Below are 111,620 nucleotides of genomic sequence, written 5' to 3' on the forward strand. Positions count from 1 at the left end.
AGTCTGAGAGACAACTTTGATTCCTATGAATAAAGAAGAAAAGAGTTGTCTAAAAATGAAACCTATATCTATTCTTGAAATAAAAAGACGCCCGAAAAGAAAAGCTCTCCCTGACGAAGACAAAGAAGATGAACCCACTGAACCCCACTTTAATGGCAAAGAAGACTTAAAGATTAATATATTTAATGTTGTAATTGACAGGCTTTATTCAGAATTGAATGAAGGTTCCGAAGTTTATTTCAGTTTTAATAAAGAATTTGGATTTTTAAACAACTTATCGTCAATTTCCAATGAAGAAATCAGGGGAAAAGTTTCTATTTTGGCTAAAAAGTATCGAATCGACATAGATGGTGACTTTGGAGAAGAGTGTGTACAGTTCACAGGCTTTATTGAAGGTATATTTGATGAAGAAAGAGAACCTCATGATAACAAGATTACCAAGCCTCCGAGGAATACACTTTTGGAGTATTTGAAACTCATTCATGAAAAACAGTTAACAACATTATTTCCGAATATGGACGCGGCTTTGTGCATTCTGCTATGCATGATGACATCTAATGCAGCTGGAGAAAGATCATTCAGCATATTGAAAAGAATCAAAAACTACCTATACAGAAGTAAAAACTTCAAATTGTATTTTGGTATAAAATAGTTTATTTAAAACTTCTAAAAGTCATCCACATGGATTGCAAAACGTTTTCGTTCTGAACAGAACATCTTCAGTGCATTCCGCAAAGTAGTTGTAACTAGCACACCAATGAAGGTGGTAACTTCAAAATATGTGGCTTACATTATACCTTATGATAAAATATTATGACTACAAGTCGATGTTACTAGATTAAAATATGTATGTGCCTAAAGAGCAACATGCTTCCCTGCTCGAAAAAACTAGGTACTTGCCATTTGAATTAGCACAGACCAACAGAGTTACAGACCAACTCTGTTGGTCTGTGCTAATTAAAATGGCAAGTACCTAGTTTTTTTGAGCAGGGAAGCATGTTGCTCTTTAGGCACATACATATTTTAATCTAGTAACATCGACTTGTAGTCATAATATTTTATCATAAGGTATAATGTAAGCCATATATTTTGAAGTTACCACCTTCATTGGTGTGCTAGTTACAACTACTTTGCGGAATGCACTGAAGATGTTCTGTTCAGAACGAAAACGTTTTGCAATCCATGTGGATGACTTTTAGAAGTTTTAAATAAACTATTTTATACCAAAATACAATTTGAAGTTTTTACTTCTGTATAGGTTTTTAAACTATGGTATACAGCCAACTATTGGGATTTTTCCATTGATTTTAATCAAAAACTACTTGAGGAACTCGACTTCTGACGAAGATTCTAGATTGTCTAGTTCGGCTAGTTTTGTTTCAAATGCTGAGATTTTTCAAGCCTTTAGACTTAAACGATTTAATTAAAGATTTTGCAGCCAAAAAAGCTAGAAAAGTGGGTGTTTGAGTTTAGATATGAGATTTATTATGAGTATGGAGTGGAGTGAGTGTTAATGTTAATCACTAATCCAACTTTATCCAAATTAAGAACATGACAGTATAAAGGCCGCGTCTCACCATCAAATAATTTGATCAAACAGTTTGAGCAAACTTGACGTACTTGAGGAAGTACGTCAAAGTGACGTCACAATTGCAGTTTTTTTGAAATTCTAAAAATCTGTGCTCTCACTATCAGTCTAGTTTGATAAAATTTTTTGTATTGAGTTGTCTAACTTGTTTGTACTTTATTTAAAATTAAAATTTTTCATTATTATCCGCAATGAACACTCAGGATGTGACGTCACTAACTGTCACTTTCAGTTTGCTCAAACCAGTTTGATCAAATTATTTGATGGTGGGACGCGGTCTTTAGAGAATAATGTGAAAATTGAACGATCTGGAAGTTTATTGGTTGTATGTACTCTTAATATTTTTATTTTTCAGTACCGTAGCCTATTACTAGTACAGTTCATATTATTTTGCTTGTTCTGTTACTCTTTTCAACTCGTCTTTTTTTAGTCTTTTGTTGTCATCTGTACTGTTCCCTCCGAATGAAACAAATGATATTTAATTTGAACAATTAATTAATAATATTATAATTTATAATATAGTAATTTTAGCAGTATTAATAATTTTACAAATAACTGCTGTTTGCTAACATTTTGAATTATACATATAATATTTTCTATCTTCTTCTTAAGGTGCCTTCTCCATTACTGAATGTTGGCTATAACTACAACAAATTTCTCTGTATCTTGAATAGTATCGAATGTGTGTCCATGCCTGTCTAGTCTCTTAAGTTCTTCAGCCGGGAGCATTTTTTTCTTCCTGGACCTCTTCTTCCTTCCACTTTCCCTTCCATTATGAGTCGTAAAAAGTTATATCGTTCTTCTCTGTAAATATGTCCTAGATAACACGATTTTCTGTTTTTTACAATATTTAGGAGTTCTCTCTCAGTCCCCATTCTTCTCAGCACCTCGACCTCGTTGTTGGTCACATGCTATGTCCAAGAGATCTTCAGCATCCTACGAAAAACCCACATCTCAAAGGCTTCTATAAATATAGAAATTTTTCTATACATTTTCTTTTTAGAAATTTTTATAAATATAGAAATTGTTGTTTGGAATGTTTTGGGGTTTTAGCCAAATTTGTAAACCAAGATTATTTAATTAGTGAATATAACATTTCAACCTATTTGTCTACCGTATTCAAATAGAACATTAGTGGAATTTCTATTCATTTATGTTATGCTTTGCATGTTGTATCAATTTTAAAAAGTAAACTTAAAATAAACGTTATGTATTAATATGAAATGTGCTTTATGCTTTAATTACATAATCGTGAAGTTCTCGGGGGCCGCTCGGGGTGATTTGGCCTAGGGCCGCAAGTACCCTAAATCCGGCACTGAGGTACCTGGCGAGATAAAAGAACTACTTTTTATCTAGCATCATTGTTTTCCACGCATGAAACTAAAGACAAACCAGCTACCGCCTGTTATTAAGTAGAAGCACGTGTTATTTTTATGAACGCTCTAGACTCAGTACATTGAAAAGAGCTCTTTTATCTTTTTTGAAAAGCTCTTTTAAAGAGCTATCTAGATAGGTACAAAAAAGATCCTTGGGAATGCTTTCAGATTTTAAGTACCAAGTACAAGTTTTTTTATATCACACAAACAGTTCTGTTTTTATATTTTGCCATTTATTATTTACCACATACAAAGCCAACCTCATTCCCACTGGTTGTGTTTAAGTTTCCGCCAAAGTGAATAAAATTACAAAAAGAAGATATGTTATTGAATTTTTTTGTAAATTGTTTATTTATTAATCACTAATGATATTATAAGAATAGGGCTTTTAATTCACAGTTATTTGTCTCGAGTTTCTGTCATGTGTCATATAATATTAATATATCTACGTCATACGTTATTGGTATTTAAAATGATCCAAACCAAAGACGTATGACGTAGATATATTAATATTATGTGACACATGGCAGAAGCTCGAAACAAATGACAGTCGATGAAACGCCCTATTGATTAATGTTCCTTTTACATAATATTACAGCTACTTCAAATGTAGCTGTAATTCTGCATGAAAATTTTAAAGCAAAACTTACATTTGACATTCTATTTATTTGATAACGTCAAATTTCCATAATAACCGTCCTAACGAAGGGAACCATTCTCGTTGGAACTTTACCGCGATGAGCAGATGGGACGTGAATTATAAATTGTAAAATTCCCTTATATCTTTCTTAGTATCTCAGCATCCGTTATGGCTTGCAAATTGTAGAAGCCTCGGAGATGTTACCAGAGAAGGTTCCCATTGTTTTCAATCTGGAAGGATGTAGAGTAACATCTTTTAATGTTGTTTTATGTGCTATTAGATTGAAAACTTAGTTTTTGCTATTAGCAGTTGCCGCTAGGGCATACCTGCCATTTCGTTCGTTGCAATCCGTGACTGCACGCCGGGGTTGGTCCTAGTTGGCTTAGAGAGAGCAGCATAATATGTGCCTCCTGATGGAGAGACTAATAAGTTTCGAAACCGTTAAGACCGCGTCCCACCATCAAATAATTTGATCAAACTGGTTTGAGCAAACTTGAAGTGACAGTTAGTGACGTCACATCCTGAGTGTTCATTGTGGATAATAATGAAAAATTTTAATTTTAAATAAAGTACAAACAAGTTAGACAACTCAATACAAAAAATTTGATTAAACTAGACTGATAGTGAGAGCACAGATTTTTAGAATTTCAAAAAAACTGCAATTGTGACGTCACTTTGACGTACTTCCTCAAGTACGTCAAGTTTGCTCAAACTGTTTGAACAAATTATTTGATGGTGAGACGCGGCCTTTAGACGTGCTTGCTGCACTCTCTGATTGGACTATAGATTGGACTATATATATGAACACTATAATGATGCTGCTGTAGTTTCGTGTTGCAACGAAATTGAATTATTCATTCTTGATTATTCATTTTTGATTTATATGTTTACTCTGAGGTTTGTTCCAACACGACCGAGAACCGTCACGAAACGGTAACGCTCCTGCGCAGTAAACAAAATCCGTTCCAACAAAAATATGATCGTCCTCGGATCGTCCTTCCCACTGGTCCAACAAGAATTGTGATCTTTTAGTGACGGTTTCGTGATGACCATTTCAGTAATTGGGCAATAGGGTTTTTCATTGATTGTCATTTGTTTCGAGCTTCTGTCATGTATCACATAATATTAATATATCTACGGCATACGTCTTTGGTTTTTATCATTGGATTACCGTCATCGGACGATAACTGGGCGATACGGTTACGAACATGCGCACAACAAGCGGTACAAGTAGTTCCGTGACGGTTTCTGGATCGTCCAAAAGTTCATGTTGGAACAAACCTCTGATTGGAGTACGAAGGGAACCATCTCATTGGAACTTTACCGCGACCTTGAAAATGGACTCGATACTCGATCTTGTTATTTAGTATCATGATCTGTGTTGGAAAAACCGACAAGTATCGGGTGCGGGTGTGTTGCAGATGCGTCTGACGACGTGATATACATTTGCAGACGCGTCCGTCGATGTGTAGAGGAGGCATAATATATATGTCACATGTCACATAGACATATGTCATATGTCATAAGTGCTTGATCGCTTGATTGGGTTGGATGTGGCATGTGGCATCACTGCACTGGGTTAATTACAGTGATGTGGGAGGGAGCTAATTTTAGCTTCTCGCTTCTCGTAATTTTTAATTAATTAATTATAGTGATTTCACTTTTTAAGTGTAAAATTATTATTGAAATACATAAAATCAAGTGTACTCAAATGGAAGTAAAGCAAGAAGTTAGCGAGGAAACGTGTAAAATAGAAATAGAGTATACTGACTTAGATGATTTTAAATGTGAAATTCAGGAGCAGGAGAAATCTAGTACGCCCCACAGTACACAGGACGCTAATGACTATTTACACTTAATGGAATATCCCATAAATACGCAAATAGTACATCATGGAAATAAACTTATCCAATTTCAAGAATACCAGAAAACTGAAAGAGGTTAGTAACAATAAATAAGTCCTCCCATATTAAATCGTCTTTGTCCTTCCGGAACATCCATAAACTACGTCGTAAAAATTTTGGAGTTTTTAATACCGTCCCCCCCTTCCGAGCGTCGTTTACAGTTGACCCCCCTATACCGACGTCGCAATTGCAACTCATGACCCCCCTTTTTAGTGATTTTTTTAAAAATTCCATGTTATTTCTGGATTTTTTAAAGTTAGCTCTCAAAGTTTATTTACGAATGTATCCAAATCAGCTACTATGTAGCTCATTAACCTTTCCGGAACCATGCTATAAAAACTTAATACTAAAATATACAATTCTATAATTTCGATTTGGCTGAAATTTTGACAATACGGAACTTGCATAAATTTTTAAATTCGAAAAAAATGTTATAAATCACAACAGAACATAATTTAAAACATGTATCAAAGATAAAAAATTTTTGTAGGTCTTTCGTTTGGCCCCCAAAGGCGGTTAAAAATTCAAATTAAAACAGGTGGCCTAAAACGCGTCGTGACGTCATTCGTTTGTACATTTACATTTTTCCAACAAAGTAAACAGAATTTTAAATTAGACGTTATAAACGTCAGTAGAAAATACATTTATTTGACGTTACAAGTGTTTTGATCGTTTGAACTATTCACAGAAAACTGTACTTTTACAAAATTATTTTATTTTCCATAGTAAACCTTCTTTCCTTTTCTTCAATAACTATATCAAACTCCAATGTCAACAAACTGGTATATATTATTACAATGACATACGATAAATGTTAATAGAATATAAATATTTTTCCTTTATTTCGCGACGAGCTATACCAAAATAGGTGGAGGCCAATAAACTAAAGAAGAAGAAGAAGAATATACCTAATTATGACCATAAACGGAACCATATAGTTAAACTGAGTGACGTCACAGGCTGTTTGACCTATTTTAAGATACCGAAGACTTTAAATTTGTACTTCTAAGTTATTATCAGTTTTTGAAGTGTGAAATTTTAGAAATCTCATTTTTATACAAAACTGAACATTATTATGTAATAAAAAAAATGTGCAAGTTCCCTTAAGCCGTCTACGAGAATGGATTAAATGACAGTACACTTCATTTGCGATAGTGGCGCCATCTGGCGGAGAGGCTAAGTACTTATCGGACTGCCCTAGTAAGAAGTTTTTACTTCATTGTAGGTTAAATCTAACTTTAAGTAAACTATTATAACACTGAAAACTTGTGTTTTCAATACTTTCACAAAAATGTACTTATTATAACGCTGCAGGTTGTGCGGGGCAACTATGTTACCCCACTAAAATGCTTTAATAATTCATTTAAATTTTACATTATTGTTTGGAAAGTTATATAATAAGGCACTAGTAACTGAAATAATTTGTTTTTATTATTAAAAAGATTTAAATTTTTTTTATTTTTACCTGTAATTACAATTTGATTTTATTCCTGATTTTTACAGTCAGGGCATAAAAATGTTTTACTTTCTTCTCGATGTATGGTACAAATTGGTTTTCTGCATGTACTACATGATATTTAAGTCTTTCTATCACGTGCCCTGGCACAAAAGCTGCATCTTCAACTTGTATATTGTTGAATGTCTCTGGCAGGGGTATCTGGCACTGTGTGCCCCAAGGAGTTAATTTCAATTTTAGTATAAACTTTAAATTATATTTGATAATTTTTATAAAAAAAAACGATTTAGTAATATATTTTCTAAGATTACCTGGAGGGATAAAAAAAAAATAAAAATATTTTGAAAAGTTATAAAGACAAAACCGCATCTGGAGTAACCAAGTTGCACCACACGGCCACGGAAAGGTTAATATCCGCATACTTTTTTCTCTCAATTCACTGTACAGTAGACTCCCGTAAGTACAGCCTCGGTTAGTTCAGTCTGCTTATTCCGGCCGGCTCTCTGAGCATTAGTCACACCAGGGGCGGTTTCTCCATTGGTTCACTTGTGCAGTGAACACCCAATAAAAGTTCATTAAAATACAGTTTTTTTAAATCTCATAAATATTAAAATATCATTAAAATATTTTTTTTAATCTCATAGAATCATTAAAATATAACTTTATTTATTAATCATATTTATTTGCTCTACGCCGCTGGATGCACTTGGTAAGTGCAGATGACTTATGCTCGGGTGCAGAATTCAAATTGAACCAGACACTAGTAACCTACCCTATAGTTAGAAAGAGAAATCTTAAAATCGGTGAAAAAGCATTTCGCCTATATAAAACAGCAAGAATTTGTGCAGTGCACCCAGAGGCCAGTGAAGCGTTTTGGCACGTTTCGGTTCATAGTTTGGAATTTTCTGTTGTGGGTTCTAGCTAAATACGATTAAATCTTAAATACAATATTAATAGTTTTATGATGGAGCCTTATTCAGTGGATTTTATAAAAGAAAATGCAAATAGTTTTGAAAATCGACTTCTTATAAAAAAGAATGGTCCACCTCGGCCGGAGATAAACTTGGTACAAGAATGTGCAATGTGCTATAAAAAACAAAAAGTTTAAACGTTGCTTTAAAGCTGAACAATATAAAAAAAACTTCGTGGTTGTGCGGGTGTGATAAACTAAATTCTTTGTTTTGTTTTCCATGTTTCGTATTTTCGAAAAATGAAACTATTTCTTCAGAGTGGACAAAAACGGGCGGATTTATCTCATTTATCGACAAAAATTAAAAAACACGGATCTTCTCAAATCCATTTAAAAAATGAATTGCAACTCTCAGATATTGGCAATATTGATGTTCACCAATTATTAGATTCTGGGTATAGGAAATCGATAAAAGACTTTAACGACCAAGTTAAAAAAAATCGTTACATTAATTTTATCCCGTCTTGTCGATTGCGTAAAATTTTGTGGCATTTTATTTCTTCGAAATAGCTTTGAGGGGACATGACGAGTCATCAGAAAGCCTAAATCCAGGAATATACAGGGGCCTCATTGATCTTGTATCAGAAAAACATTTAACATTTATCACATAAACATTTGGAGGGAAATACTGTTTTTAAAAGTACGTCAAAGTCAGTTCAAAATTACATATTACATAGATGCTATTCTAACTGTTTGCCAGGACGAGATTAAAAAACAGGTTTCAGAGGCACGGTTTGTATCCATCCAGTGTGATGAAACTATTGATGTTTCTACCCATCAATGGCCAAATTTACGAACGTTTTTGGAAATTTTTAGAACCTGTTTCACATAGTTCCAGAGACATAGCCACAGAAATTAAAAAAGAGTTGGAACTGCTAAATATTTCCGTAAATCAGGGAAGGTGGCGTTCAAAGAATAATAAGAAAAGATTTTCCTTACTCATTTTATGTACATTGTTATGCACATCAATTTGATATTGCAGAAATGTGTTTGTGTTCATGCAAATGTAGCCAACTTTTTTGCCAATTTACATGCATTTCCGCCTTTTTTCAAGATCAGCAAAAAGAACTAGCATGCTAGATGACATAGTTAAAAAAAGGATTCCCAAAAATTTTTCGCCTGTGCCGCAATTCCCGCGGCTTTTATTCACTGTTTCTATAATTATATTCCTTAATTGAACACCCATTTTAAATTACCACGAGCCGCCACTGAGTCACACATTGCATTAAGAAGCCAAACCACCAATGTGCAATAATATTTTTAAATTTTATTAGGCCTAGAGTTCTGTAAGTATTGTTTTATAGTATTTTTGTAACGGTCTATCTTTTCATATGTATTAAATATGTATTCCTCTGTGTTGTCTTCTACTTAATGTACAAGTGTTTTGTTTTTGCTAGATCCATACAAACAATAAATGGACATTTTTTAGATAAGCATCGGTTAGTTCGGCCACTTTTAAGTTCGGCCTAGGATCCGGTCCTGAGGTGGGCGAACTTACGGGAGTCTACTGTACAACTAATTATTTTATTGGGACAAAAGACAACACTATTATCGGAGTTCCTATGCTTTCTTAACTGCATCATATAAATCTTGATACTTATTTTGTTTTGATTTCAATGCCATTTCTTTTATTAAGTATAAAAATACAATGTACTAACTAAATAGAATAGAATATTTTATTTATATTCATTATTGTAGAATTGTTTTACACAGACACAGAGGACAGAGTATTCAGTAAATAAATGAACAGTTTAATATTTATTGCTTCCAGACGTTGTTCTGTATAGCAGTGTTTGTTTAAAGACATAGAACAATGTTTTATTGTTTGTTAATCTGTACAAAACTGCTAGCGATATTATTAAGGCTGTGAGTGATAAAAACGAAATGAAAAGTATGGGATAAAAGTAATATACTAATTCTTTTTAATTCTAAAATAGGGTATATTTTTTATATTCGTGAACATTACGGCGTTGGATGTGCATTCATGCCCCCCCTGCCGTATACCGTCATAATAAGCAAAGTCCCCCTCCCCCTTTTAAACGACGTAGTTTATGGATGTCCCCCTTCTAATACCTCATAACCCAGAAAAATTGAAAAATGCGTTTTTTGCAGATTTGTATAATGTAAAACTAAACTCGCATGTTAAAAAAACCTTGTAAGCCATACTTCATTACTTAGGTATATTATTAGGGACTCTTATAGCTTGTATCCCCATTGCAATAGTTTTTCTTGTCTCCTGAACAATTGTGATTTTGGGGTTACGAAATATTAGAAAGACACAAATGATATGTATTATGTAATAAAGTAATATGCTGTGTGAAATATTTTTATAAGTTTTGTTAATGTATTTTGTCTAAATTTGATTTTAAATATAATTTAGTGGTAAAGTCCTTTTCATGGGCATTTTTCAGTGCGTCACAAATGAAAGAAAAAAAGGTAAGTCCGTGATATACACATTTATAACATTTATTCTATCATGACATTTTAATTAAATCTGACAGTTGTCACATTTTATTTGCAATTTGGCATAAAAACAAATCAATTGTGTTTATTGCATTTATAAAATGGTATTTTCTTTGATTTGTATAGTCTTATAAATTGTACAGATTATATTCGTGGATATATTATATAATTCGTAAATATTTTTTTTTCGATTATTGCGCCATCTATCAACAACAAATGTCTGTAATTACAGATGTGCCTTTTTTCTGTCACATACAATTTAATGCGTTAGAAAGAAATCGAAAAACGGTGACGCACTGAAAGATGTCTATGAGAAAAAGAATATATTTATAAGAGATAATTACAATTTAAGTATCTACTTATAGCCCAGTAAATGACAGAGTAGGGTGTAATTTTCAGGGTCAACTAGGAATTGCATGAAAATTTGGTTTTAGGTTCTACTTACCCTCCAGCTCAAAGTTGAACTTATACCGTTGGTTGCTTTTACTAAGTTAATATTTTGTGAGTGAAAATGTGTATTTTTTAGCAAAAAATCACATTTTCTGGCGGTTTTTTGCAAATAACTCAAAAAGCAAATCGATGGCTTAGTGTGAAAACCTCGTATCTCATTAAATTACAATTTTACAGGATTTGAAACTGATTTTCTGCATAATATAACCTAAAAAGAAAAATTACGTTACATATTTTTAATTCGAGCACATTGAGACAAATATGTGATATTGGCCCAGAGCTAAAAATGTTAAATGTTGCTATTAAATTGGAAATAAAAATATTAACTATGAAAAACACGTAAATATCCTTGCAGTATATAGAGCCTTTGCCCAAGTAACTATGATAACCTCGAATATCTTGATATACGTGTTTTCCATCTCTTATTTACTAGGTTTTCATTTTTCATAGCTTATTGCACACCTCCAAATACTAGGTTGATACAATACAAATCTTTTGATTTAAGGTTCATAAAATGTTTCTATATGCCGGACTACCTTTTGTTGTTCCCAAAAAACATTTCTGCAAGTCGAATCTCTCAAACAAACACTCCAAATTAAGTACCAAATTCTTGGTTATAAATATACGTGGTATTCACACTAAATCAAGAGAGCAATTGATATACGAGGTTTCTTTTTTCGTCTGTAGAAGATATTCTAGTGTATTTGGATTTTTTCTAACAGTTGTAAATCGTGAGATACAAGGTTTTCAAACTAAAACCACCAAAATGTCATTTTCGAAAAAAATGAGATACAATGTTTTCACACTAAGCCATCGAAATATTTTATCAAAAAAATAGGTGTGTTAAAACGTTTGTACCGTCCTGTACCACATGTGGTACACAGTGCACTTTATATTTAATCATATTTGAAAACTCTATGGATGTAGCGAAACCCTAGAAAACAAATTACAGCTGTATGTAAAGGTAGTACAAGAGCTGTGGTACATTTGTTTATAAGTCAGATCATTTTTGTATTTATTATTGCATTATTTTGAAAGAACTAATAAAATATTAGAATTTAGAAATATTTGCAATTTTATTTGATTTAGGCAATTATATTTTGATTGCTATTGATAATTATGGAGAGATAATTAGCAATAAACTTACCTTTTACATAGTGGCCAATAGTAGTACATGACATCCTTGAGCCACAAACTTATGTCACAGCCGTCTTGTACCACCGGTAGTACATGTTTAAAAACACCAAAAAACCATATAAAACATAAATGGATATAAACATTTGTTGATCAATAATACACATAGATTTACTTGTTACCCAAAATAGCCCGATCAAGGAACACAAAACTTTACAAAAACCTCAAAAAAATTAAAAAAAAGGATGAAAATTTGGGAACAGGTAGTTGAAATTGTCTATTATTATATAAGAAAAAGTTTACAATTCTAAACCGCCTCTATTTTACAGAAAGAGGGAAATAAGGGTTGGTTTTTCATTAAAAGCGCTGTATTTTAAAAATAATGAAATAATAAAAAAAATGTAACACTGAAAAATAAAATAGTCATCAGAGTTATTTAACCTTAAAAATTGGTCTTAAAATTGTTTTTAGATCTCGATTATTTTATGAGATATAGCCTATTTTTAATAAGGGTTGAAAACCAAGAATTTTTAAAACGGTCTTATTCGGTTAGTTTTGTATCAATTAATCTGAAAATTGGTGAACACACTCTTTACAGATCTATTAAGGGCTTGAGGTTAAGATTTTCCAAAATTTTTCAAAAAAAATTTACGGCCAGTGGAAAAATTTTGGAAATTTTTTTTTAATTTTTGAAAAAAGAACTGAAAACTTTGGTTTTCCTTGTAAGTATGTACTTACCTGAACGAATTACATGCGCGTGCATGTATCCTATATTATTTTCTTTTTGAATTAAGTTAATAATTTGAAAAACTATAATTTTAATGTACTTGTATTTTTAAGTTAATTATTTCAATATAAACAAATAAAATGAAAATATTTCAAAATTTCTTAAAAAAATATTTCTTTTACTAAATATTTATAAGGTTTTCTAAATTTCAGTTAAAAATTAAATTAACTTAATTAAAAATAAATGTACTCTATTAAGAGGCTACATCAGCGAGTCATCAATATTTTTTTTTCGATAGTTCTCCGAACTTTCAACAGTGTGGCAACAGTGTGTCGGCAGTACTACAGTGTCAGTGACACTATACGACTATACTATCAGAAACAAAGGCACAGTATTTTGATAACAATAATTATTATACTCATAGGCGCGCTAAATATTGCCATGTCAGTCAAGTTCAATTTCTTGTTATAGATAATCGTTTTTTAGTAATTCCATTGTGACACAAAATCTAGACATGGGATAAAAAAGTTTATTTGAAGAAAGTGTTTTTTTTTGTTCTTCTTAAAGGCGGCACAGACTCGTTTTGTATATTTAATTTAATTTTAGAGTAATTTCTACATACTAACATGTTTCTTAACGACGTTCTACACCTTCGTTGCGGGGTATGCCTCTCAGAGGAAAGAGGGGGGAAACTTATATGCAAGCGAAAGTTGGTAACAATGCATTTATAGCAGAATACTCAAATCATATGTTTCAGTATTGAATACTTTATAAAAATAAATTATAATAAATTACGGAAATTACAGAATAAATTACGGAATTAATTATAATAAATAAATTAAAAATAAATGGTACGGTAAAAAATCCTCATTTTTTAATATGTTATTCCTTACAAAAAAACCTTTAATTTAAGCACAAATAATTAAAAATCGTAAATTTGGGTCAAAAGTTATTAACTTTTTAAGAATTCCCATAAGAGCCCATGTTAAAACTTAACTTTGACCCTTAATAGTAATTAAACGGCACGGTAAAACAATTTTTAAAAAATCAAGTCTTAGTTTTTTGAAGTAAACTATAACATACTAAAAGTTCATGCAAATCCTTAATTCTTTGCCGAAGGTGTAGAACGTCGTTAAATTGGGCTCTGTACCACAATTCTTTACTATATTGCGAATATGTGTGCCAGATATCTCGACAAAATATTCAAAATTAAAGTTGCATCTTGGAACGCGTTTTTCGCGCGCTGATGTTGCCTCCCTAAGTTATAAAGGATCAAATGAGCATGCGGTAGTAAAATGATAAAAGGTGCAATGAAAAATCGTTTATTGTATATCGAAATGGATAATGGATCATCACTGTTTACATTTAATTAATCAATCTAAATTATTCAAAGTTCATTTGCATCTTCGTATGATGTAAAATTTGTGTCTGAATCAACTTCATTTATAATAGAATCAACTGTAAAATCATAATTTTGGGTCTCTTGTCAGCTACTGAAAACTTTTCTCCTCTTTTTAATACATATTTTTGTCTACATCCTTTATGCACTTTAATTTCATCACAGTCCAAAAGCATTTTCTGTCTATCATCTTTTCTTCCTAAACTTACACTTTTTAATGTTTCAATTCCACGTTTGACAATTACAACTTCTTCGTTATCACATTCTAAATGTTTTTCACAAATAAAACAAGAATTATTATTATTTGTTTCATTGTTCGCACGCATTGTAAATATTTACACAATTATTTTCTAACAAACAGATCACTTTTATTGATAATAAGTTATAAATTCAAAAACTTTGACAGCCGAAGACAAAACATTACAGCATGAACATAGCTCTAATTTTTAGGTTGTTTGTCTACTGTGTTTAGGAAGCGCGCCGTTTTCTCTTTTAAGCAACTTTTTCACCTGTCTTTACGTGCCCCATATATTTTACCTTTGCAATAGGCGTGTTGTGTATATATGTAATCAAGCCTTTTTTAATATGTTCCCATATTTTCATTTAAAAAAGGCTTTCAGAAAAGAATGGCATCGATTTTATTAAAACATGACATTTTTTGTAGTTGTTTATAACAAGTGAGCCTTATTTAAAAAGTATTCTATGCATAAGAAAAATAGATACCGCTTTTGAAAGAGTACATTTCCAAGTACGTATAAGCATATTTTTAAAGTTTTTTATGAATTTTCAACAAAGATATTATTGATTGAAAATTGACTTAAAATAAAAATCAAAAAAATATCATTTTTTTTATGCCATACAAATTTTTATCCTTTAAAGTAATGTATAATTTTAAATTTAAATGTTAATTAGCCATCTTAAAACGTAAATCTAAAAGGAATTTTAATTTAAATGATTATATAAATTTTTGTGACAAAAAATATATATGTTGCTCTCAAAACTTGTATTAATATATTTTAAAACATATTTTTCTAAATTAAATAATTTGTAATTCACAATGAAAATATATTCACGTTAAAATTGATATTTTTCTAAAGGCATTATCGTACATTTTAATGTTTGATAAATGCCCCAAATTATCGATTTAAAAATTAGTTAATTTAAAAATGTGACATTTTTGTTGTGCGCGCAATTCAAATAAGCACCCCTGTTAAGTACTTTAAAAAGGGCTATAGATTAGAAACGAATCAAGATGCAAACAAAGTTTTTAGTCAAAATGTTAGGATAAAAGTACCCTAATGATTTTGAAATAAATTTTTTTTTATTATTGCTTTATTTTCCGAAATACAGCACTTTTAATGAAAAACCATCCCTTATTTCCCTATTTTTGTAAAATGGAGGCGGTGTAGAATTGTAAACTTTTTTTTTATAAAATAATAGACAATTTCAACTACCTGTTCCCAAATTTTCATCATTCCTTTTTTTTTGAGGTCAGATTGTTCTTTGATCGGGCTAAAAGAAGAAATTACAGCTGTGAATTACCACATTTGTAATCAGCTATGACACGAATGTGTTAATGAAGTCTATAAACCCAGTAAAAGCAAAGTTGTAGCTCATGAAAAATACGTTCTTGTTCATCAACTTCCAAATCGAATAATTAAATGTGAAGTAAGCAAAAAATGAAACAATTTTCGAGAAAAACTAAAATTATATTTTTTTTAATTATAGCTTTATTTTTATTTTTTATAAAAGTTTCTAGCATCAAAACTAAGTGAGTTACGCTCAAAATAAAGTTAGCCCCTTTCTTTGCTAAAAAAATTATGAAAATCTCATTCTATATAACCCTAAATAAAATTAATCGTAATGTTGTTCAGAACTCAAGAAAAGAAAATACATATGCATAGGTGTTACCTGCATTGAACAAGAACGTTGTGAAAGTAGAGTATGACTACAATGACTTGCTGCCAAAAGGTCAAATCAGCTTCTCGGCATTTTGCGCTGCAGTGAAAGATCTGCTGAAGAAGCCGACTGGCTCGACGAAGATGAGGTTAATGCCAGTGTATTAAGATAAATGATGTAATTTTTGGCAAAAAATACAACTCCAGTTTGTAGATACTACCCTCAAACTACGTAGCGTTTGGGGTCCACGGGGACTCCGTTGGTATTCAGTGTATCTTGGTATGTGACAGGTTAAGCATGTATAATATTAACAGAACGTTTTTATTTTTTTTTACATTTGACCGGATTTTTTGTACGTTATATCTGAAGTCCATTAAATAGAGGTCCATTGTATCAAGGTTTTACTGTAATATCAAATAATTTGTTGGCAAGTACAACTTGTACTTGCTTTCTTCCTTATATTTAAATTTCAATTTTTTGCGTAAATAATGATTTTAATATAGTATAAGTTTGACCATCAGTGTTTACTAAATGTACAGTGTGATTCACCCAAGTCCAGCATAGTCCAGCATCTTTTATTTTTAAAGAAGCAGTCTGTCTATTTTTATGTTATTAGAAATCCTTAACAACCTCATCTCAAAAAAGTATATTATGAGTCTATTATGAATAATACAAGGTGAAATTTTGAAATTTATAATTTATCACACTTCAAAAATAATGGTACCTATTTTGTTTAAAAATTAACTAAGTATCAATGTATTGAGTTTGGTATTTATTTCTTGACAAAAATTGTACATATAATTTCAAAGTTTCACCTTATATTATTCATAATAGACCCTATACAATACAGTTTGTTAGGATCAGATTATTAAGAGGCTTTCAAAATCATAATGATATAAAAAAGGGTGTTCCATTAAAAATAAAGATGGTGTCATACTTACGTGAATGACTCTGTATATTTAAAACTATGTTTAAGAAGCGCACATTTAAATTTAATAGTTGACATGTCTCAACGTGTTTTATAATTTTCTAAAATAAGGACACAAACAATTTCATTCCATAAGTGGTTTCCACACTTTATAATTTCAAATTTTCACCCTGTATTATTCATAATAGACCCGTTAATAATCCGTTTGTGAAGTAGCTTTTAAGATTATAAAAATATACAGGGTGTTCCATTAAACATAAAGCTTACGGATTAGGCTAGGATTGGGTGAATCATCCTGTATATTTAAAATTATGTTTAAAAAGCGCATATTTGAATTTAAAAGTTGACGTCTCAATGTTTTTTTTATAATTTTCTAAAATAAGGGCATAAACCACTTTATTCCATAAGTGGTTTCCGCACTTTATAATTTCAAAATTACACCCTGTATTATTCATAATAAACCCTACATGATATACACTAAGCGTCAAAATTAACACACCACCTTAAAAATGGGACATTTTATTGTCTCATATTTCCTAAACCTCTTGTCCGATTTTAGTGATTTTTTTAATATGTTATAGCTTTATTCTTCAAGAATATCGATGTAATAATATTGTTGCTAAACAGATAAATGTCATTGTATACCGGGTGTAACAATGATAGTGTGTTTTTTCCTCGAAAGTTTGGAACACCCTGTGGAATATTCTAGCGTATATAAAATATTTAAATTAAAACTCAACTGTAACCTTAAGCTATCTTAACATTTTGCTTTTTGATTCATTCGCGTATGTTGGATAATAAAAAAGTTAGGTACTTTAACAACTAGCAACATTTTTCATCAATACAGGATGTTTCTAAATAAGTGCGACAAACTTTAAGGGGTAATTCTGCATGAAAAAATAATAACCGTTTGCTTTATAGACATATGTTTGCAAATGCTTCGTTTCCGAGATACGGGATGTTGAATTTTTTCTTACAAACTGACGATTTATTTATTGCTCTAAAACCGGATGAGATATGCAAATGAAATTTGATAGGTTTTAAGTGGTAGTTATTGGTCATTTTCTGGCATACAATTAAGAATTTTATATTCACCATTGGCGTGCATACGGGTAATATGACCGGGTAATATGACCCGTATGCACGCCAATGGTGAATATAAAATTCTTAGTTGTAAATTCGCAATAACTACCTCTTAAAACCTACTAAATTTCATTTGCATATCTCAACCGGTTTTAGAGCCATACATAAATCGTCAGTTTGTAAGAAAAAATTCAATATCCCGTATCTCGGAAACAAAGCATTTGCGGACACATGTTTATAAAGTAAACGGTCATTATTTTTTTATGCAGAATTACCCCTTAAAGTTTGTCGCACTTATTTAGAAACACTCTGTATTGGTAAAGAACGTTGCTAGTTATTAAAGTATCTAACTTATTTATTATCCAACATAATCAAATAAATCAAGAAGCAAAATGTTAAGAAAGCCTAAGGCTACAGTTGAGTTTTAATTTCAATATTTTATATATACTAGAATATTCCACAGGGTGTTTCAAACTTTGAGGAAAAAACACACTATCATTGTTACACCCGGTATACAATGGCACTTACCTGTTTAGCAACAATATTATTACAGCCATATTTTTGAAGAATAAAGCTATAAGATATTAAAAAAATCACTAAAATCGGACAACAGGTTTAGGAAATATGAGACATTAAAAATGTCCCATTTTTAAGGTGGTGCGTTAATTTTGACGGTTAGTGTAGACATATATATATATATATGGCTAGGAGACATAACATTACAGTTGCTCACAAAGGATATAATCTCTTGAAAAGGAATTTTACTAAACTTAAAACTAAAACCCCGCAATCAAAAAAATCACATGTTGTATATGAAATTCCTTGTTCAAATTGCGATGGGGTATATATCGGACAAACCAGCCAGCTACTAAACTCTAGAATTCGGTCTCACAAATATGACAAAAATAACACTACAGCCCTCACAAAACATTAAAACGAAAAGAAACACAAATTTGATTTCGATAAAACTAAAATCCTAAAAAGTGAACCCAACAAAAAGAAGAGGGAACTGCTAGAGTCCATAGAAATTAAAAAAAAATAACAAAGCTGTCAATGATAAACGGGATGTCAAAAACCTTAATAGGGTATATTTCAACTTAATCTAAAATTAACTATATAATATTTCAGCACGCCTATGAGACGAAGACAACTATTTTGACTTAACATAAAATCAATAAACACCATAATAATTTTTGACACAGTTCATTACTCTCTTAACGCAATGACTTAGTGGGTCCGTTCCTATGCTTTACATTTTAACATTGTTTTAATTGTGACGTCTATTTGTGTACTTGTTTCAAAACTAAATTTACGATTGCATGGTAAGTCGATTTTCTTTTAAATTGTATTGTAGCTTTCAATAAATGTTGTTTTAGTCAATCCTTGAAAAAGGCATGGATTTCCTGCCGAAACGTCGGATAATATATCAATAAATATGGTCATAACATCATAGACAAGCTTTTTTTATGAACCTAAACCCAAGAAACATTGGTAAAAAAAAAAAATATATATATATATATATATATACAGGGTGAGTCACCACTAACGCGACGGAAGATTACAGCGAAATGGTAAAAGATTTGAAAAAAAAATTTAATTAGTGGTTTGTAAGTTGATAAAATCTACATTTTAAATTTATTTTGAAATATACAGGGTGTCCCAATAAATGGCGGTGTATCAAAGTTATATTTTTTCTTATGAAACACCCTGTATTTTATTGCATTTCTTAATTGTCCGCAAAAAATAAGGTATAGTTTCATACCTATACCTATGTACAGAGTGTTCTGAGTTATGTTGACTTTTCTTAAAATGTAAAGTTTTAAAAGAAGGCTTATTATCAAGTTTTTTAAGAAATTATAAAAAAAATACTTTTACATCTAAATAGTTGGATATTGGTTTAATGTATTCCATGATTGATTATTATACATTTAATTATAATATATATATATATATATATATATATATATATATATATATATAATAATAATAATAATAATAAATATTATACATTAATATTATTACACATTTATTTACAGGGTGTTCAACATTTACAGTTTCATTATTGGATTATTCAATGTGTCACATGATGCTTATTTTAAATGGAACACCATGTATATTAATTATTAATTATATTAAACGAAGTCACCTCTTTCGAATGGTATATGGATGTCCTATACCTAGGTCTAATAATTTTTGCGTAATTACAATTTAAATTCTTAATCTGTAAATCGATTTTAAAACAAAAGATGTATCTCATTGTATGACATCGTCATTTTATGACAGTACGGTCTGGTAATTATCAAAAATATAAACATCCATGTATGATATTCAAATTTAATTGTTCCTAAAAATGAATAACCACGTTATCTACGAAAGAGTAGACATGGTACTTTGCATTGGGGAGTGTTTGCAAAATTGTATCTTACTTTCTAAAGTTTACGCTCAAAAGTAGGTATCCTGATAGAAGACACCCAAAAAAGGACGTTTTTGAGAAATTTCGGAAAATTAAATAAAAATAAACCAGTTATTTGTGATCACGTCAAGGAACTTGATGTCCTGTTTTCTGTTACGGAAAACCAAAATATTAGTAAAGAAAAAATTTCGGGTAAATCAATCAGACGACTGTTAGGGTGTGCTCACTGCTGAGAACAATGGATTGTATCCTCCCTCCGACCCTTGGTCCCTGGTATTTATATTCGTGAATTCTCGCATTTAAAATAATGTATTTATTTTACATAGCGATCGAAACTATATTGTCGATCGCTATGTAAAATAAATACATTATTTTAAATGCGAGAATTCACGAATGTAACGAATATAAATACCAGGGAGCAAGGGTCGGAGCGAGGATACAATCCATTGTTCTCCGTAGTGAGCACAACTTTAGAATACTTAAGAGAAACCACTATTGTCCGTATAAAACTCAACTACACCAATATTAGACCGAACAGGATTATGATAAATATTTAACTTATCGTTTATGAACTTTAGACTTTGGAGCAGATCCTGATTTTTTTAAATGTATTGTATACAGACCAATCTACCTACTTTTCATAATAGTGGTCTAGAAAATAGACATAATTTTCATTTCATTATGATACAGTAAACAAACATTTATTTCGTACAGTTAAAAATCGAGAGTGCATAAATATTATTTTTAAAAACAATTTACCGTTTATTATAAAACATTTAACTTACCAAGTAAAATTTAGTTTGAAAGTAAAACAATTTATTCTACAGATTTGCGTATTAGAAACGCAAAGTAAATTAACTCTGGTAGTTAATCTGCGAAATAAACTATTCTTTAGTTTTCTAACAAGTAAATTTTATTTAACAAGTAAGTATGACACTGATGACAGTTTCAATGTATTTTCGGCTACTGTGAAAATATATGTACCTAAGGTTAAGTTTTAGATTATAACCATTTTCTGTTTGCAAATACGTAGTTGAATATTTAGAAATGTACGTCTTCAATAATAACCTAAAAACTATTAAATTTTTTATTTTAATAACTAATTTACAATAAAATAAAATAAAATTAGGCGAACGGGTATTAAATTTTTAAATTCTCGAACTCATCCCCATATTGATGTTTTAGCTGTAAAATCTTTTCTTTAACTGCCAACTCTAGTTTCTGTTTTTCTAATTTCAAAATGTCTCTACTTAACTCTTCTTTTTCTTTTCGAACTTTAAGAATTTGTAAAATCTTCTTTCTTCTTCACACTTATTTTTTTTGTGATGTGGGACTCCCGATACATAATTAGGTCTTTTACACTTTTCCGGTAGTTTAACAGATTCATTTTCAGAGCATTGTTCAAGACTACCTTGATCCTGTTCTTCAGCAACTTGTACAACCCCACCTTCATTACGAAGAAGTTCATCAAATGGAGCGGTCCTATTATAAATATTTACTATTGGCTGCGTTCCACTAGTACTCGCCATAGATAAATATTTCTCCCCGATGGAATCTCTCTCTTGAAATTTTATTTGGACCACCACCGGTTTTGTAAATTTCCACTTTTTGATTGACCTTATATTTTTTGGCTTTTTTTTTAATGCTATCATAAAGAAGTCTTAACTGGCCTGCATTTATTATTCCACTTTGTGCCGTTGCATTAAACTCTTCGGTGATAACCTCCCATACGTCGTTCTTCAATTTTACACTTGTGCCATCCGTTTGTTTATTGTCAGTTACATTACATTAAAGTATTGTTTTACGATTTCTAAAAGGTTTTCTTTCTCCTGCTCTATGTAATTATTTCCTCGATCTCGTTTCTTTTCAGCCTTATCCATTTTTTGATAATAATTTATAAATTTATAATTTAAAAAACATGTGTTGACACTCTAGGAAGGCAAAAAAATAAAATTAACCTATTTTATATAATCTTTTTCTTATACATATTTTGTACACCCCCATCTGTAATTATACTAAGAAAATACAAACAGTTTTCAATAAATATGTTATTTATCAGTTAGTTATTTACTTGGTAGTTTTGCTTTATAATACGGAATTTAATTAATTTGTCGATTTAGTAGCAGAGTAAATTTAACCCACAGATACGTATTTGATGATTTATTTGTTGTTTATAATACCAGCCATAAGAAAATTGTAAATTACGCAAAAACTATGACTCCTAGTTATGGAACATCCCTATACCATTCGAAAGAGGAATCTGTGTTTAGTATAATAATTTATTAACATACATGGTGTTTTATTTAAAATAAGCATCATATGACACATTAAATAATCCAATAATGAAACTGTAAATTTTGAGCACCCTGTAAATAAATGTGTAAAAAACAATGGTAATAATCAATCAATATAAACAATAAGCAATTAATGGAAACGAGGCAAGAGAATCAGAACTTAAAAAGAGAAGTAAAGCAACTACAGGAAAGAATCGAATACATAGAAAAATACAGTAAGAAGAAAAACCTGATAATATCAGGATTAAAAATGACACAAACGACGATAGAAACATTAGAGAAGAAATGGAAAATTTCCTAGTCAGAGAACTGCAAGTTAAAGTGAAATTAAGGAACGCCACAAAAATTGGAGAGAATCTCTGTGTTATAGAAACGGAAACAATGACTGAAAAAATGGAGATATTGAAAAACAAGAGAAAGTTAAAAAACCACAACGAACGCATTTACATAAACAGTGACCTAACGATGAAAGAAAAAGAAATACAGAAACAATTAAGCAAGGTGGCGAAAGAAGAAAGAGAAAAAGGAAAAATGGCAAGAATTGGATACAAAAAGTTAATAGTAGACGGTAGAGAATGGAGATGGGATGAAGAGAAGGAGCAGCTATACGAAATAAAAAAAGGAGAAGCTGCACCAGGGGGGTCAAAAAAGTAAAAAATAATAATCAACATGAGAAAAATGGTAACGACATGGCTACAATAAGGACGATGAATTCGGAAAAAGGAAAAGAAGATAAGAAAGGAAATAAACAAATTGAAAATGTACTGAAAGTGGGCACATGGAATGTAAGAGGGACCTACGATGAAGGAGCATTAAGAAATTTAGATAAAATACGAGAGAAATATAGAATCGAAATAATGGCCTTGCAAGAAACCAAGCAACTAGGAAGTGAGATAGTAAAAGTTGGGAAAAGTACCCTTTTTAAAAGCGGCGGGCCAAATAGATACCTGGGGACTGGTTTTATAGTGTCAGACAGAATAAGACGAGTAGTAACTGACTTCCAAGCAATATCAGAAAGACTGTGCTATTTAAGATTTCGCGGGAAGTATAGAAAAATTAGCATAATTAATGCACATGCTCCTACAGAAGAGAAAGACATGGAAACAAAAAATGAGTTCTATGAACAACTCGGTGAGCTAATTGGGAAAATACCAAAATATGATATAAAAATAATTGTGGGAGATATGAATGCGAAAGTAGGAAGAGAAGAAATTTATATGAATATAACAGGAGGTAAAAGCCTACATAAAGAAAGTAATGACAATGGCAAAAAACTAATAGAACTTTCAATGGAACATAACCTTAAGATAGTAAGTACACAATTTGATCATAAAGATATACACAAAATAACCTGGATCTCTCCTGATGGAAAAACGAGAAACCAAATAGACCATGTCCTCATTGAAAGAAAACACAACAAATCTGTGACTGATTGTAGAAGTTACAGAGGAGCAGACGCGGATAGCGATCATATATTGACAATAGTCAAACTTAAGCAAGAAATTCCCAAGCTAACAAGAAAAGGAACACAACGGAAAAAATACCAATTAGAGCGACTCCAAGATAAAGAGGTAGCAAAAAGAACAGAGGAAGAGATAAACAAGAGATTGGAAAGAATCACGACCGGGAACCTAGAAGAGGAATGGAAACAAATACAAGCAGCTGTGATAGAAGCGGCAGACCTTAGCATTGGGAAAGCAGAAAAAGAAAATAGAGAGCAATGGTTTGATGAGGACTGCAAAAGAATTCTAGAGCAGAGAAACAACGCAAAAATGGAAAATATTAGAAACAACACAGAAAAAAGTAACGAGTATTATAAAGAAAAGAGAAGAGAAGCTAAGCGATTATGTAGGCAAAAGAAGAGAAAAGCACTGGAAAAGCAACTAGAAATAATAGAAGAAAACTATGTCCAAAAAGAAGTTAAAATTTTTTATCAAGGAGTAAAAAACACGAGGGACTCAAAATAAATGCATAATGTTTTGCAGAAATAAATATGGTATGTTGTTGAGAGACAAGACAGAAAAATTGAATAGATGGGCAGAATACTTCGGAGAATTATTAAACGATAAAGCCCAAACAGAAACAGAAATGCAACAGCGAGGGCAAGAAATCGAACAACAACAAATACAAGAAGCGGAACCACAACAAACACAAGCACCGACAGAAAGGGAGATAATAACAGTAATAAAGGACCTAAAAAATAATAAAAGTGCCGGAGAAAGCGGAGTTCCAGCAGAGATATTAAAGGTAGGAGGAAATATACTGCAGCAAAAAATAGCTGGACTTATAAAGAAAATATGGGACAACGAAAAAATGCCGGAGCAATGGAACACAGCACTCATCTGCCCAATTTACAAGAAAGGTGATAAGACTATATGTGAAAATTACAGATGAATCGCACTGTTAGAAGTGGTGTGTAAGGTATTAGCAAAAATTATAAGAACTAGATTGAAAGCTTATGAATCAGAGATAATAGGAGAATACCAGGCTGGTTTCAGACAGGGAAGAGGAACAACCGATCAAATTTTTTTGCTAAAGTTATTGCAAAACAATAGTTATGAACAAAATCTAGGATTACATATGCTCTTTATCGATTTTAAACAGGCTTACGACTCAATCTCACGAAACGGGCTATACGAAGCAATGAGAGCACTAGGAATATCAGAGAAACTGATACGATTAGTTAAAATGACGTTAACCAACACAGTCAATAAAGTCATGATAGAAGGCAGTTTTTCAAATCAGTTTAACGTCAACAGAGGATTAAAACAAGGGGACCCCCTAAAAGTCAACAGACTTATTCAATCTAGTACTAGAAAATATAATTAGAGGAGCCAATATCCAGACAAGCGGCACGATTCTTAACAGAAGACAACAGTGTATAGGTTTTGCAGATGACTTGGTGTTTCTGACGCGTTCAAGAATAGAACTTCAAAAAATGTTCAAGCAATTTGAAGAAGAAGCAAAAAAATATGGCCTGACTATAAACCAAGGAAAAACCAAGTATGTATATGGAAATGAGAGGAGAAAATGCTGAAGAAAATAAGTGGATTACTCTAAGGACAAATGACAAAGATTATAAATTTGAGAAGGTAACTGAATTTGAGTACCTTGGAGTTACAGTTACAAATAGAGGAGACGAAGAGAGAGAGATAGATAAACGGTTGTTAAAAGGTAGCAAAGCAGTAGGTTCATTAAACGCACTGTTGAAGGCAAAAAACGTGTCCAGGGCAGCCAAGATCCGAGCGTATGAAGCAATAGTGAGACCAACGGTGCTGTATGCATGTGAAACTTGGACAATGAACCAGAAAGTAGAAAAGAAGCTAGAGATTTGGGAGAGAAAAATATTGAGAAAAGTTTTTGGTGGTATAAAGGAGGATAACGGGGAATGGCGCAGAAGAACAAACCAGGAGCTAATGGAGATGTATAAGAAACCTAAAATAACTCAGAAAATCAAGGCACAGAGAGTTAGATGGTTGGGCCATGTTTTACGAATGCCACAAGAAAGAAACGTCCTAAGAGTTTTATCAGCAGGAGAACAAGGGAAGAAAAGAAGAGGGAGACCACGAAGGAAGTGGTTTGATGCCGTCCGGACTGACCTAGAAGAAATGGGTACAAGAGACTGGAGAGGACAAGTACAGGACCGCAAAAAGTGGAAGAAATTAGTCAAGACTATCGAAGCCAAGGGCCTCTAAGGCCTGTAGGGCTGTTATATATATAATAATCAATCATGGAATACATTAATTATAAAATAATTACCAGATCGTACTGTCATAAAATGACAATATCATACAATGCCATTAATTAACTAGGTACATCTTTTGTTTTAAAATCGATTTACAGATTAAGAATTTTAATAATTGTAAATTACGCAAAAACTATGACACCTAGGTATAGGACATGCATATACCATTCGAAAGAGGTAGATTTGTTTAGTATAATTATTTATTAATATACATGGTGTTCCATTTAAAATAAGAATCATATGACACATTGAATAATCCAATTAATCATGAAATACATTCAACCAATATCAAAATATTTAGATGTAAATGTATTTTTTTTTATAATTTCTTAAATAACTTGAGAATAAGCCTTCTTTTAAAACTTTACATTTTAAGAAAAGTCACCATAACTCAGAACACTCTGTACATAGGTATAGGGAAGCCTTATAAAACTATACCTTATTTTTTGCGGACAATTAAAAAATGCAATAAAATATAGGGTGTTCCATAAGAAAAAATATAATTTTGATACCCCGCCATTTATTGGGACACCCTGTATATTTCAAAATAATTTTAAAATGTAGATTATCAACTTACAAACCACTAATTAATTTTTTTTTTCAAATCTTTTACCATTCCGCTGTAATCTTCCGTCGCGTTAGTGGTGACTCACCCTGTCTATATATGACTAAAATGCTATCGTTGATTGAAATATTGGATACTATGCATCTATTTTTGACCACGAATTCATATGCAACACGCAAAATATGCATGAAGAAAATGAGTCTGTCTTCTTTCAATAATAGATATTTTCATTCACTTGGCCGTGAATTAGTGCACTTAACGTAATCCGAGTACCTGAATTTAAGAACTTCAGAGGGCTGTAGCTCGAGAACAGCAGTTTTTCAGATCCAGGTGCCATGGACTTTTTTAATCTACTCACTGAGAACTATCATTGACCGAAGTTTCGTTAAATTTGACCGGGACCACTTTTCCATAAGGAGTGTTACGGGGTCCTTTACGATGGCGAAGTGTCATTGTTCAGGTCGACCATCGACACCTTATAAACTATGTAAGAGGCATCCAAACATTTCAATATTATTGTTGTCTGATATAACGAGATCCGCTTATAAGGAGGTAATTAGTTCGCCATTTCAGTTCTCGATATAGAGGGAGTCTACAAATCTTACAAGTCTTACAAATGTACGGTGACAGAACTTGAACGATGGAGATTAATTTGCGTTATAGTATGGCACTCGCTCATCAAAGCTGCAAATGAAAATTGTACTTGTACGGCAACAGTATCGAAAGGGTTAAAAATAAAGCTTATGGACTATGCTAGGATTGCGTGAATCTCCCTGTACTTTCAAATTTATGTTTAAAAAACGCACATTTATACAGTGATGAGCGCTTTAATGACCGGCAAAATAACGCAAAAGATGGGCAACATAAAGCATTATGCATTGTGAAATAAAAAGAGATGAAAATAGTAGAGGTGGGAAATTACCGATCTTCTTTAATAGCCCGGGAGGTAGTGTCAAATTTGACCGGAGCATTTTAGCATGGCTATTTTCTATTTAGTTAGGTAATCCAAAGCTTATTAACAAATGATGTGCCAGCTGGCCCAAAACCGGGGATTTTAGGCAAGAAAAGGTAAAATATGAAACTTGATGGAAAAACGCTACAACTTATATGTCAAATATTTATCTCCGTGACTTACGTGTATAATGGCCTAGAATACCTAGCTACTGGCTTTCACCCAGGCGACTCGGGTTCGATTCCTGGCGTTGAATTTTTTTTGTTTTTAAAATTGACATTTTGATTTGAAAAATAATTATTTTTTGATAATACCACGTTTTTATTATTTATAGGACACAATATAAAAAAGTATGTATGTCTTTTATAGAATTGTAAAATTATTTTTCAAATCAAAATGTCAATTTTAAAAACAAAAAAAATGTCCAACGCCAGGAATCGAACCCGAGTCGCCTGGCTGAAAGCCAGTAGCTAGGTAGTCTAGGCCATTATACACGCCAGTCACGGAGATAATTATTTGACATATAAGTTGTAGCGTTTTTCCATCAAGTTTCATATTTTACCTTTTCTTGCCTAAAATCCCCGGTTTTGGGTCAGCTGACACATCATTTGTTAATAAGCTTTGGAACACCTAACTAAATAAAAAAAACAGCCATGCTAAAATGCTCCGGTCAAATTTGACACTACCTCTCGGGCTATAAGTGCCGTCTCCGCGACGGAGGTCGGCAATCATCATAGCTATTCGGATTTTAGAGACGGCAACTCTGAAAAGTTCATTTCATGTACATCCGTACCATTCTCTCAGGTTGCGCAGCCACGATATTCTGCGTCTTCCTATGCTTCTTTTTCCTTGAATCTTTCCCTGAATAATCAATTGGAGCAAGTTGTATCTCTCTTCACGTGTAATATGTCCGAGATATTCCAATTTTCTGGTTTTGATTGTATTTAAGACTTCCATTTCTTTATTCATCTTTCTCAGAACCTCTTTGTTTGTGACGTGTTCTGTCCATGATATTTTCGGAATTCTTCTGTACATCCACAGCTCGAATGATTCTAGTTTTTTCATTGATGCAGCATTCAAGGTCCAAGCTTCCATTCCATAAAACAAAGTCGAGAAAACGTAGCACCTAGCCAACCTAACTCTTAGCTCCAACTTCAAATCTCTTGTGCAGAGCACTTTTCTCATTTTGTTAAAATTTGCTCTAGCCTTTTCTATTCTGATTTTGATTTCCTGTAAGTAATCTCCTGTGGAGTTGATCGTTGTTCCAAGGTATGCATATTGGTCGACTCGTTCGATATTGGATCCGTTTATGAAGAGATTCTCGTTATTTCTTTGAGTTTTTGTAATTCTCATAAACTTTGTCTTCTTGACCGCATATCTAATGTTGTAATGGGAACTTCATTTACCTTTATTCCAGCTGTTTCACCCTCAAGAGCTTTTTTCAAGATCTCTTCCGAGTAGGCATTAAAAAGAATTGGCCAACACGCATCCCTGTCTCACTCCACGTCTGATTTCAATTTTCTCTGATAGATGATCGTTAACAAGTACTTTTGCTCGTTGTTTATAGTATAAATTAGATTTAACCCTAAGGTCATTGTAGTCTATCTTCTTTGATTCCAGGACATGCATTAATTGTTCATGTCATACTTTGTCGAATGCTTTAGTTTTCAGAGTTTTAGTCTACTTTTATATAAAAAACAGTTTTTTTAGAACTCTTTAGCGACGTATTACTATAATACAATATATATATGGATTTCCATCGAAGGCCGATATGATCAACCAAAAAAGAAGATGTATTTGATGATTTTTCTAGTGACTTTCTTGGGTGTAAGTCTGTCTTTTTAGTTTGCTCCTCCTGGTTTAAAAACAAGCCATAGTTGAATTTAGTCACATGTATGACGTTAACGTGACAACATTTTTTTAATTTTAAATAATTTTGACAACTGTTAGAACGAATAGAATGAGTGAGTTTGGAAGCAAGGCTGTTCATAAAGAAATCAAAAACATTTACATTAACAAGAATATGATTAATGTGTTAATAATTTTACTTTGAATTTTAGAATATTTTTATTTAAAAACTAAGTTAAAAATTAAACAGACACAATTTTCCCATTTCCCCTGCCAAAAAATATTCAGTTACTACCTTGTCTTATTTTGACGTTTATTTGTGTCAGTCGAAACGAAAAAAAAGTTTACGTATAAAGATGGGAAACTATTGTATGTGGTCATGTTTTATGGTTTTATACCGATAATTTCCCACCTCTACAAGTTACATCTTTTTCTTTTACAACGCATTGTTGTCCTTTTGCGTTATTTTGCCGGTTATTAGCGCGCTCATCACTGTATATAAAAATCGAGGGTCTCAGCGTTTTTTATAATTTATCAATATAAAGGCAGAAATAATTTTATTCCATAAGTGAGTTCCACCCTATATTTGTATTATAGTTGATTTGTATTTTAGATTTTCCCCAAGAGGAGAACAAATTGGAAGTTATGGAGACACTAATAAAACATTCATCTTACGAAGGAAATTATATGACTCAACAAGATGAAGGAAAAGCATTAAATCAAAATATTATGGAAGTGGCGACTGGACAAAGACCTTACAAGTGCGAAGTTTGTTTTAAGCACTTTAGCAAAGCAAGTCATTTGAAAACACATTCGAATATACACACTGGAGAGAAGCCTTACAAGTGTGGAATTTGTTTTAAGCAGTTCAACCAATCAAATAATTTAAAAATACATTTGAGAATACACACTGGAGAAAAGCCTTACAAGTGTGAAATTTGTTTTAAGTTATTTTCTCACAATAGTGGTCTAAAACGACATATGAGGGTGCACACTGGAGACAAACCTTATAAGTGTGAAATTTGCTTGAAGCAGTTTATTGAAGCAGCTCCTTTGAAAAACCATTTGAGAGTCCACACTGGAGAAAAGCCTTACAACTGTGAAATTTGTTTTAAGCAATTTGGTAATTCATCTACTTTAAATACACATAGAAGAGTGCACACTGGAGATAATCTTTATAAGTGTAAAATTTGTTTTATGCAGTGCACTCATGCAAGTAATTTTAAAACACATTCAAGAGTACACACTGGAGAAAGGCCTTATAAGTGTGAAATTTGTTTTAAGTTATTTTCTCACAATAGTGCTCTAAAACGACATATGAGGTTGCACACTGGAGAAGCCCCTTACAAGTGTGAGATTTGTTTTAAGCAGTTCAACCAAGCAAGTCATTTGAAAGTACATTTGAGAGTACACACTGGAGAAAAGCCTTATAAGTGTGAAATTTGTTTTAAGCAGTTTACTAGAACAATAGGTTTGAAACAACATATGAGATTGCACACTGGGAAAACACCTTAATACAGTGAAACCCTGTAACACTGTTTTTGGTATTGTGTGGTATTGTGATTGAGAGGGAGTAAGAATTGACAAATTAAAGAACTGGGAGAAAAGTTATTGAAGATATTAATAAAGAATGGCTTAGCTCAGAAAAACAAACTAAAATGGTCGGAGAGACTATTTTATAAAAAGCCAAAACCCCCTATTTTATAAAAAGAAGTATGGAAAATATACCGAACGGCATTGAAAAATTTAATTCAACTTTGACTATTCCTGGATCGATTCAGTAAATGTTGATTATACGAGTATAATCTCACGTGCTTTTTTGATGACTGTGCGTCTCTTTGTTTTGACCGTTTCAACTACTTATCATGATTTGAACATATAGGCCAGGAAATGAAGCTGGAAAAATGGAAAAACCTCGCAATTTTTTCGTCCAGCATCGATTTGTACAAAAAATTTGGGATTAGGCTCATTTTACCCTCTAGTACATTTTCTATATTGAGCCGTTGTACGCTTTTGGTTTTTTAATGGTGATAACTACCCCTAATTATTGTAAAAATTATAAAATAACATTTTAAACTTTAATATGGTCAACATTTAGTTTTTATTAGTTAAATCATCATTGTTTTATGCTTTAGGATATAATATTATAATATTTCAACTCTTAAAACCACCCTTGTTGGAGCTATATATAAAAAAATTATTTATTCTAAAAGAATGATTTCGGCTTGCATCGATTTGCATAAAAATTTGGGATTAGGATCATCTCCCCCTGCACTTCATATTCTATATCATGCCCAAGGGCGTTGATTATTTTTAGGGGTGTAAACTACCCCTTATTGTCAAAGATTATATAAAACATTGTAAACCTTTAATATGGGTAAAATTTGGTTTTGATTGGTTAAATAATGACTGTATTATGCTTTAGTACAGAATACAGATAGTTTTTTAGTCATCTTCATCGAGATCGATGTCATCTTCGTCTTTTTCTATAACTGGTGGGCTATCTTATAGCTATAAGAGCTAAATTATACACTGAGCGGCAAAAAAGTGGCCACCCTATAAATATCCGAAAATAAAAATGCATTGGAAGTTTTATGCACTGTTTCATAAACGTCAAAACTAAGTCCCAAACTGTCAAAATCAAGGATTTATGAACGCAATAAATATTTAAATTGAGACGCAGTATGAAACAATACATAAAATTTCCAATGAATTGTTACTTTCGGAAATTTATAGGGTGGCCACTTTTTTTGCCGCTCAGTGATAAAGACTTTGTAAATTAAATTCTGTAAGATCCCTTAGTTTTTAAGTAGGGTGAGTTTAAAGGGCTCGAATAAGGAGTTGTTTGCTTGTAAATAGAGATTTTAAGCAGCTATACCTCGCTAAATGTTCACTGTAAAGAAAATCTTTGCAAAGGTTAATTTTAGTTATTAAAAAAGATACAATTTAATACATACTTTATAATTTTTTTTGTATCTCTAATATTTTCGGAGATATTTTGAATAAAAGATGAGAGATATTTTTAATAAGAGATATTTGACCTCAAAAAAATTGTATCTCTTTTAACTCCAATTTTTCTAAATTTTAAATAGGTCAAACTTCTTGGGTGTATTGGTAATACATATATAAAAAGAATTACAGAAGGCCGAAGATCAATTTGAATTAGGAGGGTAGTTTTCATAAGTCACTCAATTTTTATGCTAGAAACTTTTTTTTGAAAGGTCTAATTTTATACCTAAAAAAATATTCTGTAAGTTTTTCTAGAAAAATGCAGAGTTTTCCGTTATTTGGCTTGGAATATTTCAAATTATACATTTGACGAAAAAAGCTAACCTTTAACATGCCGTATCTCTGTTTGTATTGGTTGTAGAAAAATTATAAAAAAAAGGATTTTGTTTCTGTTTCTAAAAGATACAATTTTTAAAGCTACAGTTTTTTTATTCACTGTATATTTTTTGAGTTATTCTCAAAAAATCCTCTAAAAAGTCGATTTTTTGTCGAAAAACTTACTTTCAACCGCGAATACCTCGAAAAATATTGGTTTTACGAAGAAAACGTAAGCAACAATTTTTTTAGAAGTGCATTTTCCATCGATTTCCCTGGTTAAAGTGTAATAAAAAATTCCCGCCCCCGAGATGGGGTGGCAAACACCTCCAAGGTTTCATCGTACAGCGGCATGATATAGACAATGATCTTTAGGCTATTCCCTACCTTCTATAAAGATTTCAAGTAAATCCATGATAAACGAAAAAATTGCAAGCCAAAATGCTTCATTTCCTGAACTAATATCCAGTAACATTTAATTTGTAAATAGAATCGGTTGTTTGTGTGAATCAACTTTTACTAAATGGCATTAGGAAGAGTATACATACTTTAACTAGTTGGAGTCTACTCTTACTAGTAAATGCTGAATAAAAATCTTCATTTTATATTTATAATCAAAATTTACTGAAACCAGCCGTTTGAGTTGACTCGAACTAGGAATAGTCAACTCCAACTGGATAATCAACTTGAACTGTAACATATACAATTATAAGACGTAAGTTTCACCTTTGTAATTTTTTATGAATAAGATTCTTCAACTTAGTCTTTTTATAGGATAGCTCTGATGATGGCATTAAAAATGCTGAAAGTACTTAGCTGATTTATAATAAATTTATTTACACACTATCAGTTTTTTGAAAACATACACCAGTTCCCGTTTTGATTGAAAAATAATGACCGTTTGCTTTATAAACATATGTCCGCAAATGCTTCGTTTCCGAGATACGGGATGTTGAATTTTTCTTACAAACTGACGATTTATTTATTGAATTACTAAGGGCCGGTTTTTCAGTGCTGGGTTAACCTATTTATTTTTTGGTCACCGAAATATTCATGTTAAATCAGTTTTTCAGTACTAGGTTAGAGCTTAAACTCGTTTAAGTTAACCACGATTTTAACCGATCCTCGTTAGATGGTTTAACTCCGAATTTTGCGGTTACGCTTGCGCATTGGTGCAGTGAATGAATGCATCATGTTTATTTTTTTTTTGAGTACCTGCCTGACAGTGACAGAAGGAGAAGGGATTAGTTGGGTTATGATATTTTCTTTCGTCGCGGGAAGTATTCTAATACCTCCTTATTATTATAAGGAAATTATTATTATTAAAATTATAAATTATTGTCGTTATTATATAGAAAGGAAATATATTTAAATATAACTGTAACAGGTACCTATGTTTACACTTACTGTAACAGGATTTAATGCATGATTCCTAGTAATATTTTAAAAAGATTATTTTATATTTGTCTATACAGCAAAATACTTAATTATTTACCAAACAGGTCTGACTTCTTATTTCCTGGTCAATCTGTTCAAATAGTGATAAGACCGTGGTCTTTGACAAACAAAATCGGAAAAAAGTCTAAATCGTCCCAGTAATTCTAATTCTCTTCTGTTATGAAACCGAGGTAGACGTTATGAACTAAATGAAGATTCCGAACTTGATATTGCATTGCATTAATCATTTTTTAAATTTGGTTATGAAATTGTTTTTTATTTATTTTTCTGTCAAATTGATCATTATTTCTTGAATTGCACATGCGCACGTACAGTTACTGCTGCCAACAGAAGAAAAAAACTGCTTAGCTAACCGAGATTTTCTTAACTTGATTTAAAGCACTGAAAAACGCTATGAGGGTTAAAATATTGGTTAAAATAAAAGGAAGTAAAAATCTTCTCTTGTAGGTAGATGGTGTATAATTTATTAAAATTTTTTAAAAAAGATCCAAGTTGGACTTAAAGTGGGTACATCACTAGTACAAAATGTATCTATATGTAGTACATCACTATGTACTAGTGATGTGCCCACTAAGTCCAACTTTGATCTTTTTTTAGAAAATTTTAATAAAGCATATACCATCTACCTACAAGAGAAGATTTTTACTTCCTTAGTAATTTTTGATTATGGTATACAGCCAATGAGAGGAACTTCTTCCTTTTTAATTTATTTATTGCTCTAAAACCGGTTGAGAAAGAGGTAGTTATTGCGTATTTTTTTGGCATACAATTCAGAATTTTATATTCACCATTGGCGTGCATACAGGTTAGAGGATACATCAAGGAACAAAGGTGACATGATGCCAACTTGCGTTTTTACCCTGGGGGTGGATGCCACCCCTTCTAGGGGCTGAAAATTATTTCATTAAAAATAATACCATAAATGGATAGAGGGACAAATTCTACGCAAAATTTATTATATAAAGTTGTTAATATAAATCAATACTTTTTGAGTTATTAAAGATGAAAGATTTTATTTTTTCGTAAAAAAAATGCATGTTTTATAGACGGAGAGCTAGAGCCGAAAAATTATCGTCATAAGTAATATGGAGTTTTTCCTGTGAAATGTGTCCATTGTATATTGACAATTATGACCCCTTTCAGGCTGACACCTCAGTGGATACAGGAAGTAGCAATAAGGGATGAAAGGGGAAAGTTAGTTCAGTCATTAAAGGTTTTCACCTCCTATTTTGTTAAACGTATATCGATTTGCATGAAAATTGGTGACTAGTTAGAGCATACCTCAAGAAACAAAACTGATTTGGTGCCAATTGCAGTCTTACCCTGGTGGTGAATACCACCCCTTCCCGCGGGTGAAAACTATTTTATTAAAAATAACCCCACAAATCGATAGAGGGACAAATTTTAAGTAAAATTTGTTATATCATGTTATTAAAATAAATCGATACTTTTTGAGTTATTAAAGATCAAAGATTTGTATATTTAAGAGCACATGCGTGAAGTAGGGATGATAAAAAGAACATGTTAATTAATTGTATGTTAGTAAATATTATTTTTATATTATTTCGATATTTATTTGATTTTTTTTTTATAAACTGAATATGTCCAGAAACTGGGGGTGTCCAATAATGGGTACATTTGACATATTCGAATACACTTGCTAAATTTATAATATCGAAATAATATAAAAATAATATTTTAGTAACATACAATTAATTAATATGTTCTTTTTATTATCCGTAACTTCACGCATGTGCTCTTAAACAGACAAATCTTTGATCTTTAATACAGTGGAATCGCGATTATCCGAGCTAATTGGGACCGCGCATACCTTGGATACCGAAAAACTCGGATAACGCGGAGATCGGGCGTTTGCTTAAAATAAGCGAAAAATTCAAAAGTTATGACGTATGTAATTTTATTATGACGTGTTTATTATGTAAAATTGAAGTAAACCTGTATACAGAGTAGGTATATTGTTAAAATATATACATAGATACGAAAACATTTACATACGTACTGAATCATTTTCATGTTTTAAAAAAGTCTTTGATAGATTTCTGCGTCAACTTCTGGCCTCGTTTTGACGCTGCGATGTTGCGCCAACGCTGAAGATGAAGGACATCGGTAGGGGTTGACTCTTCCTGTTGCTCAATGTAGGCGAGGGCAGCTCCAATCGCCTTCATTCCTTCGGAGTGAGATATTTTCTCAATTATCTCATCTGTGTCATCCTCAGTGACATTGTGTAGGTTGATAACCATGTCGGCGACTGCATTATCAGTCAGTTTCATTTGCTGATCTTGCATAATCCACTCGTTGACGTCTTCATCATTTATCGGCAGTTCCGTTGGTAACTGATTAGCGAGGTCTACTATTTCAGCAATACAGTTATTATTTTTTCCATCACTTTTTGCTTCAATTTGAAATAGCTTTCGCCATGACTTTTACAAAGTTGATACTCTCACATCATCCCACGCTGAAGCTATCCAGTAAGACACATCCTTAAGGTTGATCTTTTTAAGGGCTGCTGTCACAGTCATTCCCTCATCCAACCAGGTCAACAACACCTGGAGAAACCTTCGATGATAGTTCCGTTTCATAGCATCTAAAACTCCTTGGTCCAGAGGTTGAATGAGAGATGTGACGTTTGGTGGCAAGAACACAGCTTTAATGTCACCGCTAACCAACGAACTTGCATCTGGATGAGATGGCGCGTTGTCCAAAAGAAGAATAGCTTTTCTTGGTAGATTTTTCTTTTTTAAGTAAGCCTCAACAACGCAAACGAACTCATCAAAAACCAATCTTCAAAAATTTGGCTTTTTGAAAAATTTTTCAAAAATTTAATACCTCGGTTAATCCAGAGGCTCGGTTAGTCGGGACTCGGATAATCGCGATTCCACTGTAACTCAAAAAGTATTGATTTATTTTAATAACATGTTATAACAATTTTTACTTATAATTTGTCCATCTATCGATTTGTGGGGATATTTTTAATAAAATCGTTTTCACCCCCGAGATGGGGTGGTATCCACCCACAGGGTAAAAGTGCAAGTTGGCATCAAATCATTTTTATTTCTTGGGGTATGCTCTAACTAGTCACCAATTTTCATGCAAATCGATGGAGGTTTAACAAAATAGGAGGTGAAAACCTTTAAATAATAATAATAATAATAGGATTTATTTAGCTTTTTAGCTATTACATTACAAATAAACATTTACATATATTTAAATAACTATAACTTAAAAACGAAAAATCAACTAATTCTTAAAATACAATTTTTTTAACCTTCTTTTGAAGACTTTAACATTTGGTGAATCTTTTGTGCTAGATGGTAGACTGTTATATATTCTTAGTCCTTCAACAAAAACAGTTTTTTGCATGGCACTTGTATTGAACCTTTCAATATGATAATTATCAAATCTTAAATTATACTGACCTAACAAAAGTGATCTTTTAATGACATAATTATTGAAGTATTGGGGAGCTTGCTTGTTAATAATTTTAAATATTAACACCAAACATGACTCAGTAATAAGCTGATTAGCATCTAAAAAATTTAATGTTCCCAGCATAAAGTTTATAGAGGTATACTTGCTACATCCAAGGACAATTCTCATAGCTTTATTTTGAAGCAACTGCAAACGATATACCTTTTCATTTAAACATGAAATAAACAGTGACATACAATAATTAAAATGCGGAAATATTATTGTATTATACACAACCTTCCTAGACCATCGGGAAAGCCCTTTAGATATTCTAGAGAAGTAACCGATTTTTTTACCAATTTTTTTACACAGAAAATTTATATGTTTGGTAAAATTTAACTGTGGATCAAATAAAATTCCAAGATATTTAATTTCATCTACATAACTTATTATATCTTCACCTATTTTAATACTAAAATTTCCTCAAAAAAATCAAATATACCTTTTTACCATTTCTGTAGGGTGCAAAATAACCGAGATAGAAACGTTTAAAGCTTAAATTTTGCTGCGAGAATCATGTAACCGGGGCCATTTAACCTTTTATTGTTAAAAAAGTAAGGGGTATAAAAGATTAAATTCAACGCTGTTTAAAAGCCCTTAATTTTAGCTTTCAAATGGTTTTTAGGTAAATCTGATATCTCAAAATTAGTTATTAAGAGTTATTAAAAAAACAATAACATTTTTTGGAAAAGTATTTAAAGGTAACTTTTAAAAAATTTTTGGAGCATAAATTTTAACGCTATCAACTTGTTTGGTGGCTCATTTGATAGATATTTTTAAATACTTTGACAAATGTTTAGTAAGTTTAAAATGCATCATTTTCCCGTTATTTAAGCTTGAATACTTAGATTTGGGTAGTCGCCGAAAGAAATATACATTCAATTACCTATAACTCAGTTTTAGTTAATATTAAAAGGTCTTTCTAGTAAGAAGTTTATTTCGTTTTTTATTAGCTTCAATTTTGGTAAAATAACTTTTTTGTAAAAACTTATAGTTTTTGAATTATTTATAAAAAATCGATTAAAAACATGCAGTTTTCTCACGAAAAATTAAAATCTTTATTCTTTAATAACTCAAAAAGTATTGATTTATTTCAATAACTTTATATAACAAATTTTGCTTAGAGTTAGTCCCTCTATGGAATTATGGGGTTATTTTTAATAAAATCATGTTCACCCCTGAGAAGGGGTGGCATCCACCCCCAAGGTAAAAGCGCAAGTTGGCAGCATGTCACCTTTGTTCCTTGAGGTATCCTCTAACCACTCACCAATTTTCATGCAAATATATGGAGGTTCAACGAAATCGGAGGTAATAGCTCAAATCCACCTTCAATGACTGCACTATAGGTCCAATTTGCGCCAGGGCTTAATGTAGTGTAACCCGGATAAGTTGATCTCCGATAACCTGGGAGTCCGGCTAGCCCGGACCGATTTTCATCAGACAATTTTCAATTTCAACAATAAAAACTTAATATATTTGAGTGGTAATGTCAAAACTGTAATTTACGTGATTGCAGAATCTTGGGAGCAAGTGACTAAAATCAGCTTGATAAAATCTAGGAACAAACTGCGGAAGGGTATATGTGACGTGCTAGAAAATCAAATTCAACCAGTGGAGAACTAAACTCTAACGCGGAAAATGACTCGCCAGACAATGTCCAGCCTAGATAATATCTACAATATTATGGTATGATGGAACTGCAGCAGGCACCTCGGAATAGGTTTCAATCGTCTATGTCTATACACGCACCAGTGACAAAACGTCTACGACATCGCGTATCGGCGGCGTTCGTTTCGATTACAACATCTGTTTAACGGGATCGGTTCAAAAGAATTTTAGGTCTGTATGTACGGCTACAGTACAACAGATTATTTCTAATTCGTGGCGGGTATATTTGTCATGTAGAAAGACGTCTTAAACTTTTAGAATTTTGATTCTTTATCATTTTGTTTTTACATATATGACTATAATCTAATCTTCTGTAATAACTTAGTGTCTTCATTATCCATTTGCATAAACGAATTATAAATAAACCTCGACTTTAATTTCAAAACACCATAATTAGATGTCAGAAAAATTTGATTTATTTAGTTGTTATTGTTATATATATATTTACAAACTGTAGGAAAATAACATGTTAAGAAATATAGATATATTTAAAAATCAAATTAAGTCCATTCTCTAAATTCGATGCTAGCTCGATCCATTGAATTCGATGCAACGCAACGCAACAGTTGTGGTACAACCAGGAACAAGCTGGCGGCAATCGATATGTGTTTTCACATCGAAATCAAAAACTCACATTAGGTTTCTGGAATAGGTTCAGTTCCAACCTATTACTGAAAAATGCTATTCTGTACCATCCCTAGTCCAATCCCAAGAACTTTGGATATGTTTCAAAATATTGACATCTGTTGTGAAGTCGATTAAAGTGAGATTAATCCGTGGTTAGGGGCAGACAATAACGGAGACTATGCGTCACTTACTGATGATACGATGATACAGTGATCGCGTCGTGTTTACCTGACGCTATTGAATCATACGCTAAGAAGGCAGACGGAGAACTTGAACAGCCAGTGTAATGCCAGACAGACATGAGTAATGGAGAATCAATGAACTAAACGCCCAATGGTCTATTTCGATTGGTAAGCGGACACACATAATAGATGTGCGCACTATATCGTCCGCCAATGAAGGATCCGACCATGGCCTGGTACTAGGGAAAATAAATATAGAAATCAACACACAACGCAAGCGAAATACAAAAGTCGAAGAAAAGTTAAACATAGAATGCTTAGAAGACGAAGGGACACAAAACTTGTATAGAAACAGACTAACAGAAAAGCTAAACAGCCATAACCTAGAGACTAAAAAGGATATAGAAGAAACCTGGAAAAGTATTAGAAAAAGTATCCTACAAGCAGCGGAAGAAGCTTTAGGTAAAAAAAGTCAACAGAAATAAACGGGAATACAAAACTCCATGGTACTTTAAAGGGTGAAAGCACTAGCAAATCAAAAGAAACAAGCTATCCTAACATACAAAAGAGTGAAGACACCAGAGGCACTAGACCACTACGTGACAATCAGGAATAGAGTAAACCAAGAAATAGATAACATCAAAAAAGAACACTGGGAGAAATTTACCAAAGATATGGAATACGACCTCTATGGATCCCAGAAAAAGGTGTGGAAGATGATAAGGAGACAAAAAATAGAAATGAATGAATTTGTACGGATAGGTAACATTACGGAGACACAATGGACTGAGCATTTCACGAAATTATATGGAGAAGGAGAAGAAGAGAACAGAGAAATAAACATTAATGAAACCCACGATAGAGTACTAATATCAGAAGAAGAGCTACAAGAACGAATAAAAAAATTAAAAAATAGAAAAGCACCTGGTCCTGATAAGATAAATAATGAACTGCTAAAATATGGAGGCGGAACACTGCTCAAATACCAGCGGAATGGAAGGAAAGTCTCCTGCTACCAATATTCAAAAAGGGAGACTCGAAAAATCCTGAAAATTATAGAGGCATTAGGCTGATGAACAGCACATTAAAATTGTTGACGGCAGTCATAAAAGATAAAATCGAGGAAAAATCGAACATGGCAGATGAACAACAAGGCTTTCGGAAGAACCGCAGCACAATAGATGCAATTTTTATTATCAGGCAAATAGTAGAAAAGTCTATTGAATAATATGGAAAACTAGCATGCATGTGCTTTGTAGATTTAAAAAGTGCTTTCGACAGGGTGAGGCGAAATGATATCTTAAATTTATTACAAGCTGAACAAATAGACCACCAGATAATAAGGTTAATTAATGAAATTAACAAGAACAACAAGACCAGAGTTATAATGTAAACAGGAGAAACAGTACGCATAGAACTGAAAGGAGGAATCCATTGTTATTCAATATGGTGATGAATCAAATAATTCACGAAGTAAGAAAACGACATGGATACCACATGGGAGCGCATAAAATCACGATACTATGCTATGCCGATGATACAGTACTAATTGCTGATAACGAGGATGACCTACAAAGGCAGCTCCACACTTTCAATATCACAGCAAATAAACTTAATATGAGAATATCAGTAGAAAAAACTAAATGTATAGTGATAAGTAAAGAGCCGCGTAGATACAAGTTAGAAATAGACGGCAAAATTGTAGAGCAAGTAATGATATTCAATTACCTAGGAGTAGAGATCACTAGTGGCAGGAATATAAGAACAGAGACCACAACACAAGCAACAAAAGCGGCAAGAGTAAGTGGTTGCCTCCGAGAAACCATATGGAGAAACAAATATCTGACCACGGAAAGCAAAATAAAAGTACACAAGACAACAGTGACCTATCCTAACATATGCAGCGGAGACAAGGACCGATACAAGAAAGACGAAACAATAGCGGGCATATCATTAAGAGACAGACAAAGCAACAGAAGTATACGAGAACGATGCAAAATTCAAAATATTAACAGGTGGATAAAAACAATAAAGAAAAACTGGAACGAACATGTAAACCGAATGGAACCAGATAGATTAGCGAACATCTGTAAAAACAACAAGCCGTATAGCAGAAGACCCGTTGGAAGGCCGCCGAAAAGGTGGAAAGACAATGTACAGTCAACAACAACTGAAACAGAATAAGAGGCAGACAAACAAGAGTAATCCTAGTCGCGCGAAGAAGAAGAAGAAGAAGGCGGACACATCGCCGGCTGAACTGACCGAAACTGACTAAGTTTTTTACGTAACGTAGATGTACTGTGCATATGTATTTCATATTTTTGCAATTAAAATGGAGTTTCCTCCTCTACTAGTTTAATCTCTTTTTATGTCACAGTGCATTCAGTTGTCCATCTTTTGCGTTATTTTGCCGGTTATTAGCGCGCTCATAACTATATAAAAATCGAGGGTTCTCAGCGTTTTTTAGAATTTATCAATATAAAGGCAGGAATAATTTTATTCCATAAGTGAGTTCCACCCTATATTCGTATTATAGTTGGTTTCTATTTTAGATTGTCCCCAAGAAGAGAACAAATTGGAAGTTATGGAGACACTAATCAAACATTCATCTTACGAAGGAAATTATATGACTCAACAATATGAAGGAAAACCATTAAATCAATATATTATGGAAGTTGCGACTGGACAAAGATCTTACAAGTGCGAAGTTTGTTTTAAGCATTTTAGCAAACCAAGTAATTTGAAAACACATTCGATTATACACACTGGAGAGAAGCCTTACAAGTGTGAAATTTGTTTTAAGTTATTTTCTCACAATAGTGCTCTAAAACGACATATGAGGTTGCACACTGGAGACAAACCTTATAAGTGTGAAATTTGTTTGAAGCAGTTTAGTGCAGCATCTACTTTGAAAACACATGCGAATATACACACTGGCGAAACGCCTTACAAATGTGGAATTTGTTTTAAGCAGTTCAACCAAGCAAATAATTTGAAAATACATTCAAGAGTACACACTGGAGAAAGGTCTTATAAGTGTGAAATTTGTTTTAAGTTATTTTCTCACACTAGTGCTCTAAAACAACATATGAGGTTGCACACTGGAGACAAACCTTATAAGTATGAAATTTGTTTGAAGCAGTTTAGTGGAGCAGCTACTTTGAAAACACATGCGAATATACACACTGGAGAAACGCCTTACAAGTGTGGAATTTGTTTTAAGCAGTTCAACCAAGCAAGTCATTTGAAAACACATTCAAGAGTACACACTGGAGAAAGGCCTTATAAGTGTGAAATTTGTTTTAAGCTATTTTCTTATACTACTGCTCTGAAACAACATATGAGATTGCACACTGGAGAAACCCCTTACAAGTGTGAGGTTTGTTCTAAGCAGTTCGCTCAACTGGCTTCTATGAAAAATCATATGATAACGCACACTGGAGCAAAGCCTTACAAATGTGAAATTTGTTTTAAGCAGTTTACTAGAACAACAAGTTTGAAACGACATATGAGATTGCACACTGGAGAAAGACCTTAATACAGTGGAACCCGAATAAGTGGAACCTGGAAGTCCCGCTAAGACAGACCGATTTTCATCAGACAATTTTAAATTCCAACAATAAAAACGTACCTAATATATTTGAGTGGTAATGCGTATGTGAATTCTCAAAACGTTCAATGTCAAAACTTATGGAAAAATATGCTGATATTTACTGCAGTTGTTCTTCTAAAGAAATAAACAATTATATTTGGTTTTTGAAATACCGTTATTACAAATGCCAGTAATACTATCAGCACAGTATAAAGAGGGACAGTAAAACCGTTGTAAAACTTCTTCTATGTCGGCACTTTGATCTCAAGAAGTAACACCGGCAGAGTACGCCAGGTAATTCACCAGTGGTGGATGCGGGTTTTCCCTGTTAAAACCCGTACGTTTCTACACGACTAGCAGTGTGAGAGTGGGTGGGGCTAAAGCGACTGGGAACATTGCGCGGTCGCCATGCGCGACAAAAGATTTTACTTCCAATTTTTCGGAGAGAGGTTCTACTGTCCGTCTTTATACTGTGCTATCGGTATACCTAGTTGGAAAATGTTCAAAGAAAAGCCACCTGGGACCAGTGACGGATCCAAGGGGGGGTCATGACCCCCTCCCAGGCGAAAATAAATATTTCAATTAGTGATGAGCAAAACAAGACCAAGACCAGGGTAGTCTTGATCTTGGTCTTGTTCTTGCAAGCTTGGTCTTGGTCTTGCAGCTAAAAGGCAGTCTTGGTCTTGCACTAGCCGGTCTTGGTCTTGCTGCAAGAGTCTTGCTGGTCTTGCTTTTTTGGTAGTAATAATTGGAACCAAACAATTTCGAATAAAATGTACATTGAAATAAATAAAGTGTGAAGAATGAAACTATATTTTTTGCTTTAAAATTTTAAAAGAATGTAGAATGTGGATTCAAACGGATACCAATTTTAACATTATACATTCACCTAATTATTTCATTAAAAAGTATGTTTCAAATATAAAGGTTTATTTTCAAATTTCAATTTAAAGTTGAATTGAGACACAACCTGCTTTTTATACATTCAATAGCATATGATATAAAAGAAAAAAAAAGTTAAAAAAAGAAAAAGTTATTAGTTATATTTTATTTTATTTGGAGGAAATACGCGCTTTATTTAATTATACATACTTATATACAAGGCAAAAGCAAAACTGTGTTTTTTATGTGGAGAATAAATTTAAAAAATCTTCAATTTTAACCAGATGTAAAATTCCTATTGAAATGATGTATCGAACGTGAACACTGATTCCTCATTAAAAAAAAATTAGGGCACTCGTGGGAGTGCCGACAGAAGTGAAAACTTCTTACGAAGCAAGCCCCTTCGCGTACACACTCTATCCCTTCTCCAATCATTATAACTTTGGTCGAACTTATACGCAATTCAACCTATAGTATATAAATTGCTAATATCTGCCGTGTCGATAACGATCGCGAGTTCAATGATTTTTCCCCATCGAAAGAGAAGTGATATATCTACATTATATACGCATTGGGTGCATCCTATACTATTTATATACATACACATAATATATAAACGTACAGAATTTATTTCGGCGAAGCGATGACGGTCAAGAATTCAATGTTTTTCCCCATCCAGAAAGTGCACAAAATCGCTACAGAAGTTTTCACTTCGAAAATACTTTAAACACTAAACACTTATAATGATTGGAGTAGAGACAATGTGGCCCCTTATGCGCTTGCTTCGCAAGCTCTTTCGGGTACACACTCTATCCCTCCTCCAACCATTATAACTTCGTTCGAACTTTTACATACGCAATTCAACCTATAGTATATAAATTACTAATATCTCGCCGTAGCGATGACGGTTGCGAATTCAATGCTTTTTCTCAATCCAAAAAGAAGTTCTATACCTATATTATACACGCGTTGCGTGTGTCCTATACTATTTAAATATACATATACCTAATATGAGGTACCACAAACGCGAAAATTTCAAACCAATAAGCCTGTTGCCACATCCGTATAGAATGTTTACCAAAATAATTACTAACGCTATCAAATAAATTCGATAGTTACCAGTCTGTTGACATAGTATCATAGAACACCTACATACAATAACGACACTTATCGAAAAGTGCAACGAATACAATGAACCTCTTCATTTGGCATTTGTGGATTACAATAAGGCATTCTATTCCATAGAACTCTGGGCCGTATTAGAAGAAATGAATAACGCAAGGATTGATTCTAGATATAGAATACTCCTCAAATACATATACGACAATTCAACTATGTAAATAAATATATCAAAAGGTCTAACAACAAGCAAAATAAAAACGGAGAGAGAAGCTAGACAGAGGACAAACAGGGCCGTGCCGTGCTATGATGCGGTGAGGCAGTCGCATCAGGCGGCATAATCATTAAAAGCAAAATACATCAAAATAATATAGGAATAAGTAAGGATGTGCAAAATAGAATACTTGAAAAATATCCGAAAGCGTTTTTCGTGCCCTGCGCATGCCACTTAGTTTTAAAAGTGAAGAAAGCGTCTTCTTCTACAGAAACAACAACGTTTTTGTATTATAAGTACAAGAATTGTACACTTTTTTCTGGTTCTACAAAGCGTTAGGAAGTTCTGAAAAAACATGTTTCACAACTAACTCTAAAACCTTTACGATTTCAATTTTGTGAAATTGATGATGCCTTATTCGAAATAATAGAAGAAGTCAACAAAGATTCAGAAACTAAAGTCAAAGCACGAGGATAAGCAAAAAATATTAAAAATTATCTATCAAATATGCGGTGTAGTTCTTTGGAAACATATTTTATTTCATATAAGTAAATTCAGTCTCGAAGATGTTGCAGCATGTAACTACAAATTTGTTAGATTATGTAAAAATGTTGTCAGAAACTATAGAAAAAATTAAAGTTAAAAATGAAAAATGGGCTATGAGCAAACGAAAATTTTTTCTAGTGAAATTGCAGAAAATCTTGATATAAGTTCCGAATTTCTAGCTAAAAATGAAATTCGAACCAGGAGAAAAAAACGTCTCGAGCGATTTGATTACGAAAAATCTGTAGATGATCTCTTATCAGAGGAATTTAAATTTAAAATAAAGTTACCCGCATTATATTCATCTATATTGTAGATATTGCCATTATTTCTTCAATTGACGGATTTTCGCTTCTAGAAATTCATAAATAAATAAACATTGATAAATCTTCATTCAATACTTTCAACAGAAAAAGAATCGAATATAGGGGCAAATGATTGTCTAGAAGAATTATTGCGTAGATAGTATATCCCAAATGAGACCATATCCATGAAGCCGTTAGAGATTTTCGACTATTTGTGCCAAAATAACCTAATTTCTTTATACCCAAATGTAGTTGGTACCACTAAGAATTTTATTAACATTCCCTGTCTCGATAGCTAGTAAGGAAAGAAGTTTTTAAAATTAAAAATTAGTAAAAACTACTTACGAAGCTCCATAAGACAAATTAAAAAATTTAGCACTCATTTCAATAGTCATCACTAACTGCTACTTTAGACTACATCTTAGAGTAGGGAGAATTTTGAAGTGGTAAAATTCTCCCTACTCTAAGGACTACACCAATCTGATTGACGAGATTGCCAAAATTAAAGTCAGAAGGGTATTAAAGTAAAGTGAAAATAAATAGGAAAAATAATTCGCCGTAAAACGAAATTAAGAGACGTCGTATATTTCAGTTTGTTCAGAGAGCGCTATAAACGCCCTTATGGTAGGGGAGCCCAAGCGGGAATTTTTACAGTTACTCGAGCGCGTCAGGTTATTTCATGGGGAGAAACCTTGTACCCTGAAAGTGTACCTCTACCATATTTTGGCTCTTCATGCAGGGGAGTTCGTTAAGGGGGGGACCGAAAAAAAAATCTATCCGTAGAAAAACTCAAAATCGTCAGATTAAGATAAGGTAAGTTAAGTACATGCAAAGCAAAACAGTGTATATTTAAAAAATCAGACGATTTGAGCGGGGCGTAAGGAAATGGGGGAGTCCCAAAATTTCACAAGAAAAAAGCGAATTTCTGTCATTCGCGAAATGAATGACAGATCGAAAAACTAAAAAATACGTACTCAATGTTTTTCAAAAACCTATCGAATGATACCAAACACGACTTCCCACGGAGGGGGGGGGGGTAAATTTAATATTTTAAATACGAATCCATCAGATCGAAAAACTGGAAAATACACTTATTCAATATTTTTGAAAAATCTATCGAATGACATTAAACACGACCCCCATGGAGGTGGGATGGGGGTTACTTTAAAATATTAAATGGGAGCCCCCATTTTTTTATTGCAGATTTGGATTTCTTACGTAAAAATAAGTAACTTTTATTCGAGACATTTTTTCGAATTATGGATAGTTGGCGCTATAATCTAAAAAAAAACGATTATTGGAAATAGAAAATTAAATTAAAAATGGACAAGTCCCCACTAAAATGGAAAACTTTACTTAACTTTTTTTGGTTTTAGGACCTACTCTTCACAACCCAATAGGTCCCCAAAGCGCTCGAGTGACTGCACATTTAGCATACTTTGCTCCACTACATACCATATAGTTGTAATTTTTGTAAATGTTATTTAACGTTAATACATATTTCATTTAATTAAAAAGTATGTTTTGTTTTTAAAATAAAAGTTTTCGTTTATTTTGTGCAGTTGCATTTAATAAAAATAAAAGGAAAGTTTCAATAACATTTAAGGGGCGGCGTTTCGAAGACTTGCATCATATCGAAAATATGTACCGCACGGCTCTGGACATAAAACAAATAAAACAAAAGTAATGACAAATCAATATATCACAATCGACTTAGATGGAAGTGATATCGAAAGTGTCGAAAAGTATATCACACACGAATATACACACGATCAAACTAGGCAAACAGAATCAAACAGCAGAAATAATTAGAAGAATCTGAATGATTTGGGCGGCAGTAGCAAGACTCAGTGATGTGTTGAAGATCAAAAAGATACCAATAAACCTAAAGAAATGGGTATTATTCAACAGTGGTATTCTACCAATTATGAACTATAGAATGGAGACGATGACACTTACAAAGGTATCAGAAAATAGATTGAGAACGACACAGAGGGCAATCGATCGGGCTATGTTAGGGGTATCTCTGAGGGAACACATACAAAATGAGGACGTGCGAAGCAAGACGAAAGTGGAAGATGAAATTGGAAGAACTGCTCAAATGAAACGGACCTGGGTAGGACACGTAGCACGACAAAACATCGAAACGTGGACGAGAAACGTTGTACATTGGAGACCACGCGAGCACAGTCGTAGTAGAGGAAGACCACAAAAACGATGGCTAGACGACATCAAAGCTAAAATGGGGAGAAACTGGCACCAAATAGCACAAAACAGAGAAGAATGGAGAAGTCATGGGGAGGCCTTTGTCCAGGAGTGGATGCAAACAGGCTGAAGAAGAACATAATATATATAAATACAAAATTTATTTCGACTAATCGATGACGGTCGCGAAATCAATTCTTTATTACCATTCAAAAATAGGTGTTATACCTATATTATATACGCATTGCGTGCCTTCTACACTATTTATATATACATACACATAATATATACGTACAAAATTTATTTCGCCGAAGCGATCACGGTCGCGAATTCAATTTTTTCCCCCATTTGAAAAGTGCACAACGTCCCTAAAGAAGTTTTCACTTCAATAATATTACTATTATTATACGTACGTTATAATAATATACGTATATTTATTTCGTCGAAGCGATGACGGTCGCGGTGGCAGTCGCGAAATCAATCCTGTTTCCCCATCCTAAAATACATTTTACATTAATTTTAAATTTAAATACTTCTACACAATTTATATATACATACACATAATATTCATACGTACAAAATTTATTTCGCCGAAGAGATGACGGTCGCGAAATAAATCCTTTTTCCCCATCTTAAAATGGGTTTTACATTTATTTTTAATTTAAATACCTCTACACAATTTATATTATATACAGACACATGATATATAGCATCAGCGATGACGGTCGCCAATTCAATGCTTTTTCCCCTATCCAAAAATCGCACAACGTCCCTAAAGATGGCGGTCGCGATGACGGTCGCGAATTCAATGCTTTTTCCCCTATCCAAAAAGTGCACAACGTCCCTAAAGAAGTTTTCACTTCAAAAATTATTTTCAGTTCATATGAACGTTTAACCTATAAAGTTTGTACACATACTTAGTAAATATTCTACATATACTGTATAGTGTGATAAGGCTCGATATCTCGGAAACTGTTCATAATAGAGAATAACTGAAAATAGAAAAATTAAAGAAAATCATTTTCCGAAGAATCCAGTATACTGTTGTAAAATTATAACATAACGCTAGAAAAGTTAGAAGAGGGATGTTAAAACCAATTCCCCTTAATCTGTTTTACTACCGATCAAAGTACGAGTATACAGGGTGTAACAAAAATACAGGTCATTAATTTAATCACATATTCTGGGACCAAAAATAGGTCGATTGAACCTAACTTACCTTAGTACAAATATGCACATAAAAAAATTTATAGCCCTTTGAAGTTACAAAATAAAAATCGATTTTTTCCAATATATCGAAAATTATTAGAGATATTTTATTGAAAATGGACGTGTTGGATTATTATGACAGGAACATCTTAAAAGTAAATTATAGTGAAATTTGTAGATCCCATAAAAATTTTGTGAGGGTTTTGTTCCCTTAAACTCCCTCAAACTTTTGTGTACGCTCCAATTAAACTATTGTTGTAGTACAATCAGTTAAACACATTGTTTTTAAAACTTTTTTGTCTTTTAGTACTTTTTCGAAAAGTCCATTTTTATTGAGATATTTTAAATATTTGTCAAATCCGCCACATATTTGTATATGGTTGCGTATACCTGGTGATAATATGACAATTTATTTATAATTTACATTTTTAGGTGTATTTTGAACCATATTACAAAGGAAGCCACATCTCGATAAAAGGTGCCTTACCAAAAAAAAATCCTAAGAGGAAAAAAAGTTTTAAAAACACTTTGTTTAACTAATGGTACCGCAATAATACTTTAATTGGAACGTGCACAATGATTTGGGGGGTTTAAAGGAACAAAACACCTATAAAATTTTTATGTAAACATATTAAAAAAAAGCCGCATCTCGATAAAAACTGGCTTATCGAAAAGATACTAAGAGGCAAAAAAGTTTTAAAAATAGTGTTTAACTAAAGGTACCACAATAATAATTTAACTGGAACGTACACAAAAGTTTGGGGAGGGGGGGGGGGTTTAAGGTAACAAAACCCCCATAAAATACTTATGGGGTGCACAAATTTGACTATAATTTATTTTTAAGATGCTCCTGTCATAATAATACAACACGTCCATTTTCAATAAAATATCTCTAATAGTTTTCGATATATTGGAAAAAAAAACGATTTTTATTTTGTAACTTCAAAGGGCTATATCTTTTTTATGTGCATATTTGTACTAAGGTAAGTTAGGTTCAATCGATCTATTGTTGGTCCCAGAATATGTGATTCAATTAGTGACCTGTATTTTTAATACACCCTGTATATCAAAATTGTTGATTTTTAGCTTAAAATATTATGTACTTTAAAAATTCGATTTTTTTTAGGGTTTATTACAATGTCAGTATATATTATTGAACTAAAAAAATAAAGTTAAATAATAAAAAACCAATTTCGCAAAAAAGTGCAAGAGTCTTGAAGGTTGGTCTTGGTCTTGCAGGTTGGTCTTGGTCTTGCGTAGTCTTGCAAGGTTCGGTCTTGGTCTTGTTCTTGGATACCTGGTCTTGGTCTTGGTCTTGCAAACCAAAAGGCGGTCTTGGTCTTGGTCTTGCTGCAAGACCAAGACCAGTCTCGTTCATCACTAATTTCAATAATCCTAAAAAAAGAAAAACCGAAAGCCGTCAAACAAAAAGAAATTTAGGCCGATTCAAAAAATAATTGAAAACCCACTTATCCTAGGGGTGGTAAGACTAATTGACATTGCATCAGAGAAAAGTAATTAAATCACCCTCAAGATCCATGACCCCTCCTCAAAAAAAACTTTCTGGATTCGCCACTAACTTGGACTAAACAAACCCTCTGGTGAGGAAAAACCATAGACATAATATCTAGACTGCGCACTGCTATCTAAAAATGAGTGACGATTGCGACAGTGATAAATGAGCGTATTAGGTGGGAAGTCTCTTTCTAATCGGATGAGTTTATCCAATCGGCGACATTGGGAAAGTGACGTGATCGATAAACCCAACGTCGTTGGATAAACTCCGTCAATTAGCAAGAATCTTCCCACCTAATAGGCTCATTTATCTCTGTCGCAATCGTCACCCATTTTAAGATAGCAGCGCTCAGCCTACATATTATATGTTAATGGGAAAAACTCTATATGGTTAACCTAACTTCTTTTTCACTTCGATGACAGTGTGGAGGAGGCTTAAGGGGCTATCCTAGTGTAAAAGTACGAAATTCATATACTTTTTTTGAGAATTTCTAAAATAAAAAGTACTGTAGCAATTGTTTTGAAAATTTGCATGAGTATTTACTATACAAAGAAGTAGATGTAAAACAATTTTCGTAAAAAAATAGTGAAAATCAAACGATTTATGCGCCATCTACTGGCACCATGAAAATAAAAACATAGTCCAACTGCTGCAGTGATTGGGACTAACAGAGATCTTAAAACATAAAATTTCAAAGTGATTATTGAAATATAAGTTATTTCCTATACCATCAAATAGGATTTTTGAAAAATATTAAAATTTGGAAAAATGACGAAGTGTTGAAATTTTTTTTTAAATTATCTAAAACATTTTCTGCTTCAAAAACCACCAAATTGACATTTTTTATCCGATCAAAAAACTCCTAGGTGATGGTATAGAAAATAATTTATATTTCAATAATAACTTTTAAATTTTATGTTTCAGGATCACTCTTAGTCCCAATCACTGCAGCAGTGGAGCTATGTTTTAATTTTTACGGTGCTGGTAGATGGCGCATAAATCGTTTAATTTTCAATATTTTTTTATGAAAATTGTTTTACATGTACCGGGTGTCCCAATAAGAATGGCTCTCGGCCATATCTCAGGAACCGTTCATAGTACGGCTTTGAGAAAAAAATATTTATAACAAAAGTTGCCTCGGGAAAAGCTTGGAAATTATTTTCATAATTGTAGGTCCACCGCTAGAGAGCGTAATTGAATATCAAAAATTAAAAAATCTAAATTTTACGAAATTTACCTAATGAAAGGGCAATGGAAATCCAATCATCGTATTCTTCATAAAATTCTGCTCATATTTAATTTCACAAGTTTAGTCTACATTTGCAAATAAGAGGTGGGAGTGAGTGGGAACCTTCTTATGAAAAAATGGCTGTAAGTACGGTTCTGCTAAATCGAATTTTGCATATTTGGTCTTGTTGAAAACAGCTCTTTTTCGTCAATGTAAGAGTGTTATTTTCGAAATAGCCCAATAAGTAATATCCCAGCTGGTAGGGGTTATTTAATTATTTTCGGAAATCTAATTTTCTTTGGAGAATATTAAATACAAGTATGCATTTTTAGTACTGTATTATAAAATAAGACCAAATTAGCAACATTATACCGAAAACTGCATGTCGATACCTTTTTTCTGTCTCGAGATATCTTAAGAAACGTGCAAATTTTAAACAACTGTTAATGTCACCGCTAAACGAAGTTAAGGAAAAGTAGTGTGCTATGGAAAAAACAAAGAAACATTTTCCAGATGTAAACGTATTTAATTAATTAAAACAACAATAAGATAAACAACACTATAAAATATAACAAAGAAATAAAAGCAACTACTTACTTAGTGACGACCTAGATGTTCAAATTGTTGCCCATCATTTTCGATGCAAGGATTTACTCTCTCAAGAGTAGATTGAACCGCAGTCTCAATTTCTGCTTTCGCAATGCTTTGAATGGCGTTTCGTATTCGCTAGATTCTAGATCATGTTTTCTCGAGTAGTGGGCCTAGCGGCAAAAACAAGGTCTTTAATCCGTCCCCATAAATGAAAGTCTAAAGCAGTTAAATCTGTTGCTATTCAATCTACTCTTGAAAGAGCAAATGCTTGCATCGAAAATGAGCAGAAATTTGAACATTTAGGCAGTCATTAAGACTAAGTAAGTAGTTGCTTTTATTTCTTTGTTATATTTTATAGGGTTACCTATTTGTCTTATTGTTGTTTTAATTAATTACATACGTTTACATCTGGAAAATGTTTATTTGTTTTTCCATAGCACACTACTTTTCCTTAACCTCGTTTACCGGTGACAGTAACACTTATGTTTAAAATTTACACATTTCTTAAGATATCTCGAGACAGAAAAAAGATATCGACATGCGGTTTTCGGTATTATGTTGTTAATTTGGTCTAATTTTGTAATACAGTATTAAAAAAGCATACTTGTATTTAATATTTTCCAAAGAAAACTAGATTTCTGAAACTAATTAAATAACGCCTCCTAGCTTGCATATTACTTATTAGACTATTTCGAAAATAAGACTCTTACATTGACGAAAAAGAGCTGTTTTCAACAAGATTAAGTATGCAAAATTCGATTTAGCAGAACCGGACTTTCAGCCATTTTTTCATAAGAAGGTTCCCACTCAACCCCAGCTCTTATTTGCAAAGGTGTACTTAAACTTGTGAAATCAAATATGTGCAGAATTTTATAAAGAATACGATGATTGGATTTTAAGTGCCACTTCATTAGGTAAATTTTGTAAAATTTTGATTTTTTAATTTTTGATACTCAATTACGCCCTCTAGCGGTGGACCTACAATTATGAAAATAATTTCCAGGCTTTTCCCGAGGCAACTTTTGTCATAAATATTTTTTTCTCAAAGCTGTGCTATAAACGGTTCCTGAGATATGGCCGAGAGCCATTCTTATTGGGACACCCGGTACAGTAGAACCTCGACTATCCGTGCTCCTCGGGACCGGACGTTGGCACGGATAATTGAAAAGCACCGATAATCCGAACATTTATTTCTTATTATAATACATATGTACAGCTGGTTCCTAAAAAAACTGATACGACTCTTGGTAAGATTTGATCATTTTGAGCAGTGTATGATTGGTCTGACATTATATTATATTTATTATGACAAATTTTAAGATTTGGCAGTGACAATGACAGTATGTAAATAATAAGTATTTATCGTTCAAAATATAATAAATTAAATATAATTAAACTCATATTCATTATATCACACCTCATCAAAAGCTTTTTGCAAGAACATAGTCAGCGATTTTGACATGGCTTAGTGCCCTACATCAAGATCCCCTATAAATCGTGCTGGTAATTGCCTTGCAGCGAGACCAAAAACAAAAAGAAGAAGAAAGTACACTGCTCAATTTTCTACAAAATACGCTTTAAGAGTCGTATCAGTTTTTTTGGAACCAGCTGTACGTATATCCATACATATTATACCTACCATAATAAAGACAACAGAACAAATAAATCTTTTATTATGAGTCCTCCTCTCCTCGTATAGAGTTTCCGCCGAGTGATTTACAGTGACGCTATTTTGATAAAACCTCAAAAATGCAATTTAAGTAATACACGATCATAGCACGGATAATCCGCAGCCCGGATAATCCGCACACGGATAAACGGAGTTCTACTGTACTTCTTTTTATAATAAATGCTCGTGCAAATTTTCAAAACAATTTGTACAGTACTTTTTAGTTTAGAAATTCCCAAACAAGTATATTATGAATTTCGTACTTTTACACTAGGATAGCCCCTTAAGGTGATACAGGAGCGATCAACAGGTAGCCAAAACGCGTTCCAAGATTGCGGCTGTAATTTTGAATATTTTTTCGAGATATTTAGCACACGTATTCTTAATATAATAAAGAATGGCGGTACAGAGACCAATTTGAAAAATTATTAATATGTGGAAATTACTCTGTAATTAAATACAATATTAAAAAAACGAGCCTGTACCGCCATCAAGAAGAACAAAAAAATACACTTTCTTCAAATAAACTTTTTTATCCGATGCCAAGATTTTGTGTCATTTTGCAACTACTAAATTTTTTTATTTCATTAGTAGTTCCAAAATGACATAAAATCTAGGCATCGGATAAAAAAGTTTATTTGAAGAAAGTGTATTTTTTTGTTCTTCTTAATGGCGGTACAGGCTCGTTTTTTTAATATTTTATTTAATTACAGAGTAATTTCCACATATTAATATATTTTTCAAATTGGGCTCTGTACCGCCATTCTTTATTATATTACGAATACGTGTGCCAAATATCTCGAAAAAATATTCAAAATTACAGCCGCAATCTTGGAACGCGTTTTCGCTATCTGTTGATCGCTACTGTTTCCTCTTAAATATCACATTTAACAGTTCATTTTCGAAAATCTTGATAAAATGTTTACAATAAATCATGATAAACGCATCGGATGTCAACAGTTTGAACTTCAATGAAAGAACTGTAGGACCAGATCCAAACATAAATTCATATCAAGTAGAGTTTTTGACAGCTGGAATAACATTAGTGATAATATTGTATCTTTTCTCCTCATATCAACTTTTTACAAAACAATCTTGACTTTTTTTATTATAGTTAATATAAAACATTGTTTTTCTTTTATAGCAAAATTGTATTTTTGTTTTATAATTGTCCTTTTTTGTTTAATCTTTTTTTTTAGTAAAATTGTGTATACACTCTGAGCCAAAATTAACCGCCCACCTTAAAAATGGGTCATTTTTGATGTCTCATATTTCCTAAACTTGTCAGATTTAAGTGATCTTTTTAAATACGTTGTAGCCTTGATTTGTAAACAGTTTGCTTCATAAACGTATGTCTGCAAATGCTTCGTTTCCGATATAGAGGATGTTAAAATTTTTCTTACAAACTGACGATTTATTTATTGCTTTAAAACCGGTTGAGAAATGCAAATGAAATTTGGTGGGTTTTAAGACGTAGTTATTACACATTTTTTGACATACCTACAATTAAGAATTTAATATTCACCATCGGCGCGCATACGGATAAAATTATGGCTCATATTACTCGTATGCGCGCGAATGGTGAATATTAAATCCTTAATTATATGTTAAAAAACGTATAATAACTACGTCTTAAAACCCACCAAATTTCATTTGCATATCTCAACCGGTTTTAAAGCAATAAATAAATCGTCAGTTTGTAAGAAAAATTTCAACACCCTCTATATCGAAAACGAAGCATTTGAGGACATACGTTTTTAAAGCAAACTGTCCTTATTTTTCATGCAGAAATATCCCTTATAAAGTTTGCCATACTTATTTAAAAACACCCTGTATTGATGAAAAATATGGCTAATTGTTAAACTACCTAACGTTTTCATCATCCAACATAAGCAAATGAATCAAAAAACAGAATGTTAAGAAAACATGAGGCTATAGTTGGGTTTTAATTTCAGTATTTTACAAAGCTAGAATATTCCACAGGGTGATGCAAAGTTTGAGAAAAAAACCCAGTTTGATTCGTACACCCGGTATACAATGAAAATTTACCTGTTTAGCAACAATGTTACTACGGCGATATTGTTAAAGGGTAAGGCTATAACTTTTTAAAAACATCACTTAAATCGTACAACAGGTTTAGGAAATATGAGACATCAAAAATCACCCATTGTTAAGGTGGGCGGTTAATTTTGGCCCAGAGTATATATGTTATGGACAAAGTGATTATGTTAGCCATTATGTATAATGCCCGGTCATTATTAATAATGACTAACTTCAGCGAGAAATTTGATAACTTTTTACAATTTATCATATTGTCTGGTCATTATGAAAAATATTATACTATGGCCGGGCAATGTGATAAATCGGCGTTCTTAGTAAATCATGCGATCTTCAGCAGCGAATCAACGCGCTGTATCCAAGGTTACAGTCACCGAAGCACGTCGGCCATTATTTATAAATCATATTGCAGTTGAATGTTAGTAATGGTATATACGACAAGTGGTTTGTTTGTGACATTTCTTTGTTAATTCTTTGTTTATAAAGTATTGCATAGTGAACTATGGAAAAAGAAGAACCATTAAGTGATATGAAAAATCGATTTAACAATCGGTTAACTGAATTAGTTTCAGTAAAAAGTCAAAATTCACAAATTTTCACAAAAACAGCCTACATGGAAATGATACAGAAGGTAAAAAACTCTAAAAGTAAACAGACAAATAAAACGCCGAGTGATTATCAGCGCTTACGAAGATTCGACGTTATGACGATTAGAGAAGTAGAAAAATTGATTGTTCCTGTGACAGAAGATAACGTAATTAAATACTACGTCCATACAGAAGAAATATTTGATACATTGCGCGATCTTCATATTACTATCGGGCATGGTGGTAGAAACCGAATGGAGAAGGAAGTACATTCTAGATTTAAAAATATTACAAGGGAGATGATTGTTATCTATTTAAATTTATGCATGGCCTGTCAGAAAAAACATAATGTTCCAAAGAAAGGCTTGGTGGTGAAACCAATATTGAGCAAGGAAATGAATTCAAGATGCCAAGTCGATTTAATCGATATGCAGTCACAAGCCGATGGCTGTTATAAATTTGTGCTTGTTTATCAAGACCATCTTACCAAATTTGTCCAACTTCGACCTCTTACAAGTAAAAGAGCAGAAGAAGTATCGCATGTACTTTTGGATATTTTCACAATATTTGGGGCGCCGAGTGTGCTTCATAGTGATAATGGCAGAGAATTCGCTAACCATATTATCAAAGAGCTGTGTACCATGTGGCCCGAGTTAAAAATGGTACATGGCAAACCCAGGCATTCTCAGAGTCAAGGATCTATAGAAAGGGCCAATCAAGACGTAGAGAATATGCTTAGTTCGTGGTTAGAAGACAACAATACAAACAAATGGTCTGAAGGCTTACGTTTTGTTCAACTAATGAAAAATAGAGCTCATCACACTGGTATAGGTTGTAGTCCATATGAAGCCATGTTCGGCACAAAGTTGAAAGTTGGTTTAAAAAGCTCTCTACCCCAAGAAGTTCTGACTGATGTTAATTCGGAGGAAGACTTAGAGGTCCTGTTCAAAAATCAAGAGGCTGGGCTATCTACAGAACCGGATATAATACAAAATAATAATATAAATGTGGACTCTTCAATAATGTTGCCCGAATCAAGTTCATCTCATGTTCAAAATTCATCTCGTGAATCTAGTCAAGTTCCAGAATTTTTAACAAATGCGGTAGAAACGGCTATTGTAGTTAATTTAGAAAATAATGAAAATCTGGATTCCAATATAGATATTAGAATAAACGATGTAAGGAAGAAAAGAAAATTGGCTTTGACGAATCTAGAAAAACAAGCAGAGAAGATGTTAAAATTTTCCAATTCCAAATATCCATCGGCTAAACTAGGTAACACAGTTAGGATACGAGTGCCAGATGTGGACCGAGCTCGTAGTGATCAAAGAAATCTACTAGCTATCGTGACAGAGATAACTGAAAAAAAGCTTTACAAACTAAGCACAAAATATGGCATACTAAATCAGTTATATTCAAGAAACCAGTTTACCGTTTGTAAAGAAAAGTTTATCTCCATAGAAGAGATTCCAGACACTGAGATATCTCTTAGAGAATGCGCAAGAAAATCTTCTAACTGTGGGGGACAAGGATACAGTAGGTGCGGTTGTAAAGGTGGGTGTAAATCTGATAAGTGTAAGTGTCGTAAAGAAAAAAAATATGTAACTCCAAGTGTCACCATAGTGGAACATGTTTCAACAAATAGTTATGTATTGTAAATCATTCATACAAAATAAATTTCGATGATGTAGCACGCAAAGGTGGTAAGTGTATTTTTATTTAAAATTGAGTTTGATTTAGAAGAAAAACGATTTAATTTCTCACTGGCCGCTTTGTGTGTTACCATCGATTTCGGTCATTAGAAAAAAATGCAAATAAAAACACAGAATTCTTTTTTTGGTTTCCTCAATTACCGTTAATACGTATTATATTTTTTATGTATACTTATTCATTAAATGTACTCATGTGCCATTTCACAGAAGACTGCAAGACTGTTTTCATTAGTATATAAGAAATTAGTTTTTACTACATACTTGATTGTATCAAAATAAATATATTTCATATTTAATAAAAATAAAAGTAGTTTTAATCATCCTGTCTAGTAGATGCCAAGCATTATACATAATGCCCGGGCAATGTGATGAATTTAATAGTATTTATTATATTGACCGACAGTATTGGGCATTTTTTATATAGCCCGGGCATTATGAAAAATGACCAATTAATCATATGGTCCATAACATATATAAACAAAACATATCAAGTAGAGTTTTTGACATCTGGAATAACATCAGTGATAATATTGTATCTGTTCTCCTCGTATCAAAACTTTTTACAAAACAAGCTTGACTTTTTTTATTGTACACACACCGGCAAAATTAAAGGAACACTTTAAAAATGGGACATGTTTGATGTCTCAGATTTCCTAAACCAGTTATTTAAACCTTGTTATTTAAGAATATCGGTGTAATAATATTGTTGCTGGACAGGTAAATGTCATTTTATACCGGGTGTAACAATCATACTGTGTTTTTTCCATAAAGTTTGGAACACCCTGTGAAATATTCTAGTATATATAAAATATTGAAATTAAAACTCAATTGTAGCCTTAGACTTTCTTAACATATTCCTTTTGACTCATTCGCGCATGTTGGATAATAAAAAAGTTAGGCACTTTAACAACTAGCCATGTTCTTCATCAATACAGGGTGTTTCTAAATAAGCACGACAAACTTTAAGGGCTAATTCTACATGAAAAATTAATTACCGTTTGCGTTATAAACATATGTCAGCAAATGCTTCGTTTCCGAGATACGAATGTTGAAATTTTTCTTACAAATTGACGATTTATTTATTACTCTAAAACAGGTTGAGATATGCAATTGAAATTTGGTAGGTTTTAAGAGTTAGTTATTGCGCATTTTTGACCTACAATTAAGAATTTTATATTCACCATTGGCGTGCATACGGGTATAAATATTTTAGATATATCCCGTATGCACGCCAGTGGTGAATCTAGAATTCCTAATTGTATGTCAAAAAATACGCAATAACTACCTCTTAACACCTACTAAATTTCATTTGCATATCTCAATCGGTTTTAGAGCAATAAATAAATCGTCAGTTTGTAAGAAAAAATTCAACATCCCGTATGTCGGAAACGAAGCATTTGAGGACATACGCTTATGAAGCAAACGGTCATTATTTTTTCATACAGAATTACCCCTTAAAGTTTGTCGCACTTATTTAGAAACACCCTGTATTGATAAAGAACATGACTAGTTGTTAAAGTACCTTACTTTTTTATTATCCAACATAAACGAATGAATCAAAGAAGAAAATGTTAAGATAGCCTAAAGCCACAATTTAGTTTTAATTTCAATATTTTACAAGTGCTAGAATATGCCACAGGGTGTTCCAAACTTTATGGAAAAAACACAGCATGATTGTTACACCTGGTATAAAATGACATTTACCTGTCTAGCAACAATATTATTACACCGATATTTTTAAATAATGTTATAACATACTTAAAAAAAATACACAAATCAGACAACCGGTTTAGGAAATCCGAGACATCAAACATGTCCCATTTTTAAGGTGTTCCTTTAATTTTGTCGGTGTGTGTAGTTAAAACTTTGTTTTTCCTTAATAACAAAATTGTATTTTTGTTTTAGAGTTGTATTTTTTTGTTTTATCTTTTTTGCAACAAAATTGTATTTTTTTAATATATAATATTATATAATATACAGTGTGTCAACGGTTGGGGTGCCCAAGAGGAAAAACTTTTTTATTTTCAATTTTAGCGAAAAATGTCATTCTTGATAAAAAGTTTAGCTTGTTCTAAAATCCCATAAAACGAAATAAAATTTAAGTTTTTCAAATCCTGCTTAATTTTGTAGCCAATTTTATGTAAATCCCTATAAATTTTGCATTAAGTTCGAAATCGTAACAATAATCTAGTGTTGCCATGCCACAATGTAGCTTAGTAACTGTCAACTCCGATAAATAATTTGTGAATTCTCATTTTTTTTTCAACAAAAAAGCGTGCTTGTTGGGCGTTCAATAAAGAATTGATCTTGTGATAAATTTCATTATTAAAATGATTGGATTAATAATTATTTAATTAATAAATAATTGGATGATTCAAGAAGGACGACAAAGTCTGGCTTCATAATCCAGAGAAGCGAAAGGGTTGTTCTCCCAAGTTATTATTGTTACAATTTCGAACTTAGTGCAAAAATTTATAGGGATTTACATAAAATTAGCTATAAAATTAAGCAGGATTTGAAAAACTTGAAAAGCAAAACTTTTTATCAAGAATGACATTTTTCGCTAAAATTGAAAATAAAAAAGTTTTTCCTCTTGGGCACCTCATCCGTGGACACACTGTATAATAGTGGATGTTTATATATATTTCCTCTATTTTAATATTAGGGAATACCTTGGATAATTACTCTGGGCAAATTAGGAAAAATCTTAAAAATGTATAAACATTTTCAATTTGTTGCAACCCGAAAATGCATCGAAAATGCATCCGCACCTTATTCTAATTCAGTCAGAGAGTACAGCAAGTGTCTATACCGGTTTCGAGGCTTTTTTTCCCCTCGAACTGAAATTAGGTAATGATGTCATATGGTCTCCAAAATAATTTGCAAAGTTAACAATCTTTATCGAAAATCGGTAACTTTAAATGTCGTTTTAAATCGATCGCGTGCGTATCAAAAAGAAATTGCTTGAGGGATATTATTAATTTTAATTTAATTAATCTAAAGTTAATTTAATTAATTTAGAGGTTCAGTGGCGTAACCACTACAACCTCGATACGTCGGTCTCCGATAACCTAAAAGTCCGCCTAACCTGGACAGATTTTCATCAGACAATTTTCAATTTCAACAATAAAAACGTAATATATTTGAGTGGCAATGTGTACGTGAATTCTTAAAACGTTCAAAGTCAAAATGTAATTTACATGATTGCAGAATCTTGGGAACAAGTGATTAGAATCAGCTTGATAAAATCTTGGAAAACACTGTTGAAGAGTGTATGCGACTTGCTAGAAAATTAAATTCAACCAGTGGAGAACTAAACTGTAACCCGCAAAATGGCTCACCAGACAATGTCCAGCCTCAAGAACTTTGGATATGTTTCAAAATATTGACGGCTGCTGTGAAATCGATGAAAGCGACATTAATCTGTGGTTAGGGGCAGACAATAAACCATTCTAAAATGCTGTCAAGATTATGTCGACTGGGAGGGAAACAAATGTTATTTTACCAGTTCTTAATGTGTTTTAGATCATTTTAGTTGCATTTATTTGTAATTTTATTTTCTACAAGGATTGATTTAACATTTTTAATAGGCTTCATTTCTGTTGTGCTTTGAAGTGTGGAATGCGAAGTAATCCTGATAAAGTTCAGTTTTATCGGTTACCATCACTGCGTCAGTGACTGTATCGTCAGTCACTGACGATACAGTGATCGCGTCATATTTACCTGACGCTATTGAATCAGACGCTGAGAACCCAGACGGGGATATTGAGCAGCCAGTGATGAGTAATGGAGAAGCAATGACCTAACTAAACGCCTAATGGTCTATTTCGATTGGCAGGCGGAAACATCGCCGGCTGAAGGCTGAACGTAGTTTTTTTACGTAATTTAGATGTACTGTGCATATCGACGGTCTCATTCTAATACCCTGAATCTGCAAAAAAAAATTAGTATTAGATGACCTGTTTGGTATTAGATGACCTGTATTAGAGGTTCCTAGAATTTTTTGTTTAGATCGGGGTTTTGTGTATAGAGTATAGATGGATAAATGTTTTGTTAATCGTTTGCCGTGAAAATCGGAAATTCAGCTTTTTTGCAATGAGAACGTTGATATGTATTTCATGTTTTTTCAATTATAATGGAATTTGCTCGTCTACTAGTTTAATCGCTTTTTATTTCACAACACATTGTGTTTTCCATCTTTTGCGGTATTTTGCTGGTTATTAGCGCGCTCGTCACTATAAAAATCGAAGGGTCTCAGCCGTTTTTATAATTTATCATATAAAGGGGGAAATAATTTTATTCCATAAGTGAGTTCCATCCTATATTTGTATTATAGTTGGTTTGTATTTTAGATTATCCCCAAGAGGAGAACAAATTGGAAGTTATGGAGACAACAATGAAACATTCATCTTACGAAGGAAATTGTATGACTCAACAAGATGACGGAAAAGCATTAAATCAAAATATTATGGATGTTACGACTGGACAAAGACCTTACAAGTGTGAAGTTTGTTTAAAGCAGTTTAGCAAAGCAAGTCATCTGAAAACACATTCGAATATACACACTGGAGAAAAGCCTTACAAGTGTGGAATTTGTTTTAAGCAGTTCAACCAAGCAAATAATTTGAAAATACATTCAAGGGTACACACTGGAGAAAGGCCTTATAAATGTGTAATTTGTTTTAAGTTATTTTCTCACAGTAGTGCTCTAAAGCGACATATGAGGTTGCACACTGGAGAAACCCCGTACAAGTGTGAGGTTTGCTTTAAGCAGTTCAACCAAGCAAGTCATTTGAAAATACATTTGAGAGTGCACACTGGAGAAAAGCCTTATAAGTGTGAAATTTGTTTTAAGCAGTTTGGTGATTCATCTACTTTAAATACACATAGAAGAGTGCACACTGAAGATAATAAGTGTAAAATTTGTTTTATGCAGTTCAATCATGCAAGTAATTTGAAAACACATTCAAGAGTACACACTGGAGAAAGGCCTTATAAATGTGTAATTTGTTTTAAGTTATTTTCTCACAGTAGTGCTCTAAAGCGACATATGAGGTTGCACACTGGAGAAACCCCGTACAAGTGTGAGGTTTGCTTTAAGCAGTTCAACCAAGCAAGTCATTTGAAAATACATTTGAGAGTGCACACTGGAGAAAAGGTTTACAAGTGTGAAATTTGTTTTAAACAGTTTGGTAATTCATCTGCTTTAAATATACATAGAAGAGTGCACACTGGAGAGAAACCTTATAAGTGTAAAATTTGTTTTAAGCAGTTTAGTCGAGCAACTACTTTTAAAAACCATTTGAGAGTCCACACTGGAGAAAAGCCACTGGAAAAATAGTGGGAAATTACTGTAAGTCATATGAATACCCGATCACTTCTCTTACAGATATTTGAAAAATAATTGGATGATGATAATTTTTGTTGATATATTGAAATATAAAATACGTAACAGCTTTGCCTCTTTTGTTTAATAAACTTATCTAATGAGAAAATTGATGCTACTTGTATAATCTTCGGGCTCAGTGGGAGATTTATCTCTGTTATTGAAACACCAAAAGCACTTAGATAATTTAATTTATTGATAGAGACTGACACTAGGGTACCTAAACCCTCGGGAGAACGTTGTTGTACCGATATGTGGTTCGTATGAGAATTAAAGTGAGACTACCATGATGCTACATGTTGAATGTATGCGGTGACTCGAAGGAGTGAATTGTCTGGTTGACTTGACTAGTGAATGATTCTAAAAATATGTTCTCTCTTGTTGGCAACATGAATTGGGTCATATCCCACACGCCCACAAGAACAAAGGTTTTTATTTAGTCAGCACAATTATTATTGTCCATTGCCAAAATATTGTTTATGAATTGCAACAATTAAACAAATTAAATAGCCCGCACATGTGTAAATATAATAACAAATTATTTCATGTGATCTACGGGGTGATGAAAATATACTGTTTAATATCGGTGATATTGAACATACTGCCCGGCGAAATAAATCCTAACAAGGTGTCAGTACAGAAACGCTAACAATGATAATGATAAAGTATTTGTAACATAATAGGTTAATGTACGGTGTGATGTGAAGACACTAGTCTTTGAACAACTTATCAATCCTCCAACTGCAACACCTTAGGTAATAATATCAAAATTTAATCAGAATCAGAATTTAAATCAACAACATTAAGTTAAAGTTCAGTTTAGATAAAGGTAAATGAGAAGGTATTGAGTGGGATAGATGTTTCAATGTGTTGAGTATTGTATTCTCTTATTATTATTATCGAATTGTATTATTAGTTATTTTATTATTACTATTCTCGAATTGTACGAAGGCTCTCGGACTATCACTTATAAACCGATACGTTGTGTTTAATTGTATTTTATTTCATCTAAACAAACCGAATGGAGTTTGCTGTTCATTCAGAATGATATGTTTTGTAACTCGTTTTATTTTACGTCATATATGTATACTAATAATAAAGGTCGTGTTTTATAACGCGAAATATTTCGAAATACGTGTAAAGTTATTAATAATTGTTATTATTAGAGGGTTGTATTATTCTGCATTTAATGTTTCTATTATTATAGCATTGTATTTATGTGTTTATTATTGCGGTCACCTTTTTGTATTATCTTCTTGTATGACCACAATTGAAGTATTAATTTATTAACCATGTAGTTGTATACAAGAGTTGTATAAGTTTTGTAGAGAATTGTAATATAATCTGCTATAGTTTAGTAGATTCCTTGGGGCGAGGTAAAAATAATCCCTCCATTTGCAGCGGTATAGCAGCTTTCCAAAAAATATATATTATATCCTAATTCCAAGTTCCGTTTGCTTATTTCTCCATCATGTAGACAACCCATTGTCGTGCTGGATCCGCAGGATTCAACCGAGTGGGATTCGATTTGCCACCCTAGACATTCCTCTTAGCCAGTCTCCTACACGACTTAGTTTTCAACCCTTAAGGTCAACAGTTTGCATACATTCCCGAAAAAAATTTTGCATCAGGCACCGAATTTTTCTGTTGCTCACGGTGATTGTAAGTCACCTGAGTCAATTGTTTGTTTCTTCTGCTTCCTTGTTGAGCTTGCTGTGCTCCTATTTTTTCTTATTCTAGTTTTATTCCGATAAGTTCTTCTTTCATATGTTTCATGTTTATTCGTATTTGTATCTTTTCTATTTTGATACCTCCTCGTATAATTTCCTCTTTCGTATTTATTTTTATCCTTGTAATATTTCTTCTTGTTTTCGTTTGTACTAATGTAGGTTTGATGTCGATACGTCGTCGTATCACGACGTCTATTTTCTTTTGTATATCTGTACGTTTTGTCACGCTACATCTTCGGCTTCTGTGGTCCGTATTGTTTTGTGTTTCTGTAATCACGATACATCCTTGTGTCACGTCTTTCATTTGCGTTAGTACTACTGCAGTTTTTGTTTCTGTATGTTTCTCTTCTTTTAGAGTTATTTTTGTAATCTTCATGTGTTACTTTTTTTCTTTCTTTTCGTCAATCGACGTTTTGTTTTGTATTGTATTTGTGTCCGTTTGGTACACTTTTTCTTGTTCCTTTATAACTACTGTTATTCGGTATTTTCTGGAGTCTTCTGTTTTCTACTGTATTGTATTTGTGTCCGTTTGGTACATCTTTTCTTGCTCCTTTATACCTACTGTTATTCGGTATTTTCTGGAGTCTTCTGTTTTGTACTGTATTGTATTTGTGTCCGTTTGGTACACTTTTTCCTGCTTCTTTATACCTACTGTTATTCGGTATTTTCTGGAGTCTTCTACGTTTTCTGTTTGAAGTGTTTCGTCACCCTTAGTCCATGTAATTGTCCCTGATAAGGAGCTGAAGATTCCTGCGTTTACAATAGTCATAGTTTTATGATCTGTTTGTTGAGAACTGGATTCCTTTCTTTGTGTCGTTCCTGACACTATCCATCCTAGTTTCGTGTTTTGAGTGAGTAGGCCTTTACTTAATCGGTCGATACACTTCATCAATATGTAACTGTATTCTTTTACTACTAGCAGTATGTCTATCTTCCCCACTTTGTAATATCATGGGTCTGCTAGTAGTGCATTTTTTCTCGTTATATTCGTGTAGAATTATATCATGTTCCGGTAGTCTCTGGTTATTGTTGGTAGTACTAACGCCTCTGTTTAATGCCTCCATGGTTCCTGTTTTTTTTTTATTTTTTTTTTCTAGAAATAAATGATATAATTTCCCGGCAGTGTCCTTATTAAATTTGTTGTTTTGTTAATTCGTATTGTTTCCTCAAACAACACAATTTCGTAATTTCTGATGCGACAGCTGTATTCTAATTATTAAAATGTTTATAAATATAATGTAAATACGACAATTAGTTACGAGTACATGGGTTTTGTAATCGTATAGTTACTTTTGTTATATAATATGGAAATTTGATTACTATTTTAATCTTGTATAGATAAAAAAGAATGTTAATGTAGGTCAGTACGAGTAAGTAGGTGACTTTTTATTCATTAATATTTTGTCTATTTAGGAAACGAATCCATGCATTAATTAATTCTGAAATGAAATCTAGTGATAATGAAATATTCGTATCGAACTCAATCAAATATTTAGCGTACGAAGATTTTGATTTTAATTTTTTTTAACATGATCAGTAAATTATACGTAGTTACGTTAAAATATAAATGAAACTGCTTAGTAACAATGTTTAGTAAAATTATGAAAATGTACGTATTTATTAATTAAATTTTCTAAATAACAATCCGTATGTTATTGGCATTTACTAATAATTGCCAATATGTAATAGTATAATGATCAGTTGTAGTTGTAATGTTGAATAAATTATTAAATATTTTAAAGGAATCCCTTTTATTATTATCAAATAAATAGTTTATATTTAACTGAAGTAATTTTAACTTGACTGCAGATAATTACATAGAGTGGACTTTTATACTTAGATCCTATTATTCAATTTGAAATATCTTAGATGTTGGTCTATTGTTGGAGTAAATGTAACTTCTTTAAAAACTTACGGTTTGTTTATGTGTCTGGACGTTGTGTCGCTCTCCTGGTTGTAGTTTCTGTTCTGGATTTTTGCGGCTCTCCTGGTTCTAGTTTCTGTTCTGGATCCTATGCGGCTCTCCTGGTTGTAGTTTCTGTTCTGGATGCTCTGCGGCTCTCCTGGTTGTATTTTCTGTTCTGGGTGCTCTGCGGCTCTCCTGGTTGTATTTTCTGTTCTGGATGCTCTGCGGCTCTCCTGGTTGTAGTTTCTGGTTCTCCCGGGCCTAGTGTCGTCTATTTGCTAATGGTGTTGTTAGGTGTGGACTGTAGTTGTAGGTTGATCTGTGGTTTGTCCTTTCTTGTTAACGATGTTACCACCTCGATGTTCTCTTTTGCTCGAAAAGGACCATGTCTAATCACTACCACACTCTAACCCCGGGAGACCTTAAGTGACTCGAAGGAGTGAAGTTATAGCACATATTGCCTGGTTGACTTTCTCTTTCTCTAGTGAATGATTCTAAAAATATGATCTCTCTTGTTGGCAACATGAATTGGGTCATAGCACACACGACCAAAAGAACAAAGGTTTTTATTTAGTCAGCACAATTATTGTCCATTGCCAAAATATTGTTTATGAATTGCAACAATTAAACAAATTAAATAGCCCGCTCATGTGTAAATATAATAACAAATTATTTCATGTGATCTACGGGGTGATAAAAATGTACTGTTTATCGGATATGAATTATGAATATTTTATATTGAACACTACTATAGTATGCTGTCTACCGTCGCGTTTCTACTATAGCTTGCGGTCTACCGAGGGATGCGGTGTATCAAGTTGTATTATATTCTGTGTGTGTGTGTGTGTGTGTGTGTGTGTGTGTGTGTGTGTGTGTGTGTGTGTGTGTGTGTGTGTGTGTGTGTGTGTGTGTGTGTGTTTGTGTTTGTGTGTGTGTGCGTTTGTGTTTGTGTTTGTGTTTGTTTTTGTGGTTGTGTTTGTGTTTGTGTTTGTGTTTGTGTTTGTGTTTGTGTGTGGGTGTGTGTGTGTGATCCTGACATCAGATAAAATATATTTGCCACAAAACATGTAAATTCTTAATTATATTCAATGTTCTCATGTTGTCTATTTCTAAACTATACCGCCATTTTTGAATTTCTGATAAAATTAATGATGGAATCTAGTACCGATTTACCTGAGGAAGAAAGGAGAGCTGTAATATTTAGCGGCAATGGACACTCGTGATGAATTAGTTCTTGATATAGAATTAAAGAAGATTGAGAGTTTAGAGAACATTCTAGAAATATATGATCTAGATCACCAATGGATACATTGTCACAACTACAGACAGGAGAGTTAAGTATTCCAATTTTATATAAGTGAGATGGTATAATACATACTTCTAAATAGTGTAGATATAAATATGTAATTACAAAATAATTACCAAATAGGTACAATACATAAACAAATGTTTTAACAGTAGTGTGGGTGGTGTATAGTTAGAACAAGTCCTTGTAACCACTAATAAATAAAATTCACCACTATTGGACCGAACAACAAAATATTATAGAAAAAACAATCAAAATGAGTATGAGTTAGACTCCTAATTTAAATGACACAATGATTAAGTATTATTTAACAGTCTTCTATAATTTCTTCCCCTTTCCATATTAAAACCCTCTATATAAATTTTAATAGCCCCTTCCCTTACTGCATTTTAAAACTGATTGATTAACGTATTATTGACCATTACTATGAAATATACTACTTGAAATCCTATTATTCTTAAACGAAAACAAAAACAAACCCTCCTATTTTATAAAAAGAACTATGTAAAATGTACTAGGATTATATGCATATATAAAAACAGTAAATGTAAACAAGAATTATAAGTTATTATGAGTTTAACAAGAAAATAGTCTTAACTTTTAACAGCTGATTCCCACAAAAGTCCACTAGGGGCACGATAACGTCCAACGCAGATGGAAATCGGTTCGAAGAGAAGTGAGGCTGCTGCTATGTTGCGAGCGGTGAAATTAGGTAATGATGTCATATGGTCTCCAAAATAATTTGCAAAGTTAGCAATCTTTATCGAAAATCGGTTCCGCTTTGACCAACGTGGGCAAACAGCGCGTGTGCGGGTAAATGTCGTTTTAAATCGATCGCGTGCGTATCAAAAAGAAATTGCTTGAGGGATATTATTAATTTTAATTTAATTAATCTAAAGTTAATTTAATTAATTTAGAGGGTCAGTGGCGTAACCACTACAACCCCGATAAGTCGATCTCCGATAACCTGGAAGTCCGCCTAACCTGGACAGATTTTCATCAGACAATTTTCAATTTCAACAATAAAAACGTAATATATTTGAGTGGTAATGTGTACGTGAATTCTTAAAACGTTCAATGTCAAAACTGTAATTTACATGATTGCAGAATCTTGGGAACAAGTGATTAGAATCAGCTTGATAAAATCTTGGAAAACACTGTTGAAGAGTGTATACGACTTGCTAGAAAATTCAATTCAACCAGTGGATAACTAAACTGTAACCCGGAAAATGGCTCACCAGACAATGTCCAGCCTCAAGAACTTTGGATATGTTTCAAAATATTGACGGCTGCTGTGAAATCGATGAAAGCGACATTAATCTGTGGTTAGGGGCAGACAATAGACCATTCCAAAATGCTGTCAAGATTATGTCAATATGGTAACCGGGAGGGAAACATAAATGTTATTCTATCAGTTCTTAATGTGTTTTAGATAATTTTAGTTGCATTTATTTGTAATTTTATTTTGTACAAGGATTGATTTTACATTTTTACTGAAATAATCGATAATATGCTTCATTTCTGTTGTGTTTTGAAGTGTGGAATGCGAAGTAATCCTGATAAAGTTCAGTTTTATCGGTTACCATCACTGCTTTATTTTAAGCATAAAACTAACTGAACTAAATAAGTTATTAGTAAATCCTTTATAAAAGGTATATATTTAAAATCCCTAAAAAGGGCTACATCACAATCACATAACTAGTTTTCGACTGGTTTACCAGTCATCATCAGTGCTTACGTGAAGTTTACATGCTAACCACCAAGATATAGTATAACAAAAATATGTGGGTCAAGGCCGTGTATAAGTGGTCCGTTAAGGAAACATCAGTTAAAAATGCCAATTAAAACATGGATGTTTAAACTATTTTAATATTATGCCTCAGGTAACATCTGAGCTGTGGTGTGACTAGATTACATAGTGAAAGTCTGGTAGCAAATGACAATGAAATAGGTGATTGTCCTTGAGATAGGTGATGTAGCCTTTTTTAGGGATGTTAAATATTTAACGTTAGGATGTTAGCCTATTATAAAGGATTTACTAATTTTTTTGTATTACATGGTATACAGCCAACTACAGGAAAACTTTATTCTTGTGGATTTTTAAATAAGTTATGATCTGAGAGACAAAACAACGACCAAATATAACAATAAAGCTATAAAATTCACTATAAAAATGCTAAACAACTAACTACTGTACCTACAAGCAACATCTTTATTGTCTGCCAACAACTTTCGAAAATATTCACTCATCTTTATTTATTCAGTGTTTAAAACTAAAAGTCATTTAAGTACTTCTACAACTAAAAACTACACAAAATCAACAACAAAATGTTCGCAAAATACAACTAAAAAACCATTAAAGGAGTAAAAAATTTAAGAAACACAATTTTAAGAAATATAAACAAATAAAATATCTTATTCGCAGACCCTGACGCGGACTTTTATAGTCATGGCATGTTCTACTTGTCGTCGACTAGTCCCTGATTGTCTCTGCGAATACACTTATTGGGAGGTGACATAAACGTCAAAGTCTTGAAATAGCCTATAACGGAGCCTATGCGTCACTTACTGACGATACAGTGATCGCGTCGTGTTTACCTGACTCTATTGAATCAGACGCTGAGCTGAGAATGAGAATGCAGACGGGGACATTGAACAGGCAGTGATGAGTAATGGAGAAACAATGACTAATGGTCTATTTTGATTGGCAGGCGCAAACATCGCCGTCTGGACTGATCGAATTTGGTTCGGCTGGTTTTTTTACGTAATTTAGATGTACTGTGCATATGCATTTCATGTTTTTGCAATTATAATGGAGTTTCCTCCTCTACTAGTTTAATCTCTTTTTATTTCACAACGCATTTGTCGGTTATTAGCGCGCTCATCACTGCATATAAAAATCGAAGGTGCTCAGCGTTTTTTATAATTTAACAATATAAAGGCAGAAATAATTGTATTCCTTAAGTGAGTTCCACCCTACATTTGTATTATAGTTGGTTTGTATTTTAGATTATCCCCAAGAGGAGAACAAATTGGAAGTTATGGAGACACTAATCAAACATTCATCTCATGAAGGAAATTGTATAACTCAACAAGATGAAGGAAAAGCATTAAATCAAAATATTATGGAAGTTGCGACTGGACAAAGACCTTACAAGTGCGAAGTTTGTTTTAAGCAGTTTAGTAAAGCAAATAATTTGAAAACACATTTGAGAATACACACTGGAGAAAAGCCTTATAAGTGTGAAATTTGTTTTAAGTTATTTTCTCACACTAGTGCTCTAAAACGACATACGAGGTTGCACACTGGAGACAAACCTTATAAGTGTGAAATTTGTTTGATGCAGTTTAGAGGAGCAGCTACTTTGAAAACACATTGGAATATACACGCTGGAGAAACGTCTTACAAGTGTGAAATTTGTTTTAAGCAGTTCAACCAAGCAAGTCATTTGAAAACACATTCAAGAGTACACACTGGAGAAAGGCCTTATAAGTGTGAAATTTGTTTTAAGTTATTTTCTCACAGTAGTGCTCTAAAACAACATATGAGGTTGCACACTGGAGAAACCCCTTGCAAGTGTGAGATTTGTTTTAAGCAGTTCAACCATGCCAGTCATTTGAAAGCACATTTGAGAGTGCATACTGGCGAAGCACCTCACAAGTGTGAAATTTGTTTTAAGCAGTTTGGTAATTCATCCAATTTAAATACACATAGAAGAGTGCACACTGGAGAAAAGGCTTACAAGTGTGAAATTTGTTTTAAGCAGTTTAGTCGATCAACTACTTTGAAAACCCATTGGAGAGTCCACACTGGAGAAAAGCCTTATAAGTGTGAAATTTGTTTTAAGCTATTTTCTTATACTACTGCTCTGAAACAACATATGAGATTGCACACTGGAGAAACCCCTTACAAGTGTGGAATTTGTTTTAAGCAGTTCAACCAGGCAAGTCATTTGAAAACACATTTAAGAGTACACACTGGAGAAAGGCCTTATAAGTGTGAAATTTGTTTTAAGCAGTTTACTAGAACAACAGGTTTGAAAGGACATATGAGATTGCACACTGGAGATAAACCTTAATACGGTGGAACCTGGAAGTCCGGCTAACCCCGACCGATTTTCATCAGACAATTTTCAATTTCAACAATAAAAACGTACCTAATATATTTGAGTGGTAATGTGTATAGTCTAAGAGCTAGAGCCGGAAAATCATCGTCATAAGTAATATGGAGTTTGGCATGTGAAATGTGTCTATTGTATACATACTGATAATTATGACTCCTTTCAGGCTGACACCTCAGTGGATACAGGAAGTAGCAATAAGGGATGAAAGGGGAAAGTTAGTGCAGTCATTAAAGGTTTTCACCTCCTATTTTGTAAAAACTCCATCGATTTGCATGAAAATTGGTGACAAGTTAGATCATACCTCAAGAAACAAAACTAATTTGGTGCTGTGCATACCACCCCTTCTGGGGGGTGAAAACTATTTTATTAAAAATAACCCTACAAATCGATAGAGGGACAAATTATAAGTAAAATTTGTTATATCTACAATTTTTCGTGAGAATAATGCATGTTGTAAAGCGGTTTTTGAAATAACTCAAAAACTATAAATTTTATCAAAAAAGTTATAATTATCAAAATTGAAGATGATAAAAATAAAATAGATTTCTTATTCGAAAAACCTTTGAGAATTAATTAAAAGTGAGTTACAGGTGATTGAATGTATATTTTTTCGGATAGTACTTAAATCTAAGTAGGCATTCAAGCTTAAATAACGGAAAAACTATATATTTTATAAAATATATTATTTACTAAACACTTATCAAAGTACTCAGAAATATATATCAAATGAGCTCCCGGAGAAGTTGATAGGTACCATTAAACATTATGCTACAAACATTTTTCAAAGTTTAGGCTCTAACAATTTGGAGCTTAATTATTATTACATATATATTATTTATATAAGTTTTTTTAAATTGTTTTAAGACATTTACAGTCGGAAAAATGAAAGAATATTTTCCTGTCACCGTGTCACAAAGAAAATTGTCCAGTGCAGGTACATGTAACAATAATTATTACATGTACTTGCGCTGGCCAATTTTTTATGTGACACGGTGACAGGAAAATACAGCTTGTTTTATATGTTCGTTCATAGGTATTCTTTGATTTTTCCCACTGTATGTAAAATTTAGCAAAAATGTATTCGAATATGTTAAATGTACCCGTATTGGACACCCCCAGTTTCTGGACATATTCAGTTTATATTGATAGGAGAAATTCAATAATTTTCAAAATAATATTTTACTAACATACAATTAATTAATATGTTCTTTTTATCATCCGTAACTTCACGCATGTGCTCTTAAATAGACACTATTGTATAGTATGTACTTGCTACTGTCATTTCGGAGTCGGAGTTTTTATTGAATATGCATATATTATATACTTAAAAAAATATAACTGTTTTCAACATGGCAACAGAATACACTTGCGTGCTTAAAATAAATTGCACAATTGATTCAGATACTGCTGTGAAATTAATTAGTGAAAAAACATTGAAAACTGCCAAAGAAAAATTAAATATTATTAAAAATTAAAATTTACTTATTAAATTATAATCCTAACTTCATTTCCGAAATTCCTTTGAAAATTATTCTGTTCAGTAATTTCAAAATAAATATATAAGTAGCGTATGTTTTAATTTTTACTTTTTCCTTAAAAATTCGAAAGGGTTCTCTTATTTTCATCATCACTTGTTTAGCTTTGATGTTATCAACTTCATCTGGAGCTCACTTGATGGGTATTCTTGAGTACTTTGACAAGTGTTTAGTAAGTATGTATATTTTAGAAAGTGCATCGTTTTCCCGTTATTTAAGCTTGAATATTCGTACTTAGAATTGAGTACCTACTAGCCGAAAAAAATATATATTCAATCAACTATAATTCACTTTTAATTAATCCTAAAAGGTCTTTCACGTAAGGAATCTATTCGATTTGTTATTATCTTCAATTTTGGTAATCATAACTATTTTGTTAAAACTTAGTTTTTTAATTATTTATGAAAAACCGCTTTACACCATGCATTTGTTTCACGAAAAATTCAAATCTTTGATCTTTAATAACTCAAAAAGTATTCATTTATTTTAATAACTTGATATAACAAATTTTGCTTAAAATTTGTCCCTCTATCGATTTGTGGGGTTATTTTTGATAAAATAGTTTTCACACCGAGAAGGGGAGGTATCCACCCCAAGGGTAAAAGTGCAAGTTGGCACCTAATCAGTTTTGTTTCTTTAGGTATGCTCTAACTAGTCACCAATTTTAATGCAAATCGATAGAGGTTTAACAATATAGGAGGTGAAAACCTTTAATGACTGCACTAACTTTCCCCTTTCATCCCTTATTGCTACTTCCTGTATCCACCGAGGTGTCAGCCTGAAAGGGGTCATAATTATCAATATACAATGGACACATTTCACAAGAAAAACTCCATATTACTTATGACGATGATTTTTCGGCTCTAGCTCTCCGTCTAGTATGGGAATTCTCAAAACGTTTAATGTCAAAACTTATAGAAAAAGATAGAATATTTACTGCAGTTCTTTTTCTAAAGAAATAAACAATTATATTTGGTTTTCTGAAAAGCCGTTATTACAAAAATGCCAGTAATACTATATAATTATACCTAGTTGGAAAATGTTCAAAGAAAAGCCACCTGGGATCCAAGGGGGTCATGCCCCCCTCCAGGCGAAAATAAATATCAATTCAATAATCCTAAAAAAAGAAAAATCGAAAGCCATCAAACAAAAAGAAATTTAGGCCCATTCAAAAAATAATTGAAAACCCACTTATCCTAGGGGTGGTAAGACAATGCCCGATTTCACCAACGATACCTAAATATTTAAGAATTACCTAAGTGGGTTTAGGTATTTCATAACTCTAAAACGGATTTCACCATACGATAAGAATTGCCTAAACCGCTTAAGGATTACCTTACGGTAGGATACGTTTTTCGATTTCCCTAAACTCTAAACTTTAGGTATTACTTATCGTTGACAGTCAGGTCATATTTTTACAATTTTGACTAATGTAAATGCACTTGTGACGTTTGTCAATCATTTGCTTCTTACCTTAATTTTTCTGTTATTCTATAATATTAGGTATATTATTAGTTTTAATTTTGTATTTTCTTTTATATTAATAATATAATGTGTTGGAAAATACAGAAAATCATTTGCAGTTTTTTACAGGTCTATTGACAAAATTTTGTAGTCTACCTACTACCTAACAAACTAGTTTGTGTTTCAAAACCCCATTCATCATCATCATCATCATCATGGTGCTACAGCCCTTAGAGGGCCTCGACCTTCTCAAGCGTTCTACGCCATTCTGTTCTCTCCCTTGCCTGCACTTTCCAGTTGCCGACTCCGATCTTCTCGGCATCTTGTGTTACCCCGTCCATCCACCTCAACTTTGGTCTACCCCGTCTTCTCATTCCCACGGGTTGAGCTGTTAGAATCCTTTTTATCATGTTCGATTCAGGGGCTCGGGCTACATGTCCTGCCCACTGCAGGCGATTTCGCTTAATTATAGTGATAATATCAAACCCCATTCATGATATCACTAAAAGTGTGTCATTAAAAATTAATAACAAAAGAAGCAATTTTCAACATATTTATTTTAAAATTATTTCATTAATGATAATTCAACTAACTTTAATTTTTCGTCATATGTGAAATTTACAACTCTTTTATTTTCCTCCATTTAACTGTACAAATAACGCACAAAATTTAATTCACAAATAACTAACTACTGTATGGACACGTACACGTACTTTGTATGGACACGTACAAAGAATGTCCGAAGAACGACTCCCGAAACAAATCCTAACGTGGACCCCTCATGGTAGACGAAAAAGAGGAAGACCCCGCCTGAGTTGGAGAGAAGGCATAAATCGAGAAATGAGAGAAAGAGAATTGGATGAAGACCTTTGGATGGACCGAAGTGAATGGCGACTAGGCATCGGAAGACGTAGGAGAACGTTTTAAAACCGATATATATATATATATATATATATATATATATATATATATATATATATATATAACTAACTACTACATAAAATAACTATAACAATACAAAACTGAATAAAACCAACGTGGCAAACAAACAATATAGTACATTCTTTAACGGTTTTTGCTGTAAATTTTAAAGAACCGTTTGGATTGACATGAAATTTGGCACACGGATAGGTAACATGTCATAAAAAAAAGTGATATTGTGCCGATGTGTGCTTTTGCCATGGGGGTGAATTTCACTCCCTCTAGTGAGTGAAAAAATATATGTCCAAAATAAGTCCGAAAATGGATAAAGTGACTAATTCTAAGCAACTTTTATTCTATAAAGTTTTTCACCAAGTCAATAGTTTTAGAGTTATTTGCGAGTGAATATGTTCATTATTCAACAAAATAACCACGTTTTTAGATGGTTTTTCGCAAATAACTCAAAGTATTTTCTCGAAAAAAAACACTCTTAGCAAAAGTATAGCCTGTAAAAAAATTGAAAAAAGGGTGTATATATGAGGTCTCTATACCTAGTAGAAGCAGAGTTATAGCTTATGAAGAATAGGTTCATATTCGTCAAATTCCAAATCGAATATTTTATCGTGAAATATCCAAAAAATGAAGCACTTTTGGGGAAAACTCATTACAACTTTTTTAAAGTGTTAAAAAATCTTTATTTTTATTTTATAAAAAAAATTCTAGCATCGAAAGTAAACAAGTTACGCCCAAACTAAAGTTGGTCTTTTTGTTTTGGCAAAAAAAATCGGGAAGATCACCCCCTAATTAGCAACTTAAATGAAATTAATCGTTACCGCTTCACAACTTACTTTACTTATGTTGTACTTATATGATCTGGAAGTTTCATTAATTCAAAGTGCTTATTTTTGAAAAAATTTCGTTTTAAAGTAGAATTAAAAAAAATTAATTTTGAAAAACATGCTATGTTTCATAATAACTTGAAAGTTGTCAGAGATACCAAAAATCTTAAAGAACAAAAAAGTCTGCTATGCTTTTCTGAATATTTTGTATTTTTGTTTTTCTGTAAGACAAAAACTGGTTAAGATTTGGTGTTTCTAAATTTGCATACACTCGTGATTAGTGACTCGTTCAAATCCTTTTAACTGCAGCCCTTTCAAAAATAAAAACTTTGAACCGATGAAACCTACAGATCATATAAACAATACATATACGAGTAAAAAAACTTGTGAAGTGGTAACGATTAAGTTCATTAGATATGCTAATTAGGAGGTGATTTTCCCGATTTTTTTATCAACACAAAAGGCACCAACTTTATTTTGAGCGTAACTTGTTTAGTTTTGATGCTAGAATTTTTTTTATAAAGCAGAAATAAAGCTTTTTTAAACACTTTAAAAAAGTTGTAATGAGTTTTCCCCAAAAAGTGCCTCTTGATTATTTCCAATTGAAATATTCGTTTTCGAATTTGACGAATATGAACCTATTTTTCATTAGCTATAACTTTGCTTCTGCTAGGTATAGAGCCCTAACATATACACCATTTTTTTCTCTTTTTTACATGCTATATTTTTGCTAAGAATATTTTTTCTAGAAAATACTTACTTTTTGAGTTATTTGCGATAAACCGTCTAAAAACGTGGTTATTTTGTTGAAAAATGAACATAATATATTCACTCGCAAATAACTCGAAAAGTATTGACTTGGCGAAAAAACTCTATGGAACAAAAGTTGTTTAAAATTGTTATTTTATCCATTTCCGGACTCATTTTGGAGATGTATTTTTCTCACCCCCAGGGTAAAAGCACACATGGGCACAATATCACTTTTTTCTGACGTGTTAGCTATGCGTATGCCAAATTTCATGTCAATCCAAGCGGTTCTTTAAAATTTAGAGGTTTTGCAATATTTTACCGTTAAAGAACGTACTAATAATGACAACTAATCGAAAAAGTAAGGTAATGCCACCTTATTCTTCTTTTTCTTCTTCTCTTCTTCTTCTTAACTCAGGCGAGACTCGTTATTCTCTGGCACTTGGTCATAAGACCTTTGTACCAAACCCTGTTCTTCTCCTTAAACTTTAATAAGTCCTGTGGCCTCAACGAAGGCCAACAGTTTTCTTATTGGTAGTTTTAGGATCTCTTCTGGTTCAAACCTCATTTGACCAGTGAAGTCCTGCCTTACATCACCTAGCACACTGCAGTGGCATAGTATGTGTATGGCAGTTTCTTCTTCCATTTCGCACTTTCTACACCATGGTTCATTCACCTTACCTAGTTTGTATAGGTGATTTCTTAAACGGCAATGTCCAGTCACCATTTCAGTGACCGTTTTGATCTCTCGTTTATTGAGGTCCATCTAACTGTTCGAGAGTTTTTTATCAATATTCTTGATTATTTTTTAGTCTGGATTTGCCCTTGAGTGGTTCTCCATTTATTTTGATGATTCTTTATCAGCCATTTCTGAAGCTCGTTTTTCATAGCATCTTTAGTGATGCCACAGAAAGGTTCTGGGCCTTCAAAAGTTTGTCTCGAGCCTTGTTTCGCTAACATATCTGCTCGTTCGTTCCCATGCACCCCTTCATGACCCGGCACCCATATTAAAGACACATTATTGTCTTTTGCCAGGTTATTTGCAGTTTCTCACCAGTTTTGATTTGGTGAGAGGGTTCTTTACAGCCAGAATAGCCGATTGGCTATCTGTGTAAATGTTGATTCTCTTAGCTTTAGGGTCCTCATCAATGATTTCATCAATGCAGGCCACCAAAGCAAAAACTTCAGCCTGGAACACCGTTGTATGTTGACCTAGGCTGTAAGATTTATTATAGTTACATGTTTGCCCAAAGACTCCTGATCCAGTACCATGGGCAGTTTTAGATCCATCAGTGAACCATATTAAGTCTCCATTAATGTTTGGGACTTTTTGTTCTCTAGATGGTATTATTGTGTTAATCTTCTCAGTGAAGATTAGTTCTGGTGTCATATCCAAGTTCATCATAAAGATGGATTCCTCAAGTATAGTCCCAGTAATGTTTGTGTGGCTATTCAATACATAATTTGGCCTCCAAGTATTGTTTGATTTGAGCGTCAGGATGGTTATAAAGGCTACCGCCGAAATATACAATTCCAGCGAAGGGAGACATGTGATAGCCTCTAATGAAGCCGTTCCTGTACTATTCATAGTCCATTCTCTCACGGTTTTTGCTCTAAATTTTAAAGAACCGCTTGGATTGACATGAAATTTGGCATACATATAGCTTACATGTCAAAGAAAAAAAGTGATATTGTGCCGATGTGTGCTTTTGCCCTGGGGGTGACTTTCACCCTTCTTGGGGGTGAAAAAATATATGTCCAAAATAAGTCCGGAAATGGGTAAACTGACTAATTTTAAGTAACTTTTGTTCTATAGAGCTTTTTCGCCAAGTCAACACTTTTCGAGTTATTTGCAAGTGAATATGTTCATTTTTCAACAAAATAACCACATTTTTAGACGGTTTTTCGCAAATAACTCAAAAATTAAGTATTTTGTCGAAAAAAACGTTCTTAGCAAAAATATAGCCTATAAAAAAGTAAAAATAAATGGTGTACGCGTTAGGTCTATGGATCTCGTAGAACCAGAATTATAGCCAATGAAAAATAGATTAATATTCACCAAATTTCAAATAGAATATTTCGACGTGAAATATCCAAAAAAATAAGCACTTTCTGGGGAAAACCTATTATAACTTTTTTAAAGTGTTTAAAAAAAGCTTTATTTTTGTTTTTACAAAAAGTTTCTAGCATTAAATTTAAGCAAGTTACGCTCAAAATAAAGTTGGTCCCTTTTGTTTTTGCAAAAAAAAATCGGGAAGACCACCCCCTAATTAGCAACTTAAATTAAATTAATCGTTACCGCTCCACAAATTATTTTACTTATGTTGTGTTTATATCATCTGTAAGTTTCATCGATTCAAAGTGCTTATTTTTGAAAAAATTTGGTTTCAAAATAAAATTTTTAAAAATTTAAATTTTGAAAAATATGCTGTTTTTCAAAATAACTTAAAAATTGTTAGAGATACCAAAAATCTCGAAAAACAAAAAAAGATAGATTTGCTTTTCTGAATATCATGTATTTTTTTGTTTTTCTGTTGGACAAAAATTGATTAAGATTTGGTGTTTCTAAATTTGCATACATTCGTGATCAGTGACTCGTTTAACTCCTTTTAACTACAGCCCTTTCAATAATAAGGACTTTAAACCAATTAAACTTACAGATCATAAAAACAATATATACAGGAGTCAAGAAACTTATGAAGTCGTAACGATTAAGTTCATTTAAGATACTAATTAGTGGGTGATTTTCTCGATTTTTTTACCAAAACCAAAAGGGACTAACTTTATTTTGAGCGTAACTTGTTTAATTTTGATGCTAGAAATTTTTTTTATAAAACAAAAATAAAGCTTTTTTTAAACACTTTAAATAAGTTGTAATGAGTTTTCCCCGAAATGTGCTTCATTTTTGGTTATTTCACGTTAAAGTATTTCATTTGGAATTTGACGAATATGAACCTATTTTTCATTAGCTATAACTCTGCTTCTACTAGGTGTAGAGACGTGATGTATACACCATTTTTTTTAAATTTTTTACAGGCTATATTTTTGCTAAAAATGTTTTTTCGACAAAATACTTACTATTTGAGTTATTTGCGAAAAACCGTCTAAAAGCGTGGTTATTTTGTTGAAAAAATGAACATATTCACTGCCAAAGAACTCGAAAAGTATTGACTTAGTGAAAAAACTCTATAGAACAAAAGTTACTTAAAATTAGCCAGTTTATCCATTTCCTGACCTTCTTTGGACAAAAATTTTTTCACCCCCAAGAGGGGGTGAAAACCACCCCCAGGGCAAAAGCACATATCGGCACAATATCACTTTTTTTCTTTGACTTGTTAGCTATGTGTATGCCAAATTTCATGTCAATCCAAGCGGTTCTTTACAATTTAGAGGTTTTGCAATATTTTACCGTTAAAGAACGGACTATCAAGGCTCCTGTTATATTTAGAAGCGCTTGTCTTTGTAGGGTGGTGAGAGTGGTCACACAAGATTGCAAAGCCGTCTTTCTCCACCAGAGTACTGACCCATAAGTAACTGTCGGTCGTATCACTGATGTGTACATACAACAAACATATCACCTTTGGTTTCAATCCCCAGGTTTTACCTACAACTCGTCTGCAGTTCCAGAAGAGTCGCTTAGCCCTATTGGTTATATTGGTAATATGAGTATTCCAAAATTGAGTTTCGAATCCAGGGTTACTCCTAGATACTTAACCTCATTGGTTCTTTCCAGTACCTCTCCAAATAATTTCAGCTCACTCAGTCCAGTAAGCTTCTCTTATTTGTAAAGGCTACCAGTTTAGTTTTAGAAGGGTTCACGGAGAGGTTCTCTTTCAGACACCAGTTCTCTATGTAGTGAAGGGCATATCGCATCTGATACGCAACAGTGCTGGGAAATTTTCCCCTAGTTACTATTACGATATCATCTGCGAAACCCTGGACCCAGATTCCTTGGGCGCTTAGCCCATGAATCAGATCATCGACAACTATGTTCCATAATGACGGCGACAATACACCGCCTTGAGGGCATCCCTTAGTTGCCCTCAGATTTATGGTATCTTCATGCGTATCTGTGGATATTATTCTGCTCTGAAGCATCTGAATAATCCACTTGCATGTTGTGTTGTTGATTTTCTTCCTCACCAGTGCGCTTTGTATAGACTCGATTGAGGTATTATCAAATGCACCTTCTATATCTAAAAATGCAGCAAGGGCGACTTCACCTGATTTCCCTGCCTGATACGCCCATTGCCGTTGGTGCAGTGGATTTTCATTTAAATTGTTTTTCTTGATGTGTTCATTCAAGATTTTTTCCATGGTTTTTTAACATGAATGAGGTCAGACTTATAGGCCTGTAGGATTTGGCTAAGGTGTAATCTGTTTTTCCTGGTTTGGGAAACACCACCCTTGCTCTTCTCCAAGCTTTGGGAATGTATCCCAGAGCATGGCTAGCTCTAAATATTGTGATCAGGGGACCCATGATTATTTCCAGACCCTCCTGGAGAAACTTAGGAAATATACCATCCGGTCCCGCAGTTTTATAAGGTTCAAAAGTTTCAATAGTCCATCTGACCTTGTGAGAACCAAAGATCTCGTCAGAGGTCAGCCGGTCCCTTTTGGTTGGGCTATTGTTTGCTTGATGATTGTTATTAGCAGTCAATTGCGTCGACCCTGGAAAGTGAACACTTAAAAGATGCTCTACAGCCTCCTTCTCTGTGTCCGTATACTTCCCATTGGGCAATTTCATTGACTTGGGTTTGTTAATGTTATCTCTTTTGAGGACTCTGTTAACCCTGGCGCTTTCAGGTACACTTTCAATGTCTTCTCAGAATTCTCTCCAGGATCTTTCCTTAGCGGATTGGATTTTCTTATTATAGGTTTTCAGTTTAGCCTTATATCCTTCCAAATCACCTGATTTCTTCGCCCTATTGAAGAGCCGTCTTGTTTCTCTTTTGAGATCAGACAGCTCCTTATTCCACCAAGTTACTTACCTGGGAGGGCGACTTTCTTTTAACGGGCAGTTTTCCTCAAATGAGACGACTATTGCATGCTGCAACCAGTCTACTGCCATCTCAATCTCAACGTTGTTTTTGGCCTTTTAGGATAATTCCGTACCCTTAATCCAAGATCCCTCTTAAAGGATTCCCAATCGGTCACCTTAGGGTCTCTATAGAACCTTGGTTCCGGTTTGACTGAGTTTATCTCAAAGCATATGTATGCATGATCCGATAAGGATAACGCTTCCGACACATGCCAGTCAGATATTATGTTCCCAATCCCCATAGAGCATAGGCTTAGGTCGATTAGTGGTTCTGATTAGTGATTCTGCAGTAGTGCAAAGGTACTCAAAAAGTAACTTACCTCTATTGTTTGTATCTCTGCTTCCCCAAATGATGTGGTGGGCGTTGGAGTCGACTCCAATGATAAGTTCTGTATGCTTATCATTGGTGTATTCTAGAAGGTTCTCTAGGTTAGTCCCTGGAAGTTGTTCTTTAGTATCAAAAGGAAGGTAAAGAGACGCAACAATCAACTCTCTAACCAACCCATTGCAATTCAGTTTAATTCTGGCAGCTGTCATGTCTCCCGTACAGAGCTCCATAATTGGTACCAGGTTAAGGTCAGATCTACAAAAGATACAAGTTCTGGTTTTATTGTCAGGTATGTACTCCCAAAATTAGTTCCCATCCCTTAACATTTAATCCCCGTATCTTACCTTCATTTATCCACGGTTCTTGAATAGGCACCATATCAATGTTCTTCTCAGCTACTTCCTGGCACAAAAGTGCCGAAGCTGTTTTTTGTGCTGCAAATTGATCTGTATAATCGTAATTTTGCAGTTTATTCATTTTTGGGGTCTCTAACAGGCCCTCTTGTAATTTCTTCCACCTGCATAGATTCCCCTTCGGCCTCCTGCAGTTCGGAAGTAATCGTTGCAGGTTTTGGTTCCCCAATGTTCCCAGCCTGTCTTGCTTTACCCTCTTCCAACGGTATAATACTTGCTCGCTGTAGAAGGTAATAAGGCTTCCATTGAAGCCTTTCGAGCTGTGCCTCTGACTCCTTATCAATTCGGAGACTCACATGCAGTCCTTCGTCAGCTGCTGGTTTGGAACTCAGAATTGCCCAACGACTGGTCCTTAGTTCAGGATTTTGTTTTCCAATTCGTGCCAGTGCACTTTCAGATCCTCATTTTTAGTCTCTGGAAGGTACATCATACACGCTTCGATTTTGGGAGTTCCTCAGCCTTAATGACCTTCCACTCTGTCTTTTCTTCCAAGAAATCCTTTGTGATCTTAAAGGATTCCTCGTCAGCAAATATCAACCCATAGTATCCATCCATGAGCCGATTACCTTCGTAACGAGGTGCGCAAGGAACCTCATCGATAAGTTTAATTAGGGCCTCTTTTATTGCCCCAACGTCTTTTTCCGTTACAGATATGTCTGCGTATTCTTTGGGAATGATTGCCGTCTTTATTCCCGTAAGAGCAGCTTTCTAGTTGCTGCTGAGCTCTTTGAAAGAGGCAGCAGCAGTTCTGCTCTTGTTTGTTAATTTCTCCTCAGGAGTGCTTCTATCAGACACAGTCCGCTTGACAGCTTGTGTGATTTCGGCATTTCCAGAAGTTTTATTTTGAAGTCTAGGAGGTAATTTGACCTTAGAAGTGTCAATTCCCTGTTCTCTCATTTTCCGAAGCTTTCTTCTCTGTGCCCCAGATATTTTTGGCCGAGAAACCTCATCCTCAGCATCTTTTAAAGGAGTCCGCATTGCGTCCTCAGTATTTTTATTACCCGATGTGATAGGATTATTTTCTTCCAGATTCTGCCGAACAGTCTCAGTGGAAGTTTGATTGTTTGTTGGGTCCTTCTGCGAGACCCCTAGGGTTAAATCTTTTAAATTTTTGCATGGTTCCATATTGATCCCACGAGTATGGGAGAAATAAACTGTCCATACCAGCAGCGCTCCCTGTGCCGGTACAAGGCCTTAAATGAAAGGGGGTGTGGCCTGATTCCCCCAGTCGACCGTTTGAGATAGTTCACGGGCACGGTACAATTACACCTTTACCTTGTGTGTTGGGGGTGTAGGTTTAGTGGGAAAAAGGATGAAGGAGGGATAGCATTTTCTGGTTGTACTCGGAGTGTAGGATAGATACAGCTGGTAGATAATATCGGGTCGGTTGACTATACATTGGCGATGTGAACAGTGCCGTAGAATGGAGATGTGGCAGTGAAGACCAGAGGGTCTTCTACTTAAATTTACGCCAGGGTAGTGGTACAACCAGACTTATTCTTCTTTTTATTTATCAAAAATAGTTCAAACGTAACCGAATTAATACCTAGGAAAGAATTTCCTAGATAAGCAGTTCTTTTAGTTGTGAAACGCTATTGTTCTTAAAGTATTGACTTAGGAAGTTCCTATCGATAAGAATTACTTAATAAGGCAACTGTTTAGGTATCGTTGGTGAAATCGGGCACACGTGGCCTTGCATCAGAGAAAAGTAATTAAATCACCCACAAGATCCATGACCCCCCCTCCAAAATCAATTTCTGGATTTGCCATTGCCTGGGACTAAACAAATCCTCTGGTGAGGAAAAACCATAGACATATAATATCTAGATTGCTCGGTGACGATTGCGACAAAGATAAATGAGCCTATTACGTGGGAAGTCTCTTTCTAATCGGATGAGTTCATCCAATAGGGCTTTTCATCGACTGTCATTTGTTTCGAGCTTCTGTCATATGTTGTATAACCTGTGTATAATAATATACACGGATTATACACCATATGACAGAAGCTCGAAACAAATAACTGTGAATGAAAAGCCCTATCGGTGACATTGGGAAAGTGACGTGATGAATAAACCCAACGTCATTGGATAAACCCCGTCGTTTAGAAATAAACTTCCTACCTAATAGGCTAATTTACCTCTGTCGCAATCGTCACTCATTTTAAGATAGCAGCGCGCAGTCTACATATATTATTATGTCAATGGGAAAAACTCAATATGGCTAACCTAACTTTTTTTTGACTTCGATGACAGTGTGGAGGAGACTTAAATATCACATTTCACAGTTCATTTTCGAAATTCTTGATAAAATGTTTACAATAAATCATGATAAACGCATCGGATGTCAACAGTTTAAACCTCAACGAAAGAACTGTAGGACCAGATCCAAACATAAATTCATATCAAGCAGTGGCGGCTCGTGATTTTTACAATAGGGGAGGCTGTAAATAACTGTAAAATATCTAGACAAATTTGCACTAGCAAAAAAAATCCGCTAAAAAAATCTAATTTAAGGCCTCATTTTTTTGACCATTTTTATTTACATTTTATAATATCATCATAATTCACAATTTCATATCATATCATTTTAAAAATAGTTAGTCTAATTATTGTAAAAGTGTATTGCCAAAGTTTGTGTCGTTTATTTGTTAACAATTCTATCTCTGTAAGTAGATGTGCATATCAAAATAAATACAGATTTAAAGTTTTGCTGTCCATTCAGGTTGAAGGTTCACATTTTTTAAGATACTCAACTGAATTTTTTTAATTCGAAAAGCGGCCCACTGCGAATCCAAAAACATCGGTAAATTACCGATATTTTGCTTTGCATTATAATTTATAGATATCCGAAAAAGTTATTTGAACAAGTTGTTCCAAATATTATTCTAATCCCACATACCAAATTTCATCACAAAATTCGCACTTTTAGTTTTTTCATTATTCGTAGTCAGGATCCTAAAATCGCAGAGGAGGCTGCTGGCCGATTAGCCGCCCTTGCCCAATCTCCGTGCAGCATGTGCGTTAAGCGATAATGCAGCTCTAGACCGGGTCTCCTTAAACTACCATGCTTAAACGCTGCTGGGCTGCGCGGAGCATTAGCAAGTGAGATTTTCCGGCCAGCAGCCTCCTCTGCGATTTTAGGATCCTGACTTCAAATAATGAAAAAACTAAAAGGGCGAATTTTGTGATGAAATTTGGTATGTGGGGTTAGAATATTATTTGGAATAACTTTTTCCGATATCTCTAACGCGAAGCAAAATAGCAAAGTAAACAAAACAGTGTAGCACGTGTAAAAAATTTATGGGGAGGCTAAGCCTCCCTTGCCTCCTCTGACCAGCCGCCACTGATATCAAGTAAAGTTCTTGACAGTTGGAATAACATTAGTGATAATATTGTATCTGTTCTCCTCATATCAAGTTTTTACAAAACAAGCTTGACTTTTTTCATTAAAACATTGTTTTTCTTTTATAACAAAATTGTATTTTTGTTTTATAATTGTATTTTTTTTGTTTAATCTTTTTTTTTAATAAAATTGTTTATAAGTGGATGTTTATATATATTTACTCTATTTGAATATTAGGGAATTGTCCCTATACTTTGCATAATTACTCTGGACAAATAAAAATGTATAAAAATTTTCATTTTGTTGCAACCCGAAAATGCAGCCGCACTATATTCAATTCAATCAGAGAGTACAGCAAGTGTCTATACCGGTTTCGGGCCTTTTTTGCCTCTCGTCAGTAGTCACATATGCTCTTCTCTCTGATTGAACCAGGATACACCGACGCGTGCAGTCACCGATTGCAACTAACAAAATGGCTGGGATGCCTTAGCGACATCTGCTAGAAAAAAGACTAAGTTTTTAATCTAATGTAGTCACATATGCCCCTCGTCAGTAGTCACAATGCTCTTCTCTCTGACTGAACCAGGATACACCAACGCGTGCTGGTATAGACACTTGCTGTAATCTCTGATTGAATTAGAATATAGTGCGGCTGCATTTTCGGGTTACAACTAAATTGAAAATGTTTATACATTTTGAATGTTTAATTTATTTACTGTATTTGAAGTACGTGGGAAACCTTCTCGTTGGAGCTTTTACCACGTTGAGCAGATGGGATGTGATTTGCAAGTTGTAGAAATCCCTAATCTTCCTGTAGTTCGGTGTCTGATTGGCTTGCATTTTTTAGAACCCTCGGAGGTGTCACCAGAGAAGGTTCCCATTGTTTTCAATCTGATAAACTGATATTTTAAATGTTATTTTATGTATTATTGAAGTTATACTTCTTTACGCGCGATATGAGGGTGAATTTTTATATGTTAAAACGTACGATCCGGGCGCATGCGCATTATAACTTTGTTCTGATTGGATGTTCAAATGACATGTCAAAAATTATCCAATATGGCAGCTGTAGCACAGCTGTGGTGTGGACGGTTGACGGTTTGGTTATGTATGGTTGTTGCGTTTTAAAATTTGTGGGAAGAGAAACAACAAACAAAGGTTAGTTAATAGGTCTGGATCCCGCGTATGAAAAAAAAGTTGATTAATAGCAAGCTGAAAATTTGTTAATAGCTTAAGGGTGTCTAGTCGGATAAACTTTGATATATGGGAACACTGTAACAGGGGCAGTTTTAATTGTGGAACAGGTTAAAAATTTGGAACGGTCAGACAACGAAAACGGCACATTTATTTTGTCCGACAGAACAGCCTTTAGCTCTTCGAACAGAGATTAAACTCTCATGCAAAAATCAGACTGCTATTTATCACCTGTCATAATTCCTGTCATTTGAGATATTCTACATGTTCCACTCATGAAAACGCCCATTTGGTAATAAATAGCAGTCTGATTTTTACATGAGAGTTTAATCTCTGTTCGGAGAGTTTAAGTCTGTTCTGTCGGACAAAATACGTGCCGTTTTCGTGGTCTGGCCGTTCCAAATTTTTAACTTGTTCCACAATTAAAACTTCCAGTGTTCCCATATATCAAAGTTTATTCGACTAGACAAACTTAAGCTATTAACAAATTTTCAGCTTGCTATTAATCAACTTTTTTTTCATACGCGGGATCCAGACCTATAATAGTTATACTGCCTTTTTGAAGTTATACTTCTTTAGGCGCGATTTCATTGAGGGTGAAATTTTAGTAATCTGCGCACACAGGCAGTATGGAGTTCGTTACTAAATGTTTTAATTTATGTATTGTTAAGATATGTAAAATTTGAATTAATATGGTTTCGATCTTAATATTTTAGAAAAGTTAAAACATATAATAAAAATATACCAAAATTCATTTCGAAGAAATGAAAGTCAATTATCTTTGGATGGCCGTAGGTAAACAAAATTTAAATAGGGATTAAGTATTTTCTTTGTACAGTTAGTATGATAAGAAAGTGGTTATGTGTTTGGACAATGAGACCGGGTTTCCCAAATGGACTTTTGCGGCGAGGGAACAATTGTATTTAGAAATTTAAATGAATGTAATCTTTGTTTAGATATTAAGAAAGGAAAAAAAACCGATTGGCATGTAATTAGTTTTAGGAAATTTCTAATGGTAGGGAAAATTGGTGTTTGTTATCTGAAAGGTAGATGGGGATAAAATTGAGGAACTCGGATTGGTGAAGAAGGAAAAAGGAGGGGCTAGGTATGAAGAATGGGAGTTTAGCGAAATGTTAGAGGGTGGAAGAAGAGTCAGTTGTGAAATGATCGTTAAGTCGACTAGTGGTGATCTCTAAGAGTCTCCTGAATTAGTAAGGCAGATAAGTGAATAGTTGTGAGTTTGTTGAAATAAGTGTCCTGACGGAAGCTCATCACGTAAAGCATTGTAAGTTATATTGTTCTACTTATATTCCAAGAGTCACCGTTGCATGCCGGAACGAGAAATAGATTCAGTTTATCGAGAGGAGAAAAGGCTAGCATTGTTTTTTGAAAGATACGTGCATCTGTAGGGGGTCATTAATGACAATAGGCTTGCAATAATTTGTTGCGAGATTGCTGACTACATAGGGGGCTGCTAAGAGTAAATTGTAGGCGACCAGAGACAAGAATTTGGACAACTCATCATCCGAGAGACAGTTTTATTTTTTTTGTAGAATTATTCATAACGCAAATTTCAATAAGTACTTTAGATAGTGGTAGGGTTATTTCAATAATCAGAATAGGAAATATTATTTTTAGAGGATATTTTGAGGGTGAATTTATTTCAATAGATGCTTTTGTACCATATATGTGTTTTATTCCGTTAATCTTTGACCTTATTTATCATATGTAAAGCAAAGGAGATATTGAAGCACGAGAATATAAAACCCTGAGATTAGAGCATTAAATAGTGTGATTAAATCATAAGTGCATCATTAAAATTAAATTTAATTAATTAGTTAATTATCTAATCAAGTGCTTTGAGCACACCGATCTTTGAATATCACATTAACTGGAGCCCAGAACGTGGTGGCTTAAAAAATATCGCAGCTTTGCATTTGATGGTAGGGAAAGAGATAAGGAATAACTACAGGTGATCCAGAGATAATTTGACAATTTTTCCAGGTGTAAAAATATTTTTGATTTATGGATTGATCGTAGGTAGTTGATATTTACTGCTATTGAATTATTTAATATTTTTACCAATCGTACATTTGATATTTATTTTGAAATTTACTGATTGCATATTTGATATTTGTGGCGAAAATTTATTAAATTTGGGGAGAAATATTTGTCGTGTTCTGCAACTTATAGAGTGTTGTAAAATTTCACATTTGGCGGGGACAAAGAAAACAGTAACAAAAAGAAACAACATGTCGACCACAAGGAGGCAAAGCAAAATGCAAGAAAGCAGAGAGAATAACAGAGAAGAGGAAAAAATTGTTGAAGAAGGATTGGGTAATGAAGGAGATACAACGATTATGGAGAGAAAAGAACAGGAATTAACAGGAATAGAGAAACTATTGCAACTGATGCAACTCCAATCACAACAAATGGATAGAAATCAACAGGAAACAAAAAGGACAATGCAAGAAAATCAACAGGAATCAAAACGAGCCATGGAAGAAGCACAACAAAAAATAGAGAAAAATCAACAGGAAGCAAAACGAGCCATGGAAATAACACAACAAAAAATGGAAGAAACACAAAGAGAAATATCACAGAGAATAGAACAGAAATTGGAAGAGAATGATGGCAAATTGGAAAAGCATTTGGAAAAATATGAAAATGAAGTGAAAGCCTGTTTAGAAAAAGTTAGAGAAGAAACAGAAAGGAAACTGAAGATGCAACGAGAAGAAATAGAAACTAAAATGAAGGATATTAAGACTGTGCAGAAGATGGAATTAGAACAGTTAGAAAGCAAATTTGAAAATGCAATACAAGAAGACAGGCGAGAAATAGAAGAAAAATTTAAGCAAAACGAAGAACAAATTGCGGAACTCAAGAATCAACAGAATTGTGGAGAAAGAAGGGAAATGATTATCCTTGGTACAAGCGACGCGAAAATACAATTTGGAGGGGATATTAGAAAAACACACCCAGTACCATTTGTTAAAAATTTGAAAACCAAATTGCAACATATTAGATATTTTGACGACTGCAAAGAAACAATTAGAAACCATCTGAAAGAAGGAGCAGCGTTATGGTATGAAAGTAAAGAAGATGAGTTTGAAAATTGGACAGATTTCGAAAATAAATTTCTCAACTATTTCTGGGGGAAAGTTAAACAGAGGGAAATCAACCAAGAGCTACAGAATGGAAGATATCACGAGAAAATGGGAATATCGGAAGAAAGATATGCTTTGCAGATATATAACAATTCCAAATATCTAGACTACAAATACTCTACCGAACAACTGGTAGAAATGATAAGCAGACATTTCGAAGAAACGCTGGAGGACCACGTGATTTTGAGAAACTATCAAGATATTGATAGTTTGTGCCAATTCCTTCAAGTAAGGGAAGCAAAAAGAAGAGAAATGCGAAACAGAAGACAACATGAACAATATAATGGACCGGCAAGAAGGTATCAATCAAATTATGACCAGAGAAACCGACATGCCCAATCAACAAACGAAGATAGGCCGAGAGAATACCAAAATTACAATAGACAACAAAATTATGATAACAGGAATCACGAAAAAAATAGAACATATGAAAATCACAACAGAAACAGAGATGCACAAAATCCTCCGACTAGGAATACGAACGAACAAAGGGACGGTAGAAACAATCAGAATTTCCAACGACAAAATAGAAGGGAGATGAATCATGTAACAATAGAAAACGAGGAAGAAGATGTATGCAATGAATCCAGACAGGATTTTCAATAAAGCATCCACTGAACAAACATAAACAACTCTCCGGTATATTTTGTCATCCGAGAGAGTTTATACAGTTGGCGGGAAATGAAAGACAAAGTTCTAATTCAAATTTAATATTCTTAGATGCATTTATAAAACATAAAGCGATTAAAATTTTGATTGATTCTGGATCGGAGATATCGTTAATCAATAAGAAACTAGTAAAAGAATTAAATTTGGACAGATTTGTGTATAAAATTCCTAGGGTTGCTTTAGTGGGTGCAAACAACAAAAAATTGACGACAGTAAATGAAGGTTTGGGAGTGCGGATCAGAGTGGGAGACAAATACTATATTATGCAATGTGTGGTGATCGAAGATTTAAACCATGATATGATAGCGGGAATTGATGAATTGAGTGAAAAACATATCACCATAAATTTTTCGGAGAATAAACTGGAAATCAGAGCAGAACCAGACAACATAGAAGAAGAAACGGAAATAGAGAGGAAAATAATTGTTGAAAAGATAAATGAACAGGAAAAACATAAAGAAATCAATATGACTGTAGAGGAAAAACCGAAAGTACAAGAAAAAAATCAACCAAAAAAAAAAGAAGGAAGAAAAAGAAGAAGAGTTCAAAAAGAAAGAAGGAAAGCACGGTGGATACAAGAGAAAGACAGGAAATCGAAGATACGGAAGAATTGTCGGCAATCGACGATAAAACAGAAAGGAAGCAGGAAGAAAAGGAAGTTCTCATAAGAGAAATGAAAGCAGTAGAAACATGGTGCTCGGGATACCAAATGGAAATTGAAGATAAAAAAAAAACAGAAGAAGAAATAAAGGATGAGGACAGAGAAGAAATGGCAATAATGGACGAGAATCCAGAATTTTATGAAGAAATATTATGGACAGTGAACACATGCGAACAAAATGAGGATGAAAGAAAATTAAAATGTGGAGAAAACATGGAAAAGGAAGTAGAGAAGATTCTAGAAAATTATGGAGATTTGATTAATGAAGAAAGCCGAGTGGCTAAAAATTATGAACATTCTTTTAAAGTTAAAAACTTAGAAAATTTTAAATCCAAGACATATCCAATCCCGTATAAATACAGGCAAAGCGTCGGACAGGAAATTGAAAAAATGATCGAAGACAAGGTGATAGAAAGATGTGACTCTCCATATATCAACCCGATAGTATGCGTTAAAAAATCGAGTGGTGATTTGCGATTATGTTTAGATGCAAGAAACATTAATTCACACACAATCGCGCAATACGAAGCGCCTTTGAACATCGAAGCCATATTTGGACGAATCACAGGGTCACACATTTTTTCCAAAATCGATTTGAAACATAGTTTTTGGTTAATACCTTTGGCAGAGAAATGTCGAAATTATACCGCTTTTTCGATCGACGGAGTGGTATACCGATTTAGGGTGGTACCATTTGGCCTACAGAGTGCATGCGCTGCTTTGGTTCGCGCATTGAACACAATCTTAAATAGGCATGAAGAATTTGTTGTACATTACATAGATGATTTATTAATTTTCTCACCAGATATAACAAGCCATCTACGACATATTCACACTGTGCTAGAAGAACTGGATCAAGCGGGATTGAAATTAAATATTCAAAAGTGTCAGTTTTTCCAAAAGGAAATACTGTATTTAGGATTCAAATTAGACACAAAAGGGATTAGTCTTGCAGAAGATAGAATCGAAATTATAAATAACTACGCTAGGCCAACCAATTTAAAAACATTGCGGGGATTTTTGGGAATGGTAAACTATTTCAAAAAACTAATACCAGACATCAGCACAAAAGAAATACCGTTGATAGCATTACTTAAGAAAAATGTTAGGTGGAAATGGGGAACGGAACAAGAAATGGCTTTCAAAAATTTAAAAGGAGCTTTCTCCACAGCTGTAAGAGTACACCACCCAAGATATGATCAACCTTTCATTCTCCGGACCGATGCTTCCATAACAAAATTCGCAGGGGTGTTATCACAGATCCAAGACGATGTAGAGGTGCCAATCTGTTTTGTCTCCCGTGTAACCAAAACATATGAGAGAAAGTACAGCGTTACTGAATTAGAGTTCGCCAGTGTGTTATTTTGTGTAAATAAATTACGGTTTTACCTACTAGGGGCAAAATTCACCGTTGAAACAGACCATGCAGCTTTGGTACATATAATGAAAAATAGGCTGGTAAATAATAGAATTCATAGGGGCATTCTTTTACTTCAAGAGTATGATTTTGAATTTAAATATATCAAAGGAACTGACAATATCTTGGCTGATGCGTTGACGAGAGATGAACAATTCCGCAAAGAGGACCACAAAACTCTCCACGTTGGCATGAACATAATGAGAGAAGAAGCAGGCTTATTTTCTTTGGCTCAGATCAGGGAAAATCAGGAACAACTGGATGAAAGAGAAAAGCAAAGGGCCGAACAAGAAGATAACTTATATTTTAAGAGGGTCGATGGTAAAGAACTATATGTAATCACGGAACAGATGGCAAAAGAAGTTTTAGCAAAATTACACTGTGACAACGGACACATTGGAAGCAGGAAGGTGTGGCTTATGTTCAGGGAGAACTACATTTGTCGACAGGACTATACAATAGCCAAAGAGATGACTCGAAATTGCGAGACATGCCAAAAGTGTAAAAGTAAGAATTTCAAAAACGAAAACATCACAAAAAACGTCATAGCTCGGAAGAAACTGGATATTGTCGCCATTGATATGTTGAGCGATTTAATAACAACAACACAGAGGAATAAACACATATTAGTTATGGTGGATGTTTTCTCAAAGTATTTAAAACTGTACCCATGTAGAACCACGAAAGGAGCTGAAATACTTCGGAAGATAGACGATTTTATCGAAACAGTGGGAAGACCAGACAATATTTTGTTGGACAATGCGACATACTTTAGGAATGACCGTTTTAAAGGGGAATTAAGAGAGAGAGGCATAAATACAAAATTTGTAAGCATCCGACATCCACAGAGCAACCCATCAGAGCGTTTTATACAAGAAGTCACAAAATTTCTAAGAATTGCTGCGGAAGAACATCATCGACATTGGGACAGAAAAGTGTTTGAAATAGAGACGTATTTGAACTGTGCACCAAATACGGTTACCAAGGAGACGCCTTTATATGTAATGAAAGGAACAATGCCTACGAGACCGTGGGAAGACACCGCCCCCAGACAATACGAAGAAGTGATCGAGGTGGTTCAACGAAGATTGAGACGAAGTGGAGAGAAATATCTCCAAAGGCAAGAGAGGACCCGAAGAAGAAGGCCGGTTACATTCCAGAAAGGGGATAAAGTTTTAGTGAGGGCACTGAGGGTGTCCAATTTACAAAATGGTATTTGTGCTAAATTGATGCCGGTATTTGAAGGTCCATATAGGGTCAATACGGAAAATGGGGTAAATAGTTATGAATTAGCGCATATAGAGACAGGCAAGATACGGGGTATTTTTAACATTCACGACATTTATAAGTATCATGAGTAGAGTTTGGTAACATAATGGAATAATTTGATCCTAAAAAAACTTGTGTCATTTAAATAAATAACAGAATTTTTTCGGCAAATCAAATGGCGGGGAGTTGTTAAGATATGTAAAATTTGAATTAATATGGTTTCGATCTTAATATTTTAGAAAAGTTAAAACATATAATAAAAATATACCAAAATTCATTTCGAAGAAATGAAAGTCAATTATCTTTGGATGGCCGTAGGTAAACAAAATTTAAATAGGGATTAAGTATTTTCTTTGTACAGTTAGTATGATAAGAAAGTGGTTATGTGTTTGGACAATGAGACCGGGTTTCCCAAATGGACTTTTGCGGCGAGGGAACAATTGTATTTAGAAATTTAAATGAATGTAATCTTTGTTTAGATATTAAGAAAGGAAAAAAAAACCGATTGGCATGTAATTAGTTTTAGGAAATTTCTAATGGTAGGGAAAATTGGTGTTTGTTATCTGAAAGGTAGATGGGGATAAAATTGAGGAACTCGGATTGGTGAAGAAGGAAAAAGGAGGGGCTAGGTATGAAGAATGGGAGTTTAGCGAAATGTTAGAGGGTGGAAGAAGAGTCAGTTGTGAAATGATCGTTAAGTCGACTAGTGGTGATCTCTAAGAGTCTCCTGAATTAGTAAGGCAGATAAGTGAATAGTTGTGAGTTTGTTGAAATAAGTGTCCTGACGGAAGCTCATCACGTAAAGCATTGTAAGTTATATTGTTCTACTTATATTCCAAGAGTCACCGTTGCATGCCGGAACGAGAAATAGATTCAGTTTATCGAGAGGAGAAAAGGCTAGCATTGTTTTTTGAAAGATACGTGCATCTGTAGGGGGTCATTAATGACAATAGGCTTGCAATAATTTGTTGCGAGATTGCTGACTACATAGGGGGCTGCTAAGAGTAAATTGTAGGCGACCAGAGACAAGAATTTGGACAACTCATCATCCGAGAGACAGTTTTATTTTTTTTGTAGAATTATTCATAACGCAAATTTCAATAAGTACTTTAGATAGTGGTAGGGTTATTTCAATAATCAGAATAGGAAATATTATTTTTAGAGGATATTTTGAGGGTGAATTTATTTCAATAGATGCTTTTGTACCATATATGTGTTTTATTCCGTTAATCTTTGACCTTATTTATCATATGTAAAGCAAAGGAGATATTGAAGCACGAGAATATAAAACCCTGAGATTAGAGCATTAAATAGTGTGATTAAATCATAAGTGCATCATTAAAATTAAATTTAATTAATTAGTTAATTATCTAATCAAGTGCTTTGAGCACACCGATCTTTGAATATCACATTAGTATTTATCAGTCCAGAAAAGGTGTGGAAAGAATATATTAGTTGTTTTTAAATATATTTTTCTACAAACATGTTAAAAATGCAATTAATAGCACGCCATAGGAGCGTTAAAAATGTTAGTTTAAAGCACCGGTGCTTTAAAAATTTTAAGGCACTGCAGTTAAAAGTGAATTGTCAAATTGTGAAACGTCAAAATATTTCATTTAGTAACATTAATAGATATTAATAATACCTATTTACGAATGTTTCTTCTAAAATTTAGGAATATATTAATTTTATAATACATTTAAGTATGTAGTAATTTTCTTTACAATTTTTACTTACCAATTTGTTTTGTTTATACCTAATATCGCCGTTGTCTAGCAAGTGTCTGCGTAGATTAGCGGTATGTGTTTTAGCTACGGACCTGTTAGTACTTGGTTCGATTCCCACATAAGGAAATTTTTTTTGTTTATTATTAATGGTTATTGACATGTTAGACTATTATTATATGGACTTATAAATGATTAAAAATAATTAAAATAATTAATCGGAATGTTGCCCAACTATTTACCGGGTTGCAAATTTATAATAATTGCCTATTTCAAAATGCACTTTTGAAATGAATTTTTCTTATGCACAAATGCAATTTCAGATTTCTTATTCATTACAATAGTTCACAAAATTTCCTGACATTCTCACGAATCCAACGCACTAAACTGCATTAAAATCCGTCTTACTGCGCCAAAAATCGAGAGTAAGGCCTTTTTTTGTGCTTCAATCCCTCGACTAATTCGACCAGAGATCGAGAGGTCGTGAGTTCGAATCCAGTGTAATCCTATACTTTTTTTATTTTTTTGAAAGCGGTAAGCACAAAATTAGTTTGGTGTTTAAAAAAAATTAAAACAAACTGTTTAAAGTATATTTATTTTTAAGAAATCATATAATAGAACTATAACTTCTTACGTGCGTACAAAGTACACACACATTCTTTTTAGATTGAATACTTGGTCTTTTTTTAGGAAAAATATCTTTTATGTTTATCATACTTTGTAGAGACGAGCTTATATTTCGTGGAGGTTGTTTTAACAGTACATTATTTTATATTTTAAAGGGACTTATTTTGGTACAGTCTGCAAATCCGGAAGTAGATCATTCTTCTAATTTCGGTTTAAAAAGGTGACTTATAGAAGCTTCAATGTCCTTGTGGAACCTCTGTGTGCACATCCGTGTTTACACCATAGTAGTATTGTTTTTTTTTGGTATTGATATGTTTATATTGAACTCATTAAAAGGCAAGGGGGACATTTACTTTGTATTTGAGATTTGAATATTGATGGCATTTGAATACTTGGCGAGACATTACCAAAATAAAATTTAAAAAATTTGAAAAGACCTAACGTCAACACCAGTTCGCATCCAAATCTCAAATACAAAGTGAAACTGGTCGTGCTGTACCGTTTATTGAAATATGATCTATTCCGCATATGGAAGACAAACATAGGCTTCTCAAACATACTTAAGCATTTACTACACTTCTGTCTTAAAAAATTTTATTAAGCTTTACTTTGATTATTGTATTTCTTTGTCTTTTCATTCATTGCCTCTTATACTCATATAGTGCAGTATATGAAAGTAAAAATCAACTATTAGGTACCTTCGGTTTCGGCGAACCTCAATCGATTTTCATGAAAATTGGTGAGTGGTTAGAGAGTACCTCGAGAAACAAAAAAAAACTCAAAAATTAAAGTTTTTACAAAAATGTTATCATTACCAAAATTGAAGCTAATAAGAAATCGAATAAATTCCTTAGTACTCAAAGGCTTTTAATATTAAAAGTGAGTTTAAGTAATAATTGAATGTATATTTTTTTTAGCGGACACTCAAATATGTATAAGTATTCGAGCTTAAATTTAAATAACGGGAAAACGATGCATTTTATAACATATACTTACTAAAACTCATTAAAGCAGTGCCAGTTCTAGACCAAAAAAACTGGGGGTGCAGTCACAATAGATTTTGAGTGACCGTTGGTTTCGTTTGGTTCTCAAAGACCCCAATTATTGAGAGGGGATATTAAAACGGGGGGCACCTGTCCCCCCTGCTCCGGGCTGGAACCGCCACTGCATCAAAGTATTCAGAAATACGACTCAAATGAGCTCCAGAAGAAGTTACAATCATCAAAATTTATGCTCCAAAAAATGATATTGTTGTTTTAGAATAACTCCGTTAATTTTTATGATTCAAGTTCATTTAAACTTACTTACTTAATCAGTAGACCCATTTGTACCTTTCGGTGTTGGGCCAATTTGTTCATTTGAAAGATAATTTCAAGGGCTATAAACGTTTCTATCTCGGTTATTTTTTGTTGTACAAAAATAAAAATCTCAAATTGAGTTCTGTATAATTTTCTACGTATATCGAGTGGTTTTTTAGGTATTATCAAAAGAAAATGAAATTTACAATTTGAAAAATTATGATGTTTTTAAATCATATTTTTTTTCCAAAAATATGCATTCTAAATCAGTCAAAATGTTTGAAGTCATTTCCTATGCTAAAGCAAAGAAAGTTTTATAGGGATTACTATAAATTTAAGTTTTTGTGGAAATGACGTATGTTTTATTTTTCACTTTTTCCTAAAAAATCGAAAGGATCGTCATAACTTGCTTAATTTTTATGCTATCATTTTCTGGAGCTCATTTGATATATATTTCTGAGTACATACCTACTTTGACAAATGTTTAGTATAAAACGCATCGTTTTCCCGTTATTTAAGCTTTAATACTTATATTTGAGTCCTCGTCGAAAAAACAATATACATTCAATTACCAATAACTCACTTTGAATTAATATTAAAATGTTTCTCAATTCAGGAATTGATTAAATTTTTTTATTTCAATTTTGGTAACTTTTTTGTAAGAACTTAAAAAACTTCAAAACTTACTACAGTACTCGCCAATTTTCATGAAAATCGATGGAGGTTCAACGAAATCGGAGGTGAAAACCTTCAGCCACTGCATTAGGGATATTATCAGAAAATGCTTTAAAAACAAGAATATTCTTTAATTACAATTTTCAACGAAAACTTTTCGTTTATAAATTCGCAAAAGTGTGTGTGTTATTGCGTTGCCGCCCCCTGCAATACTCAGATCAGGTTTATCGATGGATTCTTATGTAGTTTTTTCTTCTGAATCCAAATCTGAAAACGACATTTCGATATCTCTAACCGTCTTCGAGATAATCGCCCTCAAAGTCTAAAATGTGACGTCACAATCCATTTATTTTCTTCCGAAACACTACACCTCAGCTGAAATCGTTGATAGTAAGTAGGCTAGTTTTTGAATCTCGATTTGTTAAGCAAAGCATAGGTTATTTACATTATTTGAGTTTGACACTTCGTGAATGTCAAACTAAATTTTAAATTAAGTATTAATAAAATATCAATGACATTTGATAGTGAATTTAATTAGGTATTTATAAAATAAACGTCGATCGGATAGCTCAGTGCGACTAGCGGCTGACCCGCACTTCACTTCGCCGTGAGGTACGAGAGTTCAAGCCCAAGCCAGGCCATCGGAAAAACAAAAAGGCTAACGCGTCAGTATAAAATTCTAAATATGAATCTGGCGCTGAGACTGGAATATGCGGGCATCTGATCGACCTATGAGGGAGCAGTACGGCAAGGGATAAGGGCTTGCGGCTCGGTGATACTCCCCCATAGATCTCTACCGAAGGGCGTTGACGTTTAAGAACGGTGTATATACAATACATTTATAAAATAAATAAGATGTACAAAAATACAATTTGAGTATATTTTAAAAGCAATAATTTATTAACCGCTTTAAAAAGGTTTATACGAGTATACGTCCTCCCCTTTAATGATAAATGGACTGTTCCATTCGTTATGAAATGAAAATTGTTATTATAGTCGGTTCGCTAAACTCGACACAACTGGCTAGTAATTTTAGTAGGTATTTTTTTTGTTTTTTGCGAATTTTGCCAAAATTGGCAAAATTACTAATTATTTAGTACTTATTAACTATTTAATAATTATTTTTTTTGCCAAATTGGCAAAATTATTGACTAAAATCACTAGCCAGTTGTGTCTGAGTTTAGCGAACCGACTACATGAAATAATATTGTTTGGAATAAAAAATTATGGTCTGATATGTGCAATTGCATCCTTCTAATGGAAAAAAATATTTGAAGATTTTTCTCAAATTATGGATACCAACAACATTTTCATTTATAACTATTTTATTTTAAATTTGACGAAGAAAAGTTATTCTTCATAAAAAGCTCTTCGTGGTCTAAGATTTATGATGCAACCATCATATATAAAATTTTATTAATTTTATACGAGGTATATAAAAAATATGAATTTCGATCAAGAGTAAAGTGCCTTTATAGTTCATAACTTTTAAATTAGAATGATATAATTGCACATTAAAACATAATTATTAATTCTAAACAACTTTTCATAATAGCAATATTCCATATTATGAATTAAAATACGTAAATAAACAAAGTTTTCGTTATGATAATGCTCGCATTTTCAGCTTGTTTATTATAAAATAAATTACGATCACTGCATCTCTTTTCTATCAAAAATCTTCCAAGTCAAAAGTTTCGTAAAAACAATAAAAAATTAAAAACAAAATTTTTTGTTAACCGAATAATTTTCAAAAACCAATAAAAAATTGTTTAATAGGTGATGAGTCCTCCATGAGCCTCAATAACTGCTTGGCAACGTATTGGCATACTTTCCACTAAATTCTTAAGCACATCTTGCCTGATTTTCATCCAAAGTTGTGATAATAGGTTTCTTAAGTGCTGAAGAGTATCAGGGCGTGGCTGGTATGCATCTAATGTTCTCTGGAGTTGATCCCTGCATGTTCAATCTAGTTGAGATCAGGAGACCTCGGGGGTAATGGCAAATGAGGAATACCATGATTTTCTCGAGCTTCAACTACAGTGTCAGACCGGTGCGGAGTTGCATTATCAGAAAAAAGAAGACTTGACCAATAGCGGCGTGAAAATATGAAATAATAATGTTCATGACTCTATAAATCACTGTGATCATATTCCTGTTCAAAACTAAAAGGTCTCTTCGACCATCAAAAGAAATTCCATCCGACACTGTAACAGTACCTCCTCGAAATGGACGAATTTCCTGGACAGGTTGACGATATCTCGGCATTAATGGATTGGTCCAAACACGTAATAGTCCGTTCTTTAACGGTAAAATTTTGCAAAACCTCTAAATTTTAAAGAACCGCTTGGATTGGCATGAAATTTCTCATACACATAGCTAACAAGTCAAAGAAAAAAAGTGATATTGTGCCGATATGTGCTTTTGCCCTGGGGGTGCCAAAGAAAGTCAGGAAATGGATAAACTGGCTAATTTTAAGTAACTTTTCTTCTATAGAGTTTTTTCACTAAGTCAATACTTTTCGAGTTATTTGACAGTGAATATGTTCATTTTTTCAACAAAATAACCACGCTTTTAGACGGTTTTTCGTAAATAACTCAAATAGTAAGTATTTTGTCGAAAAAACATTTTTAGCAAAAATATAGCCTGTAAAAAATTAAAAAAAAATGGTGTATATATCACGTCTCTACACCTAGTAGAAGCAGAGTTATAGCTAATGAAAAATAGGTTCATATTCGTCAAATTCCAAATGAAATACTTTAACGTGATATAACCAAAAATTAAGCACATTTCGGGGAAAATTCATTACAACTTATTTAAAGTGTTTAAAAAAGCTTCATTTTTGTTTTATAAAAAAAATTTCTAACATCAAAATTAAACAAGTTACGCTCAAAATAAAGTTAGTCCCTTTTGGTTTTGGTAAAAAAAATCGAAAAAAGCACCCCCTAATTAGTATCTTAAATGAACTTAATCGTTACGACTTCACAAGTTTCTTGACTCGTGTATATATTGTTTATATGATCTGTAAGTTTCGTCGGTTCAAAGTCCTTATTATTGAAAGGGCTGTAGTTAAAAGGGGTTGAACGAGTCACTGATCACGAATGTATGCAAATTTAGAAACACCAAATCTTAATCAATTTTTGTCTAACAGAAAAACAAAAAAATACATGATATTCAGAAAAACAAATCTGACTTTTTTTGTTTTTCGAGATTTTTGGTATCTCTAACAATTTTTAAGTTATTTTGAAAAAAAGCATATTTTTCAAAATTTAAATTTTTAAAAATTTTACTTTGAAACCAAATTGTTTCAAAAATAAGCACTTTGACTCGATCAAACTTACAGATCATATAAACACAAGTAAAATAATTTGTGGAGCGGTAACGATTAATTTCATTTAAGTTGCTAAGACCCAGTGGTGCAACGCGTATGTTTCGTAAGCTGAGCTTAAAGCAGGTCATAAGCTTAAGAACTGTTGGTGCAATCAGGCATAAAACTTTCACCTACTACATCGACTTGACTAGCCCCACCCTGGATCATACCACTAGCCATATTTGCCTCTGCAAGACCTCTTTCTTTCCATACCTCTACCGTTGATTAAAAAATATACGGATTTCAATTAGTATATTTTTCAATCAATGCCTGTACAATAAAGTACTTCGAAATGCTAATGATAGCTTAGAATTCTGTAGAGTTCAGAGATAGACTGAACACATGGTAATTGATGCCTTCTAAACTATTGTGATAAGAATGTACTGATAATTTTTTGTGAATAAAAAAAGGATTTAATGGAACTCTGTTTACTACCATTTGATATAGCTAATTTTTTTTATATTAAAAGATTTATTTGGATAATACCAATATCATTAACTTTTGACGAGCAGTTTATATTTATATTATAGTTGGTTTGTATTTTAGGTTATCCTCAAGAGGAGAGCAAATTGGAGGTTATGGAGACACTACTAATGAAACATTCATCTCATGAAGGAAGTTATATGACCCAACAAGATGAAGGAAAAGCATTAAATCAAAATGTTATGGAAGTTATTGCGACTGGACAAAAACCTTACAAGTGCGAAGTTTGTTCTAAGCAGTTTAGCAAATCAAGTCAATTAAAAATACATTCCAATGTACACACTGAAGACAAGCCTTACAAGTGTGGAATTTGTTTTAAGCAGTTCAACCAATCAAGTAATTTGAAAACACATTTGAGAGTACACACTGGAGAAAAGCCTTATAAGTGTGAAATTTGTTTTAAGCTATTTTCTCACACCAGTGCTCTGAAACTACATATGAGATTGCACACTGGAGAAACCCCTTACAAGTGTGAGGTTTGTTTTCAGCAGTTTTCTCGAGCAGGTCTTCTAAAAAAGCATTCGCAAATACACACTGGAGACACACTTTACAAGTGTGAGATCTGTTTTAAACCGTTGAGTGGACCTAGTGCTTTGAAAACACATTTGAGAGTGCACAGTGGAGAAAAACCACACAGGTGTGACACTTGCTTGAAACAGTTTTATACTAAATTTGAATTGAAAAGACATTTGAGAATGCACACTGGAGAAAATCTTCACAAGTGTGACGTTTGTTTTAAAGAGTTTAGTGAACCAAGTACTTTGAAAAACCATTTGAGAGTGCACACTGGGGAAAAACCATTCCAGTGCGATATTTGTTCTAAACAGTTTAGTGAAGCAAGTAATTTGAAGACACATTTGAGAGTGCACACTGGGGAAAAACCATACAAGTGTGAAGCTTGCTTAAAACACTTTCTTACTTCGAGTGATTTGAAAAGGCATTTCAGAACGCACACTGGAGAGAAACTTCACCAGTGCGAGATATGTTTTAAACAATTTACTGAAGCAGGTACTTTGAAAACACATTTGAGAGTACACACTGAAGAAAAACCTTACCAGTGTGATATTTGTTTTAAGAATTTTGCTCGAGCACATGTCTTAAAAAATCATTTGCGAATCCACACTGGAGCAAAACCATACAAGTGTGAGATATGTTTTAAGCAGTTTTCTCAAAAACATTTTATAAAAATCCATTTAAGAACACACACTGGTGAAAAACCTTACCAGTGCGAGATATGTTTTAAACAGTTTTCTCTAACAAATCACCTAAAAAGACATTTGCGAATACATAGTGGAGAAAAACCGTACAAATGCGAGATTTGTTTTAAGCAGTTTTCTCGGGATAGTCATTTGAAAGTTCATTATAAAGTACATATTGGAAAAGAGCTTAACCCTTTCAGTGTGCATGGCACGGATTCGTGCCAGGCTGCGTTTTCAGACAGTGCGAGTGGCACGGAACTGTGTCAAACTGAGTTTTCAGACAGTGCAAGTGGCACTGATCCGCATCAAGCTGTGTTTTCAGACAGTGTGAGTGGCACTTATCCGTGTCAAGCTGTGTTTTCAAACAGTGTGAGTGGCACGGTGCCGTACCCGGCTGCGTTTTCAGACAGTGCGGGTGGCACGAATCCACGTCAAGCTGTGTTTTCAGACAATGCGATTGGCACGGATAAGTGCCAGGCTGTGTTTTCAGACAGTGTGCATGGCACGGATCAGTGACACTGTTGCACATGCACATTCTCACTTTAATTGCCATTCTGAGCGCTAGTTCAAGGTAGACGTACGTTGACGAGTGTGTAGCGTACGTATCGAGACTTCTAAAAAGTTTGTTTCGGATTTTGATTTTCGTAGGTAGATTAATATGGATGATAGTACCTAAGGCAAGACCGTCAGACAAAAATGTCATTTTGAATGGTTGTTGGCAACTTCAACATGTGAACAACTCAATTTGGGATCAGATGGTACCGTGGGCATAATACATGTGATATTTTGTGCATCCATGTTTAATTTCATAATTCTAGTCAATGTTTTCATGACTGATTAAAGTTTAATATTTTCATTTTGGTGGTTAGCATGTCGGCACTGATGATAACCTGTTATCAGATTGAAAACTAGTTCTGCTTGTAATGTAGGCCTTTTTAGGATTTTAATAAATATATCTTTTATAAAGGATTTTACTTGTTTTTTTTTTGTAATATATGGTATACAGCCAGCTACGGACTTAGCTTCCATTCGTCGTGGTAGTCAGACGTGCGTAGGAAAGAAGCTTGTTTTTTAAAACCGGTGTCTATAAATTAGATATTTAAATAAATATTTTGTGAACTTTAAAAGTAAATTAATTACACCAAATAAAAAAGCGAAATCGGAATAAAAACATTAAAAAGTTATGAGTGCAGTTAGCGGGGGCGACGCCCCCGATAAAAATGTTTTAGAAACCCAAATGGATACAGAACATGCAACATCTTCAAAGGAGGAGCTGTTAGGATTTCAAAATCTTGTTCCAGTTACACAGATAAGTACCACAAAACTTGTTAATAATAAACCCATTATCGATAATGACTTTGCTAATGTACACACTTCAATAACAAATAACATAAACAAAGAAGTAGAAACAAAAAGGGAGGAATTTCTTTACCGACAAAACGACCTAGGACCTTTTTACGCGTATTTAGAAAATAATTCACCCGATTTTAAAGGCAGATTAAACGCGCTAAGGATAGGTGACATTATTATCACAAATTTTAAAGAAATTGACGCAGTAGGAAGAAATAAAATACGTATAAAATTTAAAGATTATAAATCGGCTAACTATATCATATCTAAAAAAAAATGAAGCAATATTTATAAAAAATAATCTAGACAGATACATTCCTAAGTTTCTTTTAGTTAGACAGGGCGTAATAAAAGATATTTCCACAGAATTTTCAGTAGAGTATGTTAAAAACAGAATAAAAATGTACGATTTACACTGTAAATTTGAAGTCCTTCAAGTCACAAGATTAAATCGAAGGCAAGTAGATGAAAACGGTACTCAATACATTCCAACAAAAACATGCGTAGTTAGTTTTAAGTCACAAGTGCTACCAAAATATATAACAATCAACAAGGTATTAAAGGAAGTCGAACCATACAAACAAAAGGTGCTATTATGCTTTAATTGTCTTCGATTTGGACATACAGGTGGGCAGTGTAAGAGCAAGGCTAGGTGCGATAAATGTCAAGAATCCCACAACTCAAAAGAATGTAAAAAGACCGATCTCACTCCAAAATGTTTTAACTGTTTGGGGGATCATTTTACTACAAATTTAAGCGCGTGTCAAGAATTTCAGCGTCAAAAACTTATTAAAGACGCTATGTTTTCCAATAATATTAGTGATCAAGACGCAAACAAACAGTTCCCCAGAAACTCCTATGCAAAAGTAACATCCATAAATACGAAACAAACTACAAACCTCTCCTGCCTCAAAACTTTCCCTCCATTAAATCCCAATAATTATACACCCACCCAATTCCCATCAAATCCAATTAACAAAATGTCAACTAATAATATATTCTACAATAATAATTCAAATAGTACAAATTCTCGAACATTCAAAAGACAGAGACCAAATAGTCCAGATCCAACATTAATTTTGCATAATGAAATTATATCTTCCCCTAGATCTCAATTACCTACGGGAGGAATATTAGACAGCATTAACTATAGGGGAAATATTAATAATAATCCAGTTGCATCTCCTTCAGACTTGAGCATGATAAATTCAATATTAGAATTAGTTATAGAAATTGTCACAAAAGTTTTAGTAACAAAAAGTATAAATATAAATAAGGAAGAACTCGAAAACTTAGTCAAATTAACTATAAATGGAAACACGTCATCACATTCTCAGACCTCAACCATGCAATAAATATTCTTCAATGGAACTGCCGTTCGGCAGTTTCTAATAAAAATAACTTAGAATATCTACTAGATAGGGGCAACTACTCCGTTGCACTTCTATCGGAAACATGGTTTAAAGCAGAAAAATACTATAATTTTAAAGGCTTCAACAATATTCGCTGTGCCCGGGACGACGGGTACGGCGGCTCTGCCATTTTATTAAAATCAGACTTAATATACCAAGAAGTCTCAATTCCAACTACAATCAGTTTTGAGCATACTTGTATCTCGGTAAATTTTCCATATATACATAAAAAAATTTACTTCATTTCAGTATACCTTAAACCGAGAACTAGAATATCATTACAACAGTGGATTAACTTTTTGGAACAAATTCCAAAACCATCCATAATTGGGGGCGACTTTAACGCACATAGTTTGGCATGGAACGATGGATATGACGATATCTATGGCAAGATTCTTTTGGAAGCTATCGAACAATGCAACCTAGTAATTATAAACGACGGATCACCTACATTAGCAAACAATAAGAAGTCAGCTGTAGACTTGACCCTCTGTACACAGGATCTGACACAACTAATTACGTGGTGTACTTTAGAAGAACCTTATGGCTCTAATCACTTACCAATACACATACAATTTGGAAGGAATATCCCACCTGCGCAAATTAAACAGACAAAACATAATATATGGAGACTCAAGGCTGCTAATTGGGATGTATACACCGCTACCCTTGAAGCAACAGAACCAAAATCATCACTAATGGGCATTATCGATAATATTAACAAAGCTGCCGACAAAGCAATTCCGTTACGAAAATCAAACGCACAAAATAGAAATCATTGCTCAAAGGACTGGTGGAACGAAACCTGTAACATAGCTGCTAAAGCAAGAAAACAAGCTTTCTTAACCTACACACAGGCTCCAAATCTTAATAATCTAACAGAATATAAAAGACTTGATGCAGTAGCTAAAAAAACTTTTAAAGAAACTAAGAAAAAAAGTTGGATAAATTACTGCCAAAATCTAAATCAAAATACACCAATTAAAGAAGTGTGGAACAAAGTAAACCGATATAAAAATCGAAAACAAGCGAATAAACCCCTAATGGACCCCAAAGAAGACTGGATAAGCGAATTCCACACAAAAATCTCACCTCCATGGGTCGAAAACAACATTACTCAACAAATAGCTACTGTAAATAGGAACACTTCTTTCCTACAATCGTTATTTCAATTATGGGAACTCGATCATTGCATTAAATCAACAAATAATAAATCTCCCGGGGCGGATAACATTTCATACAATATGTTGCATAAAATGCCCTTAGACCATAAGAAAGCCCTGTTGGAATTGTTCAATTCGATTTGGATAAATAGGATTCCTTTTCCACCGATGTGGAAAGAATACATCATAGTACCTATCAAAAAACCTGGAAAACAGAATGGAAATGCAGATTCATATAGACCCATATTCTTTTTCTCATGATCATCTTTCAGTGCGTCACAGTTTTTCGATTTCTCTCTAACGCATTAAATTGTATGTGACAGAAAAAAAGGCACGTCTCTGAATACTTTGGTAATTATTCTAGTTCGGTGATTATTCTAGTTGTCAGTAGATGGCGCCATAATCAAAAAAGAATTATTTATTAAATAAAATAATAATATTATCATTATAATCTGTACAATTTATAAGACTATACAAATGAAAGAAAATACCATTTTATAAATGCAATAGACACAATTGATTTGGTTTTATTCCAAATTGAAAATAAAATTTGACAACTGTCAGATTTAACTAAAATGTCACGTTAGAATAAATGTCATAGATGTGTATTATCACGGACTTACCTTTTTTTCTATAATTTGTGACGCACTGAAAAATGTTCATGAAAAGGAGAATAGCTTTATCATCGTGTATATTTAAAACCATGGAAAGAATGATAAAGAACAGGCTTGAATATTGGCTAGAAAATGAAAAAATATTACCTGACTCACAATATGCTTTTAGAAAGGGAAGATCTTCCTTGGAACCCCTAACGATACTAGTAAATGACATCTATCTAGGATTCACAC

General features: G+C 33.2%; 1 protein-coding gene across 2 annotated transcripts; it reads left to right on the forward strand.

Annotated features, from left to right (window-relative positions):
• The first annotated feature begins 5,029 nt into the window (after positions 1-5,029).
• Positions 5,030-107,816, forward strand: LOC114335028 (zinc finger protein 664-like). 2 transcript variants are annotated; one of them, XM_050648721.1, is made up of 2 exons: positions 5,030-5,544; positions 73,350-74,610. In XM_050648721.1, the coding sequence occupies exons 1-2, from the start codon at positions 5,316-5,318 to the stop codon at positions 74,417-74,419; spliced, it is 1,299 nt and encodes a 432-aa protein (XP_050504678.1). In that variant the 5' UTR covers positions 5,030-5,315; the 3' UTR covers positions 74,420-74,610. The 2 variants fall into 2 exon arrangements, with proteins under 2 accessions (XP_050504678.1, XP_028140985.2); XM_028285184.2 differs by lacking the exon at positions 73,350-74,610 and adding an exon at positions 105,712-107,816 and having other exon boundaries at positions 5,131-5,544.
• The last annotated feature ends 3,804 nt before the right edge of the window (positions 107,817-111,620 follow it).

Source organism: Diabrotica virgifera, chromosome 1 (genome assembly GCF_917563875.1).
Source record: "Diabrotica virgifera virgifera chromosome 1, PGI_DIABVI_V3a".
Lineage (NCBI taxonomy): Eukaryota > Metazoa > Arthropoda > Insecta > Coleoptera > Chrysomelidae > Diabrotica > Diabrotica virgifera.

Excerpts from the sequence above, each read along its gene's own strand:
- LOC114335028 (XM_028285184.2), top strand. The coding sequence starts at position 5,316 with ATGGAAGTAAAGCAAGAAGTTAGCGAGGAAACGTGTAAAATAGAAATA. Across the intron at positions 5,545-105,711 it reads ATACCAGAAAACTGAAAGAG|GTTATCCTCAAGAGGAGAGC; the intron begins GTTAGTAACAAT and ends TTTGTATTTTAG.